Genomic DNA, 144,179 nt, shown 5'->3' on the forward strand with positions numbered 1-144,179 from the left:
CCCCTCCCCCTCCCTCTCCCTTTCCCCTCCCTCTCCCTTTCCCCTCCCCCTCCCTCCCCCCTCTCCCCTCCCCCTCCCTCCCCCCTCTCTCTCCCCTCCCCCTCCCTCCTCTCTCTGTCCTCCTTCCATTCCCTCTTTCCTGATTCCATCTACCCTTTGCTTACACATCGAGAGTCCTCACCTCTTTCTTCTCAGAAACTAGGCTGATGATATCTTCTCTCCCCTAGGCATTAGTGACCAGCTGTATTTCAAGGCTACACCGTTCTTCTTATCCACCAATTCACATACCCAGCTGTGCAATGGTCCTCTCTATTTAGGCAAGTTCCTAACCTTAGAGTACTGTTTTCTTTTAAAACTGCTCCCCCTTTGATGTTTCTTACTTCTGTAACTGACTCAGTTCTTCAGGCCAGAAATATGCAATCATCTTTCCTTCCTTATCCAAACTTGTAAGTATCCATCAAACTGATAGTGCCCACCCCCGCCAGCATCCCCACAGTCTGCACTATCCCCGTCTCTACCTATGGATGCTCACAGTCCTTTCCGTCTTGTTTCTTGACTTCTGCCATCCGTCCTACATTAACTTCCTCAGGGCTGCTATATAAATTCTGCAATCTGAGTGGCCTTAAGCAGTAGAAATTTAGTCTATCATAGGTCTGGAGGCCAGCAATCTAAAATCAAGGCATCTTCATGGCCACATACTCTCTGAAGCACCCAGGGAGGTGTTTTTCTTTCCTCTGCTCAGGTTTAGTGGCCTCAGGCGTTATTTGGCTTATGGTTGCATCTCTCTATCACCCTGATGTCTGCCTGCATCATGGCAAGGCTGGGTATTTACTTTTTGTTTCTGGGTGTTTCTGCTGCATTAGGGGGTCTCATCTAATTTTTACTCTTTAAAAAACTTTAAGATTCTATATGTGTCCCAGTGTGAGTCTGTGTACGGGAAGGCAGGTGCCCTTGGAAGTTAGCGGTATCAGATCTCCCTGGAGCCGGAGTTATAGACAGGTGTTAGTCTCCTTATAGGAGTGTCTGGGGACATGGAAGAACAGTACATGCTCTTCACCACTGAGCCATCTCTCCATCTTTTTATAAAGACGTCAGTATGATTGGATATTAACCCATTCTACTTGAATATGACCAAATCTGCACTCGATTACATTGCCTTCTCAAATAAGATCATATTCTAAGACATTAACTGAACAAGTCTTTTCATGGGAAACTATTTAACAATGCATCCTTTCCATGACCATTGCTTCTTCTGCAAACTAAGAGTTACAATTCAGTAAAGTGGGTGGGACAGGAAGAAATACAGAGAGAACATAACGGTGTGGAGAGTCAGGTGTGTGCTGAACACAGGAAGACAGATTGTCTTAGTCATTGTTTGATGGTTGGGAAGCAACACTAAGATCAAGGTGCTTATAAACGAAAACATTTAATTGGTGGCTTGCTTCAAGTTTCAGGAGTTTGGTCCATGCTTATCATGGCAGGAAGCATGGAGGCAGGCAGACAGGCAGGGTGTTGGAATAGTAGCTGAGGGAGTTCATTCTACCACAAAATGGAGGCAGAGAGCAAGGCAGGGCCTGCTGTGGGTTTTTGAACTTCCAAGCCCACTCACCAGTGACACACCTCTTCCAAAAAAGCCACACCTCCTAATCTGTCCTAAACAGTCCACCAACTAGGAATTTAGTATTCAAATATATGAGACTAAAGGGGCCATTCTTATTCAAACCACCACCCAAACAGACATACTGACTCAAGTCTAGGATCTAGGTCTCTGTCACTTACTGATGTTGGAGCTGTCAATGAGATATAAAAAGAAGAGCAGACAATTAGCATAGCTGAGGCAATAGTTGGCTAAGATATAGTTCACCAAATTCTGTGTGGTGCACAGAATTAAATAGAAAGATGATAAATTTATCTTTTGCGGATCTAAACTTTATTAGATATTTACTAGCTTTAAAGTGATTTTTTTTATATTGAGTAGTGGTTTGAATAAAAATGGCCCTCATAGGTTTATAAGAAGAGGGACTGTTAGGAGGGGTGGCCTTGTTGAAATAGGTGTGGCCTTGTTGGGGGGAGTGTGTCACTGAGGGTAGGCTTTGAGGTCTTAGAAGCTCAAGGTAGACCCAGTGGCTCACTGTCTCTTCTTTCTGCTTGTAGATTCAGCTGTAGAACTCTCAGTTCCTCCAGCACCATGTCTGCCTGCATGCTGCCATGCTTCCTACCATGATGACAATGGTCTGAACCTGTGAACTGTAAGCCAACTCCAATGAAATGTTTCCTTTATAAGAGTTGCCTTGGGCATGGTGTCTCTTCACAAGAATAAATCCAAATGAAGACATATTGTGTCTTATTAGGTTCTTTCTTTCAATATCCTTATGAATTTTACTTTAATTTTGTAAATAGAGAATTATTTATTTCACTTACCTGTGCTCATAACTACCAAACCTTAAAAAACTGATAAAAATGGATAAACTAGCAGAGATTAGAATTTTATCACACAACCGAGAATTGACTGAGATGCTCCGCAGCTTCAGAGCTGTCATCTGTAAAGTTATTTTTAGAATTTTCTCCATGGCTGAAGAATAGCTACTACAGCTGCTCCTGCTACCATGTCTGAATTAGGAAGGAAGAAGGCATGGCTGAAAACTTATTTTGTCTTTTTCATGAAATTGTCATTGGGGAAAGAAAAACATTGACCAGGGCGCCCTTCCAAGTCTAGAAGACTCTCGCTCACATGCCTGAGCATTGTCATGATGGTACCAAACTGCAAGGAAAATTAGAAACATGTTTGCTGATCATCAGTTGTAATGGGTGTGAAAGGAGATAGATGAAAATACACCCAGGGCTAGAACGGGCTGCAGGAGGGCCAGCCTGCCAGCTCACTCCTTGCTGGGGTATCACAGAACCTGCAGCTGTCTGATACTGCACTGGGTAGAGTGCACAGTGGTTGGGAGTCCTTGGAAGAGCATGGCACATTTCTGGAGGTGCACATCAGAGATCACACAGATTCCCAGGGTCTTGGCCTCTGTCCTTCTGGAGGTGAGAGGTCAGCTGGAGCCTTTTGTACCATCAGGAAAGGTCTGTTCTTCAGTTCCCTACATCTTTGAGGAATCGATGAAGGAACCTATCTTTCGAAGGGAATGGCCCAGAAGATGCAGAAAAGGGATCTGTAGCCCACGAGGAAGCAGAAGGGATAGGAGGAGGCAAGAGTGGAGGGGCTCCATTAAGCCTCTGTTGAAGTCAGAGACACCCTTCTCAGAAAGTGGGGTGATGAGAAGCCCACTGACAGAGCCCAAAGGAACTATGGGTATTTGCTAATGATCCTTGGTGGAGAGTGTCAAGATGGAATCCTTAGAAAAATCAGCTCTGTATCCCTGTCTTGCCACAAGGTGAATGGAAAGCATCCCTCATGCACCACCTTCCCCAGAAAAATCTCTATATTCCCACTTCAGCAGCCCCAGGAGACTCGGGGGGGGCACAGAGATCAAAACTGGTGATTCCTAGCAGACTACATCTCTCCTGCCAAATGTGAAAGGTCAGAGGTAGATGGCCTAGGAGGAACCCATGTTCTGAACTCCCATTCCAATCCTTAATGTAACCAGTTGGGTAGTATTTGTATTTTACATTTCAGGTTTTGAATGGATCAGGACTTTTGATCAAAAGTTGGAAAGTTATGAGACCTTCCCAAGATGACATTCAAGGACATCCTAAAGAGTCCAAGCGAAGGCAGTGGCTGCTGAAAAGCAAATGCTCCAGGTTTACATACACCATCAGCATCTGCTTAACTGTAGGTGGCACTGAGATGTTGCAAAACCAAGTGCCGCGTCTAGGTGGCGCCAGAACCCTTCCTAGAACTGGATTTTCTGCGTTATGAGGGATGTTGATGCAATTGCAGTCAAACTTGGTTACCTCTTAGTTCAGGAGCTGAGGCTCTAAGAATATGGATTTTTGGGGCAACAGGATCTTAGAGATGCCAATTCAGGAGGTCTGCAGTGGGTCCTGGTGTCAGGGATGCAGGTATATGCCATTTTGGAAAATCACAAAGTGAGAACGATTTATATTTACTTAAACTCTGAGGCCATGCCCAACCCACACAGCCAGACATCAATCTGCCAGGTGAAGCTGCAGAAGATCCTCCTCCTAGAGAAACTGCATCTGTTACTGATTTCTGCTCATGACACCACCACTGCTCTTAAAAGCCTGATGGGTCAGTTTTAAGGTTCTAATAATTGGAGATCTTTTGGTAGAACACAATACTGGTGTTTCTGATGACGACAACAACAACAAACTGCAGAGACTAGAGATAGCCAAATGTATTTCTTATTTAATTCTTGTTGAGTCAATCTTTAAGTTATTAATTTGGCCCATTATTACCTTCACCTAGAGGAGATGAGTTAAGAAATAATATTTTTTATGTTTCTGCATGGTTAAGGCTTTGGAGCAAAGATCAGCTCACACTATCAGACAAGTGTGGAATCTAAAGGGAGGTTTGAAGCCAGGAGACCTCACAGGGTCACTGCAACTATGTTACAGAGGTAGGGACAGAGCTCTAGGTTATCGACTCCAGTTTGTCTTAAGAAAGGAGATATTCATTTGTACTCCAAGGGAAAAGAATCTAGGACTCTTCCTGTTTCATCCCAAAGCAAACTCAGGTACCTATAGCAGGTTAGATTTCCCTCCCTGACTTAAAGAGGAAGAAGCAGCATGGAGTTAAGACCTCAGATTCATATTTTGAGAGATCCTCTCCAGTGGCACCAGAAACTCCCTGCATATGCAGGTGTGGCTCTTTTATACCACTCACAGAGAGGGAGCCTTGGGATATGGGGATGAGGTGCCTTCATTGCAACAAGCAGGTAATAATCATTGCTTCGAACTCAAAACCTGATGCGACTCTTGAGGTTACATGAAGTACAGACACTGAAAACATCTCAGCTGAGAGTTTAAAGAGTTAGGGTAGTAGAGGTTGCATGTTTGATTCATTGCTGTAGGCAAAAAGTACCCAGGCTGTCTAGACTCAGTGTCATCTGACAAGGAAGTGACCCAAAGCCAGGGACTGCAGTACCCAGTTGCTGGAAGAGTTCCAGAGTTCTGGAAGACTTAAGGGTCAAGAGTTCCAACATCCAAGGATCAGAAGTTGTAACATTACTCACTGTTAAAAAAGGGTAAGGGTTCCAATACACAGGGCTTGGAGGCTGTGATATTAGCTGGCACTGATTGAAGCAGGCACTAGCTCCTTGTAGGAGCAGAGGGATGGGCAGTGGCCATGCAGACCTGTAATTCCTGCACTTTGGGGGCAGGGGCAGGGGCAGGGGCAGACAGGCAGACAGGCAGAGAGGCAGAGAGAGAGGCAGAGAGAGAGGCAGACAGGCAGAGAGGCAGAGAGGCAGAGAGGCAGAGGAGGGGCAGAGAGGCAGAGAGAGAGGCAGAGAGAGAGGCAGAGAGGCAGAGAGGCAGAAGAGAGGCAGAGAGGCAGAGGAGGGGCAGAGAGGCAGAGAGGCAGAGAGGCAGAGAGGCAGAGAGGCAGAGAGGCAGAGAGGCAGAGAGGCAGAGAGGCAGAGAGGCAGAGAGGCAGAGAAGTAGAGAGGCAGAGGCAGAGGCAGAGGCAGAGAGGCAGAGAGGCAGAGAGGCAGAGAGGCAGAGAGGCAGAGAGGCAGAGAGGCAGAGAGGCAGAGAGGCAGAGAGGCAGAGAGGCAGAGAGGCAGAGAGGCAGAGGCAGAGGCGGAGGCTGGGACCGACAGACAGATCTCTGAGTTAAGACCAGCCTGGTCTACAGAGCAAGTGTCAGGACAGCTAGGGATACACATAGAAACCCCACCTTGGGCGGGGGTGAGGCTTGGCTTTGGGAGAGCTGAGGATTACAATAATTCCAGGTCCTGGGCCTCTGGCAACCTAGGCCCAGACATTAAACTGTCACATCGCGCACCTAGAGGCTCATGTCCATGGCTTCTAAAGCCTCTCATTCTCAGGGATTGGAGCTATAAGCCTCTGTCTGTCATTCTAGCCCCTAAGCCTTTGGTGTCTGAGGCTCCAGGATTGCTAAGACTGGAAGAGATACCACCTTCTCTCAAGGGTGCCAGTCTACTACTTGGTAGCATATGCTTTATTTGTTGAGTGTTCTGTACTCGTGATAGCACAAGAGCTGCCTGGACTCACAGCTGAGCTGCCTCATTTGCACAGATACGTGTCCAATTTAGGGGTGAGGCAACGGAGCAGGGAAACAGATCTTACTTTTCATTCTAATAGAAAAAGAAACAGAGGCCATGCTAACAATCTCATCACTGCATGCCTTTGTCTTTTGTAACACTTTGTGTCTATCTAATATGGAGATGATATAGGTGTGCTGGGTGTTTGTTTTACAAGGAGGCCTCTGGTATGCAGGTATTGGTGTGTGTGTGTGTGTGTGTGTGTGTGTGTGTATGTTTGTGTGTGAGTGTGTGTTTACAGGTACTTTATTGTGGGCACAGCATTCATAAAACCAGGTGCTAGGGAGCTTTGAAGTTGTATTGGTTACCACTGTTCACTGAAGCATTATTTTAATAAGAAACCCGGACTTTTAGCGACTCAAAGATGATAAGGTTTCTTCACTTCTCCATCATGAAATTCCTAAATAGATTCCACTGATCAGGGTCCAGGCATTCTCCTTCCCCTGGAGGGAAAGCAGTCACTGGAACGAGAACAGTTCCTGGAAAGCAGCATTTTCTTCTCCTCCTATTCTGGTGCAGTTACGTATCTTCACTATAAAAGCCTGAATCTTAAAACCCTCGGTTAGCGACCACACTCTAGTGGTATGGCCATCTGGCCGGGGCAGGTCAGGCTTGAAGCCTCAAGGTCCTTTGGCATGACTGGTTCCAGGTTTCATCTCTGGATACCCCAGAAGCTGACATAATCATTGGAAACCTTATCATTTTTGTAGTGCAAGAACACGGCCAAGGTGCCGTCTCCATCTCAGAATGGATTTATTTATTTTTTTAATCCAATTAAAACCTTAGACAGCAGGATGGAATCTCATATCATTATCATCTCAACCTCGGATCTGGTCCAGATATATCACCCCTTCTATCTACAGTGAAATAGACACAGAAATAAATACAATGAACGTTCAAGGATATTTAGCTCTTTTCAAACAAAGAGAAAAAAATGCAAGATGCACCCATCTTTAGTCTGTAACACGCAAATGCAGTTTTATGGTATATTAGATTTGGCACAGATTTGGACAGCATTTTTGGGTTTGCTTCCTTCAACAGAACAAAAGTTAAACACAGTGGCATGTTCAAGGTCATCTGCTGAATGGTCAAGGCACCACAAGATCTTGGAGTCCTTGACTGTCACCTAGGAGAGAACTGCCATGTTGTGCACATATTAAAAATACCTGTAATCCAAGAAAGAGCCGTCACAGAGGACTCACTGAAATGAAAACAGTCTTTTAACCAGCATCCTTTTGTTTTGAACAATAATCCATGTCTAGAAACCATCATTTATCAACGTCCTAACTTTTTCTATAGATGCTTAGTTTTCTTGAGAAAAATCTTTAACTTTAAAACATACTGTAAAATTTGGCTTTTAGCTTTAATTGCCTATGCTGGTACCTTCATCATGGGGGCTGTGAGCATCCTTTCTCTTCTTCCTAAATGAGAAATGGCTGAAGAACTCCAGGCTGAAGACCAATGTGTTTAGAAAATAACTCTGAGGCAAAGGATGATTCCAACCAGACATTAAATTAACAAAGACTAGGTCTGTGCAAGCTGCCTTTGAAATGCCACAGAAGCAAGAGGGGAAGCGACAGGTCTGAGAATGTGAGTAAAAAACAAACAAACAGAAACAAAAGTCCAAAAACAAACAAACAAACAAACAAACAAACAAACAAACAAAAAAACCTCAATCAAACAAACCTCTCCAAGGAGAAGACAGGTCAGGTAGCAATGTGGAGGATAACAGAAGAAGGTGGATGCATGCTGCAGCAGGCAGGAGGCTACCCCTCCCCCTCTTCTCACTCCTCCCTTTCCTCCTCCTCCTTTTCCTCTACCATATGTCTTCTGAAAACACACGCTAGAAAAGAATAGCCGAATCTCAGGCTGCTGACCTCAGAGACACACTGATCATGTGTGTGAGGCTGAGATGGGAAACTAAAGGGTCACTCCTCCATTCCTCCCTGTAGGGAAAGAGCTAGCTGCTTCTCTTATAAAGTGGTAGCTCTCAGGTAGGAGGTAGAGGGGAGATAATCCCAAGACTGTTGTGGATTCAATTATGTCATTTACAACTCTTGTCTTTTCCCACCCTTTTATTAAAAATAGATTTTTAAAGCAAGGTGTGTAGTAGTGCTGGCTGACACCCTTAATTCCAATACTTGGGAGGCAGAGGCAGAAGACTCTGAGTACCAGGCTATCCTGGTCTCCAGAATGAGTCCCAGGACAGCCAGGGCTACACAGAGAAACCCTGTTTCAAAAACCAAAGAAGAAAAATAAGAAGAAAGAAAAACTGATTTTTTTTCACATAATATATCCTGATTAGAGTTTTCCTTCTCCCTACTCCTCCCAGTTCCTCCCCACCTCTTCTCCTATCCAAATTCACGCCCTTTCTGTCTCCCATTAGAAAACAGTCAAATCAAGCTGCAGACGTTCTGTGAGAGCATGCCTGCATGTCCAACTGCTACATATCTTATTGCAAAGAGTAATTAAAATTATGAAACAAACAAAAAAGAAAGCAAACAGGATTCTATGAGATAACAATAAGGCAAATTATAATATGATAAAACAAAAAGGAACCCATCATTATAGGACAAAACTAGCAAGTAGAAGGAACGCCCGAGACGATTCAAAAAACAGAGACCTACTTGTGTGCATGCCCAGGAATCCCACAAGAACAATAAATTGGAAACCATAATATATAAGCAGAAGATCAGAAAGGTAAAAAGAGAGAAGAACACTATACAAATAAAATAAAAACAACTAGATAACATTTTTTAAAAAGAGAAAATGTGTGAAAGACATTGTGAGACAAGGAATTTCTAAAGATGCTGTTGAGGTCGTTTACTGTTGGCCATCTACAGCTGGCCAAGCAGTCTACTCTTAAAAGTATTTTCTCCAATGAGACCTCTTGGAGGAAACATTTTTTCATTTTCATGTGGTTTTTTTTTTAATTTTTATTTATTCACTTAACATCTTGCAATCACTGCCATTCCTCCTGGTCACTCCTCCCACATCCTTCTCCCCCTCTCCTTCTACTCTGAGGGGTTAACCTCCCCTCCCCCCCCAGATTCCCCCACCCTGGCACATCAAGTCCCTGTGGGACTAGATGCATCGTCTCCCACTGACATCAGACAAGGCAGCCTAGCTGGAAGACATATCCCACAGACAGGCATCAGCTCCAGTTGTTCAGGGCCCACATGAAGACCAACCTTCACACCTGCTACATATGTGTGGGGGTGGGAGCTAGGTCCAGGCCTTGTATGTTCTTTGGTGTTTCAGTCTCTGAGAGCCCCAAAGGTCCAGGTTAGTTGACTCTGTTGGTCTTCTTGTGGAGTTCCTATCGCCTTCAGGGCTGCAATCCTTTCCCCAACTCTTCCAGAAGAGTCTCCAAGCTCCATCCACTGTTTGGCTCTAGGTCTCTGAATCCTTCTGAGTCAGCTGCTGGGTGGGGCCTCTCAGAGGGCAGCCATGATAGACTCCTGTCTACAAGCATAACAGAGTATTATGAATAGTGTCAGGGACTGGTGCTTGACCATGGTGTGGGTCTCAAGTTGGATCAGTTATTGGTTAGCCATTACCTCAGTCTCTGCATTTCTTGTAGACAGGATAAATTTTGTAGGTGGGTTGGTGTTCTTATTTCTCCACTGGGGTTCCTGCCTGACTATAGGAGGTGGCTTCTTCAGATTCCTTCTCCCCAGTGCTATGGTCACAGCTATGGTCATCCCCATCTCAGTTCTCTGTCATGTTCTCGTGATACTCCCACCTTCCCACCCCATTCAGTTGCAGATTTCTATTAATTCTCATGGACATCTGGTCACCTCTCCTGTCCCTTCCCCACACCTGATCCTGAATCCCCTTCCCCTTTCCCTTCCTCATACCCTTTCCCACCCAGGTCCCTCCCTCCATCTGCCTCCTGTGTCTATTTTATTTCTCCTTCTAAATGCGATTGAAGCATCCTTAAATGGGTCATCCTACTTGTTTAGCTTCTTTGGGTCTGTGGAATATAGTGTGGGAATTCTGCACTTTATGGCTAATATCCACTCATAAGTGAGTACATACCATGCATGTCCCTTTGGGTCTGGGTTACCTTACTCAGGATGATATTCTCAAGTTCAAGCAGGATTCAAAAATTCATCATGTCTTTATTTTTAGTAGCTGAATAGATTTCCATTGTGTAGATATACCATATTTTCTTTATCCATTCTTCAGTTGAGGGATATCTAGGTTGTTTACAGTTTCTGGATGCTATGTGAATAAAGCTGCTATGAACATAGTTGAGCAAGTATTTTTGTGGGATAATAGATCATCTTTTGAGTATATGCCCAGGAGCAGTATAGCTGGGTCTTGAATAGAACAATTCTTAGTTTTCTGAGAAACCACCAAATTGATTTCCAGAGTGGTTGTACAAAATTTTGCAATCCCACCAGCAATGAAGGAGTGTTCCTCTTGCTCCACATCCTTTCCAGCATGTGCTCTCTCTTGAGTTTTTGAACTTAGCCATTCTCACAGGTGTAACATGGAATCTGGGAGTTGTTTTGATTTATATTTCCCTGATAAGTAAAGTCTTTGAACATTTAAGTGCTTCTTGGCCATTCAAGATTCCTCTCATGAGGATTCTCTCTTTAGCTCTGTACCCCATTTTTAAGTTGAATTGTTTGGGTTGTCAGTGTCTAACTTCTTGAAGTTTATATATATATATAAAGTTTGGTTAGAGGGATACCTTTATCAGATGTAGGGTTGGTAAAAAATCCTTCCCCAATCTGTAGACTGCCATTTTGTCTTATTGACAGTGTCCTTTGCTTTGCAGAAGCTTTTCATTTTCATAAGGTCCCATTTATCAATCGCTGATCTTAGCCATTGGTGTTCTGTTCAGGAAGTTGTCTCCTGTACCAAGGAGTTCAAGGCTATTTCTCACTTTATGCTCTATTAGATTTAATGTATCTGGTTTTATGTTGAGATCTTTGAATCACTTGGTCTTGAGTTTTGGGTAGGGTGAGAGCTATGGATCTATTTGTATTTTTCTACATGCAGACATCCAGTTAGACCAGCACCATTTGTTGAAGATGCCTTCCTTTTTCTGTTGTATGGTTTTGCCTTCTTTGTAAAGACAAAATCAAGTGGTCATAGGTGTGTGGATTTATTTCTGGGTCTTTGATTCCATTCCATGCATCAACCTGTCTGTTCTTAAAACCATGCAGTTTTAGTCGTTATTTCCCTGTACTACAGCTTGGGGTGAGGGATGGTGATACCTCAAGAAGTTCTTTTATTGTTCAGGAATTTTTAGCTATCCTGGATTTTTAATTTTTCCAAAAGAAGTTGAGAATTGCTCTTTCAAGATCTGGAAAGAATTGTGTTGGAATTTTGATGGGAATTGTATTGAATCTGTAAATTATTTTTGGTAAGATGGCCATTTTCACTGTGCTAATCCTCCCCGTCCAGTAGCATGGGAGACCTTTCCATTCTTCTGATATTTTCCTCAATTTCTTTTTTCAACAACTTGAATTTCTTGTTGTATATGTCTTTCACTTGCTTGGCTGGAGCTAAACCAAGGTATTTTATATTATCTGTGGCTATTATTAAGGGTGTTGTTTCCCTAATTTCTTTCTTGGCCCATTTATCCTTTGTATAAAGGAGGGCTACTGATTTCTTCGAGTTAATTTTGTGTACAGATAGTTTGCGGAAGGTGTTTATCAACTGTAGGAGTTCTCTGGTAGAATATTTGGGGTTGCTTATGTATGCTATCATATCCACAGATAGTGATGCTTCAACTTCTTCCTTTCCAATTTGTATGTCTTTGATCTCCTTTTGTCATCTAATTGCTCTGGCTAGAACTTTAACTACTTTATTGAATAGAGAGGGAGAGAGTGGGCAACCTTGTCTTGTCCCTGATTTTCATGGAATTGTTTTAAGTTTCTTTCCATGTAGTCTGATGTTGACCATTGGCTTTCTGTCTATTGCTTTGCTTATGTTTAGGTATGTGTCTTATATCCTGATCTCTCTAATATTTTTAACATGAAGGGGTGTTAGATTTTGTCAAAGACTTTTTCAGCATCTAATGAAATGTTCCTGTGATTTTTTTCCTTCCAATTTGTTCATTTTGTTATGTTGATAGATTTTTGTATGTCAAACCATCCCTATATCCCTGGGATTAAGCCTACTTGATCATGGTGGATGATGTTTTTGATATGTTCCTGGATTCAATTTGCAAGTATTTTATTGAATATTTTTGCATCAATGTTTGTAAGAGAAACTGGTCTGAAGTTTTCTTTCTTTGTTGAGTCTGTGTGGTTTAGGTAGCAGGCTGACTGTGGCTTTATAGAATGAGTTTGGCAGTGTTTCTATTATGGAATAGTTTGGGGAGTATTAGTACTGGCTCTTCTTTGAAAATGTGTTAAAATTCTGCACTAAAATCACCTGGCCCTGGGCTTTTTTTTTTTTTTTTTTTTTTGGTTTGGGAGACTTTTGGTGACTGTTTCTACTTCCTTAGGGTTATAGGGCTGTTTAAATAGTTTGCCTGATCTTGATTTAACTTGATAAGTGGTATCTGTCTAGAAAATCATCCATTTTGTTAAGATTTTCCAAATTTGTGGAGTACAAGCTTTTATAGTATGACCTAATGATTCTTTGAACTTTCTCATTGCCTGTTGTTATTTCTCCATTTTCATTTATCATTTTGTTTATTTGGATACTGTCTCTGTCTTTTGGTTAGTTCAGCTAACGATTTGTGCGTCTTGTTTATTTTTTCAAAGTACCAGCTCTTGGTTTTGTTGATTCTTTGTTGTCTTTAAGGGATTGATTTCAGCCCTGATTTTGATTATTTTCTGCCTTCTACTCCTCTTCAGTGTGTTTGCTTTTTTTTTTTTTTTTTGTAGAGCTTATAATTTTAAGTTGTTGGTGTGAAAACTTTTTAATTTCTTTATGGAGCCAATTAGTGCTATGAATTGTCTTCTTAGCACTGTTTTCATTGTGTCCCATAAATTTGGTATAGTGTACCTTCATTTTCATTGTATTCTAGAAAGTCTTTAATTTCTTTATTTATTTCTTCTCTGACTCAGAGATCATTGACTAGAGAACGGTTCAATTTCCATGAGTGTGTAGGCTTTCTGGTGTTTCCATTGTTGTTGAAGTTCACCTTTAATCCATGGTTGTCTGATAAGATACAAGCCATTATTTCAATTTTCTTGTATCTTTTGAAGCTTGCTTTGTGGTCAATTTTAGAGAAGAATTCATGAGGTGCTGAGAAGAAGGTATATTCTTTTGTGTTTGGGTAAAATATTCTATAGATGTCTGTTAGGTCCATTTGATTCACAGTATCTTTTGGCTTCATTATTTCTGTTTAGTTTCCATCTGGATGATCATAGTTGGTGAGAGTGGGGTGTTGTCGTCTCCAACTATTAATGTGTGGTGTTCAATGTGTGATTTAAGCTTTAGCAATGTTTCTTTTTATAAATGTGGGTGCCCTTGTGTTTTGGGCAAAGACGTTTAAAACTATGATACCATCTTGGTAGATTTTTCCTTTGATGAGTATGATATATGTCCTTCCCTGTCTCTTTTTGATTAAAGAGGCTGAAAGTCTATTTTGTTAGACATTTGAATGGCTACTCCAGCTTGTTCCTTGGGTCTGTTTGCTTAGAAAACTTTTTTCCAGCCCTTTACTCTGAGGTAATGTCTAACTTTATTGCTGAGGTGTGTTTCTTGTATGCAGCAGAATGATGGATCCTGTTTTCACATCCATTCTGTTGGCCTGTGTCTTTTTTATTGGGTACATGAGTCCATTGATGTTGAAAGATATTAATGACCAGTGATTGCTAATTCTTGTTATTTTGTTGTTGTTGTTGTTAGTGGTGGTGATGTCTGTGTGTGTTTGCTTGTGTATACTGTATACTTCCCTTGATTTGCTGACATGGAATGACTTATTTCTTGTGTTTTCTTTGATGTAGTTTTCTTCCTTAGATTGGTGTTTTCCTTCTAATATTTTTTGTACGGCTGGAATTGTGGATAGATTTTTTTGTTTTGTTTTGTTTCTTTGAGACAGAGTTTCTCTGTGTAGCCCTGGCTATCCTGGAACTTACCCTGTAGACCAGGCTGGCCTCGAACTCAGAAATCCACCTGCCTCTGCCTCCCAAGTACTGGGATTAAAGGTGTGTGCCACCACTGCCTGGCAATAGATATTGTTTAATTTGAATTTGTCTTGAAATATCTTGTTTTTTCCATCTATGGTGATTGAGAGTTTTAGTGGGTATAGTAGTCTAGGTTGGCATCTGTGATTTTTTTTTTTTTTAGAGGTTGCAAGATATTTGTCTAGACCTTTCTAGATTTTAGAGTCTCTGTTGAGAAGTCAGATGTAATTCTGATAGGTCTGCCATTGTACATTTCCTACCTTTTCCCCTGGTAGCTTTTAATATTCTTTCATTGTTCTGTAGATTTTGTGTTTTGATTATCATATGCTGAGAGGATTTTCTTTTCTGGTCCAGTCTAATTGGTGTTCTATAAGTTGCATGTATATTTATAGGCATCTCTTTCTTTAGGTTGGGAAAGTGTTCTTCTATGATTTTGTTGAGAATATTTTCTGGGCCTTGGAGCTAGGACTCTTTAACCTTCTTCTACTCCAATTATTCTTGGGTTAGGTCTTCATGGTATCCCAGATTTCCTGGATGTTTTGTGTCAGGAATTTTTTAGATTTAACATTTTCTTTGACTTATCAATTTCTTTTATTGTATCTTCTATGCCTGAGATTCTGTCTTCCATCTCCTGTATTCTCTTGGTGATACTTGTGTCTGTTGTTTCTGTTCTCTTCCTTAGGTTTTCCATCTCCAGGATTTCCTCAGTTTGTGTTTCCTTCATTGCTTCTATTTCTACTTCCAGGTTTAGCACACTGTTATTTATTCCTTTCACCTGTTTAACTGTATTTTCCTGTATGTCCTTAAGGGATTTATTTGTTTCCTCTTTATGGCTTCTATCATCTTTATAAGATTGTATTTAAGGTCATTTTCTTGTGTTTCATTTGTGCTAGGATATCCTGGGCTTGCTTTAATGGGATATCTGTGCTTTGGAGCTGTCATATTGCCCTAGCTTTTGTTGACTGTGTTCTTCTGAGGGACTTTAGCCATCTGGATGGTTTTGGTCACTGGATGTTCTTGTAGTAGGCTATTGGGAAAAGGCTAACCTTGATGGTCCTGATATGGTAAGACTCTTATGGGTTTCCTTTGGCTGTATGGTACCTGATCAGCAGCTCTGTAAGTTTTGGGATCCACAGGTCTGTATATTTCCTGATTTGCAGGTCTGATGAAGGTAGACAGAGATGTGGTGGGAGAGGTCTGAAGATTGATTTTGGTACCATGGTCATTTTTACTATATTAATTCTATCCATCCATGAATATGAAAGATCTTTCTAATTTCAAATATCTTCTTCAAAGACTTCAAGTTTTTATCATATAAGTCTCTTACCTGCTTGATTAGAGTTATCCCAGGGTATTTTATATTGTTTGGATCTATTGGACACACACCAAACCCAGACACTATTGTGGATGCCAAGAAGTGCATGCTGACAGGAGCCTGATATAGCTGTCTCCTGAGAGGCTCTGCCAGAGCCTGACAAATACAGAGGCAGATGCTCACAGGTAACCATTGGACTGAGCACAGGGTCCACAATGGGATCCCCAATGGAGGAGTTCGTGAAAGGACTGAAGGAGCTGAAGAGGTTTGAAACCCCATATGAAGGACAATAATACCAACCAACCAGATCCCTCAGAACTTCTTTATGTGTCCACCAACCAAGGAGGACACATAAAGGGACCTGTGGCTCCAGCTGCATATATAGTAGAGGATGGCCTTGTTGGGGCATTAGTGGGAAGAGAGGCCCTTGGTCTTGTGAAGGCTAGATGCTCCAGTGTAGAGGTATTTGAGGGTGGGGAGCAGGGAATAGGTGGGTGGATGGGGGGGGACACTCTCATAGAAGCAGGGTAGGGGGGATGGAATAGTGGGTTTGGGGACCAGGACTGGGATTGGGAAAGGGGATAACATTTGAAATGTAATTAAAGAAAATATCCAATTTAAAAAGAAAACAAAGGTGTTGTCTCCCTGTTTTCTTTCTCAGTGCATTTGGCATTGTGAGGTTTTTTTTTTTATTTTTATTTTTTTATTTTTTTTTATACAGCTACTTTGCTGAAAATGTTTATTAGCTGTAGGAGTTTCCTCGTAGGATTTTTAGGCTCACTTATGTATATCTACAAAGGTATACATATTGCCTACAAAGGTATTAAATTACCTACAAAGATATCTTGACTTCTTCCCTTCTAATTTGTATGCACTTGGTATTCAGCTGTCTTATTGCTCTAGCTCCGGCTTTGAGTTTATATTGAATAGGGATGGAGAGAGTGGACAACCTTGTCTTGTTCCTGGTTTTACTGAAAATGCTTTGAGTTTCTCTCCATTTAAGTTGAGGTTGGCTAAGGACTTGTTATAAACTACCTTATTATGTTGAGGTATGCAGCTTGTACCCCTACTTTCTCCAAGACTTTTATCATGAAGTGGTGTTGGATTTTGTCAAAGGTCTTTTCTGTAACTAATGAGCTGACCACATATTGTTTTTGCCTTTCATTTTTTCACATGGTAGATTTCATTTATTAATTTACATATGGTGAACTATCCCTGCATCTCTGGGATGAAGCATACTTGATCATGATGGATTGTCTTTTTTGATGTGCTCTTGGATTCATTTTGCATGTATTTTACTGAGAATTTTTACATCTATATTTATAAGGGAAATTGGTCTATAATTGTCTTTCTTTGTTGAGTCTTTATGTGGTTTAGGTTTCAGGGTAACAACTGTGGCCTTGTAAAACAAATTGGTTAGTGTTCCTAGTATTTTTATTTTGTGGAATAATTTATGGTGTATTAGCATCAATTCTTCTTCGAAAGTCTGGCAGAATTCTGTGCTAATACCATCTGGTCCTGGGCATTTTTAATTGGGAGACTTTTAATGACTGCTTCTATTTCACTAGGGGTTATAGTTCCACTTAAACTGTGTAGCTGGTCTTGATTTAACTTTGGTAAATGGTATGTATAGAGAAAATTATCTATTTCTTTTAGATTTTCCAATTTGGTAGTGTACAGGTCTTGTTGTTGTTGTTTGTTTTGTTTGTTGGTTTTTGTTTCTTTCCATACGATGGAAGGGAACTTTATTTGGTCCCTGGTCATGGGCTAGATATAGCTCCATCTCTATTTGACCTTCTTATTGGGGTGCAGGTTGTTGGTGTGGCCACATTCCTTCTTGCAGGAGGTGACTGCAGGGTATGCAGGTGTGCCTAGCACTGTGGGGAGCCGCACTCACATTTGCCATTACAAGATTGCGCTGACAGCTGTGTTCTAAGTAGTAAATAATCTGCACATGTGCAGGGGCAGTTTTCCCGCCATGTGCTCTGCCTTTCTCGTGATGACAACTGGGCCGATGGGCTGCAGCCAATCAGGGAGTGACACGTCCTAGGCGGAGGATAATTCTCCTTAAAAGGGACGGGGTTCTGGCACCCTCTCTCTTCGTCTCTTCGTCTCTTCATCTCTTTCTCTTCGTCTTTTCCTCTGCTCTCTTCCTCTGCTCTCTGCCTCTCTCTCTGCGTCTCTCTTCGTCTCTCTCTCTCTCTCTCTCTCTCTCTCTCTCTCTCTCTCTCTCTCTCTCTCTCTCTCTTCCTCTCTGCCTCTCTCTGCCGCGCTCTTCCTCTCTTGCTCCTGCGTAAGCAATAAAGCTTTGCCGCAGAAGATTCTGGCTTGTTGCGTCTTTCCTGGCCGGTTGCGAACTCGCATAAGATAGTACATGTGACAGATCATCTTGTCACAGCTGTAGTTCTGGGCAAGCTGAAAAGGGATGGCTCCACCATATAGACACAGTGCCAGGCACTGCGAGATGTTGTAGTCAGACAGGTTGTGGCCATCCGCCAGCTGCTTGCCAGGGCATATCAGCTTCTGCTGGGAAGGTGGGATCCATTCTTGACTTGCATGGTGGCTTTCACATTCTTGATGGTGTCATTAGGCTTGGTCTCAAGAGTGATGGTCTTACCAGTCAATGTCTTCTCAAAGATCTGCCTGTTGGCATCTGCCACTCGGCTACCTTGTTGAAGAGAGGAGATCAGTGTTTAAAGTATGTCTTAAGATTCTCTTGATTTGTTCAGTGTCTGTTTTTTTGTCCCCCCTTTTGAGTTCTGATTTTTAAAATTTGGATATTTTGTATAATGGTTTGTCAATCCTACTAGTTTTCTCAAAGAACCAACACTTTGCTTTATTGATTGTCATATTTTGGTTTGTATTTTATTGATTTCAGCCCTGAGCTTGATTATTTCTTGCTATCTGCTCCTTTTTGGTATGCTTTTTTCTTTTTATTCTAGAGCTTTCAGACATGCTGTTAAGGTACTAATATGAGATTGCTTCATTTTTTTTTCTGTGCATTTATTGCTATGAACTTCCCCCTTAGAAAAGCCTTCATTGTTTCCCATATGTTTAGGTATATGTTGTATTCATTTTCATTCAATTCTTAAAAGTCTTTACTTTTTTCTTTTTGTTTTGACTTAGTTTTCATTCAGTAGCGAATCCTAGGAATTTGCTAGCTTTCTACTGTTGTTGATATCCAGCTTTATCCTCAGGTGGTAAACTAGGATTCTGTATGCTATTTCAATTTGTTTTGTATCTGTTGAGAATTATGTTGTGTCCAAGACTGTGGTTTGCTTTAGAGAAAATTCATAAGGTGCTTAGAAGAAAGTATATTCTTATGTGTTTTCATGCAGTTTTCTATAAATATCTGTTAGGTCCTTTGGCTTATGATGTCAGCTCAGTTTTTGTCTTGATAACATGTCTATTGTTGAGAGAAGGGTTGTGATGCGTTGTATATATACTTGACTCAGGGAGTTCCACTATTAGGAGGTGTAGCCTTGTTGGAATAGATGTGTCACTGTGGGTGTGGGCTTTGAGACCCTCATCCCAGCTGCCGGGAAGTCAGTCTTCTGCTAGCTTGGAACAAAAGGTGTTTCCTCATCTCAGCTCCTCCAGCTCCATATCTTCCTGAACTCTGCCATTCTCCTTCCTGGATGATAATGGCCTGAACCTCTGACCTGTAAGCCAGCCCCAATTAAATATTGTCCTTATAAGAGCTGCCTTGGTCATGGTGTCTGTTCACAGCAGTAAAACCCTAAGTAAAGACAAGGGTATATTAGTGTGTAAGGGTCAATGTGTGATTTAAGCTGAGGTAGTGGTTTAAAAAGAACTTTGGTGACCTTGTATTTGGCAAATAGATATTAAGAATTTCAATGGCCTTTTGCTTTTGATGAATATGTAGTGTACTTTCCTATCTTGACTAATCTTGGTTTAAAGTATATTTTTGTCAGATTTTAAAATGATTACACTGGCTTGTTTCTTTGATTCATTTACTTGGAATATTTTTCCTACCCTTTTACCCTGAGGTGATGTCAATCCTTGAGGTTAAGGTGTGTTTCTTGGACACAGAACAAGAACTGATTCTGCTTTTGTATCTTCTCTATTAGTCTCTGTCAGTTCTCCAACTTAGATATTGAGAGATTTCAATGAACAGTGTTTGTTGATTTCTGTTATTTTGTTTTTGTGGTGTGTGTGTGTGTGCACGCATGTGTGTGTATCTGTATTTATTTCCCTTTTTTTGATTTTCTAGCCTGTAATTATTTATTCTTTGTGTTTTCTTGGGTCTGATTAATCTCTTTAGGCTCAAGTTTTCCTTCTACTGCCTTCTGTAGGACTGGGTTTGTATGTAAAGAGTTCTTAAATTTGTTTTTATCATGGAATGTCATATTCTCTCCACTTATAGTAACTGAAAATTTTGTTGAGTATTCTTAGAATCTGTAGAACTTCTGTCCAGACCCTTCTGGCTTTTCCAGTCTCTACTGAGAAGTCAGATGTTACTCTAATTTGCATGCCTTTATATGATACTTGGTCTTTTTCCTTTGAAGCTTTTAATATTCTTTCTTTGTTTTGTATGTTTAAGGGACTTTTTTTTTTTCTATTCCAGTATATTCTTCTTATACCTTGATAGGTATCTCTGTCTTTAGGTTAGGAACATTTTCTTCTATAATTTTTGTTCAAAATATTTTCTGTTCCTTTGACCTGGGTTTCTGCCTCCTTCTTCCTCTGTTCCTATTATTCTTAGATTTGATCTTTTCACAGTGTCCCAGATTTCCTCGATGTTTTCTTACAGATTTTTTTTTTTTTAGATTTAACATTTTCTTTGACTGAGTTATCCTTTTCTTCTATTGTATCTTCAATTTCTAAGATTCTGTCTTTTGTCTTTTTTATTATCTTGGTGAAGTTTGGCTCTGAGGCAATAAACCTGGTTAAGTGGCTAAAATTTCAGTTATAAATTTACTCAGCTTGAGTTTTTTTTTTAATTGATCATTTTCCCTTTTCTTGAATGGTTTTATTGTCTTCCATTGTTTGTGTTTTCATAGATTTCTTTAAGGAATTTATCTATTTTCTTTTTAAGAACCTCTATCATGCCCATACAGGCTCTGTAAAATTCTTCGTCTTGTGCTTCAGCTATGTTGCAATACTCATGGCTGCTGGGCTTTATTGGAAACATTGTCCTGGCTCTTATCAATTATGTTTTTACTCTGGCATCTAGGATATCTGGATTTGGGAATATTGTAATTCTAAGAGCTGATATCTTTTTTTGTTTTGTTGTTTTGATCTTTGGTTTCTGTTGTCCTATCTGGTTCCTAGGCGAGTGTGGTGTGTGTGTATTTATTGCCTGGTAGGAAATCTTCAGAGGAGGTGTTGTCACTTGGAGTTCTGGGTAAAATGTGTTTTTAGTGGACCCTTATAGAAGGGAACAGGCTGGGGTTGTGCCTTAGGGGGTCCACAGGAGGGAAGAAAGCAGGAAGTTCTACCAGATTCTGTTTGGTTCCATGGGAACCCGGGCAAAGAGTAAGGAGATGCCACATCGGGTGCTGGGGATGAGACTGGGCATTGGATGTGGAGGGGAGGAGGGAGAGTGAAGAACTTAAGCCTGCCCACCTGATTTGATGACTTTCTTGCTTCTCTGTTAGACTTGGCAGGCAGGATCCCAGACAACGCCTGCTGGTGTTGGGGGCCGAGATAGCAGGACCAGTGGAGAAAAAAGTTAGTGGAGAAGATTTTCATGATCTATTGGATATCGGGGTGGAGTAGAAGGGAGGATGCAGCAGGAGGCTTGCTGTAGAGATGGAGTGAAACTGGAGAGCTGGGAATGAAAGAGAGGAGGAAGAGGAAGAGAGAGAGGGGGTGGGAGAGATTGGTGAAGATCTGTAGTTAGTCTGCCTGCTTCTCTGGCTTGAGTGGCCTGCAGGTTCCCAAGGAATACCTGCTAGAGTTGGGGGTTGGGATAAAGCATTAGGTGTGAGGCAGTTTGGAGGGGAAGGTGTGTGTGATATACTGGAGACAGGGTAGAAGAGCAGGGGAGAGGGAGGCTGCAGCAGGCTGTCTGCAGCCAAGCTATAGATGAGACAGGAGAATTGGATTTGAAGGAGTGGAGGCAGAGGTGAAGATGAGCAGTTCCTTGTTTTCAAATGCTAACTCTAATCTCTCTGAATTTGATTTTCGCTGGATACCAGGACAGTGCAGATGTAATTAATAAAGATGAGGTTGTACTGGACAATGTGGGCTGCTGTCATATGGAGTCTTGGTACTTCTCTAAGAGAAGGAATAGGCTGTATACCTGGTGGTGGCATAGTCCTAACCTGAGCACTTATATGACTGAGTCTAGGGCCAGCCTGGGCTACCTAGTGAGGTTGTCTTTTAAAAAGAAACCACAAACAAAGGTTTAAATTTTATGATTGAAAAGGAAAGAAAAAGTGAAATTAATGAAACGTTTTAATAATTGTACAAAATCTTACTCGCCAGCTTTAGCAATATTAACAAGCTGTATACAATCTGAAGTGTTTCTTTATATCAGTCATAATAAACTTGACCATAAAATGGAAGATGGAGAACATCCTAGTCACAGTAAGTCATATTTAAGATCTACTTAAACAGAGGGCATGTAAGAACTTCTGTACCTGGTCCTGAGGATGGAGCCTGGGTCCTCACACGTGTTAAGCTGTATCCCTTATCTACATTAGAGCTTTACAGAGAGCACCCTAAAGCTTTAGGAAGGAAATAGACAAAGACTTGAAAATGTGAATATGATATTGCTATCATGAGGCGAATGCAAAAACTATAATGGCTTCAACTTAATAAAACTTGTAAGTTAATTCAGATTCAAAAAAGTTCAAGATGATTTGTTGCTAGTTAACACACATTTTCCAATTAGTGGCTAATGTTAAAAGTCCATGGATAGTTAAATTAACTTTTAAAGAGAGCAGCACATAAGGGGGATTCTTGAGTAGATACGAAGGGTCTCTATGGAGCCCTGAACACTCAGTCCAGGCTGTCACAGCACTGTTCACCTATAGCAACAAAGTTTTGAGTTATGAGAGAGAATTCACGTACACTAAGGGGCTCAATATCTGACAGAAGCGGCAAGACTCACTAGTGGGTACAGACAGATCTTGAGAAGTGGATACTGGGGAAAGAGCTTATACGATTCAAAAAGTGGAGCAAGAACGCTATCTCAGACCACAAGCAAAGGGAGGATTGTTTTCATTATCAGAAACCATACTGTGAATCATAAAAGTAGGCGTTAGCGAAAACAATAGACTTTTAAAAATGGAATTCAAAACGCAGTGAGCAGCATGTTAATAATACACAACAAACTGCTGTGAACCAGCAAGCAAAAGGTAAGAAAATAGACTCAATCAAAAGATTCAAGGAAGAGACCTGAAAAACAAGAACAGCCCAATCATTTAATATAACATATATATATATAAAGACAATATCTCAAGGTATAGCCCTGCTAGCCAGGAACTTGCCATATAAACCAGGCTTGTCCAATACCCACAGAGATCTTTCTACTTCTGCTTCCTGGGTGTTGTGATTAAAGGTGTGTGCCATTATGGCCAGTTTTTTTTTTTTTTTTTAATGTGTGTGTGTGTGTGTGTGTGTGTGTGTGTGTGTATGTATGTATGCCTGAGTGTCTGCATATGCGTCACCGGTGTGCAATGCTCAAAGAAAGTGGAAGAGTCTGGAATATAAAAATCTGTAGAGAGGAGAAGAAACAGGAAGCATGGGATGATAAAGCAAGGAGCACACCTCAGGAGTTACATAAAGCAGATTTGGTGATGGGAGCTAGAAAGAACCAGTTAAGAAGAAAGAAAGAAAACATCATAAATGTTTTAAAGCAAAGAGAAGAAAATTATCCAACAAGTGGGGTGACTGGCAGCCATGCTTAGGGAAGATCAGGACGCCAGGAGCTCCTGTACTTTGCCAAGGGGGCTCACCTGCCCAGGATCAGAAGGTCGGCTTGATTTACGATGAAAACGGGCTCTGTTTAAGAACAGGCCACAAGATGGCGCTGTGAGCCAGTAAGAATATTCACCCATTCCAGGAGCCCACCAGTGTTTACCTTTTCATGGCTTTCTTTATTCTTTGCTAATATACTGCAGCCGGATCGCAGGCAATGTTTGTCTATTAAAAATGTTGGCATTTGGAAATAACATTCCCAATCTTCATGATTCCTGCTTACTTTTCGTATAATCCTCAGGAGACGTTGGAAAAACCTTCCTTCTAATCCCCGTTCTAACACAGGAAGCCAGCTCTAATTCCTAATTTACTAAAAGCACTCATAAAACTGTGTAGAGTCACTGCTGGCATTTGCTAGTCCTTGTGGACTTCCAGGTGGGAAAATATAGGGGGATATAAAGAGAAGGAGAGGAGAAGGGTCTAAGACTGGTCAGGAAAGCCAAGAATACAAGCCACGATCACAGAACACAGGAACGAAGGAGTGGGAATATCCATATAAGGACTGTGTTTCTTGCAGGGTAAAACAAACAAACAAACAAACAAACAAGCAAGCAAACAAACAAACAACTTGTTACCCGGAAGTCTGTAGTCACTGAACTTTTCACAGAAACCTGCACTATCTAATGTTGTCACGCATGAAGAACAGCAGATGGTTTAAAGGAGCCATCAAAAACCGATGATTGAAAACGCCAATTTTGATCACAGGAAGTCAGATATGGTTTAAAGGGCATTTGGCACCTAAGGTGCTCTGCTTTCTTCTGCATCCCTTTTGATTTCCTGAAGTCTCCTGTGTGTCAGTGGTATAAGCAACCCCACAACACACCAGGACAGAGAGACACAGACAGACTCAGAGAAACGTTGAAGGCTACAAAGCAAGTCACAAGTGCAATGGCAGGTGACTAGGGTTTTATCTGCAAAATGGGGTCAAGACACCCACCACTGTAGAGACATACTAAACGTTACCACACAGCCAATGCAGAGTCAGTAAATGCTGGCAAGGCTAATTATTTGGTAACAGTATCTTCTTCTAATAATGTATATGTTGAGTCTTCGGTTGCAGCAACAAAGGTTAATTTTTAATGTAACCAATAACGATCTGATAAATCACTTTCCTGATTTCAACAAATTCATTGTCCATTGTCTTTGTTGAGAAAACAATTGCATGAGCACAGCATAGCTTCAGTACTAGCAGAAAGCATAACGTGGCTGGGGGAATGATGGAGAGTCTTACAGACCCACCTTGGGTCCATAGAGCCAGGGAAAATGGGTACCTTTGGCTGACAATCCTTGTCAGAGAAGATACAATTATCCGAGGAGAATACCAGAGTGTTACTTTAGAATTTTATTGCCAGCCCTAGAAAGATCCAAATGCTCGTTCATAAGAAGTTCCTAGGATGAAGGAAACCTGGAATAGCACTTAGACAATCTTTGTGGGTTGTTCTTTAGGATACTATGTGCCAGACACTGTTACATTTCTTCATTTGTCTCTCCTTAGAGCCATAGCTTGTTAGATTCTTGCTTTCTCTTTTAAAAATATTATGATCATCATCATTATTGTATTGATGTGACCAATCTGCTGTGACCAATACTCAAGAGAACAATTTAAAAGGAGAAAAGATTTTTGTCTCAAAGTTTCAGAGAGCTCACTCCATGGTGATCTGGCTCCATTGGATTTGGGCTGTGGTGGGAAAGAGAATCATGGTAGAAGACTATGGAGAAGCAGAGCTGTTCAGCTCATGGTAGTCAGAAAGGGGAGAGGAAATTGGTGGGTGGTAGAGGGAGAGACAGAGAGAGAGAGATAAAACAGAAAGGTGCTAGTGGGCTTCTTCTACCTTATCCTTTTTGTCTGTGCTGGTGATCAAACCCAAGATCTCACACACCACAGGCAGGCATTTTATCGCTGAGCCCCAGCCCTTCTTGTTCTTTCATTCTATTTAGGCCTTCAGCCCAGTGGATGGTGCTATCAACATTCAGGGCTGACACTCCTTCCTTGGCTAATCATCTTTGGAAATGTTCTTATCCCACTCCACTCCTCCTTATCAACAGCAGAGATGTTTTCAACTGTGCTACTCAATAAAATCACATTGAAGATCAAGGTTAACCATCACCTCTTTGAAGGAAGTGGAACCACTGTCTAAGGTAAGGAGGCAGGTCGCCGAGGCATGCTGGACCAGAGTGTCAGGACAGAATAGAAATCTCTATACCTATACCTATATATATACCTATATTTATAGGTATATACCTATACTTATAGGTATAGCTATAGGTATGCAGGCGTGTGTGTGTGTGTGTGTGTGTGTGTGTGTGTGTGTGTGTGTGTATTGAATCAAGAGAGTTAATCTCAGATAGAAGCATTTTGGGAAAAATGGCAGTTGCAGGTGACTCCACCGAGTAGTGTCTGGAACTTAGTCACAGGCCCAACAGCATGCACATCTCTCATTATCTGATGACCTTCCTGCCATGCATGTACTTCAGGATTTGTAAAAGTGTGCAGGTCATTATCACGGCTGTCATTTGACCTTGAGCTGGCTCATTCTAGGAGGGCATCTCTATCTAGTGCCTTGTTGCAGTTTCCAAGGACCAATCTAGTTTCCACGTGCTTGAACCATTTCTTTCTCTTCTTCCTCTTTTTTTTCCCCTTAGATATCAGCTAATAGCACGTGCCTTGGAACTCCAGCACAACATAAAGTCTTTGTCGAGGCACAAAGGTTGGGTCTCCCTCCCCTCCTCCCTGTGCTTCTTGCCCATCCTGCTCAGCCTCTGAAACTGCCTCCAAGAAATTGGCTACAGGACCCAGGCGTCATGTCTGAGCTATTTATCAGTGAGAAGGTGAGGGCAGCTAATCAAACAGCTAAGAAAGGAGTTGGGAGATTCTTCATGCCTACAAAAGGTCCTTTAGTACTAGCACCAGTTTGGGAAGCCTTGGAGCCTTAGGTTCAGTTTACTATTCAAAGCCTCCTCAGTGCCCCCACGGAAAAACCAGCCCTGCAGGCAGACAACACAGTCTACTCGCCCCGCCCTGTCCCGCCCCGCCCTGTCCCGCCCCGCCCCCTGCCCCGCCCTCTCCAACCCCCTCCTGTAGCCTTCAAACACGTTTCTCTCCAAGATGCCAGGGAAGCAAGGCCACACAGCAGCCACAGGTTATCTTATCTTCTGGGAGAATAAATGAAAACCTGTTTTCAGCAAGCAGCTTTTCAAGAAGGCGGAGTCGTCCTAAGCACTGACTGACTTCTGGATGCATTCTGGCTCTGATAATTCCAGAATATCGCCAGGGCACCTCCTCCACTGTGCGCTCCTTGTTGGAATATACGTTGTCTTTACAAGGCACAAATAGTTGAACTGCATAATGTAACCCGATGTTCTGACAACCTCACTTATACTCAGGCTAAATTTAAAGGTCACCACGCAGAGAAATAATGGCAAGGGAATGAAAGGGCCTTAAACATGGATCTCACAGACATTTCCTCATTTTGAGAGTTTTATACCATAAAATAGAGGCACAATTGCATGTGATCTTAAAAAAATATTTATAACTGGAGAACCCATTTCTTGGGACTACAGCAGCTTTTTATAAAATGCCATTATGCCTCAGTGTGAAGTGGCCCGGCTGTGCCTTAGATGGTTTCTACTGTACTGGGAGTGCTCTGCTTTTTCCTCAGAGTTTATCTGCATCTGCTATGTATAAGAATAGGTTGTAAGGACCAAATGGTATAAGGGAGAGATAATTCCCATTTATCTTAAGATTACAGTTTAGTATTGAAGAAAGACATGGAAACAAATCAAAACATTGAGAGGGTATGAGGTGACACAGGAAACAGGTCTGTGGGTGTGCACATAGAAGGAGAGTCTGCAGTTATCCTGAAGGGTGGACGGCACTTTCTTCCAAGAAGAAATTCTTCTGTTGAGTATTAACAGGTCAGCACGAAGAAAGCATTTTCAGAGAGAAGTATGACACAAAGAAAGAACAATGCACATAAATGTTGTGCAGGCGAGAGGGAATATCATGGCCGGCCCTAGAGACAGTCTAAACCAGGGTGGAGTCACAGTTTCAAGAATTAGCTTGGGGATGTTGCACTAAGGGAGAGATGCAGGAATGTGGGGGTGGTGGGTTAAACTACTGAACAAACAAAAACCAAACCAAAACACCCCCCTAAAGCCAGCCCCCCAAACAGTGTGTATAGCATCCCAGCCCTAAGACCAGATATGTGCTGAAAAGCCTAGTGTTCCTCGGAGCATAGCAGAATGCTCTTCCCCACTGATGCTGTTTTACCAGTACACCAATAAGGACCACAGTCTAACACACAGTGGCTCAGTGTGAACAAGCACAGAAGGCGCTGGAGGCAGGGAGGCTTCAGCATCTTCAGCTACTCCAGGCTGAGGGATGGATGATGAAGGCATGAATTCATGTGCTGGAAAAACACACAAGGAAAGAGAAGAGATATTCTAGAAAAATATCTAGATAACGAGGGCCCAAGGCTTCGCCAAATTAATAGAGGCATCAAATTAGAGCTCTAAGACTAAGAGATTATCTTTGGGTGGATATACCTAAGCATACCATTCTCAGACTCAGGAAAGCAATACGTAGAAAGGAATCCTGGGAGACACACAAGCATGGGGATATCAGATGGTAACCACCAATAAGTACTATTTTCTATCAATTAAAATGAATACACACACACACACACACACACACACACACACACACACACACACACACACACACACACACAAAACCGACAAGAGGAAAAGCGTGAGAATCACCCAGACTCCTCTCACTAGAACTATGAAAGGATAGAGAGAACAGGGAAATGGGGTCGAGAGAAGTGTCTGTGGGGTGTTTATGAGGATTGCATCGAATCTGCAGATACTTTGGGTAAGATCTGAGTCATTTTTACAATATTAATTTAGTCAACCCATGACTTGAGAAGGTTTTGGATTGTCTACTGTCTTCAGTTTCTTCTTTTAGCATCTCAAAGTACATATTTCAGTGTTTTTTTCATATCCTTGGTCAGGTTATTCTAGGTATTTTGTGTTTTTTTTTTTTTTAAGCATAGGGTCATATACTATCAGCAAGTACTAATTTGAGTTTGAATTTCTTATGTGTACTCCCTCCCTTTTTTCTTTTTCTTGCCTTATGGCTGTAGCTAAGAATTTGAGGACAGTATTGGGCGGGAGTGCAGACACTGGCCACCCATGTCTTATCTCTGACTTATGAGCTCATTTACACTGCCTGATTTACATATGTTGAGCCAGCCTCTTGGTATCACTGGAATGAAACCAAGATGGTTGGTGTAGGTGTTCTGGAATTGGGTTGGCAAGAATTTTATTGCGAGCTTTTTTTGTCTATGTCCATTAGGGAAGTTGGTCTATATGTTTTTTTCTTTGTTGGGTCCTTCTCTGATTTTGGTATCAGGAATTTGCTGGTTCATAGAATGGAGATATTGTTAGCCCTGCTTTAAGGGTTTCATATAGTTCATCAGTAGATTCATCCATCCTGGTTTTTAAATTGGAAACTTTATTATTATTATTATTATTCCAATCTCATTGATATCTTTCTATTGTTTGTATATTTCAGATTTAATTCTTTTAGGCTATACATGTATAGGAATTTATCAACTTCTTTTAGATTTCTCAGTTATTTAAACTGTAAGTTCTCAAAGTACTTTTAAATGATTCTGTGTAATTTATTAAAATCCATAGTAACATTTTAATCCCTGATTTTGTTAATTTGGAACCTTTTTAAAAATTTAGTTTGCCTTGGTGTTTGTCAATCTAATTTAATATTTTAAAGATCCAACACTTTGCTCCTTTCTTTTAGTCTCCATTTTATTAATTGATGCCCTTATCTTTGTTATTTGTGGTCATTTTTCTGGTCTTGGCTTGTTTTTGCTTTTCTAAGGTCTTCAGATAGATGTATACATTTAGGTGCTCAAGAAATCCAGAGCTATCAGATCCTGTAGGAGTAAAGTTACAAGTGGTTGTGAGCCACTATAGTCAACTAGGAAACAAGCCTAGGAGGGCTTGTTTAGATTAGGTTTATCTCTTTAGCTGTGCGTGACCCCATTCCATAGGCTGAAGGCCAGGACTGAGTGGAGTAGGAGAGTCCTCTGAGCACCAGAGTGCATCTCTTCAGGCTTCCCGACGGCAGCACAGTATGACCATCCACTGCAAGTTCTGGCTGCTGTGATTTCCCTGTTGCAATGGATGCCTAAGCAAACCTGCTCCTCCTTGTTACTTTTGTCATAGCAACAGAGGAAGTTTAGGAACGTAGAAGTCAACATCAGAAGACACATACATGTGACTGGCATGTGGCCTTGACACGATGCCATGAGAAGTTTTCTTCTTTCCTCCATGATGCTGCATTCTGAGAGTCAGCAAATCTTAATTGAAGGGAATTTTCTGAATATCTCATTAGCATTCCTCAAAACTGTTGGGCTCATAATAAAAAAAAAAGGCTGAAACATCACAACCAAGGGGAATTTAGGGAGACAAGAAGACCAGATGCTGTGTCAGATTCTAGCTAGGTTCATGGAACAGAAAATAGGATATTGCTAAAGATTAAGGAAGATAGAATAAATTTATAACATTCAATTAATAATGGCATATCAACATTGGTTTGTTAATTATGACAAAATACCATACCTATATCTACATAAGATGTTAATAACAGGGAAATTACATTTGGAGCATATGGGTGAATTTTGTATAATCTCTGTAAATTTCTGTAACTGACTCTTTAGTTTCCTTATGACAAGCTATCACGGATATTAGGTTAAAAGTAATTCAGGTGGCTGGGGAGACAACTTGGTAAAGGGTTTGTTTTGAAAACCCTAACTTTAATCCCCAAAACCCACTGGAGGAAAGCTGGAGAAGGTGGTGCACACTTGTAATCCCAGCCCTTGGGAGGAAGAAAGAGGGAGTCCCTTGAGCGTCTGGCTAGTTAGTCAGTCTAGCTGACGTGGGGAGTTCTAGGCCACTGGGAAACCTTGTCTTGAAACAAGGTGAACGGAGCTTCTGAGGAATGGCATATGAGATGTTCTCTGGTTTCTACATGACTGTATTCACAAGTGAACCCATCATAAGTGTGTGTGCGCGCAGGCAGATAGGGACATATATACAGAGAGAGAGGAGAGACAGGGAAAGAGGGAAAGGAGAAAGAAGAGGGAGAAGGGGGTGAACTAAGCCAAGGCTTTAATAGGAATCACAAAGAGATGCTAAGTAACTAGGGTAGAACCCTCTACTCTTCATTATGCTGTGTCTTTACCCATAAGAAGTCTTACACATGGCAGAAGATGGCTGGGGATCAAGAGACTTATGGAACAGGCAAAATCCCCAGGATTTTAGGTCAGGCATGGTGATTCCACCAGAGGTGCTTTTATCCTTGAGGAGAGTTTTTGCTATCCTAGGTTTTTTGTTATTCCAGATGAATCTGCCAATTGCCCTTTCTAATTCGTTGAAGAATTGAGTTGGAATTTTGATGGGGATTGCATTGACTCTGTAGATTGCTTTTGGCAAGATAGCCATTTTTATTATATTGATCCTGCCAATCCATGAGCATGGGAGATCTTTCCATCTTCTGAGATCTTCTTTAATTTCTTTCTTCAGAGACTTGAAGTTATTTTTTTTCCATTTTTTATTAGGTATTTAGCTCATTTACATTTCCAATGCTATACCAAAAGTTCCCCATAGCCACCCACCCCCACTCCCCTACCCACCCACTCCCCTTTTTTGGCCCTGGCGTTCCCCTGTACTGAGGCATATAAAGTTTGCGTGTCCAATGGGCCTCTCTTTCCAGTGATGGCCGCCTAGGCCATCTTTTGATACATATGCAGCTAGAGTCAAGAGCTCCGGGGTACTGGTTAGTTCATAATGTTGTTCCACCTATAGGGTTGCAGATCCCTTTAGCTTCTTGGGTACTTTCTCTAGCTCCTTCATTGGGGGCCATGTGTTCCATCCAATAGCCGACTGTGAGCATCCACTTCTATGTTTGCTAGGCCCAGGCATACTCTGACAAGAGACAGCTATATCAGGGTCCTTTCAGCATAATCTTGCTAGTGTATGCAATGGTGTCAGCATTTGGAAGCTGATTATGGGATGGATCCCCGGATATGGCAGTCTCTACATGGTCCATCTTTTTATCTCAGCTCCAAACTTTGTCTCTGTACCTCCTTCCAAGGGTGTTTTGTTCCCACTTCTAAGGAGGGGCATAGTGTCCACACTTCAGTCTTCATTTTTCTTGAGTTTCATGTGTTTAGGAAATTGTATCTTATATCTTGGATATCCTAGGTTTTGGGCTAATATCCACTTATCAGTGAGTACATATTGTGTGAGTTCCTTTGTGAATGTGTTACCTCACTCAGGATGATGCCCTCCAGGTCCATCCATTTGGCTAGGAATTTCATAAATTCATTCTTTTTAATAGCTGAGTGGTACTCCATTGTGTAGATGTACCACATTTTCTGTATCCATTCCTCTGTTGAGGGGCATCTGGGTTCTTTCCAGCTTCTGGCTATTATAAATAAGGCTGCTATGAACATAGTGGAGCATGTGTCCTTCTTACCAGTTGGGGCATCTTCTGGATATATGCCCAGGAGAGGTATTGCTGGATCCTCCGGTAGTACTATGTCCAGTTTTCTGAGGAACCGCCAGACTGATTTCCAGAGTGGTTGTACAAGCCTGCAATCCCACCAACAATGGAGGAGTGTTCCTCTTTCTCCACATCCACGCCAGCATCTGCTGTCACCTGAATTTTTGATCTTAGCCATTCTGACTGGTGTGAGGTGGAATCTCAGGGTTGTTTTGATTTGCATTTCCCTGATGATTAAGGATGTTGAACATTTTTTCAGGTGCTTCTCTGCCATTCGGTATTCCTCAGGTGAGAATTCTTTGTTCAGTTCTGAGCCCCATTTTTTAATGGGGTTATTTGATTTTCTGAAGTCCACCTTCTTGAGTTCTTTATATATGTTGGATATTAGTCCCCTATCTGATTTAGGATAGGTAAAGATCCTTTCCCAATCTGTTGGTGGTCTTTTTGTCTTATTGACGGTGTCTTTTGCCTTGCAGAAACTTTGGAGTTTCATTAGGTCCCATTTGTCAATTCTCGATCTTACAGCACAAGCCATTGCTGTTCTGTTCAGGAATTTTTCCCCTGTGCCCATATCTTCAAGGCTTTTCCCCACTTTCTCCTCTATAAGTTTCAGTGTCTCTGGTTTTATGTGAAGTTCCTTGATCCACTTAGATTTGACCTTAGTACAAGGAGATAAGTATGGATCAATTCGCATTCTTCTACACGATAACAACCAGTTGTGCCAGCACCAATTGTTGAAAATGCTGTCTTTCTTCCACTGGATGGTTTTAGCTCCCTTGTCGAAGATCAAGTGACCATAGGTGTGTGGGTTCATTTCTGGGTCTTCAATTCTATTCCATTGGTCTACTTGTCTGTCTCTATACCAGTACCATGCAGTTTTGATCACAATTGCTCTGTAGTAAAGCTTTAGGTCAGGCATGGTGATTCCACCAGAGGTTCTTTTATCCTTGAGAAGAGTTTTTGCTATCCTAGGTTTTTTGTTATTCCAGATGAATTTGCAAATTGCTCCTTCTAATTCGTTGAAGAATTGAGTTGGAATTTTGATGGGGATTGCATTGAATCTGTAGATTGCTTTTGGCAAGATAGCCATTTTTACAATGTTGATCCTGCCAATCCATGAGCATGGGAGATCTTTCCATCTTCTGAGATCTTCTTTAATTTCTTTCTTCAGAGACTTGAAGTTTTTATCATACAGATCTTTCACTTCCTTAGTTAGAGTCACGCCGAGATATTTTATATTATTTGTGACTATTGAAAAGGGTGTTGTTTCCCTAATTTCTTTCTCAGCCTGTTTATTCTTTGTGTAGAGAAAGGCCATTGACTTGTTTGAGTTAATTTTATATCCAGCTACTTCACCGAAGCTGTTTATCAGGTTTAGGAGTTCTCTGGTGGAATTTTTAGGGTCACTTATATATACTATCGTATCATCTGCAAAAAGTGATATTTTGACTTCTTCCTTTCCAATTTGTTTCCCCTTTATCTCCTTTTGTTGTCGAATTGCTCTGGCTAGGACTTCAAGTACAGTGTTGAATAGGTAAGGAGAAAGTGGACAGCCTTTTCTAGTCCCTGATTTTTGTGGGATTGCTTCCAGCTTCTCACCATTTACTTTGATGTTGGCTACTTGTTTGCTGTAGATTGCTTTTATCATGTTTAGGTATGGGCCTTGAATTCCTGGTCTTTCCAAGACTTTTATCATGAATGGGTGTTGGATCTTGTCAAATGCTTTCTCTGAGTCTAACGAGATGATCATGTGTTTTTTGTCTTTGAGTTTGTTTATATAATGGATTACGTTGATGGATTTCCGTATATTAAACCATCCCTGCATCCCTGGAATAAAACCTACTTGGTCAGGATGGATGATAGTTTTAATGTGTTCTTGGATTCGGTTATCGAGAATTTTATTGAGTATTTTTGCATCGATATTCATAAGGGGAATTGGTCTGAAGTTCTCTATCTTTGTTGGGTCTTTCTGTGGTTTAGGTATCAGAGTAAATGTGGCTTCATAGAATGAATTGGGTAGGGCACCTTCTTTTTTTTTAAATTTTTTATTAGGTATTTAGCTCATTTACATTTCCAATGCTATACCAAAGGTCCCCCATACCCACCCATCCCCACTCCCCTACCCACCCACTCCCCCTTTTTGGCCCTGGCGTTCCCCTGTACTGGGGCATATAAAGTTTGCGTGTCCAATGGGCCTCTCTTTCCAGTGATGGCCGACTAGGCCATCTTTTGATACATATGCAGCTAGAGTCAAGAGCTCCGGGGTACTGGTTAGTTCATAATGTTGTTCCACCTATAGGGTTGCAGATCCCTTTAGCTCCTTGGGTACTTTCTCTAGCTCCTCCATTGGGAGCCCTGTGATCCATCCATTAGCTGACTGTGAGCATCCACTTCTGTGTTTGCTAGGCCCAGGCATAGTCTCACAAGAGACAGCTACATCTGGGTCCTTTCGATAAAATCTTGCTAGTGTATGCAATGGTGTCAGCGTTTGGATGCTGATCATGGGGTGGATCCCTGGATATGGCAGTCTCTACATGGTCCATCCTTTCATCTCAGCTCCAAACTTTGTCTCTGTAACTCCTTTCAAGGGTGTTTTGTTTCCACTTCTAAGGAGGGGCATAGTGTCCACACTTCAGTCTTCATTTTTCTTGAGTTTCATGTGTTTAGGAAATTGTATCTTATATCTTGGGTATCCTAGGTTTTGGGCTATTATCCACTTATCAGTGAGTACATATTGTGTGAGTTCCTTTGTGAATGTGTTACCTCACTCAGGATGATGCCCTCCAGGTCCATCCATTTAGCTAGGAATTTCATAAATTCATTCTTTTTAATAGCTGAGTAGTACTCCATTGTGTAGATGTACCACATTTTCTGTATCCATTCCTCTGTTGAGGGGCATCTGGGTTCTTTCCAGCTTCTGGCTATTATAAATAAGGCTGCTATGAACATAGTGGAGCATGTGTCCTTCTTACCAGTTGGGGCATCTTCTGGATATATGCCCAGGAGAGGTATTGCTGGATCCTCCGGTAGTACTATGTCCAGTTTTCTGAGGAACCGCCAGACTGATTTCCAGAGTGGTTGTACAAGCCTGCAATCCCACCAACAATGGAGGAGTGTTCCTCTTTCTCCACATCCACGCCAGCATCTGCTGTCACCTGAATTTTTGATCTTAGCCATTCTGACTGGTGTGAGGTGGAATCTCAGGGTTGTTTTGATTTGCATTTGGTAGGGCACCTTCTGTTTCTATTTTGTGGAATAGTTTGTGAAGAACTGGAATTTGATCTTCTTTGAAGGTCTGATAGAACTCTGCACTAAACCCATCTGGTCCTGGGCTTTTTTTTTTTTTTTTTGGTTGGTAGAGTATTAATGACTGCTTCTATTTCTTAGGGGATATAGGACTGTTTAGATCATTAACCTGATCCTGATTTGACTTTGGTACCTGGTATCTGTCTAGAAATTTGTCCATTTCATCCAGGTTTTCCAGTTTTGTTGAGTATAGCCTTTTGTAGAAAAATCTGATGGTATTTTGAATTTCTTCAGGATCTGTTGTTATGTCTCCCTTTTCATTTCTGATTTTGTTAATTAGGATGCTTTCCCAGTGCCCTCCAGTGAGTCTGGCTAAGGGTTTATCTATCTTGTTGATTTTATCAAAGAACCAGCTCCTCGTTTGGTTGATTCTTTGAATAGTTCTTGTTGTTTTCACTTGGTTGATTTCGCCCCTGAGTTTGATTATTTCCTGCCATCTACTCTTCTTGGATGAATTTGCTTCCTTTTGTTCTCGAGCTTTTAGGTGTGTTGTCAAGCTGCTAGTGTGTGCTCTCTCTACTTTCTTTTTGGAGGCACTCAGAGCTATGAGTTTTCCTCTTAAAAATGCTTTCTTTGTGTCCCATAAGTTTGGGTACATTGTGGCTTCATTTTCGTTAAACTCTAAAAAGTCTTTAATTTCTTTCTTTATTCCTATATTGACCAAGGTATCATTGAGAAGAGTGTTGTTCAGTTTCCACGTGAGTGTTGGCTTTCTATTATTTATATTGTTATTGAAGATCAGCCTTAGTCCATGGTGATCTGATAGGATGCCTGGGACAATTTCAATATTTTTGTATCTGTTAATGTCTTTTTTGTGACCAATTATATGGTCAATTTTGGAGAAGGTACCATGAGGTGCTGAGAAGAAGGTATATCCTTTTGTTTTAAGATAAAATGTTCTTTAGATATCTGAAAAATCCATTTGTTTCATAACGTCTGTTAGTTTCACTGTGTCTCTGTTTAGTTTCTGTTTCCACAATCTGTCCATTGATGAGAGTGGTGTGTTAAAGTCTCCCACTATTATTGTGTGAGGTACAATGTGTGCTTTGAGCTTTATTAAAGTTTCTTTAATGAATGTGGCTGCTCTTGCATTTGGAGCATAGATATTCAGAATTGAGAGTTCTTCTTCGAAGATTTTACCTTTGATGAGTATGAAGGCCCCTCCTTGTCGTTTTTTGATAACTTTGGGTTGGAAGTCGATTTTATTTGATATTAGAATGGCTACTCCAGCTTGTTTCTTCAGACCATTTCCTTGGAAAATTGTTTTCCCTGCCTTTCACCCTGAGGTAGTGTCTGTCTTTTTCCCTGAAATGGGTTTCCTGTAAGCAACAAAATGTAGGGTCCTGTTTGTGTAGCCATTCTGTTAGTGTATGTCTTTTTATTGGAGAATTGAGTCCATTGATATTAAGAGATATTAAGGAAAAGTAATTGTTCCTTCCCATTATTTTTGTTGTTAGATTTGGCATTCTGTTCTTGTGGCTGTGTTCTTTTAGGTTTGTTGAAGGATTACTTTCTTGCTTTTTCTAGGACGAGGTTTCCGTCCTTGTATTTTTTTTTTCTGTTATTATCCTTTGAATGGCTGGATTTGTGGAGAGATAATGGGTGAATTTGGTTCTGTGGTGGAATACTTTGGTTTCTCCCTCTAAGGTAATTGAAAGTTTGGCTGGGTATTGTAGCCTGGACTGGAATTTGTGTTCTCTTAGTGTCTGTATAACATCTGTACAGGCTCTTCTGGCTTTCATAGTCTCTGGTGAAAAATCTGGTGTAATTCTGATATGTTTGCCTTTATATGTTGCTTGACCTTTTTCCCTTACTGCTTTTAATATTCTATCTTTATTTAGTGCATTTGTTGTTCTGATTATTATGTGTCAGGAGGAATTTCATTTCTGGTCCAGTCTATTTGGAGTTCTGTAGGTTTCTTGTATGTTCATGGTCACCTCTTTCTTTAGGTTTGGGAAGTTTTCTTCAATAATTTTTTTGAAGATATTTGCTGGTCCTTTAAGTTGAAAATCTTCACTGTCATCTACTCCTATTATCCATAGGTTTGGTCTTCTCATTGTTTCCTGGATTTCCTGGATGTTTTGAGTTAGGATCTTTTTGCATTTTGCATTTTTTTTGATTGTTGTACCAATGTTCTCTATGGAATCTCCTGCACCTGAGATTCTCCCTTCCATTTGTTGTATTCTGTTGCTGATGCTTTTATGTATGGTTCCAGATTTCTTTATAGGGTTTCTATCTCCAGCGTTGCCTCACTTTGGATTTTCTTTATTGTGTCTGCTTCCCTTTTTAGGTCTAGTATGGTTTTGTTCATTTCCATCACCTGTTTGGATATGTTTTCCTGTTTTTCTTTAAGGACTTGTAACTCTTTAGCAGTGTTCTCCTGTATTTCTTTAAGTGAGCTATTAAAGTCCTTCTTGATGTCCTCTACCATCATCATGAGATATGCTTTTAAATCTGCGTCTAGATTTTCGGGTGTGTTGGGGTATCCAGGTCTGGCTGAGGTGGGAGTGCTGGGTTCTGATGATGGTGAGCAGTCTTGGTTTCTGTTAGTAAGATTCTTATGTTTGCCTTTCATCATTTGGTAATCTCTGGAGTTAGTTGTTATAGTTGTCTCTGGTTAGAGCTTGTTCCTCTCATGATTCTGTTAGCCTCTCTCAGCAGACCTGAAAGACTAGCTCTCTCCTGAGTTTCAGTGGTTAGAGCACTCTCTTCAGGCAAGCTCTCCTCTTGCAGGGAAGGTGGACAGATATCTGGCGTTCAGACGTGCCTCCTGGTAGAAGATGAAGGCCTGAAACAGGGCTTGTCCCAAAATCTGTGTAGCTTCTGTAGTCCACACTCTCACCTGCGCAGAATAGTCTCGGTGGGATCTGGGAAACAAGATGTCTCCCCCAGATGCTGTGGCAAAGCCCTCCCGGGCGGGGCCAGACACCTCTCCTCTGGCAGGGAAAGAGCCTGGATGTCTGGAGCCTGAAACACAGTCTGTCCCAGAAGCTCTGTGGCTTCTGCCTGACCCAGAAGCTGTTAGCTTCTGCACTCCACACTGTCCCCTGCGCAGACTAGTCTAGGCGGAGTCCTGGAACCCAGAAAGAGTTTTTAATGCAACATCTCTCCAGCTCTTCTCCTGTCTTTTGACCAGACAAGCTAACTGGAAATCCTGTAGCTCCCTTTGGCTCTATCTGGTCATTGGCTTCCTACTCCTGTGCTGACCATTGGATGAATGTGCTTCCTTGAGCCTCCTCCAGACTACTCGGTAAAGACTTCTTTCCTCACTCACACTACATTCTAGTTGGCTTATTAGTTCAGCCCATGAAACTTAAGTTCTTTGTGCCCTGGTTTTCTCCTCTCTAAAATAGGGATAAAATGAGGCACTAGCATGGGATTTTTTTTCCATGACGATTAAATCTGTTACCATCAGGACAGAATTTGAGAGGGAGCCTGGCACATAACACTGTGCAAGTAGCAACTATTCAGACTGTGTCTAGAATTACTTATAAAATTTTAAAGAGCAAAAGCTATGCATTCTGTATGTTTGCTTTAGCATCAGTCCCTGCTGGTTTGATTGTTCCCATTGCAACCGCACTGTTATCAAGTGAGTGTTTGCTGACATCAGCAACTTTTGTCAGCCTTGAGCATCCCATGATGGTGGATACAGAGACTATGGTGGGAGGGATATTTGAAAAACAAAATGACCTCAAAGCCTATCTTTACCAAAAACCATAGCTGGGGGGCCTCATTTCCCATGTACAGAAAGGAAAGGGGTGTTCAAGTTAACCAATGACTAGCAGAGGAGGCTGATTTATCAGTGAATAGTTCTTGGTAAGGAGGGCAGAGAAGTCATGTAGAGGAGCCACAGGAAAGACATCTCCCATCCTGACAATGGTGTTCTGAGGCAGAGTGCTGCAGAGTTTAAGAAGGTGAGTAGTGGTTATGGGCAGCCAAGGTTTCCTTCCCTGACACTTGCTAGGGTTCTTCTATGTCTCAGTCTCCTCGTCTGTAAGGATGGGGTAAGAACATCAGTTTCTTCACGGTGGGGCTGCACACCAGTGAGTGAACAAAGTGAAAGCATTTGGAACAGTTCTGGCACACAGGGGAAATTCCTAAAACGCCAGGGACTCCTGAGAGATGAGCCCTCCCTACAGCTTATTTCTCAAACTCCTCCAGCATGGTAAACCAGCATGCACCCCATCTGCACTTACAAGGAACTCTTCCCACTTCCATGTTGGCAGTGGATATACATCTTAGCCATCTTTCGCAACAACTTTATCATGCCACGGGGACCTGGCTCATTGTAGCATCAGCAACCCTAATGACTTGATGAGGTGCCCCACATGAGTTGCAAGATTTCCCTTCTCTCTTTCCTCCACATATTACCTCTTTGACTGCTGTTCAGAGTGAACCAAGTGCTTTTTCTACCTGACAGCCCCACCAGGGCACTGCAGTCAGCACTTTCCTATTCCAGCCTGACTCTAGAACCCCTGAGAGTGTATTGAGATTGGCTTAGGAGGCTGACTTTGCAGATGCAAAATGGAATGTGCACTGTTTTCTCCACATCCAAAGCGGTGGGCTCTGGAGTGTGTATGTATCTTTCACAGCCTGAAGCTGTGTGTTCAGGTAGAAGAAACAACCCTGGAGATATCTTCTGTCTAGTTTGCTTGCTGAATAGCCTGTGCAGTGGGCACAGCTTTTCCTCTCCCAGAGGATCAGTGGAATAATCCCACAACAGAGTTGCTCACGAGAACTTTCAGATTTTATGCAAGGACCCACTCACAATTACTGTTAAGAGTCTGATTTTTGTCACTGGGAAAGGCTAGGCTCTGTTGGCTGCTCTGCCATGGAAGAGTCTTCATGCTGGCAGCACATTTACTAAGTCAAGGTTTTAGAGCCCAATGCCACCACTGAAATGACAAGGGAAGAGTTGGAATAATTAAGCATCTAAAAAATAAGAATTTTATTCCTAAAGTCTAGGATGGAGCTTAAAACAGACTTTACAACTTCTGACCATGGCTTGTATCTCATTTTGGTTGTTGTTGTTGACTGTGTCCTATGTGGAGTAAAAGGGTGGTCCATACAAAATGGGGGTACCAGTTTCTGAGAGTTGCCTGAGATTAGCCATCTTGAATTCTGGCACAGTCTCAGCATTCCTCCCAAATTTAGATAACAAGTTCATGCATGACAGCTGAATCCTGAGCTTCAGACCTCCATCAGATACACAGGCTGAAAGAAAATTCTGGAAAGAAACCAAAGTTGCAGCAATGGATGGAGCTGAGGAATAAGGCCCCAGGGCACTCAGCTACCCATTGCCCTCTCAGAGGGTAGAATGGGCACGGGGCAGGCTAGGGAGTGGCTTCTCATTCCCACCTCAGCATTTTTTCTTTTAAGCTCCCACCATACAAGGAGAGGAAAGAGTGCCTTCTAACAGAACAATACACTCAAGATATTTCATGGAGGATTAGAATATAAATATACTAAAATGTGTCTTGTTCTTCTTCAAAAAGACGCTCCAAAGCTCTAGGCAGCCCTGGGAGTCATGGCACTGCCTTTGGACAATGGGGCTTTGCTTTGACCACACTCAGTGTGAGCCTGGGGATCGGAGGAATGAATTGATTTGGTTGAGGAGAGAAAAGTCCTAGGAAGATCGGTGAGTCTGGGAAGGCAAGTCCCAAGGTAGAAGAAGAGCATTGGTTGGTGGGCCCAAGCCTTGAGTATACGTAGATAGAAAAATCTACCTACTGGAAACAGTAAGGTCCTGTCACAGCTGGCTACACAGCTGGCTTCCCTCCAGCTGCCATTGAGTCTTGTACTTTTTGTTCATGGACCACACCAGCTGGTCATCCTGATTGTACCGGGCATTTGAATAGCCTTCCACATAGTTGTCATTATATAAACATACAGACTCCCTTGAAATGCAACCTGCTTTTGATTAAGTTCAATCAACCATTCATTCTACACCCATCATATATTACTTACTATTTCTTTTTTTCTACCATTTTTTTCAAACTGGAACTTATTATTTTTTTTTTTTAGAATTGTTTCTGTGATGTTAAAATCTTTGACTTCCTGGGTATTTCTCCAAAGGAAAAGGTTTAATGTGTATTTGTGGGTTTTTTTTCCAGTAACCTTTAATCCTATACATAAATCATTTGATCATCCTTCTTACTGGATTCATTGCACAGACTTTAAACAGCTATGGAAGTTTCATGTTAGACACATGGGAGCTTATAAAAGATGCCATGGTGCAGGTAAACTGGCTAATTTATGTTTATGGAGTCCATCTTTAATCTTTCAGGTGAAGCCAGATGGGCTTGCAAAATGCCTTTAACTTTCCTTTGCCTCAGCCTTCACATCTGCAAAAGGGGATAGTTAGGTTGGCTAGACAGTAGTAACATTTCTTACAATGAAATTGAAACTCTTCTTCATTCTTTGGCCACTTCATTGAATCCATTCATGTGAAGGATTTGCCCTCACAGTCCTTTCTCCTGTAGTGTCACACCCTATGCTTTAAAATTCTGGCTCATTTTCAAGTCTATAGCTTAAATGCTACCTCCCCAGAGAGGCCTTTCTACATCATCTGTCTGAGTTGCCTTGCCTTCCTGATTAATTCACACATTTACTCCCATCTCTCCATCAGTGTCTTAGTCATGACAGGGTTCACAAACCTGAAGGATGCTCGCTTCTGTATGTACTAAGTGAATACTTAAAACATCTTAACGCTCTATAGGAGGAACAACAATATGAACTAACCAGTACCCCCCAGAGCTCATGTCTCTAGCTGCATATGTAGCAGAGGATGGCCTAGTTGGCCATCAATGGGAGGAGAGGCCCTTGGTCTTGTGAAGATTATATGCCCCAGTACAAGGGAACGCCAGGGCCAGGAAGCAGGAGTGGGTGGGTTGGGGAGCAGTGGGAGGGGGAAGGGTATAGGGGACTTTCGGAGAGGAAACTAGGAAAGGGGATAGCATTTGAAATTTAAATGAAGAAAATATCTAATCAGCCACCTACCACAGACACTATTGCATACGCCAGCAAGATTTTGCTGAAAGAACCCAGATATAGCTGTCTCTTGTGAGGCTAAGCCAGTGCCTGGCAAACGCAGAAGTGGATGCTCACAGTCAGCTATTGGATGGAACACAGGGGCCCCAAATGGAGGAGCTAGAGAAAGTACCCAAGGAGCTAAAGGGATCTGCAACCCTATAGGTGGAACAGCAATATGAACTAACCAGTACCCCCAGAGCTCGTGTCTCTATCTGCATTTTTAGCAGAAGATGGCCTAGTCGGCCATCATTGGGAAGAGAGGCCCCTTGGTCTTGCAAACTTTATATGCCCCAGTACAGGGGAACACCAGGGCTAAGAAGTGGGAGTGGGTGGGTAGGGGAATGGGTGGGGAGGGTATAGGGAACTTTCGGGATAGCATTTGAAATGTAAATGAAGTAAATACCTAATAAAAATTGGAGAAAAAAATAAAAATTCTCTTAAAAAACCAAACCAAACCAAACCAAACCAAACCAAACCAAACCAAACCAAACCAAACCAAACCAAACCAAACCAAACCAAACTTTATTTTTGTTTTGAGTGCACGGGTGTTTTGCCTGCACAGATGTCTATCCATAGTCTGATTCAGTGCTCGTGGAGGCCAGAACAGGGGAACTGACCCCCTAGATCTAGGGTTATAGACAGTTGTGAGCCGCCATGTAGGTGCTTGGAATCAAATGAACTACACCGGAAGAGCAATTGGTGGCTCTTAATTGCTGAGGCATCTCACCATCAAAAGTGAATATTGTTTTCATCGTGCAAGATTAACCTGTACTCATGCATATTTGGATATGGTAGGGCTTAGTGTTTTAATCACACAGACTTTAGAATCATGAGAGTTGACTGGAGTGATGTGGTGGTCTTTGCTTCTTGTTAATCTGACATAATTCTTCCTGGCTTGGGCCAGGGGAAGGCTTGGGATCCAGGAGAAGGGTTGACTATGGTGTGCAGGCATATGATGTGCAGGCAGTTCACTTGGCTGCCTTTGAGCTGTTGGAAAACAGTTGGTATGCAGGACTCAGGGGCCGTAGCTGAAGGAGCAGTCACTGGAAGAGTTCAAGGGCTCCTTATGGCAAATGATCATTTGGGTTGACTTAACCGCCCATTCCATCAGGGCATGAGGAGAAGAAACTAGAATTATGCAAGACTAGAAAGTCTTATGGCAATATCGTAGGTCAGAAATAAGCTGTTTTCTTTACTCTCAGAGAAAAATTTCCTATCTCAGAAATTAACTATGCATTGCAAAGTCCATCAGTCCATATTGCAGTGTCTTGGCCAATCAGCAAGCATTTCCCACATATTCCCCATGTGGCCTGCAAGCTGCAGGAAAGTTTCTGGTCACAACATCCTTCCTGCAATGTCCAAGCACCCAGGGATGCTCCCCATAAACAGGTTTTAGAATGATGCACTACACTGTAATCATGAGCCATGGTGGTTTTTTAAAAAGTATAAGCATTGGATTTATCCAAATTATCTGCCGTTCTCAATAAACACCTCAGAGTTGTCATTATACATTTCACTTTTCCAATCAGACCCTCCGGAAGTTATTAACCTTCTTAAGTGTTGGATCCTGTAAGCCACATAGTTTAACCATTATGCAAACTTTATGAAATAATGGTTAAAAATATTAGTATCCCTTTTTCAGAGTTTTAAAAGAAAAGTATAATGTGCCATTGGTAGTAAAGAAGATTATGTACCAACATTAGGAAAAGCATTAAGCTCTACTTGAGAGCAAGTCATTTTCTCAAGGCAAATTTTTATTTTTGATGGACAAAAAACTAACACATAACTGAGTGGTTTTTATTTGTACTACATGGTCTGTAGGAATAAAGGGTCTTTCCTGGTAAAACCCTGAGCTCTAATCAGTGTTAACCCAGAGTTTGGCAGTGTTAGCAATAGTTTACTTACCTCTGTGCCCTTTGTACAGGGAGAAAATGCAAAGGAAGTTGTTAAGCAACCTCAGAACCATGCAATATTTTATTTTTGTTGGTGTAATCTAGAACTTTGTGTGTTCCAGGCAAGCATAGAACACACCAATAAAGAAACATTTACAACTCACATTGTCGACAAATGGCTCATTTAAAAAGTATTGTCTAATGTAATGTATAATATCAATCAATAAAAATATAACTTTATGATATAATATGCCCATACATGGCCATCACAAGTGGTGGGAGTGCCAATCTATTTTGTACAGGTTTACAGTTTAATGAGGAAGTTAGGTATCCTTATCAGCTATATTTCTTACTTCATTTTCATCTCTCAAAGAACAACATTATTTACCAGTGCTCCACTTAAAAAGGAATGTATTACTTATTTCATTAATTTGAACATGTGTAAGAAACGTACCCGCGTGCTATTCCTTTGATGAATTTGACCTATAATTTGATTATATAAGAAAACATCTCCACAGGGGCTCCCTGAAGAAGCAGGAAGGATCATGGGAGAGCAGGAACACAAATAGCTAATGGTGAAACTCTCTGCAGGGACGGGGGTGGAGGGAGATGTTATTAATAAAAAAAAAGAGAGAAGAGGGAAGAGTTTCATCTAAAATGAGAAAAGAGAAGAGAGAAAAACAGCTGCATTTATATACGATGGTACGATTTGCTTCCTTTTATGGGAATAATGGGAAAAAATAACTTGAACATTGGGGTTAAAATTGGGTTGAACTAAGAAGAATCCAGCTGGATAAAATGGCATCTCTGAACTGAAATATAAGGCAGTCTGGAAACGACATTAAGAAATGAAGAAAATGGTCATACTTTAGGATGGGTGATTGCTCTGTGACCAGAGGAGCCTGGAGTATCTTATCTGTTCATTTAAACTTCACCATTTCTAGCCTATTAGAGTTCACAGAGGCTTCAGTTTAGGGGTCTCGCTGTGCACTAAGTGTGGGGCTGAGCTGGCTCCGTGGGCTTCCATCCCAGCTTTCCTAAGTCCCAGCTGTTCAGTGGCTCTGCATGTATTGGAGCCCAGGGTCGGCTTCCCCTCCTTCACCTTCACTCAGTTGCCTGTGACGCAGTCAAATATAGCCTCACGTTTTCAGCTAGCCCAAACCAAAACCTAAGCATCAGCCACTGTCTCTTCTTTTCCTTCAAACTTCTTACCAATCCTATCTTCAAAAATGTCTCTAATCTGAGTGCATCTTCCCTTCTCTACTCGCAGCCTGCTACTTGAAGCCATGGACATATTTACATTCTTCTTCCCTTAATGCCCATTTTACATCCAACCTCTGCTAGCAGCTAGAGGTTTTCCTACAACAGGACTCAGATATTCAGCAACTTGACAACCAAGCCTGTTGAGGTGCTAAAGCCAGCCTTGCAAGATATCCTGCTCACACTCTACCCAGGCACCCTGTTCTATACTCTCTCTCTCCACTACACTAAGTCATGGTCCATCACTCAGTCATATGACCTCCCCACTGGCCATGCATACAGTATTTATCCCAGGGCATCATGACTTCCAAGGCTCCTTTATGCAATATCACTAGTCTCCCCAAATTTTATATTACATGCTTGTGGATTATACAATTTTGACCTCTGATCTCCCTTTCAATATCCACAGGCATGGTTACCTGTCCTTAAAACATTGTCCCACCTCTGGCATCACCCACTCTTCTGACCTGAAATAAAAAGAGAAACAGAGCATCTTGGAACTCTGCCTCTTGTCTTTTTTAGAAGCAAGGCAGCTATGCAGTGGGTGTGTCCTCTTCCTTCCAGTGGGTTCAGTCTAACCTCACGTGTGGGATCCCAGCACTGGGGAGATTAGGTACCTCTGCTACATGGCAGTTTTTCCCCTACAAAGTCCGTTTCATATATTGTGCAGTACACAGCAGTAGTGTGCCTGTGTCTTCTCTTCTATGCAATGAGTTTCATCTCACTGTGCCTTCTTTCTATTCTTTGTGAAACTGGGCAAAGAAAATCGGCTTCATGGGTCTGGGTGAATGAAATGAGTTACTGTACATCAAGCAGCTGAAATGGTGCAGGGCACTTGGGAATTCCTGCATCAGTGTGTATTTTGTTGTTGTTGCTGGCACATGGTGAATACTCATCAAACACATGTTGAAAGGAAGAACAACCATGCTTTGCTGGTGTTAGCTTAAACACCATCTCTTCAGTGAAATCCAGGGTCAAGTAGATTATTTTCTATTAGCCCAAATGATACTCTCTGCTGTCTTACTGTCTGGAGTCTCTTTCCATGACCAGTGACTACTTTGCAAGGCACTTCGGTTTGCTACACAGGAAATGTCTTCACCCAGTGAGCAGCATGGGAAGTCATACAAGGTGAAGGATCAGATGAAAAAACTCAGCAGAAAGACAGAAGGGCCTTGTGAAGTGTGCCTAAGAAATTGTGTGTCCCCAGAATGCAGAACACTAGAGGTCAAGCTTCAAGTTATTCGCTTGTGAATCACAGAGGTTTGGTAAACCAGGTGCAGTCACATGAGGGAGCCAATAATAAATAGGAACAATTAAATTGGTTTGGATGTCGCCATATCTTTTAGCCACTAATCTTGGTTCTGCCACTTAATGACCATGTGATCTTAGTGATCTCGATTAGCATCTTTGATTCTCAGTTTCTCTATGTACAATATGGGCACATTATCAATTATGTCAGAATTGTGGTAAACACCATACAAGAGAATGTGTGTAATTAAAAAAAAAGATATAGTGTAGAATTCTTAAATCTACTTTTATCACCTGTTTCTGCTCAAAAGACAAAGAAGAGAAAGAAGAGGAGGAGGTGGGGGAAGGGAAGGAGAAAAGAAAAAAAGGGAAAGGAAAAGTGTATGAGAGGGAAAAGAGTTTACAGAATAAAGAGCAATGTACAGCAGAAATCAAAGTGACTGTGGAGGACTGAGGGAGTCACTAGATCAAGGGGGAGGGGCAGAGGACATTGAAAGGAGCAAGCCTGAGACACTTGGTCAGACTCCAGACATGGGCTGTGCTTTACAACAATCAGAATTGCCAGAGGATGAGAAGGTGGTCCCACCCAAAACAGCATTTGCTGGAAACATTTGCTGCATAGATTTGCTGGGAACCGACCTGCACATCTGCTGCATATGTGTCGGGGTGGGGGTTAGGTCCAGCCTGCGTATGCTCTTTGGTTGGTGATGCAGTCTCTGAGAGCCCCGAGGGTCCATCTTACTTGACCTTGTTGGTCTTCCTGTGGAGTTCCTATCCCCTTTGTAGCCCTTGATCCTTCTCCTAACTCTTCCATGGGTGTCCCTGAGCTCCATCCACAGTTTGGTTGTGGGTCTCTGCATCCTCTGAGTCAGCTGCTGGGTGGTACCTCTTAGAGGATAGGTTTGCTAGACTCCTGTCTGCAATCATGTGGGTTCCAACCAACTGGAGTGGAGTCTATCCCAAAAACTATTGCCTGTCTGTGGAACATGTTCTTCTAGCTGGGCTGCTTTATCTGGCCTTAGTGGGAGAGGATGAACCTAACTCCACTGAAACTTGATGTGGCAGGGAGGGAAGAAGCTAGGTGGACGTCCACCCTCTCAGAGGAGAAGGGTATGAAGGGTGGGGTGAACAAGAGGGGACAGCAATCCAGATGTAAAGTCAATTTGAAATAAAGAAATAAAAAAATTTTGCTTGAAAGTCTGGAAGAACAAGGCCCAACATGTTTCTCAGTGCCAGAAGATAGGCCTGGCCTCCTGACTAACAGATTCCTCGGCTCAGTCTTAAGACTAGAGAGCAGTTCTATTCCATTTATCTATTCTCCTGTCACTGTACCAATACCATGCAATTTTTTACCACTATTGCTCTGTAGTACAGCTTGAGGTCTGGGATGCTGATTCTCCCAGAAGTTCTTTTATTGTTGAGAATAGTTTTCCCTATCCTGAGTTTTTGTTATTCCAGATGGATTTGAGAATTGCTCTTTCTAACTCTATGAAGAATTGAGTTGGAATTTTGATGGGGATTGCATTGAATCTGTAGATTGCTTTCAGCAAGATGGTCATTTTAAATATATTAATCCTGCCAATCCATGAGCATGGAAGATCTTTCCATCTTCTGAGGTCTTCTTTGATTTCTTTCTTCAGAGACTTGAAGTTCTTGTCATACAGATCTTTCACTTATTTGGTTAGAGTCACACCAAGATACTTTATATTGTTGGTGACTATTGTGAAGGGTGTCACTTCCCTAATTTCTTTCTCAGACTGTTTATCCTTTGAGTATAAGAAGGCTACTGATTTTTTTTTTTTTTTTTTTTTAGTTAATTTTATATCCGGCCACTTGCTGAAGTTGTTTACCAGCTGTAAGAGTTCTCTGGTGGAGTTTTTGGGGTCACTTATACTATCATATCATCTGCAAATAGTGATAGTTTGACTTCTTCCTTTCCAATTTGTATCCCTTTGACCTCCTTTTGCTGTCTAATTGGTCTAACTAGAACTTCAAGTACTATATTGAATAGATAGGGAGAAAGAGGGCAGCCTCTGTCTAGTCCCTGATTTTAGTGGGATTGTTTCGAGTTTCTCTCCATTTAGTTTGATGTTGGCTACTGGTTGCTGTATATTACTTTTACTATGTTTAGGCATGGACCTTGAATTTCTGATCTTTCCAAGACTTTTAACATGAAGGGGTGTTGAATTTTGTCAAATGCTTTTCAGCATCTAATGAAATGGTCATGTGATCTTTTTCTTTGAGTTTGTTTATGAAATGGATTACATTGATGAATTTTCATATATTGAACAATCCCTGTATCCCTGAGGTAAGCTTACTTTATTGTGGTGAATGGTCGTTTTGATGTGTTCTTGGATTTGTTTGGCAAAAATTTTATTGAGTATTTTTGCATCGATATTCATAAGGGAAATTGGTCTGAAGTTCCCTTTCTTTGTTGTATTTTTGTGTGGTTTTGGTATCAGCATAATTGTGGCTTCATAGAACAAATTGGGTAGTGTTCCTTCTGTTTATATTTTTGTGGAATAGAATTGAAGGCTCAGAAATGAGCCCACATACCTACAGTGACTTGATCTTTGACAAAGGAGCCAAAACCGTCCAGTGGAAAAAAGACAGGATTTTCAACAAATGGTGCTGGTTCAACTGGTGGTTAACAGGCAGAGGAATGCAAATCAATCCATTCTTATCTCCTTGTAGAAAGTTCAAGTCCAAGTGGATCAAGGACCTCCACATAAAACCAGCTACACTGAAACTAACAGGAAAAAAAAAAGGGAATAGCTTGGATCAAATGGGCAAAGGGAAAAATTCCCTGAATAGAACATTAATAGCTTATGCTCTAAGATCAAGAATTGACAAATGAGATTTCATAATATTCCAAAGCTTCTGTAAGACAAAGGACACTGTCAATGGGACAAAATGGCAACCTACAGATTGGGAAAAGATCTTTACCAACCCTACATCTGATAGAGGGTTAATATCCAATATATACAAAGAACTCAAGAAGTTAGACTATAGAGAACCAAATATGCTATTAAAAACTGAGGTACAGAGCTAAACAAAGAATTCTTAACTGCGGAATATAGAATGGCTGAGAAGCACCTAAAGAAATGTTCAACATCCTTAGTCATCAGGGAAATGCAAATCAAAACAACACTGAGATTCCCCTTCACAACAGTCAGAATGGCTAAGATCAAAAACTCAGGTAACAGCAGATGCTGGCGAGGATGTGGAGAAAGGGGAACACTCCTCCACTGTTGGTGGGGTTGCAAACTGTTACAATCACTCTGGAAATCAGTTTGGTGGTTCCTCAGCAAATTGGACATAGTACTACCTGAGAACCTAGCTATACTACTCCTGCACATATACCCAGAAGATGCTCCAACATGTAATACATGCTCCTCTATGTTCGTAGCAGTTTTACTTATAATAGCCAGAAGCTGGAAAGAACCCAGATGTCTCTCAACAGAGGAATGGATACAGAAAATGTGGTACATTTACACAATGGAGTACTACTCAGCTATTAAAAACAACGAATTCATGAAATTTAGGCAAATGGATGGAACTAGAAAATATCATCCTGAATGAGGTAACCCAATCAAAAAAGAACACACATGGTATATACTCGATGATAAATGGATATTATCCCAGATGCTCAAAAAACCCAAGATACAATTCACAGACCAAATGAAGCTCATGAAGAGGGAAGACCAAAGTGTGGATACTCTGGTCCTTTTTAGAAGGGGGGAACAAAATACCCATGGGAGGATATACAAAGACAAAGTGTGGAGCAGCGACTGAAAGAAAGACCATGCAGAGACAGCCCCACCTGGGGATCCATCCCACATACAGTCACCAAACTCAGACACTATTGTGGATGCCAACCAGTGCTGACAGGAACCTGATATAGCTGTCTCCTACAAAGCTCTGCCAGTGCCTGACAAAGTCCCTAATGAAGGAGCTAGAGAAAGGACCAAAGGAGCTGAAGTAGCTTGCAGCTCCATGGGAGGAACAACAATATGAACCAACCAGTACCCCCCAGAGCTCCCAGGGACTAAACTACCAACCAAAGAGTACACATAGAGGGACCTAGGCTACAGCTGCATATGTAGCAGAGGATGTCCTGGTTGGACATCAATGAGAGGAGAGGCCCTTGGTCCTGGGAAGGCTTGGTGCCCCCATGTAGGGGAATGCCAAGGCAGGGAAGTTCGTATGGGTCAGTTGGTGAGCAGGGGGACGGGGGATGGGATAAGGGGTTTTTGGAGGGGAAACCAGGAAAGGGGCTAACACTTGAAATGTAAATAAAGAAAATATGTAATAAAAAAAAGAAAGAACAACAACAACAACAGACCAGAGAGCAGGTAGAATGGAGAGGAGGAAGGAAGAAGGCATGGCTGTGTAAGTGGAAGGTTAGTTAAGGTCTGCACACTTTAATGTGAGAGCCTCCAGCATCAACTAACTCTAAAGCTCTACTATTGGTGCTTCAGAGCTTTAATTTTTTAAAAAAAGATCTGTTTACCTTTATCTTATGGGCATAGATGTTTTGCCTGTGTGTGTGTCTATGTGAGAGTGTCAGTTGTGAGTTGCCATTTGGGAGCTAGGATTTGAACCATGGTCCTCTAGAAGAGCAGTCAGTGCCCTTAACTGCTGAGCCATCTCTCTAGTCCTAGATTTCAGCTCCTTTTAAACTCATGGTTATTTTGTCTTCTTTCTGCCAACATGTACACATGCCACAGTGAAAACCCTGTGGTGTCTAAAGTCTCCTCAAGTGAGGGGGCCAGCTTTCACTCATGAGGAAGGCCTTCACTCTAGACTCGGTGTTCCAGTCTCAAACATGCAGGATCACTCGAAACTTGGGGGAAAAAAAGTGAAAAATAGGCCAGCTTGAAAAAAAAAAAAGATCTTAAGTAAAAACTCTGGCTGGGCATAGTGGCGCACTCCTTTAATCCCAGCACTCAGGAGGCAGAGGCAGGCGGATTTCTGAGTTTGAGGCCAGCCTGGTCTACAAAGTGAGTTCCAGGACAGTCAGGGCTACACAGAGAAACCCTGTCTCAAAAAACCAGAAAAAAAAAAAAAAGAAAGAAAGAAAGAAAGAAAGAAAGAAAGAAAGAAAGAAAGAAAGAAAGAAGGAAAGAAAGAAAAAACCCTGGGAGGAACACACACAGTAGAGGGAGTAAAAGATTTTAAAATATCACTGCTAATCTAAGTCAAAATCTCTGTGGGACGCCTGACTCGCCAGCAAGAAAAACGCCACAACAGGATCCTTCTGTAACATGTTTATTGGGAGAGCATTGACTGCGTAGGTGAAAGAGAGAGAGCCCCAGAAATAGCGCTGCTTATATAGGCCTAGGAGTAACGTGTCCATACCTGATTGGTTATGCTACCAGTACCTCATTAATATGCATTGGGCCAGGCAGTGACTCGGCAAAAAACTCTTATGCACATGCACACATTGGTTGTTTACCCATATTCATTGGTGGTGGCCAGTGCTAGCCAGCGCCATCTTGTAATGGCGTTTGCAGCTTCCCACATCTCCCCCTTTTTATTTTAATGAAATGATGCTGGACTAGGCCTGTGCAATTATGTCCATCCGCCACGGCTCCTGTTTTAGGTCGTTCCTCTATGTTACAGCCTTACCCGTTATAGGGTAAACCTATCGCCACCAGGCCCCGTGTCTTAGGTTGGTCTGTGCATGAGGAAAGTTGCCCATCTCTGGATATCGCGGCGCTGTGTGACAGTAACTGCTAAATGACCTAGGGCAAACTCTACAAAAGAGGCCAGCCAAGTTTTTAAAGGAATGAATTAGCAGAGAAATCATGATTACCCTATCACGCACAATGAGGAAACCTCAGCGATGTGCAAGGGCTGATCAATGATTGTTGAGTCTCTCTCATCTCAGTGTAATGGATCCATAAATCCGTGGGGTGTAAGAGCAGAGAACTCAGATGCTGACTAATTCTTGAGCATAGATAACTAAACTTTAGGGGAGGTGCCGTTTTCAATGGCTAAAAGTGCCTGAGTTATAATCACCTTGTCATGTTTTTGTTGAGTTCTGAATTGGCAAACCAACCAAAGCATGAACACTAGTCTACAGCATATAGCAGCACAAAACAAGACCACTCCCACCCATTCCTTAAAGTAAGAAAATGTAGAGGTAAGCCAAGAGGTAAAGTCTCTAAGGGTCACTGGTTCCACTCTGGTTCCATTAAGGTTCAGGATCTGTATCTGCAGCTTCATCTGCAACCTTTCCAGCTCCTTTGACCAGTTCCCCTTTAGATAATTTGATAAATCTGTACTTTTAATAAAAGAATTGTTAATACACCTAACAGGAGTAATGTACACATGCAGGGTTGATGTCACACAACTCATTTGTATGACATCTATTATCTGTTCCATGTTATGTTGTAAAATATCTACTCTTTGATTCACTAACATTAGTCCTGAGGCGATATGAGAATCTACCCTTTGTAGGGTAAGCAATGTCTTAGACGTTTTTTTTTTTTTGTTTTTTGTTTTTTTGTTTTTTTTGTTTTTTTTTGTTATCTGACTTATGGTGTCAGCAGTATTGACTTGATAAGCCATAGCAATTCTTGCGGTAACCTTGCGGATGTGGGAAGCTGTAAACGCCATTACAAGATGGCGCTGGCTACCACTGGCCACTACCCATGAATATGGGTAAACAACCAATGTGCGCATGTGCATAAGAGTTTTTTGTCTCTATGCATATTAATGAGGTGCTGGTAGCATAACCAATCAGGTATGGACACGTCACTCTTAGGCCTATATAAGCAGCGCCATTTCTGGGGCTCTCTCTCTTTCACCTACACAGTCAATGCTCTCCCAATAAACATGTCACAGAAGGATCTTGTTGTGGTGTCTTACTTGCAGGCAAGTCGGGCGTCCCACAAAAATCAATCAATAAAAAAGATGAGAGAGAATCTAACAAAGAAGTAAGAAGAAAAAAATAATTAGTGGGGTTGGAGAGATGGCTCAGTGGTTAAGAGCTCTTCTAGAGGGCCCAGGGTTTAATTCCCAGTCCCCACATGGTGGATAACAACAGTCTATAATTCAAATTCTGTGGCATCCAATGCCTTCTTCTGGCCTCCAAGAGTACTTGGGCATTGGTTCACAGACATAAATGCAGGTAGAATACCCATAGACATAAAGAATTTATATAAGCCAGGTGTGGTGGCGCACACCTTTAGTCTCAGCACTCGGAAGGCAGAGGCAGGCAGATTTCTGAGTTCGAGGCCAGCCTGGTCTACAAAGTGAGTTTCAGGACAGCCAGGGCTATACAGAGAAACACTGTCTCAAGAAACAAAAAACAAAACAAAACAAAAAACAAAACAACAGAAAAAAGAATTTATATAAAAAATTAATGACTGAAATAAGACCTAATTAGAAAGACAGGCTACAATGGAAAGAAAGTCTAGAACAAAAATAAAAAAAGGCAGACATTATGATAGAAGAGGTGAAACGGGGGGAGCAGGGACTGGAAGCCATAAAGAAATCACACGAGGAGTTTCTCCAGAGAGGCACTTCTCTCTGCTTGAGTCTTTTTTCTTACGCCCATCACAGTGATTCAACACAGAACTTTTAGGCTGTTCTTGAAAATGAGATGCACCATGAGTATCTACTGTAAAGGAAATACAAAGAAGTTAGAAGCCATGGTAGACACATTTGATGCCAGAAGATTCTGAGGAAAAATGATTGGCAACATTTCAGTCTTTAACAAGTCATCTTTTTAATTTTAATTTATTTTTATTAGATATTTTCTTTATATACATTTCAAATGTTATCCCGAAAGTTCCCTATACCCTCCCCCTGCCCTGCTCCCCTACCCACCCACTCTCACTTCTTGGCCCTGGCATTCCCCTGTACTGGGGCATATAAAGTTTGCAATACCAAGGGACCTCTCTTTCCAGTGATGGCCGACTAGGCCATCTTCTGCTACATATGCAGCTAGAGACACGAGCTCTGGGGGTACTGGGTAGTTCATATTGTTTAACAAGTCATCTTGCTGTCAAACGAGCATAAACTGAAGCCACTTTCCAAGGGACATAAGTTTCCTCTCCTACATATCTGTTCTTACAAAGCATCTAGAAGTTATATTTCAGCAACACAAGAGAGTAAGATATGGCAGAGAGACTGGAATATGGGTGCCAATAACACAAATTCCGTCAGAGCTAGTAAGAGATTGTGTTTATGTTTCTAGGCACACTGGGTGTTTCAGAAATCCAAAGCCAGGCAGAGTCCAGTAGATCCTAAGAGTTCAGGAGACAAAGCTGGAGTCAAAGCATGTAATCAAAGTCCAAAGTGTTGCGCTGAGAGCGATCTGAGGCTTAACGGAGGGAAACATCCACTTCTGAGAAATCATTGGCAGGAGATTCTACTGCTGTGTGAGCCTATAACATCTAGACAGCCCAGGTCAATCACTACATAGGACCTTTCGATGCAATTATGTCATGTGGCTGCACACAGGAGTTCTGCATCCTATGGTGACATAATGGGATCCAGTGTTTTTCAGTGAATTTTTATTTTTTAGTAACTTGTACCACAATAATGACAAAAGTATAATATGTAAACTCATAGACCAGCAACAGTCATTTATTATTATTATCATCAAGTTTATGTACCATGCATAATGGTATATGCTAGGGCTTCCCATGGATTGGCTAAGTAGTGTGTTTGTTTATATCAGCAATGTAACAACCACTATTTTATTATGGTGGCTGCAGTGTTATTAGGCAATAGGAACTTTTCAATGCCCCATTATCAACTTGTGGAACCATGGTTGCAGATGTGGTCCATAACATAATGTTGTTTCAAGCAATGTAACTATAGCTCTGTATTGATGGAGGTCTGAGTCATAACACATGCCTTAGAGAAAACTTGTCAAGCCTAGGGATTAAAACCAGCCAGAAGAATGGGGTGTCTAGAAGTTCCTGGGGAGTGGGATTAGCATCTGTTCTTAACAGCCAAGAAGGAAGAACCCATAAACCACAAGACATCTACAATTAAAAGTATTAACCTGAAAGGAAGGTCTCCATTCAAATATTATCTGGCCTGCACGGAGGTCAGAAGATAAAGAGAATCACAGTGAACTGAAGTTGTTCTGGACCTAACAGAGGCGACTGAATGAGCTGAAAAGCTTTGTAAGTAAATTATTATATGCGTATCCGACCTCTCAGAAAAGCCAAAGGAAAGGATGAGCATGCTAAAGATAGGCATAAAGGAGAATCAGAGAATCCCCTCAACATTCCAGCGGTGGGTATGGCAACACAGGGGATGACAGTATAGTGGATATGATCTGCAGATTAAACGCTATGCAAATCCTAGCCCAGAGATAACTTGGACTACGTGCTAGCGAGCTGTATTGTGCTTATAGAATCCTGGAGGAAACTGTTCTCCCACCTTAACTCTCACACATAGCAGCTTGGACTTTCTTTTTTCTTTTCCTCCAATTTTTTATTAGGTATTTACTTCATTTACATTTCAAATTCTATCCCAAAAGTCCCCTATACCCTCTCCCCCCCAACCCGCCGCTCCCCTACCCACCCACGCCCACATCTTGGCCCTGGTGTTTACCCTGTACTGCAGCATATGAAGTTTGCACAGCTTGGACTTTCTATCCACACTACCTGTGAGCTAATTAAGAACACATGTGGCGTTGCTGTTGGGAAAGCTAGTACATCCTTCATGAGACTCAAGTCTTTCTAAGGCATGCAGAATAATGGTGTCTGTTTAATGGTGGTTAGCGGATGCTCATTAACTTGTCATGAATAAATCCCCTACTGAAATACACACATGCCACGGTTTAACCTTTTTTATGTTATAGATATGAGAGTCTAATGAGAAAAACTCAGGAGTTGGAGGTTCGATTTTCAATACTTTTCAATCAATATTTATTGATTGACTTCCAGGCACTCATGAAGTTCTGGGGACCCAGTGGCAAATAAAACGCGGCAACAGTTTTATAGTGCTCAAAATGTGGTGGTGGGAGACCGGATATTCAAAACTGTGATATTATGGAATGTGAGGGTTAGGAATGGCAGGTTCTACAGGACCGGGAAGGGCCTTATGTCATTCTTGGAGTGAGTAACCTCAGATCGCCATCCCCACAGCCATGTGACCAGCTCTGTTTACTGGATGCCTTTCTGTCTGCTATGGATAAAGAACCTTACCCTCCACGTATCTTTCTGTCGTTGGAGTCCCTGGTTTTTTTTGTTTTGTTTTGTTTTGTTTTTGTTTTTGTTTGTTTCTTTTTTTTTTTTTCATCTCACTCAGGTCTTCATTGTCTGAGTAATTTCTGATGATCAATGTCCATATCTCTGTAATGTTTTCATCCCTTACTGTCTTAAACTGCTGCCAATTATCATCCTCTTATTTGGTTTATGGATCTGTCTCCCCATTTTGCCAAGAACAATGGGGGATTATCAAGTAAATTGATGCTGCCATCTCACTTCCTCCACGGCAACACAGCTCCACAGTTTTGCATGTAGGTGTAATGAAGAGAGTCCCCATGTTGGATTGCAAGCATGACCTCTCTGAATCAGACCCTTACCACACTTGGTCACCTCATGCTATGGTTCTATCAGATTCTCTTTCCCCAGTTTTATTTTATTTTGTTTTTCTCCATCAAAGGGTCTTGTGATATAGTCAGAGTCTTCTGAAATCAGTGGTCCTCTTGCCTTAAACCCCCACCCCCAAGTGCTTGTGATTACAGATATGTTTCACCATGCCTGGACTTATTTCTTGTCTTTCAGCATTCAAATTTGATCAAACTGCCGCCATCATAGAAACCCCTCCTTTGGTTCTTCCTGGTTCACCAGAGCCCTCCTTTCCTGTCACCACTCACCTAGGTCCTAGTCAGCCTTTCTATGGTTTCTTTGTCTCTATAGACTCTTCAGTATGTATATCTAATATCTGTATATAAACTTAACCCAGTGAAACATTTGGCCTTTATCAAAGTTCCTATACTGTGACAACTGTTGTAATAGATACATGCTTTCTTGTCTGTTCCATCCCTTATCTATTCCTCTTCTATTGGGAGGAGCGTATATTAATAATACTCATGATGTTGTTTTCAGGCTATTTTCTTCTCTATTCAAAAGGTTTTTAGCAAATATTTGACTTCTGATTATTCATGCAATGAATGTGTGAATATATCTGTTTACAGGCCAAAGTTCACATTAGACAAGGCCTTTGGTAACGTTTCACACTGACCGGGTGATTGGAAGTCATGCCAGTGAGGCTCATGACCGAGTCTTTCTCTTTCTTAGCCTTTACATAAATCCCTATATACTAAAGAAAATTTCTGTTTTGATTTTTTTCCATATTATGCTGGCAGTTAAGAGATTTATTTTATTCTTTTAATTAGGCAGTTAAAGAGTGTGATTAAACTAGACTTTCTTTGATATGTATCACAATCCTAAGACACTTCCTCTATCCAGAAGCCACTACTGTTGACTCTTAGTAAAACACTTCTAGACTTTTATGTACATTTATACACACCCTAATACTCTCCTATTGCTGCTGTGACAAATTACTTTGAATCTAGTAGCTCGGAATTACACAGTTATGTTCTGCAACAGTTCTAGAACTCAGAACTTCAATGTGGGATTCTCTGGGCTGAAGTCAAGGCATCCACAGGATGGCATTCCTTCTTGATGTCAGATGGGAGACTCTGAACCCTTACTTGTTCTAGCATCCTGAGTCTACCAGGCTTTCTTGACTCCTATCCTTTCTCCATTCAAAACTTCAATTAATGCTTTTAGAATGTCATACAATGGATTCTGATCATGTTCCTCCTCTCAAAGACATAACTGTAGACTCTTTAAATCTTTGTCTAAGCATAATACTTCTCTCCTTTTCCATAGAACCTGTGTCATGACACTGAGCCCACGTATATGCTCCAAACTCATCTCCCATCTCAGTATTTTTAACTCATTCACATGCTGTTCCCAGGTTCCAGAGATGCTGCTGTGGACATCTGTGGACGGTATTGTTCCTTATGCACCTTAGGACCCATAGCTCATGGCTACCTTCTTTAAATTAAAAAAAAAAGTGTGTGTGTGTTTGTGTTTGCATGTGTATACTCAATTAATTGTATGGATAGAAGGCGTCAACTCCATTTCATCTATAGTTACAGTTGTGAGCTGTCTGATGTGGGTGCTAGGAACCAAACCTGGGCCCTCTGAAATAGCAGCAAGTGCTAACCACTGAGATATCTCTCTTGGTCTGCCTTTTTTTTTTTAATGAGGAAAATTATTAGTCTAGATACAATTTTTATAAATCTTGTTTTTATAACTTTAAAAAATTATCATTTTTAAGTTTTTGACAAGATCAAAATTGGCTTATTCAAATGATCCCAAGAAACAAATGGGAGTAGCCATTCTTACTTTCTTTACTTACTTTTCTTTTTTGTTGTTGTTAATTTGTTTATTTATTTTGGTTTTTCAAGTCAGGGTTTCTCTGCGTAGCCCTGGCTGTCCTGGAACTCACTCTGTAGACCAGGCTGGCCTCGAACTCAGAAATTTGCTTGCCTCTGCCTCCCAAGTATTGGGATTAAAGGTGTTCGCTACATGCCCGGCTTATTTACATTTCAAATGCTATCCCTTTTCCTAGTTTCCCCTCCAAAAATCCCCTATAACCTCCCCTTACTCCCCAACGTATCCACTCCCACTCCTGGTTCTGGCATTCTGCCACACTGGGGCATAGAGCCTTCACCAATAGGTCTGTTTTCTAACTTGTATACTCTACCTGGGATCTTTCTTACTCTACTGAGCATCAGTTACTACGTTCTGTTTTCATGTCCTGCTGTCATCTTTATAATCTTTATAATCATTCCACTTTGATGTCTCTTCTTGTGGAATCCACGCTGATTTTCTTACCTGAAGACTTTGCACACATTGCTGACTTGGTTCAAATACATCTTTTTCTTCCCTCAAGTCATATTACCTTCTTTTTCATTTAAGACTTAGGCACATATATTAATACATTGCCCAGGAAAGCTTTTATTTTTTCAGGTTGCACATCTTACACATTCCAGTACTGTGCCTCTTGAATTTTTCATGCGGTACCACAAAATCATGTTTGAAAAACCTCAACTTTCTAGCCAAATTTATACACAGGATACACTCAATGATTTATACACAGGATACACTCAATGACTTTTTAAAAATTAGATTGAGGACAAAAAAATATTTCCAAAGGTCAACATTTGCTTATGCATATAACCCCCAACTTTTGCCTGTAGTCTTCTAGGCTATGATTTTCTCTTAGCATTCCCCGGTTGATAGGTTTAAAAGAAGACCTCAGCTCCCATCTGCTTCTAAACACAGCTGCTCCCTCCAGGCCCTGATAACCTTCTCTTCCCTTTGCCAGGTTGGGACAAGATGAGCCTCCCTGTCTCATCAGTGGGTCAGGACTCTGCACAAGTCCTTGTTGACCCCCCATTTCTGCCAATCTTCTGCTTAACTTACCCAATGAACGTGCTGTTTCCTGCCAGTGAGTAGCTTACTGTGGACAGTTGTCACATCCGGTTTGTAGCCAGAGCTTCTAATTTACAACTGATGACATGCTCTTATACTGAGCATATTTTAGACAAGGAAAATGAATTAGACACATAGGCAAATACTGTCATATACACAGTCTATGGTTTTGATATTTATGGGGTTTTTTTTTTCTGATTTTACTGTGTCTACATGTATTTTGTCATCACTAAATTCCCTAATTGAACCAACTCTCACCAAAGATGGAAACGAGGAAAAGCAAGCTCACTGGAACTCAAACCTCATTCTCCTGCATTCCCTTCCCTCATCCAAGGTATTTTCTGACAAAGCTTTCCCAGGACAGATGCTACACCAAGCAAACATCCTATTCAGTGAAGCCTCCAATGAAGGCTTCCTTTTGTTGTTAAGGGATAAAGTTTGTGGGTCCTTAGTCCCCCTGCAGGAAAATATCTCTACACTGTAAACATGTCCTGAAGTCCAGTTTCCTCCTGAAACATTCTGAGGCTTATAAACTCAGACGTAACAAATGGAACCTTTAGAGCGAACAATCACTCAACAGCATAAGTTATTTTAATGGTCCTATCTCTTGAAACTAAACTTCTACCATCTGTTCTACCCTTTAACTGCAAATGTAAAAAGAACACCATTCCCAGTGGTATCATAAAAAGTTAGATATAAGTGATTTAAATGCATGTTTTGGTTCAGTATCCAGTGCAGTATGCATCCAAAGGAAGGCTTATATTGGATTTATTTTTTTATGGCTAAATAAAAATTCAGAATGGGAGAACTTCTGTGTGAAAAAAAGAGTAACTTTTTAGTTGACACAGAATGTTACAACTTGTTATTTGTTCATTCATTCATTCACTCACTCGTGTTTTTCTTCAAATATTTGTAGGTTGTCTTGTGTACTCGTAGTGCACTAGATACTTGGGTATAGAAGTCAGCGGCGATAATTGGGAAGACCTCTGACACCCATAAAGGAAAGCATAACAGGATATTTCCTATAAATATACATAAAAGTCACATAAAAACTGAGGCATAAATTTCCTGCTTTGCTTCAGGATGCTAGTGCCAGGGAGCAGAGTGAAGCCAGCAGACAGTCAGATCTTGATGGAAAACTGACAGTTGCTCTACAGTGTCACCTGCCTGAGATTGTCACTTTATCTGAAGATTATTTACATACCTGACTTAATTTCCCCATCTAGGACATGGGGACACTAAGCACAGGACAGGAAGTCATACAATATGAATTATTACATGCCTGTACTTATTTTTGCTTAAGATTTTATCTGTATTGTTAAGTATAGTGTTAGCTCATTTATTTTCATTGTATTCAATTATTGTTCGAGCACACCACTGGACCTTTATCTTGTATCAGTTGGTATTTGGATATTATGATGCTGCAGTTATCAGGGGGGTTGTATCACAGTGTGTGTAAGTGTATATCTGTTGTGTGACAAAACTTTTCCTGGGGAGATGCAACATACATGTCTACTCATCCCAGATAGGGATCCCATGAGGGACCAGAGTCCAACTTGTTGAGCCAATGAGTTTTGTTGGGATTACTTACTGGAGTATGGGTGAAGAGTTACTTACAGGAAGCAGAATTGACTCAAAGACAGCTGCATCATCAAAGCCCACCCTAACGTGGGTGACAACTTGCAAAGCTGAAAACCTGGAGCACCCTGCACAGCCTGCGGGCAGCTCAACAGGTTAGAGCGTCCTTTCCAGGTGCCTCAGTTTGTCTAAGCTTTTTCCAGGCAGATGGGCTTGTTTTCTTCTTTCAGGCAGCTTGTTTGGTCTTAGAGTCTTCTTTTTCCTCTCAGAGTCTTTTTTGCCAACTTAGCATGTCTGAGAGCCTTCTTTGTAGCTGGACTCTGCTTACTTTGACAGGATGGGGCTCAGCGAATTTGGTCAGTTTCAGGAAGTTCTTTAAGGTGTTTTGTTGTTGTTGTTGTTGTTGTTGTTTATCTCCCTGCTTAAAGGGATCCTCTGCATGATAGACTATTTCAATCTCAGAAGAGACAGGTACACTATAGTATCTCTCTCTCTATGTACATGTATATTTTATATACATTTATGAGCTTTACCCAGGAGAATGGAGCAGTTAGTAATCAACAGCAGTTACAATGATGGCATTTACAGCCACATTATGATGGGGAAAGCACAACAATGAACTTTAACTCAATTACCCATCTGTGGACTGGCCGGAAGTCTGTTGATTTAAGCAGGACTCAGCCAGGCTTGAATTCAAGCTGGGTACTGGGTTTGGGTGTGCTCGCTGTCTCTTGACTTTGTTGAACCAGTGACTCTTCAAGGCACACCCCTCTCACAGAGAGTGGATAGAGTCAAGATGGTCTACTTCGCTGCAAAAGCACATCGCAGGCTCTCTGTTCACACTCTTCACTAGCTTTCTGTAGGCATTCTTCAAGTCAGTTGGTCAAACTGAAGAAATGGGAAAATGGTATTTTCTACTGAGTGCTGGAGAAATGGATTGGTGGTCAACATTGCTTGCTGCTCTTCCAGAGGTTCCAAGTTCATTTTCCAGCATTTGTATCACACAGTTCCCAATCGCCTGTAGCTCCAGCTATGGGGCCGGGTGGGGGAATGCCTCATCCTCTTAGGGCCTCTTTAGGCACATTCACATGCATGGTATTTACTTACACAGACACACACATTAATAAGAATGACTCTAAAAATATGTTTTTCACCTACCATGATACGTTTATTTGTGTGTGAACGATCCTAACTCAAAAAATTACAATCCTAATATAAACTATAATTATACCCTAATACAAGAGAATAAAGTACTGGCTTATTTGGTTAGACAGATGGTTTTCTGGCCAGATGATATCTTTCTAGAATGTACCAGTTTACATGGTTATAGTGGTTTTCTTCAAAGTCCTGCTTCTTCACATGCCCAGTGTTTGCCATTTTCAATGTCCCCTCTTCCCTCATTTGTGATCAAACAAGAATGCTTGGTAAATGCCGTGCCTCTAAGCTTCGAACCAAACAATGCTAAGCGCCACAGTGACCCCTAATTTGATCGCCCACCTGTGGATGTAAGTGCGACTGCCTGGCACTCTTTCTGTCTCTTTCATGACAGCCATGCAATACCATGATTTTAATTTGCATGCTCCTAGTGACTGATGAGGTTGAGCTTTTTTTTTTTTTTTTTTTTTTTTTTTAATGTATTTTGTATATCTACTCAGCTTCTCTAGGCTGCTCACCCGGGGAGTGGGGGGAAGACCCATTGAAGTCTTCACTAATTGTCTCTTGATTGATTCTTAGGGTAGATTCTGAGCATGAGTTCTTTGGTGGTGATATCATTTTCCTGTCTGTCTAACCTTTCCCTCTCTTGATTTGCTTTTGGAAGAGTGTGCATTTTCAATTCAAATGTAGCCAGATGCATCAACCTTCCTTAGATGACCAGTGATGTTTATGTGTAATTTAAAAAATCTTTGTCTACCCCCAAGTCATAAGAATATTCCCTTACATGTTCTTTTAAAGGCATTATTATTATTAGTATTAGTATTATTATCCTTTATTCATGTAGGTACAATATCTCCCTAGAATTGATTTTTATGTCTATGAGGTAGTGCTCCAGAGCCTCATGTATGTCTAGTTGATCCAGCACCATTTACTGAGAGATCATCTTTTCTCTACATTAGTGCAAGGCCATGCTCATGTCAAATGTCCATTTATTTCATTTGCCTATCTGTCTTTATGTCAGCATGACTTCCTCTTAGTTTCTGAAGCTTCATGATACATCTTGGTAATCAGTGTCATACATCTTTTTGATTGTTGAAGATTGTCTTAGCTTTTTAAATATAAAATATTTATTTATATTTATTTTAAAATTGTATATATATATGAATATATATTCATATGAATATATATATATGTATATATATATATATATATATATATATATATATATATATATATATGAATGCATGTGTACATGTGTATAGCTGTCTGTGGAGGCCAAAAGGTATTAGATGCCCTGGTGCTGGAGTGAAATACAGATGGTTACTAGCTTCCTCATTTGGTTGCATGGAACAGAACTTGGAGGCTTTGCAAGAGTAGTACATTCTCTTAACCACTGAGCAATCTCTTCTGCACTGTCTTGACTTTTCTTGACCTCATGTCTCCATTAAAAATGCTTAAACTGAGCCAGGCATGTCCGGGCAGTTGGTGACACATGCCTTTAATCCCAGCACTCAGGAAGCAGAGGCAGGGGAAACACTGAGGTCAAGGTGAACCTGGTCTACAGAGTGAGTTCCAGGGCAGCCATGGCTACACGGAGAATCCCCGTCTCAAAAGAATCCAAAAAACCAAAAATCAAACCAAACAAATAAAAATAAACCAAAAAATAAAAACCAAAATAAATCCAAAACAAAAACCAAAAAGACTCCGAAAGTTTAAAGCAGCTTGTCAAGTAAGTCTCAATGATTACACTGAGAATTGATCATTATAGTGCCTTTCAATCTATGAACACACACACACTCTCTCTCTTTCTCTCTCTCTTCAGGGTTTAGGTCATTAAAATGCTTTGCTCAATTGATTATTATACTGAGGCTTTACATTTCTCATTACTCATTATTTTGTGTTTTTTGGTTCCAGTAGAAGATACTTTTAAAATTTTAATTTTACAGTTGTTTAAAAGAATTAAGCATGCAGAAATGTGAGCTGAACAATGGACATGCCACAAATGGATTGGGAAAAGCACTGGAGGCCGCAACTGTACGTAAAAAACTATGTGTAACTGAAGAAATCTGGGAGTGGAAGAGGTGGTTATCCACCTGGGAGTGGAAGAGCACACCAAATGGTTGTCCAGTGCCAAATGGTCAGCCTTGAAGACACACATATAAGTAACATAATATGGACTCAATAGGCTATATTTAGGTACCCCCCACATATATACATATATGTATATTAGGAATATGTATATATACATGTATATTTATTCACATACATACACACATATTTTCATGGAATAGCAGTGAAAAAGGCTATAAATTTGAAGAAGAGAGAGGAAGTTATACAGTAGGGTTTGAAGGGAGGAAAGAGGAAGAAGAAGGAAGAAACATAATTATAACACAATGTCAAAAGAAAACAAAACAAAAAATAACAAAGATTTATGTGTATGAATGTTTTGCCCACGTGTATGTCTGGGCATCATGTATGTACCCAGTACCTTTGAAGGTCAGAAGACAGCAACTGAGCCCTGAATTAGAGTTAAAAATAGTTGTGAACTGGTATTTAGGTGCTGGGAATTGACTTCAAGGCCATCCAGTGCTTTTACCCACTCAGCAATCTCTCCTGCCCAGTTCCCGTTTATAGAGAGAAACAGAATTGCTTTCCGTGTGTGTGTGTGTGTGTGTGTGTGTGTGTGTGTGTGTGTGTGTGTGTATGTGTGTGTGTTCATGTGGATGCACTTGGGTGTGGAGTCCAGAACACAACATTAGGTGTTGTTCATCAGTTACCATTTATCTTGTCTTTAGAGACGGGGGTTTCTCATTTTTCTGGAACTCCCATGGTAGGCTAGCTGGCTAGGAGTCACAGCGATGATTCCTCTGTCTCCACCTCCCCAGTTTTGGTTTTACAAGTGCTTAACATCATGGAGGTTTTCTATAAGACTAGCAAATCCCCACAAACTACTTATTTTATTTGTATGGGCATGGGTGAGCATGTACCACAGGGCACATGTTTTCTAATGGATTTATTGATTCCATTAACTTTCCAAGTATAAATGTTTAGATTTATTGATGGTTTTTATTGTACGTTTCTGATATAGTCTATTAACTTAAATTTTATTTCACTATTTATTTCCTGACCCTTATCTCTGATTCCTGGCATTTCTTCTTATATGACATATTTAATTTAGACTTTACATTTTCCCATATGCATAGTTTTACTCAAAACCCCCATTCTGACATCAAGCGTTTTTATTATCTTTAAGTTGAAATGATTCCATTAATGTTCCAAGCATAAACTATTAGATTTCCTCCATCTGTGTTCAAACCCTGAATTTCTGTAGTGTTTTCCTGATAGTGTATTCTATCAGTTATTGAAAGAAATATATTAAAATCCCCCTCTAAGGTTATGGCTTCATTTATTTAACCTACGGGTACAGTCATCTTTTTCTTTATATATTGCAGGGCTCTGTTATTTTGTATTGCAAATTTAGGTTAAGATATTTTTCTGGTAGATTGACTCTTTCATTATTACTAAATATTTGCTTTTATCCTTAGGAATATTCCTCGCATTAAAGTCTACATTGTTTCATATTGGTTGCATATTTTACACCTCCATTCTTTCACCTTCCTACATCCTAATGTTTAACTAGCATTTCATGAAAGTAGCATAGACTTTTCTTTTTAAAGGACTCTAGCAGTCATTGTCTATTTGTGGAAGTACTTCATTTGTGATTTTACATTATTGCTGATATGTTTGGGTCAAGATCTACCACCTTAGCACTTGATTTTATTTGATTCACCTTTCTTATACTCAACTTATCTTCTTTCTTGCTTTCTATTATTGTTTTTGTTGATTTTGCTATATTACCGTGTCCTCTGTATTTTCTTGTTAGTTTTATTATTAATATCTTTGGAAAACTTGGTTCCCTAGCAATACCACCAGGATGGAGATCCTTGTTCAAGTAGCTTATTGAGGATGGTCTCAGAAGTAAAAGGAATGAGACAGGTCAGGGAGAAACAAATGAAGGAACTCAAACTTCCCCTGTGATCTGAGAGTGGCACAGAGTACATATGGCATTAGTTCAAGAGGAGGAGAAGGGGAGAGGGATGGGGGAGGGGCTGTGTGAGAGAGGGGGGCTGTGAACGGAATGTAAAGTGAATGAATAATAATAATAATAATTAATAAAGCAGCTGAGCCTGGCCTTTACCCTTCGGTGAGGTATTGTTTAGGCTCAGCCTTATGGGAAAGAAGACATGTCGCTGGTGTTTATTGACTTGCAATGAAGCTGAATATATTTTCATGTTTACTAGGTGTTTGTGTTTTCTCCTCCATCGAATATCTTCTGCATTTTCAGTGCATTATTGACTTCTTCTGTTTCTTTATATAGGGTGGATATTAATTCTTTGTCAGCATATATGGGAAATGTTTTTTATCCTTTATTTTCTTATTCTTATTTTTGCTTTTAAACAGATAGGAACTCTAATTTATGAGTTATGCCTCTGCAAGCACACATTAAGTTAAAAAACATTAAAAATACATTTAATACCAGATATATTGTAAAGTTAAAAAAGGTAATTGTAAATTTAGATATTTCTCAACTTCTGATGGGGTTCAATATGGAAAAATTTCTATATCAAGGATTCTCTGTATTTGGACTCATTAGTTTCTTTCATTAGGGTTTGGGAGTTTTATTTCATGTTTTAGGAAAATTTCACGGCCACGGCAGGTAGTGGGGCACATATCTTTAACCCCAGCACTCAGAAGCACAAGTAGGTGGATCTCTGTGAGTTTGAGGCCAGCCTGGTCTACAGAATGAGTTCCAGTACAGCCCAGGGCTACACAGAGAAACCCTGTCTCAGAAATAAAAAAGATCTTGTCAAATTCATAAGATATTCTTTTCAATATTTTACAAGATTTTATAGTTATTATTCGACATAAAAGTCTTTACTTAAGCGGTGATAGATTTATGAACATTGTGAGGTTGGGCTCCAAATTTAATTAGCGGTTTTCATTACATTTTTAGCTTTAATGACTTTTTGCATGTAACACAAACATTCACAGGGTTTGGATGTCAGAACACGAATACTTTAGGATGGGAGGGATTCTGCCTGCTACAGGGTACTGTTTGGTTTAAATGACTCATGACTACCTCAAATGAAAGCTATAATAATCTCATTTTAGCATATCCAAATCCATAGAGTATGCGCGCACGTGTACACACACACACACGTCTAAAAATTTAAATTCTGTCATCAAAATCCAGTGTGAATGAAGCTTTTGTTCTCCATTTGGAACGTGTGAAACTTAAGAAAGGAGACGTGGCTTTCAGGCCTAAGCAAAAGTGCTTGGTTTCCAAAGCCCCGTGTGTCCTGTGAGTCTGTTCGCCTCCTGTACCTTTGCCTTCACTCTTTCACTCTTTCCTCTCTCTTTGCTCCAGATCTCCATAGCTTTTTCATCTTTTTTTTTGCTGTCTCTTCTGCCTGCCACTTTCTGCATCCATTACTTGTCACAATTGCCTCTTTCTGAAAATTGCTATCACTTTTTATTCAAATATTAGCAACATAGTAGGCAATAGTGAAGAATTTAGAGTTGCACTTCTTCGATTAAAATCCAATACATTTCCCAACAGAAATGTATTAGGCACTGCTTCTGTTGCTGTGATAAAATACCCCAAAAAAATCATCCTAAGGGAAAGAGGCTTATTTTGGCACACAGTTAGAGGGGATTGTTTCTTCATGTCTAGGAAGACATGGCTTCGGGCAAGGAAGACATGGTAACTGCAGAAGAAAGGCAGCCAGATGGTTACATTCCAGTGGCAGGGAGAATACAGAGAAGGAACATGAAGTGGGGCTGGGCTATAAGCTCTTAAGGCTTGCCTCAGTGATCCACCTTCCCCAGCATGGCACTTCCTCCCAAAGTTTCCACGGTGTCCTCATTCAGTGGGGATCAGTGGAGATCATATTTTTAAACATGTGAGTCTATGAGGGAGAGTTTACATTCAAAACACATTACTTAACCTACCTTGGTCTCACTGTCCTTATTTATGAATGGATATAAAAATAATAGAAATGTTTCAACAACTTTAAAGTTAGTAAATACTTGGAGCACACATTACACATTGTTGGTCAATATGTAGACACTACTCTTCACTTTCTTTTTTTTTAGCTAGGTATTGCTTTTTTTAAAATATTTTTTATTACATATTTTCCTCAATTACATTTCCAATGCTATCCCAAAAGTCCCCCATACCCTCCCCACCACTTACCTACCCACCCATTCCCATTTTTTTGGCCCTGGCGTTTCCCTGTACTGGGGCATATACAGTTTGCGTGTCCAATGGGCCTCTCTTTCCAGTGATGGCCGACTAGGCCATCTTTTGATACATATGCAGCTAGAGTCAAGAGCTCCAGGGTACTGGTTAGTTCATAATGTTATACCACCCCTTCAGAGAGACTATTCTACAAGCATACAGCCTATAATGGAAGTCCAAGTCATCTAACATATTGATCTGTTTAATTCTATGTAAAATCTGTAGGCTTTTCTTATTATTCTATGTTGACTCTTATTCTAAGCAACAAGCTCACTGGGGCCACGGTTGTGTTCTTGCTGTGCCTTCAACATCTCAGCATCAGTGGAACCTTCTCATGGTAGCTTTCAACCAATGCGTGTGAACAGGCATGCCACCATGATAGGGTAACTCTAGACTCTTTGTTCTCTCACATTACAAACTCTGACTCCTGCTTTTCTGACCTCATTGTTCATCACCGCCCCCCCCCCCCCCCCCCCGCGCGCCTTGTCATGAGGCTTTCTTTATGGGGTGAATTTCTTGCCCCAGGATTCTGTTGACCCTTTTTCAAATAAGCATTTTGAACATCTTCCTGCTAGACTTAGTATGTCCGTAATGTTTCAGAACTTTCCACAGCTTTAAGCCTTGCTCTACGAACCCCATCCTTCCAGATGTTACTCCTCCAAGTCCATTGTGCATCCTTACTCAGTCCTTATGGTATGCAGTCTTGGATTGTCCTTCCTGTTTGTCCTAGAACTCCAGTTCAAGAGAAATTATTGTCATGATATTTGGTGACAAGCTAAGTCTGACACATGTCTGAATACTGTTTTCTCTTTTGTCCTTTCTATGTAGGTTACAGTCAACAACACTATTGGTACTTTGCATGACTCCAACTCTTCTGTTTATGAAATAAGCACCATTCTGTTTCTCAGAAACATCACTAACCTGGGACGTAAGTCATTATAATTTTCCATGATTATCATGAAAAGATAAAATGATATAATTTAGTCATAAAGAAATAGTAGTAGTTGTAGTTAATGGCAATGTGAAATCATTTTGAGGTTTCAGTGAAATGATGAATGCATGGAATACAGAGAGGGGATGAGTACTGTAAGACATATTTCTCTTATATGTACCTGTAAATATTTATTTTATGTGTATTCATATGTGTGCTAGTGTGCACGCAATTGTGTTATCTGTATGTGGAGGCTAGGGGTGAATTTCAGGTGTCAGTCCCCAGGAACTATTTAGCTTATTTTTGAGACAGTCTTTCACTGAGTCTTAGGGCTCACCATTATACTAGTGTGGCAAGCCAGCTAGGCCAAGGGATCCCCCTGCCTCTACCTCTGAAGCTCTTGGAATACAAAGGTATAAACCATGTCTGGCTTTTGATTTGATTGCTAAAGACCAAATTTAGGCTTTCATACTTTCAGGGCAAGCACCTTACCAACTCAGCTGTCTTTCCTGCCCCATGTTCAGAGAGACACCCTTTCTCAAGGTACTAGAGAAAGTGATAGAAGAGACACCAAGTGCCCTCCTTTGTTCTCCACACGTATCCACATAGGCTCATGTATCCACACGTACACACAGCCAGCCCCAGACCCCTTCCCCCCATGACACACACATGCTTGTGCATGCAAACAAACAAACAAACAAACAAACAAATCCCAAAAATCAAACAACAAAAAAGCAAGGTTTCAGCTGAGTATGGGTATATACCTTTAATACCAGAATTTAGGAGGCTAAGGTAAGGGGACTTTGAGTTTTAAGCTATCTAAGGCTCCATAGCATGACCTTATATAGAAAAATCAAACCAAAACAAAGCAATAATAATAATAATAATAATAATAATAATAATAATAATGTTCTGATTGAGAATTTCCTCTCTTGTCTTGCAGAGATGAAAAGAGAGCACTGTTCTGTAGCATATCACCCTGTACGGAACTTCTGGATAGTTTGGGAATGTTTAAGGTCAAACTCTAATGATAAGAGCAGTAGCCCAATTCAGAGAGAGAGAGGGAATGAGGAGAGATGCAAAGGAGAGAGAGAGAGAGAGAGAGAGAGAGAGAGAGAGAGAGAGAGAGAGAGAGAAAGAGAGAGAGAGAGACTGAGGGAGGGAGGGAGAGAGAGAGACTGAGGGAGGGAGAGAGAGAGGAAGAGGGACTGAGGGAGGGAGAGAGAGATAAAGAGATAGAAGGGGAGACTGGATTTAAAATAACTGAACCTCCTTTGCTTCCTAACCAACTGGCATGTAACTCTGATTTTCCTTCTGCCACTCCTTTGATCTCTCAAAGCTCTCCCTCAGTCAGCACTCTACAGTTCAAAATTGCACTAATTTGTTACTCTACACTTCCATCTGGGCATACAGACTTGCACAGCCTGATTCCCATGCTGGCCTGAATTTGCTAATTTGTTTAGCACCAGGTTGAGCATATTGGTTTCAGGATATTTACCCAAATTGTCAGGAAAACATCAGAGATTGTCAGGTTTTTTTTATGAATCAAATCACAAATAAGGACACTGTCACTTACGGCTAACACAATAGACACCTGACATTTGTACACAGATGCCTGCATCTCTGTTCTCTGACTGCAGGTCCTGGAAGCTCAGATTCAGCACCTATAGAATCTACTGAGAAGGGGAGAAGGAAGGGAATGAATTCCAGTGCTCCCAGCCTGGGACTTCATGGATATCCTCTGGATGATTTACCAAATTTCTTTTAGCTAACTTTTCCTTCCCAAGTCCATGGATGAGAGGAATAGTGGGACAACCTATCCTGTGGCCTTTCAGAATCCAGCCTTTCGGGCTGATGATATCCATGGGACAGCTCCTCTTTTTTGGGGAGAAAGGGGGGATTGGTTGATGATGATGATGAGGGGAGATGAGGGGCAGGGACTGGGGAAGATGCTATCATAGTATAAAATAAGTTAAACAACACAACAGAAAAAAGTACTAAAAGAAACAATGAAAAGAAAAAAAAAAGAGAATCCAGTCTTTATTAGGTATCTCTGGTTGAGGGGTAGAACTTTTTTTTTTAAGATTTATTTATTTATTATATGTAAATACACTGTGGCTGTCTTCAGACACACCAGAAGAGGGCGCCAGATCTTGTTATGGGTGGTTGTGAGCCACCATATGGTTGCTGGGATTTGAACTCATGACCTTCAGAAGAACAGTCGGTGCTTTTACCTGTTGAGCCATCTCACCAGCCCAGGGTAGAACTTTTAACCTTTAAAGACAAACTTGGAATACAGTTGAGGGTCAAGATGGAAAAAAACTGTTTCTTCTTTTCATTTTTTGGCTCGAAGTATTCTTTTATCATCAATATGTCTGGAAATATAAAAACTTCTTATGATCATTGGTTAAAGACAGCATGTTTGCAGCCTGGTCCTCTGCATTGTAGGGTTCCTCCCCTGTGTTTCCCTCCATGGAATTTATCATTGCAATACCTGTTTGCTTACATGTGTATATATGCTACTTACACTCAAAAGTAATGAAGACATGCTTTTCAACCTTTGGATTTCAAGGTTCTTGGTTGTGGGGAGAAGGCCAAGAAAAGAAGAGAAAGGAAGGAGGAAAGCTGGGCATCTTGCCCTAGAATTGGCTCCTCTGAGGTCTCTGACCATTTATGGACTTTTTAAAGGAGGAAGTCTGGATCTGTGGATGAGTCAGCCTGGAAGTAAAACACCTAAATAAAGTCTCATATGAAAGATGTTATGGAACACGGCTGAGAGAAAGCTTCGCAGTAGGCTTGGAACAGGTTTCCATTGTAGAGCTGTGTGCATGTTGGACCCCAGTTTGGCCCTGGTTTGGGCCTGGAGGACAAACTTGAGCCTGGTTCGAGTTTCTGAGGCCTTGTGGGAGAGCCTAAGCCTGACTCTGGAGTTTTGAGATCTGTCTCAGTCACTTCCTTATCCGGGTGACTCAGCAAGACCTATTTGGCCCTGCCTCTGTCCCACTGTTGCTGATGTAGAGCTTTGCAATTGGCCCTGTTAGTCACTCCATACCCTCCATCACCCTTCCCTGCCTCCTACGACATCTTACCCCACCAAAAATCCACCTCCCTATGTTCCAAACTTATATAAGCTAGTGGCTGATGCCGTAAAGTTGAGTTCCTGCTTTGACAGAGTCCTGGATCTGTGTTTTTCTTTTGGGCTGTTGGCACTCACCAACCCACTCAGCCCTAGAGAAGACCCGGAGAGACCCCCGTGGGAATGGGACTTCTCTCCTCTCGCCTGGACCTGCCAGCAGCTGGCATGTGCAAACCATGCCTGGTACCGTGACCACTGCTCACCTGGTGGATGCTATTGTCATTGCTGTTACCACTTAACCATCAGGGTTGGTTTTTTTTGCTATATATAAATGTAAAAGCAAATACAAACATATGTCTTTGTTTCTGAAAACTTAAAGGAGCTTTAATGCATCTACTCACAAATTCAAATTTAAAACACGATGTGTTATTCTTAGCTGAGTTGATGTTAGTTATTACAAACAGCATTCATTTTGTAATTAGTTTACTGAGAATCTGTAGTAAGTAGAGCTTTTGCTTTATGAAAAGCATTTGACTTTTGTCACAGACTGCTTCATCCACAAAGCCACTTACAAGAACTACTTTCAGATGCACAGGGTTTCATATTTCTATGGTTGGGTACTCCCTCACCAAATAATTACTTGCACCAAGACACCATCTCATGGTTAGGAAGACTCCCACATCACAGTCCCCATTTCCTCCATTGCCTCCTGGGCCAGCTTCCTCCACGCTATGGTTCCCTCTCATTCCTGACATCAGCAAAGCTTTTACTCTTCACTAGACTATAGTTAGAAGCAAGATTGTAGTTAGCTCTCTGGAGTAAGGGCTTGAATCCATGGAAAGCTATAAGGTGGTCATGTTACCTCATCACAAAGAGAACATGGCTTAACAACTAGTAAATCCAGACAAGGTTAGTACCTGGCAAGTCCAGCCCCAGTTGATGACCAGCAAGGTGAACCAAGGTCACAAAGAATGAACATGGTGACCAGGACATATGAGCACTCTCCTTGTCTGGGTGAACAGTGTGTGATCACTTCCTTGATTGGTTCAAGAGAGCATGCAAAGAGAATGTGATGCCCCATTTGCTGGCCCACAATATAGACAGAAATAATCAATCAGTGAAGATTACCTTGACCTTTGTCCAGTTCCTGCTCTAGGTTCTATAAACAACTTCTAAACAATGCGCCTGAATGATTTCTCCTTCTTGTGATTCTGCCTTTCCTTGAGAGGTTTTCTAAGTTTTTTTTATTGAATCTATCCTGGCTTTGCCTGAATCCCAGTTCCTTATTCCACAATCCTCACAAAATAACAATCTCCATAGCTACTGGCTCAGGGAAACTCTAGTAACCATTGATCTTCTGACATCTTACTCCCAGATACAAGCCAACTAGGGATGAGAAAGGTTCTGTTGCCCTCAAAGATCCTATATTAGAAGACAGTTAGCTATAATTTTCGTAACCAATAACTCCCACTTCTTCCCAATTGTCATAACCATCACAGTAGCCCTGACCTTGATTGCCCTTTATAGATCACCCACCATAATACCCTCCACTTTGCCCTTCATAACTAGGGTACCTCCAGAACTGCAATCCCCAGATCATCCTGAAAACCTGTCATATCCATTCTACTTTCACCTCTGCCAGTTCTTCCTCTGAAGGTCCTTCCTGATTCTGTTCAAAACTCTCACCATCAGACACATATCCTCCAAACCAAAGTTCCCTCTTCTTTCACTCTAGAAAGCTTGACATCCTGCATTGCTTTGTCCAGACAGTACCTTCTTTCTTCTATATTATGGCCATTGATGGTATGATACTTTCACAACACAGTTTTACCCATGGTATAATGGTTTCCCAAAGAAACAAAGCATACTTTTCATTCAAGGTGGCTTATTGATTTTTCATATTCTTCAAAGTAATCTCCATGGTGATTCTCAGCATCTTCTCTTGATTCGTTTTCTTTTTCCATTTTTTTATTAGGTATTTAGCTCATTTACATTTCCAATGCTATACCAAAAGTCCCCCATAGCCACCCACCCCCACCCCCCTACCCACCCACTTCGTGATTCGTTTTTAGATTTACTTATTTTATTCTATGTGTATGAGTATTTGTACTTCCTGTGTATGTCATGCCTGCATTTGTTAGAAGAGTGTATTTGATTCCCGGGAACTAGTGTTGGGTGGTTGTGAGCTACCATCTAAGCACTGGAAACTAAACCTGACTCCTTTGCAAGAACAAGTGCTCTTAATTGCAGAGCCATCTTACCTTCCCCCAAATCCCAGTATCTTTTTAAATACCATAAATAAACAATTTCACATGAACCCCATATTTTTCTCTCTCTAAAATATGTTGACTCCATTATTCCATGAAGCCTTTCACAGCATCAATGTCAGCCATGGAAAGGAAAGTTAACAAAACCAACTTCTTCCAATCTCTTGCTTTTGAGACACTTCAGAACCACATGCTCTATGAGCATTCCCCATTGGTGATAACCATCTATCAAACTTTCCTCTGTGGGTACAAAATGTAAACCATCAATAAATAACCTGCAGAATAGCTTCCTTTTCCCCTCTTCTCCTCCAATGAAAGAGTTTCTAATGTTTTCTTCATTGTAGATTGAGCTTCTCCAATTTCCTGCAGTCAAACAAGACAGGAAAAAATCTTCATAGAGAAACACAAATTGTATGTTACTTGGTGCCCATGCTCAAAACTCTACCCCTGGAAGCATCTGTACACCGACCGCACTATGTCCTGCATGCCTCTGATCTTCATGTCACTGGATTAGTATGCAGGAGGTGCATGTCTAAATGCTCTTTGTAAAGAAAGGAAGAAAGAAAGAAAAAAAGAAAGACAATAAGAAATAAAGAGTGGGTCCAGCTTTATCACTGTGTCAGCTTTCTCAGGCCACATCACAAGGACCAAAGTCTCAGTAGTTTAAGCAACATATTTTTTTTTTCAGCATTCTGGAGTCTGGAAGTCCAAGTTCCAGGTGCCTGTACAGAGTGGTTTCTGGTGAAGCTTTCGGTTGCAGGTGAGAACTTACTTCCTGGGTCCTCACAAGCTCTTATCTTTGTGTACATGAAGAGAGAAAAGGTGAGGAAGACAGAAAGGGAGAGGGGAGAGAAGAAGAGGAGGAGAGAGGTGGGACTATTATATTTAGGGCAAGATCTCAAATTTATGCATTTTGGAGGGAACACAATTGCATTCATTATTAACAAGAGAATTCATTATACTCTCCTCAGGTGAGCTGCATTATTGGGAGGCCTACAAAATAAGTCTGACAGTGCTTCATGACAGGGTTGCTGACTTGTGTCTCCCTATATCATCAACATAAATCCTAGAACATAAGGAAATCCCAGATAAAAAGTTTCATAAATGAAATGTGTTGCTAAACAAGTATTTGATGGTGGGTTAACCAATGTAACAAACATTTTTGATACATTTTATTCAAATGATGACTGTGTTACATATTTTTCTAGAAAGATCAGTACAACAAAAGCATCAAAAATTCCCTCTTTTTATATAAAAAGTCACTAAAGCAAAGCTTCAAATAGGTATGTTTGTTTGAGTGCTTTATGGCAGAAATGCTCATGGGCGTTGAAATAAAGGAAGCAGGGCAGGAGTAGGGAAATGCTATGCAAGAAAATGGCTTCACAGGAGTCTAGCTTCATCCTACAGGGAGTTCTGAAACACAAAGAACAGACTTAGTTCTTCCTTCACTTAGTTCCAAGCAATGGCAGACTTTTGAATTACGTCCATCAGCCACTGGCTGAGGATAGAGTTCCATGGGACTGTAACTGTACTCATTGTTTTATAGGATATGGAATTTACAATGGACACTAAGAAAGTAAGAATCCATGTTAAGCTCATTTGTTTCTTTTTTTTTTTTCAACTTTGCAACCTACCTCTTTTTAAAATTTATTTATTTTTCATTAGGTATTTTCTTCATTTACATTTCAAATGCTATCCCGAGTCCCCCAGGCCCCCCTCCCCCAACTTCCCTACTCACCCACTCCCACTTCTTGGCCCTGGTGTTACCCCGTACTGAGGCATATAAAGTTTGCAAGACCAAGGGGCCTCTCTTCCCAATGATGGCCAACTAGGCCATCTTCTGATACATATGCAGCTAGAGACATGAGCTCCAGGGGTACTGGTTAGTTCATATTGTTGTTCCACCTATAGGGTTGCAGACCCCTTTAGCTCCTTGGTTACTTTCTCTAGCTCCTCCATTGGGGGCCCTGTGTTCCATCCAATAGCTGACTGTGAGCATCCACTTCTGTGTTTGCCAGGCCCGGCACAGCCTCACAAGAGAAAGCTATATCAGGGTCTTTTCAGCAACATCTTGCTGGTGTATGCAATGGTGTCAGCGTTTGGAGGCTGATTATGGGATGGATCCCCGGGTATGGCAGTCTCTAGATGGTCCATCCTTTCATCTCAGGTCCAAACTTTGTCTCTGTAACTCCTTCCATGGGTATTTTGTTCCCAATTCTAAGGAGGGGCAAATTGTCCACACTTTTGTCTTTGTTCTTCTTGAGTTTCATGTGTTTTGCAAATTGTATCTTGTATCTTGGGTATTCTAAGTTTCTGGGCTAATATCCACTTATCAGTGAGTACATATCATGTGAGTTCTTTTGTGATTGGGTTACCTCACTCAGGATGATGCCCTCCAGGTCCAACCATTTGCCTAGGAATTTCATAAATTCATTCTTTTTTTTCTTTTTCTTTCCATTTTTTATTAGGTATTTAGCTCATTTACATTTCCAATGCTATACCAAAAGTCCCCCATACCCACCCACCCCCACTCCCCTACCTGCCCACTCCCCCTTTTTGGCCCTGGCGTTCCCCTGTTCTGGGGCATATAAAGTTTGCGTGTCCAATGGGCCTCTCTTTCCAGTAATGGCCGACTAGGCCATCTTTTGATACATATGCAGCTAGAGTCAAGAGCTCCGGGGTACTGGTTAGTTCATAATGTTGATCCACCTATAGGGTTGCAGATCCCTTTAGCTCCTTGGCTACTTTCTCTAGCTCCTCCATTGGGAGCCCTGTGACCCATCCATTAGCTGACTGTGAGCATCCACTTCTGTGTTTGCTAGGCCCCGGCATAGTCTCACAAGAGACAGCTACATCTGGGTCCTTTCGATAAAATCTTGCTAGTGTATGCAATGGTGTCAGCGTTTGGATGCTGATTATGGGGTGGATCCCTGGATATGGCAGTCTCTACATGGTCCATCCTTTCATCTCAGGTCCAAACTTTGTCTCTGTAACTCCTTCCAAGGGTGTTTTGTTCCCACTTCTAAGGAGGGGCATAGTGTCCACACTTCAGTCTTCATTTTTCTTGAGTTTCATGTGTTTAGGAAATTGTATCTTATATCTTGGGTATCCTAGGTTTTGGGCTAATATCCACTTATCAGTGAGTACATATTGTGTGAGTTCCTTTGTGAATGTGTTACCTCACTCAGGATGATGCCCTCCAGGTCCATCCATTTGGCTAGGAATTTCATAAATTCATTCTTTTTAATAGCTGAGTAGTACTCCATTGTGTAGATGTACCACATTTTCTGTATCCATTCCTCTGTTGAGGGGCATCTGGGTTCTTTCCAGCTTCTGGCTATTATAAATAAGGCTTCTATGAACATAGTGGAGCATGTTTCCTTCTTACCAGTTGGAACATCTTTTGGGTATATGCCCAGGAGAGGTATTGCTGGATCCTCTGGTAGTACTCTGTCCAATTTTCTGAGGAACCACTAGACTGATTTCCAGAGTGGTTGTACAAGCTTGCAATCCCACCAACAATGGAGGAGTGTTCCTCTTTTTCCACATCCTTGCCAGCATCTGCTGTCACCTGAATTTTTGATCTTAACCATTCTGACTGGTGTGAGGTGGAATCTCAGGGTAGTTTTGATTTGCATTTCCCTGAAGATTAAGGATGCTGAACATTTTTTCAGGTGCTTCTCAGCCATTCAATATTCCTCAGGTGAGAATTCTTTGTTTAGCTCTGAGCTTGTTTCTTGATACTTATAATGAGGCAACATTCTCTGTCTCATGAGGCTTAGGGACTGTTGCCCCTGCTGGCAAAGTATCTGCTTTACTATGGCTGGTGATCTCCTTGCTTTGGGATTCCCACATCACCAGATGATGCTCATAACTTCATCCTTTTACGGAGACATCCTTTCTGGAGACTGGGTCTTCATATGTACATAAGCTAAGTGTCTCATCACACTTCCTGTCTGTAGGATACATGTAACTAAACAATGGCCATCCCTTTTAAGTGTTTATAGAAACATAAATTATAGCTTCATGTCTTCAAAGGCTATCACTGACATTCTAATTCCACCTTCTGAGAAGGTTGTTCACTCTTCTCAGGCAGAAAACTTGTGGGAGATTTGCTGTGTGGTAGTAACTATACATCCTAAAGTAATGCATATTCAGAATTTCTAGACCATCATTATCACTTGAATATTCTCTGGAAAAGAATGGGAGAAGAATGGGAGAAGAACTGTATTTATTACTTTTGTGTGTGTGTGTGGAAAATACCCGAGAAAAGCAATTTAAAGGGTAAAGGCAATCATGGTAGCACAGCCTTGCTATAGGTAGTTCTGTTGAATGCAGTCAGGAAGCAGAGAGGGTGGAGTGTCAGAGCTTGATTCCTTCTTGTTTTGATTCAGCCTGGTAGCCCAGTCCTTAAAACTGTGCCACTCGCATATTTAGAGTGGGCTTTTCCATCTTTATTAACTCAAGCTAGAAACTCTTGGTCCAATCAGTCCCAGTGGTTTGTCTCCTATGTGATTCTAGATCCTGTCAAGTTGATGGTCAATATTAAGCATCACACTAGCACAAGAACAAAACTGTGAATGCAAACTGCTTCTTACTGCTATTAGCCATCACACTAGCACAAGAGCAAAACTGTGAATGCAAACTGCTTCTTACTGCTGTGGAAAAGAGTACATTTCTCCAGTTAGCAGCCACATGATATATATATCACATACTGTATATGTTGTCTTCTCTAGCAAGGCACCCTCTCTGGCATAGTGGCTGCATGTGAGCCCACACTAGGCTAACTCTGTGACAACCCATAAACATTTATCAGGATCTATCCAGTTCTTAAATATGGAGTGCCTGAAATATGACAGTCAATTACCATCTTCTTCCTTAAGTACTCGAGGGTGGCATTAGTATCTGCCATACATTTTGGAATGATATCTTGGTTATTTATTTATTTATTTATTTATTTATTTATTTATTTATTTATTTACTTCCTCCCCCAGCCCCCCTCCCAGAGTCTCTACCTATTCCCTCTCCCCTTCTCTGAGAGGATTGGGCCCCACTGGGTATCCTCCAACCCTGGAACAGCAAGTCTTTCCAGGATTAGGCATATCCTCTCCCACTGAGGTCAGGGATAGATATTGGGGATAGATATCACAGTTGGGCTACAACTTTAGGGGTGAGCCTCTGCTCCAGTTGTTGGGGAACCCACATGGAGACTGAGCTGCATGTCTGCTACATATGTCCCAGAGGCCTCAGACCAGCCTGTTGGGTCCCTATTTCTTTCAGGGCCTTCAATTCTTCCCCTACCTCTTCCATAAGGGTCCTCATCTTCTGTCCAATGTTTAGCTGTGGGTGTCTGCATCTGTTTCCATCCGCTGCTGGGTAGAGCCTCTTAGAGGACAGTTATGCTGGGCTCCTGTCTACAATCACAGCAGAGTATCATTAACAGTGTCAAGGAAGGGTCTCAAGTTGGGCCAGTTATTGGTTGGCCATTCCTTCAGTCTCTGCTCCATCTTTGTAAGGAGGTCTACATTTCTTGTAGACAGGACAAATTTTGGGTTGAAAGTTTTATGGGTAGGTGGATGTCCTTTTCCTTCCAATGGGGGTCCTGCCTGGCTACAGGAGGTTTCATGTCCTCACTGTTAGGCATCTCAGTTAAGATGATCTGCATTGACTCTTGGAAGGCTCCCTCATCCCAGGTCTCCGGGATGTACTGCCTTGAAAGAGAGCAGTTTCAGGGACTCCTCACAGCTGTCCTGATCCTGTAGCTCTTGCCCTGCAGCCAGTGTGAGCATCTACCAAGTTCTAAGCCCAGCAACTTTGATTATATCAGAGAAATAACAATGGGTAAATCTGTATACCCAAGGGACCTGTGAGATAGAGCTAGACTATCACTTGCCTCCATGGACCTCACTCTAACAGGGAAACTGATATCTTAAATTCCTGGGTGAGTATTAAGTCAAAATCTGTCTTATAGACATTGATAGATTTGTGTGCAATTGTTTGAGCAAGCAGCCAGCTCCTCTTATTTGTGTTTGTTGCAGTTATTTTCTTGGGGGTAGGGGGAGGTTCAGGAAGCCAATCCTGTGGTGTTACAAGATTTATTTTCATTTTTTTCTGGATATCTGATCTTTCCTCCAATTCATGGGCTCTGAATCTGAGAACTCCTTAGGTCTATAAACTGGGTAATCAGGATTTTTCATTGGAACAGTAGATCTTAGCTTTAACCATTCTTTTTTTGATTGTGTATTTAAAGTGGTCTACTTTCTGGATACCCAGGTAATATGGCTCTACAAATATCAAAGCCTATGAAACATTTATAAAATCCCCATGGGTCAGGTTACTCTTCACCATCACACTCTTGCTTTCCAAGACAGTAACAAGAGTCATTATATTTCTGACTGTTGAATACTGTCATGACTCCTTCTAATGTAGGTTATTATCCTCATTTATATTAGGGAATAGAAAATTTTAAATAATACTTTCTATTATTCCTGAGTTCCAAAGGATAATTACTGTTTAGTTTTGCACTGCATGTCACTGTCACTACAATGTTCTTAATCACTGTGGCAAGAAAACTGTCCTTTGAGCTCTTCCAAGGGCACATTGAGTTGGCATATTTTCTGGATTCATAGTACACATACTCTAGCATCTCCACTTCTATGAGGATCAAGATTCCTCTCTTCATAGTTTTGTGAGGCCATTCCTGAATGTTTCCTTCATTCTACTTGGCTAGTAACCTTTAGACACACTGAAAGTCACACAGCAACAAATTAGAACCATCAGTTGGGACTTGGATTGGGTGGGAAATATCAGAGCATTCACATCAACAAGCTATCTATTATCTAGTTTATATTCTTCATCTTGCTCCAGGGTGTTCATGATCCACCTGAGTTGTGTTCTCTCATTCCTGCCATCATAAGCTAGCATGGCCCTGCAGATAATTTGGCATACAATTCATTTCTTTGCTCTATAGGATAGATACTACTTTAGTCATTTCCAGCTAAGATTTTATTCTCATTATGAGTATTTAGGGCAGCAGACTAGATAGAAATATGTTTATGAGCTGAAATATATTACCAACCATCTACTCATTTTAGACATCTATACATTTTTTCAAACAAGAGAATCTCTCTCTTCCAAAACCAGAGCGAATCATTTCCAAAAGGCACAGTGGGCTCAGAGGAATTCAGGGAATCACTGTTCTCATGAACTGCTTGTCAGACATCATCACACTAAATCTTAAGATCAGAGCCTTGACCTTTTCAGTGGATGCCAGCCTAGGCTGGTTACTCAAGCCTCTCTAAGATGCTGTAACTCTTAAAAGTAGGTCTGGTACCTTCTCTCTCATTCTAGAATATAATGGGGGAGACCATCTTTCCTTTTCTTTAAAAATTAATTCAATTTATTTTAAAATTAAAATATAGTCATATAATGTATTCCTTCTTTTTTCCCCTTCCTCTAACTTCTTTCACGTTTGCATTGCCCAGCTATTTCCATTTACCCTCCTCAAATTGACAGCTTCTTTTTCTTTGATTATTATGATATATATGTGTATATATATATATATATATATATATATATATATATATATATATCTCCACACATGTAGGTTCAACCTGCTGAGTTCATTTTTTGTGTGTATATGATTCAGGGCTGACCACTTTGTATTGGATAATCAATTAGGGGCCTCATTCATGGGATGCCTATTCTCTCTTTCTCAGCCATCATTAGCTGCCTGTATTTCTTTGTCTAGGGGTAAGACCCAATGAGATTTCCTTTCTGCATTAGCATGTCTACTGATAATGCCAATGTTCCAGTATTGTTGAGGCAGCCCTATCTAGGAGGCACAAAACATTCCCTGTCCCTTTGGTTTCTACAGTCTTTTTGCTGCCTATTCTGTGAGGTTCAGGTGAGGGAGCTGTGTTGAAGATACATCCTCTGGGGCTAGATTCCACACAATTGGTGATTGCTACATTATGTCCAGCTGTAGTTTTTTTGTAATGGTCTCCACTTGTTGTAAAGAGACATTTCTTTGATGAAGGGAGAGAGCTACACTTATCTCTGAGTGTAAATTTAGAATGCAGTTAGGAATTATGCTAGTCTAATAAAGTGGTAATAGTGGGGTCTCTTTTAAGATCCTCACTTGCCCTGAGTAGTTGATTCTGTTTCTTATCCCAGGCATGACTTCCTTCAGTGGGCCTTAAATTTAATTAGTAAGCTCTTGGTTATTGCAAGAGTGTCTCTATTGCACCTTAAGGGACACCCTGCCATGCTGGTCATTGTTGTAGCTCATAAGCATCACAGCTGGACAGGACTGTTGATGGCCTCTTCCCTTGGCAATTTACATAGCGCTTTCTGGTATTGTGCAAGCAGAACTGCAAGAAGAAAGCTTTTAGGTTAGATCCAACTCAGTCCTCCCCAGTCCTATATCCTAGGTGTGCAGGATAGAGGTGTTTTCCTCACACCTTTTCCTGCACACCTATCTTTATTTCTGAAAAGCAACAAGGACTTACCTTCAGCCTCTGAGAGGCAACCAAGGGGAACAGCAAGAGCAAATATCGTTTTGGGAGTCACTGAACTACCCTGCTCAACAGCTCAAAAGGAGTTTTTTCATGCCTGGTCATGGGGTTTTTGTTAGGTAGTCTATGGCTCTTGTGGGGAGCATTGCATGGTAAATATAAAATGTGGTTCCTTGAGGCTTTATCAAACAACCTTAGAAGATATTTTTCATTCAAACTACCATACCTAATTGACACAGGAAAGCTGGAATGGTGCCAAGAGTATATGCACTAAAGACAAGAACAGGAATTTCACAAATGGGAGGCATTAAATGGCTAATAAAGAACAAGAAAGAAGCTCAAATCTCATTAGTAATGACATAAATGCCAATTAAAACAGGAATCAACATCTTACAACAATTAGAATGAGCAAACAAAGAGCAAACAACACACCTGTCTTAGTCAATGTCCTATTGCTGTGAAGAAACACCATGACCATGGCAACTCTTATAAAGGAAAGCATTTAATCTGCTTACGTTCAGGGGTTTAGTCCATTATAGCCATAGCAGGAAGTGTGCTGGTATACTGGCAGACATGGTACTGCAGAGGGTCCTGAAAGTTCTACATCTGTATCAGCAGTCAGCAGGAAGAGACACTAAGCCTAGCTTGAGCATTTGAAACCCCAAAGCCTACCCTCGGTGACACACTTTCTCCAACAAGGCCATACCCATCCCAACAAGGCCACACCCACTTCAACAAAGCCACATCCACTCCAAGAAGGCCACTCCTCATAATTCCAGGCAAGCAGCACCACTCCCTAATGACCAAACATCCAAGTATATGAGCCTATGGGGGGCAGTCATACTCAATCCACCATAACATCCCATTATTCAGGATGTTAGTCAGAGAAACACTTCTACATAGTTTCTAAAACTTCATGGAGATTCCTCCTAAGGGGCTGCGTTAAGGTTTAGATCTCAAGTATTCAGATACATACATTCTTTGCTAAAGTTGCTCAGCACAGAGCCCCGTGTTGTACAAAAGCATCTTCTGGTTCCATTCCCTTCTTCCTTCTCATTACCTTATCCTATAAAGTCAAGTACGTTTCTTCTCTCTCTCTCGAGTGCATTTCCTTGAAATGTAAGAACCCTTGAAGAATAAAACACAGAAGAAATGAAAGACATTTGTTGCTTCATTTTCATCAAGAGCCCGCGTGCCTGGTAGAGAGTGCTTCTGTATTCCCAATCTTGTAAATTTTTCCTTTAAGTGAATGTATTGGACCTCAAATAAACATTTTGACTCACATGAGTTATCTTCTGAGTCTATAACTAATAGTAACAGTTTTTAGTCACTAACCATATTTCTTGAAATTTATGAAAAAAGATGCATCATTTCAGAGAACAGCACACTCAGCCAATGGGTTTAGTAGCTTCACAATGAGACCCCCTAGAACTAGCTTGCTCTTATGAATACAGCACAGGGCTGCTCTATATGAACCATAAGGTGTGAACTCACCAGACACTTTGATCTTGGCCTTCTAGGTCTCCAGAGCTGACAGGGGTAATACTCTGTTACTTTAAGCTGTTTAGTCTCTGATATTTTATTGTAGCAGCTCAGACAAAGACAAGAATTGAGGACCATTCTGAACCCTTAGGAGAGAGAGACGATGGAAGTTCACTCAGTGACAGGCGTAGGCAGAGTGACAATATGTTACCCAGCGTTCCCTCGAGCCATCACCATGGGATATAAGTCCTTTGGATATGTGGCACAAATAGAGCACTAAATGCTGCCTGACCTTGGAAATCCATAACTCAGAGTGACCTTTCAAGGGCTTCTGCACGTCTTGCAACACATATGGCTTGGCTCTCAAATATGAAGGATCACGGGAATTGTTCTTTCTTTTCTGTTTCCCTCCCTCCTACGCCCCTCCCCCAACTCTTAATATTCCCAAAGGATTAGAGGCATTAAGATTATGTATTTTGGTGAGACGGCTTTAGAAAAATGGTTCTGTCTCCATAGCCAGTGAGAAGTGGGCCTCATATCCACTTGGTCTGATCATGACCTCTCCTGCCCTTAAGGAGGCATAAATCAACAAACTCTGTGACATCACCAACGAAAGCATGTCATAAGGCCATCCTAACAGATGCCTCATGTTATCACTTAGTTGGGATGATCTCATTACACCTAATGACGATGAACTAATGGCATTTGATTGTCATAATTTTATCAGTAAAAATGAAGATCTCAGAAAGAAAATGGTCCCTCTGCCTACAGCATCAGAATCTTTATCATGTTTCCACGATCATTTATTTTAGTTAATTGTTGCCTCCTGTCATTCTGGTGACATTTTGCACACTGTTCGTGTGATTAGTTTGTGATTATTGATGCTGTACCACTAAATCAGGGGAGAAATTTTCCAAAGTGTGCCGTGTTCAACTCATTCACACACAAGCTTCTAGAATACTCACTTCTTCTAGAAACAGGAGTGCACCGAGAGCATGGCTCTGTTAAATAGAAGGAATTGAAGATGGAGCAAAATGAGTTTCAGTTCCTTAGCAGAAAATTTAAAATGGTGAGTCTCTTGCATGTGAGATAGTATGTCAGGCCCTTTCATTTCATGTGGACATTTATTCTAGAGGTATTATCTCTGTTTAGTAAATGTGGAATGTGAGACATTAAATTTCCCCATATCATTTATCCTGTGAGATTGCATTTGAAGGGTAAAAAGATGCTTCATACAGGCTGTCCAGTGCATCAAGGGTATTATACCTCTTAACTGTGCAATAGTGACATTAGCAAGAGCTGCTCTAACCACCTTCCTCCTGGACACTGGACGAATGAGGAGTCACTGCCAGTTTTCATTCTCAGCAGTGTTGTGATATAAGGATTTCTAGATCCTGGTTATGTTTGGCATTCTTTAAGCAGTTGAGATCGGCAACACCAAACTGTGATAGTTAATCTTGACTTTCAACTTGACTGCATTGAGAGGTGTCTGGGAGACTAATGCTTCTGGGTGCATCTGCAAGAGCATCTCCAGACATGACTTATGGGTGGACAGAAATCAACAGCACAAGCTGGTGGCCTGGATGGAGCAAGAGGTGGGAGAAGGAAACTTCTAGCTTGCATAAGCTCCATACTCCTGCAAGTGTGCCTGTTGGTGCTTCCTTGTTCAGCGGTATGTATCTGTGGGACAAGCGGGCAGTGCCACCAGACAGAACTGTTAGGCTGAGTGAGCTCAGACCCCGTGAATCTCAAATACCTCTACATGCTCTGGAACACGTAACTGAGACACTCCCTGAGAGGACCATGACAATCAGTCACATAAAATCCTGGACCTCTTCATGATAATGAGGTAGCTAGATAGGCTTCCAACGTTCAGCCATTGAGCTTCCCTTCCTAGGCATTCCTTCCAGAAAAAAGTATTTAATTCCTGGTTCACCCAGAGTAAGGTGTATGCATTCACATTTGCCATCAAATAAAGCCGTTTAAATAAGCAAGGACATTTCATCATTAACAATTGGGGGGGGGGGAGGGAGGGGCTGAGCAGGAGGGGAGGGAAATCTTCGGCATAAAAGAACCTCACCTAAATCTTCCAGAGAAGGCCTTCTCTTCCAGCCCCTAGGCACTCCTGGCGCTCACTAGGAATCAAAACGGTTTCTGCCCTGTCTAGGGCTCTACCTTTTCCTTTCTGTCTGGTGCAGGAACGCCCTGAGGGGAATCGTGAACCAAGGACCCTGCTCGGGAACTACAAAACCGTACCAGACTCTGCTGTTTCCCACCCCGGGAAAACATCGACTGAGAACTCCCATTATGGACATCACTCTACATCCTCAGAGAGCAGCAATGGAGGTGCTCCAGGCACCCCAGTGGCGAGGCAGCCCAGCAAGACTTTATTACATTTTCAACATGGATTCTTCCACTACAGGGAACTTTTAGGTCTTAAGCCTCAGACTGGAGCTATATTATTGGTCCAGCTATTTGATTGGATAGTTCCTCCCCCCCCCTTTTCTCTCCTCTCTCTCCTCCTTCCCCTCCTCCTCCCCCTCCTCCCTTCCTCCTCTGCTCCTCCTCCTCCTCTTAAGAGTGCAGACAGATTTTAGGCAAACCAACCTCTAACAGGGTAAGCCAAACCTATAAATCCATATGTACATGGATATTTTATCTATCTATCATCTATCTATCTATCTATCTATCTATCTATCTATCTATCTATCTACCTACCTACTCACCTACCTATATCTATCCTGGATCTGTTCTCAAACTTGACTAACACAAGCCCATTGTTCAAATGAAGCTGTGCATAGATAACACAGTCTAAAATGGCCTTAGCAGGGTCCTCCAAGTCCCCTATTTTCAGCTGTTCTTTGCCCTTGGCAGTGGTGGCTCCCATACCTTTTTATAACTTTAGAATAAGGCCATTAATCTGACTGTGAAAGATGGCTAGGAGCCAGTGGTTTTAAAGTATCATTAAATAACAGATCCACTATATATAATACATTGACTTTTACCAGATATGGTTTATTATTATAGCATATTATAGGTTAAATTGTATATAACATATAGGCTATAGATAATTTCTACAGGCTTCAATTAGGTAAAGGCTGTATGCAGGCTTTATTGCATAATGGACATTGTAGTTTTTATTAAATATTGATAAGATAGAGGCTCTTACTAGACTATGTGTTATTAGGGGAAGCTCAGGTTCAGGGTAAATATAAAATATGGGTGAATGAAGGCTCTCTTCACAAGATGCTCACAAGTGTGCCACCTTTGTCCAGGGCCTCTGTGAGGTACCCTCTGCAGTCTGGTAGCAGTCTGAACAGTCCTGGAGCGAGGAATTAGAGTGGAACTTTGAATATATATATGGGGGGGTGTGCGGATGAGTACCTTGTGATTTGGCTCCCTGGACAGTGTCCTGAAACAAGGGCTTGCAAGCTCTTGTCCTAAGTTTCAGCCTAATATTCCAGGTGACTTTTGAAATGAATCCACAAAGCCATCTCTCTTCCTGAAGCTATAGAGAAATGAAGGATCTAGGGGACAAAACATGTTGATAAATTAATGATCAGGCTAGTCACATTCTAGAATCCATGCTGTTGCATGTGAGATATCTGTTCACATATTTCAGATATGGCGAGAGGCTCTCTCTCTCCTCCCCACAGCATCAGGAAAAACTGACAAGTTTCCTCTTCCTTCTGGGAGCCCTTATGTCTCCGCCCACACCAAACTGAAAGGAGAGCCTCTGTCAGGAGGTGGGGTCACGTGGCCAGCAGATAAGCTCTGATCCTTGACACAGGCTTAGGTGTTGATCCCATCTGAGCCAAGGCTTGGTGAGTTACTATTAGGAGAAAGCCTTTTCTAAACGTTCAGGCTCACAACTCTCAGGGCAGGCTGAGAGAATTTGATCACATATTTCAGGATTTTTTTTCTTTTCCTTGATTAACCATTGAGATGACACAGCTCATAACAGTGGCAGGTGGCTCTCATTCGGCTCCAGATAGAAAAAAACAGCAAGTGCTGCCGATTTTGTCTTTATGTATTGATGGATTTCCTCATTCATTCTATTCATTCATTCATTCGTTCATTCATTCATTCATTCATTCATTCCCTCACTCATTCATCGATTGAATTACATGTCAGATATTATACAAAACCATGGAGAGTCAGAAACAAACAAACGAACAAACAAATCTATACAGTGATTCTGTGGAGATATAATTTAAGAAAAACCTAAGTATATGCTGTATCTATTTTTTCTAAATAAAGAATTCAAAAGTTTAAAGGTTGTTCTTAGAAAAACCAGTTATAAAGGCTTTTGTGAAAAAATTTTAAATAAAGTAATGAATGGTCATGGTGGGATGGACAAAGAAAAATAGGAAATCCTGAGGGGACTAAAGACTGCTGAATGCCACTTCAGGGGACACAAGAAACAGCAGTGATTTGTTCTCTGGTGTTTTTATTTGATGCCCATGAGAAGTAGGATGAACGCAAATCCTTTGGGAGGCGAAAAGCAGAGCAACCTTCTGAGAAATCCGAATGGAAATGCCTTAAAGGTTCTGGTGAATGTGCAATAATCTCGAGAAGGCAAAGCAAGCCATAATCTCCTCACCTCACCCCTTCATTAACAGAGAGGATCATAGAGCTTGTTCATAAACGGTATGCTTTCTAACAGCTTGGTTCAAGGCTAGAAAAACTGCCTAGGTAGCAGATGCCCACTGCAGCTAGGTTATCATCAAAATATTGTGATAGTTAGGGTTTCTATAGCTTTGATAAAACACCATGACCCAAAGCAGCTTATTGAAGGTTAATTGGGCCTGTGGGTTTGGAGGATTAAGAGTTCAACACTGTCATGGTGGGGGTAGTGTGGCAGCAGACAGGGATGGTGCCTGGAGCTGCATCTGTGTGTTCACATCTTAAACCCAAACAGGAAGCAGAGACAGACTGAAAATGGCACCAAGTCTTTAAACTCTCTAAACTAGACCCAAGTGGTGTGCTTCCTCCTCTCAAATGGGGACCAAGCATTTAAATGTTAGAGAATATAGCTGGCATCTCATTCAAACCACAATAGTTATTATTTACCAATCCGCTGTCTGTCTCCCCAACTTGAGATACTTACAAATAAAGAACTTGGCCCTATTCACTAACAAGACCAATAATTTCAATGCATTTTCAGTCTCCAAAGTGCTGCTTAGGGACTTCAGCCCTAATCTGATGACTGACTCTCTCTCTCTCTCTCTCTCTCTCTCTCTCTCTCTCTCTCTCTCTTTCTTTTGAGACAGGGTTTCTCTGTATAGCTCTGGCTGTCCTGGAACTCACTTTGTAGACCAGGCTGGCCTCGAACTCAGAAATCCGCCTGCCTCTGCCTCCCAAGTGCTGTGATTAAAGGTGTGCACCACCATGCTTAATCTACCCCTCTCCCTCTGATCAAGAGAATGTCCCTCCCTTTATTCTTGATTATGAGGTGGATTCCGACTTACTTTCACCAGTAGAATGTAACAGAAGTAAGACTGTGCATGTTTAGTGTTTGAGTCTTAAAAGGTTTCTGTATTTGTTCTGGTGGAATCTCCAGGCTGTGCTGCTGAGAAGACCATGTGAAGAGAATCTGAGTGGATGAGGGAAGAGAGGCTCTGTTATATGTAAGGGTTTGTGGTCATCTCAACTGATTACTGGACAACTGTGAATATGGAGTGATGAGCTATCTTGCAGGTTCCACTTGGCTGCTGTAGCTAGTGCCACAGGGAATAAACATAGCTGTCCTTTCCAGAACCTACCACGATTGCAGAAAAGTGACCAAGAAGTCATTGTGTATTTTTTAAGACTTGCAATGTGTGTGTTTGTGTTTGCTTTTGGAATCTAGTTATTTTAAGTGGTCAGATCTAGAGTGATGAATACTTAACAGAAACTGACAACAGACAAGGGGCACACAACAGCTGTATAGATATGAATGAATGCAACATGAATGAATGCATGGCTGATGAAGTGAATGAGTTGTCCTTTCTAGGTTTGCAATAGCAGAAGCCAGGGCAGTTGATGTGTACTTGGCATGGAGCTGGCATAAACACTTTATAGCCAGTTTGTACTAGGCTCATGATATCTATCAGTGCTCCTCAGTGGATTTCTGGGAAAATCCTTCCCATTTAGCAGGTTGGAAAGCAATGGCACAGTTATAAGGATAAAAGGTAAGTTCTGTGGACAAAGAACACACAGGAGTCTTGAGAAATAAGAAATGGGAGGGGTTGGGTGGTTGACCAGATGGTTTTCTGAAGTTGTCAAAGAAGACTTCAAAGGCATCTGCTTCTGAGAGCTGAGGTTCTCCCTCAGCATTCCTGCCACAGAGAACATGATCCAAGCAATAGGAATAAAAGAGAAAAGAAAATAAAATCTCAAATAGGACAAGCTGGGAAGTTGGGAACATTCATAGTGTCACAAGTTCCTTCTGGGACCATTTCAATTTGATGGCTCTCACTGATAGTTCTAGGACTCCCCATGTGACTCAGCTTCTGCGTTGGGTCACTTCATGCAAGAGATTGGTAAGGACTGAGCCTGAGTGGACATTGTGGCCTCTGAGGGCATGGGAAGTATTAGAGGAGTTTGAGCAGAGATTTGATGTCATGTCACCTGGGAGGGCATCCCGATTTAGGAATTTGAAAGATGGGTGGAGCTCCCAAGTCTGACTGTAACCCCATACAGTAGGCTGTGTTCTTGACCGCCTGCTGCATGCAGAAAGACAAGGACATTATCATGGGGAGAGCAGGTATTCTCTTCCCATCCATTCTGTATGTTGCTTAGAAATCTTTAAGGTGCTGGTGCTAATAACATTAGATTTTCCTTCAAGTGTTTACATGGGTAACATTTTTCGTAGAATATTCCTCTTGTGATTGGTGCCAACCATCCTTCACTTGACCACACTTGAGCAAGTAGGTACCTGAAACTTCTATGCAGTCTATATACTTCTTGTAAATTTTAGTTTTGGCAAGGAATCCTGCTAAGTCTATCTGACAAGAACTTCCACTTGTGTCCAATCAAGATTTCACTCCCTTCTTCCCCAGGAGATGTCTGGTCACTCAGATCTGTCTTGACTAAGCATCTGGTTGGGTGAGATTGACTAGGCTCCTCCACTGATGTTTGTTAATTTTTATCTAGTGATGTCCCTTCTATTCTTTGGCATTAGAGTTGCATGCTCTCACTGTATTCAGAGCGAGCTTCCTTTGTCTTTCATTCACAGCAGAATCTCTTTGGTTGTTACTACACTTATCATTAAGGTCTGGAGTAAAACCTTTTGTTACCAAGCATTGCTGAGTAATTTCTTTTCAAAGTTGCTTCCACACTCTATACATACCTGTGTGCAATGAAAATAAATAAAATAGAATCTCCAGAAAAGGAGTAGGTTTCAGAGATAGTTTGAAAACATGTATGTATTAGATAAAATGTGATTATTTTTGTGACATATTTCTCAGATTACAAAACAAAATGGTAGGTGATGTCTGTGAGTGGCCTAGCCCTTGCTCTCTGACGTCTATGAGTGAGCTAGCCTCTGCTCTGAGATACAATAGACTTTGTAGGCCAGAGAAAGTTCATTTATCTCTTTGATTCCTGGGATTTATGACATTCTTAATCAGGCAGAAAGATATCTTCCAATTTCAAATGAAGGCAAAATTTATGAGCAGTCATTCGAACTAGACCTCTCTTCTGGAGACCATTTCATTTGCAGCTGACATTTAGAGTTGGGATTGATTTATCCCCATGTTTCAGTGCCACACAGACAGGGTAGAGCAAAGATGTGTGTGTGTGTGTGTGTGTGTGTGTGTGTGTGTGTGTGTGTGTGTGTGTGGTGTTCATTAGGCCAGGCTCAAGACAGATAGTATCTGAGCTCTCAGTGGGCTTGGACTATCCTGTGTAGTCTTCCAACTAGCTACACCAGAAGCAGTGCCTGTCTAAAGCCAAGCCCAGCCCATCTAGAATATTTCTGAGAGCACAAAACAGGAATTCACTGTTACAGCAATACTTAAAGTTTACAGCCTTTTATAATTCCCACCCAATCATGTCTCTCTTTAAACTTTTCATAGACCTTTCTCTAACTGGATCCATAGCACAATTCTTTCTTTTCTCTTTTTTTCCCACTTAATTTTAGTTTATCTGTGTGTATGTGTATGTGTGTTGTGTATAGGTTTGAGATCATCTTCAGATCCTGTTCTTCAGGTACCATCTACTTTTTTTTGAAACAGAATCTCTCACAGGCCTGAAATTCACTGATTACACCAGATTTCTGCTTTAGTTGGGGCTTTATTGCTCAGAAAAGACACCATGACTATGGCAACTTTTATAAAGGATGTAATTTTCTTGGGGAATGGCTTATAGTTTCAGAGGTTTAGTCCATTATTGTTCCAGTGGGAAGCATGGCAACATGCAGGCAGATCTGATGCTGGAGAAAGAGCTGAGAATTTTATATCTTGATCTGAAAGGAGAGACTGTGAGCCATATTGAATATAGCAGGAGCATAGGAGACCTAAGAGCTACCTCCACAGTGACACATTTTCTCCAGAAAGGCCTTACATACTTCAAGAAGGCCATACCTCCTAATAGTGTCACTGCCTATGGTCCAAGCATTCAAACTCATGAGTTATGGGAGCCATATTTATTCAAACCACCACAGCTTCCTACCCAGTGAGTTCCAGGTCATACCTGTCTCCACCACCCTAGCACTGGGACCCCAGGTATGTGCTTTCACACTTGACTTTATACTTAGCCACTTATCATGCCAATCAACATCATTCTCTTCCTCTCATTGTCTGAACTGAACTAGACAAAGACAAGCTACGAGTGAATTTAATTGTAATTCTTTCTCCTTCGACAGGAGGCCATGGTGATGGTCAGAAAGGGTTCCAGGTTCTGAATTTCATGTGCCCACAGGTCCTCTGAGAATTCTGCCTTGACTATAAGGACAAGCTTACAGGAGGAGAAATGATAAATCAGAGTAAATTCATCACCGCTGATCTTGCTCTTTACCAGTCAAGCTCCCACGTGTTCGTGGTCCATAGATGCAGAAGCTTAGGCTACCTGCTTCCGCAGAGCCTTCCAGCTCTCCTGCAGAACTGTGTGAACTAACACAGTGCTGCTTGGTTAGCAGTGAGGGGGCAAAGGTAACCAAGGACAGTGTTTCACCATCTTTTTGTGTGCATGTTCCGGTGTGTGGGGGCATATGTACGTTGTTCCTCAGGGACCATCTGCCTTAGTTTTTGAGACAGAGTCTTCTTAATACTGGGGAGTGCAAGCTATCACAAGTGGCTTTTTAGGTGGGAGGTGGGGATCAATTTTTTGTTTTCATGATTGGAAGATAAGCACTTACGTACTGAGCTGCCTCTTTAGCTCTCAATCTTGACTATTTTAAAGCTATCACAACTTAGGGCAAGGTCTAACTTCAATTCCATCTCATCTAAATGGGAATCTTTGATTCTTCAAACCTACTCTAATTCTCCTTTCAGTGATATTTTTTATTAGTTAGATATCAACCTTAATTTGTATCTTGCATTGTCCCCCTTTTTTCTCCTTTGTATAAAGGATTCTTAATGTTATTTTGCCACCTGATTTCACCAAAATAACATCTTACTAAACACCCCATCGTCATTACAAACTCCTGGGGTCAGCATCTGTCCATGCACCTATCCTAAGACCTCATTGACCAAATAGGGCTGCTTCCTGGTTATAAATCCTGCTAATTGCTTGCCCAGGGAACACTCTAGAAGGATAATACTAACCATTTTGCTGTCTTTTCTAATTGATGAGTGCTTTTGCAACCCTTGATGCCTGGCTTCTTCACCTCATTTCTTCCTGACAACTTCCAGGCAAGTTTCGTTCATTGCAACCTTAGGGAGCCTGTTTAATTTCCCAATTACTTTCCCCGTTAAGAACATTCTAGTCATCGGTATCTAACCCAAATTTCCCCTTCTGTAGTTTCAGGCCATTGCTCTTTAGTCTACAATCTGAAAGGAAGAGCATCTCCCTGATTCCTTTGCTTTATGATCACAGAGTTAGCTGTTTACGTGAGTTTCTGCTTCCCATGGAGTCTCTGGTTTTGGATTCTTGGGAGAATGAGATTTCCCTGTCCATTTCTTCTCTGTGCCTCAATACTTCATTTGTAAACCTCTGTGCTCTTTCTGGGTGTTGTATTTAGGGATTTTTATTTCCTGGTTGATGTACATTAGTTGCTGTCATTTATGAAATGTTTATTCAGTCTGTGTATTGGGTAAGCACGGTTAGATACATTACCTTTTGACTCTCGAAATGAGGTGGGTGCTATTATTGACGTTAGAATGTAAAGAAACTGAATCTTCACGAATTACTTCACAAGTCCTCCTCTGTGGGTAGTGGTAAGTTTGCACTGGTCATTCCTTCTTGAAGAGAGATCAACCAAACGATTACACCTTTAGGATGAAATCTCCAGAATTCAAGCCTGATACTACTGTTGTCAGATAGGTGAATGTATGATAATTCTTAAATTTTCTAATGCTTCATTTTGAGAGTTGAAAAAAAAATCATGTATCTGTATTTGCTTAGCCTGGGCTCCTGTACTGGTCATTCATTGGTGAGGCTAGGATGGTTATAACCATCATGGCCAGCACTCAGGCTAGGAATTAGCTTATATTGGGATCACTAGCAGCACAGGACAAGATACCTGGTTGTTTAGTTGGGGTCATTATGATGGAGGTTATAAATGCTGAGAACACTACATCTTTTATTATGCTTGAATTCATCATCAAATAAGTCTGTTTAGAGACAGTGTCTCACTATGTAGACCTGATTTGTCTGGAACTTCCTTTGTGGACCAGATTGGGCTTGAACTTATAGAGGTCTACTTGCCTTTCCTTTCCTAGTGCTGAGATTAAGAGCATGTGCCAACATACTCAGCATATTGCCTCTTTCTTATACTATATCCTCAGTGCTTAGCAGGTTCTAACATATAAAAGGTAGTCAGGGAGACCTAGACAAATGAGCAAATTATAATGCCATTACAATATAATTTAGTTAGATGATGACCTTAAATGCAGAAATCCTGTACATGGTTCATCCCACTTAAAATTCCCTGTCTACATAGACAACTTTCCTCTTTGATATTGAGGATGATTTATATCTTCTAAACTATACAAATGTCATTACCAGAAAATTAACAGTAAGTGCTTATTGGAGAAATGTTCAAAGGACAATGAGTGCATGGGGAAATGCATTTTGATAGACAGCTAATGAGAAGCAGATGTGGCGATAACCTCCACCTTCTACTGGGTGCTTTAGAGGTCACTGGATGAACTTCAATTCTGGGGCAGAGATTCACCAATTCAGGTAGCATACAAGTGTTCTGAAACCACTGAGTGGTTCTAGAAACTTACTGACTGTATATTGTCTGTCAGTAGGGAAAGTGTTTTTGACATAATAATTGGCTCCCGGGACTCTGGCTCAGTCTGTGGACATGTGGGATCATGCTGGAAACCTACATTGACCTCTTCAAGTCAGTCCTCTTCCTTAATGGACAATCATTGGTTGTGATGCACTTGGGCCCAACTGGGCTTAGTTAGCCTAAGAACCACTGTGGTGTGACATTATTCTCTTGCACAAAGTTGCTATCATGTCGTCATAGCTCTGCTTTTCATCTTCCAAACTTAGCCTCCAGAGAAAAACCCTTCAGGGAATATTCTGACAGGACAAACCCTGAATGCTATTCATGCAAGTTGATCTGATTAATGGCAATGGGTTGAGGTGATTGACTCATCATGGGTTGAAGATCTTCCCTCAGATCTATGATTGGGTCCAGTGTATTAAGTACACGTCCTTCTCATTTGCAGCATCTGCTGGAGAGAACATCTAGTACAGACACACAGAACCTATGGTCACTGACAGCTACATGACCTTGACAAGTTATTTCGTTTTTCATACTCAAGATCACTGTCCTAGTTAGATTTGAGTGTCAACTGGACAGAGTCTAGAGTCATCTGAGTCAACTGTCTAGATCAGAGTGGCCTGTGTAATTAAAATAGGAGGACCCAGCCCATAGTATTGGGCTGCAAAAGAAATTCAGCTAAGTATGAGCCTGGGTATCAGCATTCCTTCATGGTTTCTACTTCTCGTTATTGCCTGGATCTCACTCAAGGATGGACTATAACCTGGAAGCTGAAATTAGACCTTGGTTTCCCTAAGTTGTTTCTGGCCAGAGTGTTTCATCATAGCAACAGAAAGCAAACTTGGAGAGAAGTTAAAGATATTAGACATTGAAACTTAAGTGTGATTATTTGTACATATAATTGTATATACATGCATGTGATCTACAAACATACACATAATGTATATGCTTATTAGTTATCTCAGATTCTCAGTGCCCACAGTGTGACTGCTGTTGCTAGGACTGTGCCTGATATATAGCAAGTGTTAGGCAAGCCTGCTAGCTCACTAGTTATTAGCAGAGCCCAGCTGGTAGGAATGGTTTTCAAAGGAAGGGAGTTTGAGTTGTTACCTCACTTATCTATGTCCTTTCATTGCAAGACTTATGATGTGGCCAACGGACTTTGTCTTTTAGCTCAGCTCCCAGCTAATGGATCCTACTGACACTGCTCATATTTGAATTCAGAAGGATCCAATGGTAGGCAATCTGAACCATCATGGATCTAGGACATTGTCAACCTTTCTGGCCAAAGTCAGGCTTTGCTGTCTGTTAGGGGTGAACCTGTGTAGGAAATCAAGTATCTTTTGACTTTCATATCAATTCAGCTTTCACCTCAGGCATGCAACCCAGGCTGCATATAGTGCAGTTCTTCAGGGTGACAAGCTGAAACAGTTTCAGAGCTCTCTTTCTTCTTGTCCCTGACTGAAAGATAAACACTAAGAGTCCTGTAACCAAACAGCTTGATTTCTTTACTTGTGTTTGATTAGAAACTGAATTTAGGATTACCAATGGTCCAATTGTAGACTTAAGGCAGATTTGGTCCTTATCAGTACCACTGACAGGTTAATCAATAAGCACACAGTGTGATATGATACTATGATTGACAAGGACATCTAATGGGCTCCAGTTTAATTGTCCCAATGAGTGAGAAGTCTTGTGAGTGAGTCCCTTAGATCTTTTGAAAAAATACATGCAATGGTGGCATCTTGGCTTATAAAATCTTCCGTGGTCCCTGTTGCTGTCAGGATAAAATTTGAAGTCCCTTTTGAGAACCTGTAAGAATTCTTTGCACTATGGGGCCCCACCACACAGTACTATCTATATTAACTGAAATTTAAAGTTTAACTAAATTGGAAAGTTCAGTTCCTCAAGTGCACCAGCCTCACTTCTAGCTATGAAATAACCTCATTGCTTCGGGGAGTGTGGAGAACACATTGTCATTGTCACAGGTTATTCAATTAGTTAGCGCAGCCCTGCCTGCTCATGTGCTCATCAGAGTACAGGCACTGTCTTTGGAAATCATCTTTCCCCTTTCCTCCAGTGCACAGTTCTTTCTCTCTCTCTTTCACATTCTCCTCTTTGCCTCTCCTTAGGTGGCCCTTTAAGCTACTTTCTTTCCAAGACTTTCTCTGATCATTGCTTTCAATCAAAATTCCTGTCTCAATTAGTTCTTCTTCTAGCAGATTGGCCTATTCTCTTATTTAAGGATTTTCCTGGATAAAGCTACCACTCAAAGATTCTAAGCTGTAAGCTCACAAATGCAACCACACTTTAAATAACCCTAATGTTCAGCAAATCAGAGGTGTTCCGCCAATATTTGTTAAATTAATGAATGTTTGATTGAACAAGTCCTTCCATGTGACACCTCCCCATGTTACACTCTTTGCAGTGTTCAGACAGGAGGGACAATGACTGTAATTTTCTCTTTCCATTCCCATTGTCCTTTGAAATGAAAGCTTTGAAATTCTGGTTTCTTTTTAAAAACATAGAAATATTGTAACAAAGTGTTTTTGTTTTAATCTTACGTGTAGGGATATGGGGTGCTTCAGACTGTCCACAGCAGCTGATTGTGATTTGCCTCATGCTCTAGCAGAGGTGTAGTTTTGCCGGCTGCAGATGGTTTCTGTGATAGTGTGACATTTGGAATTCTGGAAACTTTGACTCACTTTGCCCCCCACCCCCAGAGGTGGATTGGTGATTGTTGGTTGTTCAGGGGGGTTGGTCATAGTTTGTTAGCAGTTGTGCCCAAAGATGAAATAAGAAGAAAGAAATGAGATCCATATCTCCTCCCCCTTTATTCTATGTTTCTTCCTCTTCCATTTAGTGATAGTGGGTGAAACTGGGGGAAGGGCAGATAAAGGGTGGGAAAAAGAACACACAAATAGCAAAGACAGCTACAGTTCCCTTTCTATTGAGGGTTTCCTTCAGAGTCCTTTGAGATCTGTTCTTCCAGATTGTCCTTTCAAAACCTGTTTGGTGGCATCGTGTCTGGGCTATAACTGCATCATCAGGCTATGTATTTCTTTGGGTAAAAGGAAGACAAGTTGGCAGTGTAACTAGACTTTATTGCCCAAGGTCTATAGTTTGCCAGTATTTCACTATAATAATTGAAAAGCCAAACTGTGCTATTTTCTATGTATATATGTAATTAATATGTCCACTTTGTAAGTCAATTATCCATGATAATTATTGTTAATTTTGTGGTTCATAACTGAATACTAGTCTCAGTCACAAACTGAGTAAGACATACTTTCCTGTTGTTCAAAGGGGATGGTCAATTCTAATCAGCAGTAAATTCAATCAAAACTTTCTGACATGAATTACTGAAATCATATGAGAGGTTGTAAAAATGGGACAATTATACTCATTTTGTAAGTTGTAGGAATTCTAACAAACTTTGAGATATGAGCCTGTTAAAGAAACAGGGGGGCACAACTTGAGGCACAAGTCATGAGAGGGAGACCATGTCTGAAACTGTCTGGATGACCAGGTCCAGGAACCAAAAGCTGAACAGCTCAGAGGCCTAGAACAAAACACAACTGGAATAAAAGAAAAAAGTCAATGAAATGATTCCTAAGGATATTCTGCTACACTCATAGATCAGTGTCTTGCTCAGCCCTCATCGGAGAAGTTTCTTCCTGCAGCTGATTGGAGCAGATTCAGAGACCCACACTCAAACATTACGTGAAGCTTGGGGTACCATGTAGAAGAAGGAAGGGAGGACTGTAGGAGCCAGAGGGGTCAAGGACACCAGGAGAACACCATCTACAGAATCAACTAAGGAAGCCTCTTAAGGAAAGACACTGAAGTGGCTTTCACAGAGACTGCATGGGTCTGTTCTCAGCCATCTGCAAATATGTTATAGTTGTGGAGTTTTGGTTTGCTGGACTTCAAACAGTGTGAACAGGGGTATCTCTGACTCTTCTGCCTGCTCTTGGAACCCTTTCCTCCTACTGGTTTCCTCCTACTGGTTGGTTTGTCCAGTTTTGATATGAGGGTTTGTACCTATCCTTATTGAATCTTGTTATGCTGTTTTCAGTTGGTATCACTGGAGACCTGTTGTTTTTCTAAGGGGACTTGTGGGGATCTGGGAGAGAATAGAGGTATGGTCCAGATATATTATATGGAGATAAATAAAAAGGAAAAGGGTTTAAGAACAGAAAAAATAAAGTACCTATATGTGTCTCATCTCTCCTAGTATGTGGAAAGACAATTTGTAGAAATAAATTAATAATCTTCATAGTTCTAAAAATGTCAATTAAGTTACCTTTTTTTTCATGTTTAGCTAAGGATAAGGCTAAGCAGATGATATGTGGGCCACTGAAGCAGGAGAGGGCAACGTGCAAAGTTGACAGTCAGGGTTAATTCATTTTTAAAACCCTACTTTTCTCATATATTATTTACTTACTTATCTTTTGAGACAGTCTCACTATATAGTTCAAACTGGCTTTGAATTCACTATGTAGGCCACAGGCTAATTTGAATACCAGATCTTCCTGCTTCCACCTTCCAGGTGTGGGATTGCAGGACCTGGCTTTCCCTTTATTGTTTAAAGGAAAACTTATTGGTGAGTAAAATGAACATTGAGCAGATATGGTGATCTATAATTCTAGTTATTTGGGAGACTGAGGAGTACTTGGATCAAGGACATGCCTAGATGTAAAATGTGTTCACATCCAACCTGGGCAGATTAAAGATACCCAGTCTCAAACTAAAAATTGGTGTCAGAATGCAGCTTATATATAGTGCTTCCTAACTATGGTGCTCAGAACTGTGTGCTGTTCTAGGTTCCTCTTCCACTGAATATATCCTCAGGGATTGGCCTTCTAGTTCATCCTGTTGGCCACAGGAGCAAAACAGTTTAGGACTATGACACTGTAATACCATGAGAAATATGTATTTGGTCTCTGGCCCTGGTTCTCAACCCACAGCTCTTGAAATCTGTCTTCACAGTGATAAGAATATCCTACAGCTAATGGGAGGGCTGTGTTTGGGACCTCCTGGTTGGCTTCAAGAGCGGGTCTGGTCTTAGTAAATACCAAGATGTAAGCAAGGAGTACATACTTTCAGCTCTGCCTTTATTTCCAACCTCCAGGAAAGAGAGAGGGGCATGCTGAGTCTCACCAGTAGACAATGATTTAGTTGACAGTGCCTTCAGAAAAACCTAAAAAACTGAGTTCAGAATGTTCCTGGAGGACACTGGGGCTGGAGACCACAGGGAAGCTTGGGACTTTCCCAGTGGCCCTTCAAGGTGCATATCCTTATTTGATGGCCTTTTCTATATCTTCAGAATTTCTATTTGTGTTGGCTGTTGGGTATTTTAATGACTAGCCAAGGTTTGGAGCCAGTGACTTAGACCACAGACTGGGAGTTTCTTGTTCCTGTTTCTGTCTTGTTCCTGTTTCTGTCTTGTTCCCTCTGCTTAGAAGTCTATGGAAGTGTTCTATCTCAATCCATGGAACCAGATGTGATTTATGACAATAACCAAATGACCTTTGAGTTAGAGCAGGGCTCCTCAAATCTAAAGGTACATGGCAGTCACCTGTCCTGTTCTATATAGGTCTATAATACAATGCATCTTTCTACAGGAAGTTTCCTTTATTTTTGACCACTTCTTTACAACTATCCAGCTTGAGTAACAGCCGCATTTCCATGACAGTTCTGGAAGTTGAGATTCCTATTTCTGCCTCATAGCATACTTGTCTGGAGGTTCCTTGCACATCATTTTCTCTTTTTCCTATGCATACAGAACAGATGTCCTAAACATGATGCTTTCATGTTCTCTTTACAATGTGTCTGTCTCCTTACCTCTATTACTAGATACCACAAAGAAAGCCTTTTACATAGACACTCAACAGGAAAGTCATCAAGGAACAACACAGACTGAACTTCAGGTTGGTTTAATAAATCTAGACCTTCTACTGACTGGGTGCAAGAGAATCAGCTCTTATGGGAAGTTGGATAACTTCTTACAGGGCCATAAGATCAAATCTCAGGCCAAAACACTTGAATGATTTTGCTTAGCATCTTCTCTCTGTTCAGATGTGGAGTTTAGGTCATTGATATAGGTTTCTCGTTCTGAGGATTATGTACTCCTACATCATCTAACTGCCCTTATCCTGCAATGGCACAGAAGCAGTAGCAAGGCTGAGATTTGTTGAGGGAAAGATCTCAGCACTGGGTGTCTCTGATGGTTTTCTTGATGAGTTAGAGGCAAGAGTTTCTTTAGGGAGGCCAGTGCATGCATGCTTTCACTGGCTGTTTGGTGGTAGTGAGTCACTGTCCGTCTGATTCCTGGATTTTTCTTAACACCAAAATTCTTGTTTTCTGGATTTCAAATAAAACTGGGAGAAAGTATGGATACAACATATACAAAATTTACTCTAACGTTTCAAGTGTAGACAGTTCTTCCCTTCAAAATTTGTCCAAATAAAATCAACTCTGGTTCAAAGTCCTTGCTCAGCCATCTGGAAGAAATCCATTCACCGTCATTGCATGGGCCTGCTCTGTGACTCCTCCAGGCTTCCTACACTGTGACAATGATAGAGGAGTCTGTGAGCAGTTAGTCTTGCATCACATCTATTCTGATGGGAAAAGCATGTCACAGGATGCTTCAATAAAATTCACCCAGCATTGCTGCTCTAACAGGCCTAGAGACAGACCACAGCATAACAGCTTTCTAAGTAGATCAATGTTGTGTTTTGGACTCCTGTACTCACAGTGCTGAATGCCAGACTGTCTCTATGAACATTATACAAGCTCGATCCAAGGTCTTGTCTAGAGGTAAGATCTGGCAATGAATCTTCTACTCCTGGTAAATCTCCCAGTGCTCTGTTCCCTCCACGTGGAAGTAGGTATTTGTCTGCAGTTTTGACCTTGCAGCATAGCCATATAAAAAAATCACCATAAAAGGAGTTAAACATTGCAAACAAAAATATCATAAAGTTTTAAATAAAGTTACAATTCAGAGTTGGGCTGCATGCAGAACTATTACTGGCCAAATTCATATGCAACACATAGGCGGTAGCCTGGACTCAACCTGTTTGAGGCATCTAACTGTCTAGGAATGGTCTAGCCTTCACCCTTTCTTTTCTGCCCTTTCCCCCATAGATGTGGTTTATAGTTGAAGGGAAGGGAAGCTAATCTGTGAGTGCCTATGATGAGTCTCATTCATCCTGTGACAAGCTACAGAGAGCTACAGCCCATGTCCTGAAGACTTGACACAAAAGAAATACAAAATATGCCAATAATGATTTTATTCAATAGTTCTATGCTCAAATAATATTTTACTTATTAACCTTGGATTAAATACACATATTAAAATTCTGGTACACTCTGTCAATGGTCAACTAGAAAATTTAAAATTCATACTTTGTTCATACTCTGTTTATGCTAAGAGGGATGTTTTCTGTCCAGTGTCTTCCTTTTGATCTTTGAGTAAATCTAGGCTAGGGAGAAGAAAAATGAAGTGGGCCAAGAACATCTCACTACTACTCATCGTTCCTGATGCACAAATGGACATCAGGGCCCTCTGTGCCCTGTCTCTGCTCTCCAGGAGCCTAGATATCCTGGCCAGGATGTTGTGTAGGATTCATCTCTTGAATGTTGGAGGAGGGAAGAGAAAGCATTCCTCCTGGTCTACTTCTTGTGTTTAGCACTGAGAACAGGACCAGTAAGATGCGAGCTGATGTCTTCACCTCACTTATTCTTGATCTTCTTTCCAAGTTTACAGATAAGGAGGTTGAAACCCAGAGAGGGCAAGCATTCCCCAAAGACAGAGTGACTTACAAGAAAGAGAAGCATCCTGGGTTCCCCAACACTCAATAGTGTCTACCTCGTCTCCTAAAGAGAGGTGGAAGCAGGAGGCAGGCAGGGAATAATGTGCCAAACGAATGGGGCCATCCCACCACCCTGGTTTTCTGCATGTTTGCTGGAGTGACTATGATTTATCGCCAGTGATGTGAGTTCAACCTCACCCGTCCTTTATTCATAAATGACTGTGATTTACATTTCTGCTGCCTTTTCATCTTTAGTTATTTAGAGTAAAATGATTCTAGCGGTCCCTGAGATGGCTCAGCAGGTGCATGTGCTCCCCGCCAGACCTGACAGGATGAGTACAATCTCTGGGGTCCACATGGTAGAAAGAGGGACTAAGTCCTGCAAGTTGTCCTCCAATCTTCACATGTACACTATAACACACACACACACACACACACACTAATAATAATAATAAAGAAAAGGCTATTTCAATGATGATGTTTTCCTTTATATGTTTAATGCATTACTACAGTTATTTTCCATGTTTTTCACCCTGGTGAGACAAGGCAAGCTAGAGAGAAAGGAGCAAAAGAGCACCAGCCACATTCCTGTGCTGTCACATCACCTCTGCCTCCATGACAGAGCTCCCCAAGGGGAGCCGAGGCACTGAGCCTCTGTCAAAGCACCAGCTGCACTCGGCTATGGGAGCCGCCCCTCCTCAGGAAGGTCGATGCCTTTCCTTTAATCAAACACAGACCAACCAGCTCATGTGAAAAGGTTCTGCGAGCCTTCAGGGAATGGAGAGATGCTGAAAGACATGAGATCCAGCAAAATTCCATGTGAGCTCCCCTTACAGAGCTGGTTTCTTCTGCCTTCCTCCTCAGTTGGGGAAATCACACTGCGTTTCTCCACTAGCAGCTCTAAAAAGAGTTTTGTATTTCTCTGTGGACTTTTCTGAACACTGGAGTCTAGCTTTCTCCTTGGCTTTATCTGCAAGCGACAATAGAGGTTTTGCAGTCAGCCCAGGTGCCTGGGCTGCAGGGAGTTAAACTCAAGGGATGGTCCAGCTAACTTCAGTTGCGCCACAGTGCGATACAGTCCGAGAGGGCCAAGGAGAAGACCTGAGTTCTGCAGTCTCTTTGGTGCTTGCCGGAGGGAGGAACACAGCATAGAACAGTCCAGTTAGAAAGATGGCTCTGTCTGCATCTGTCCATTCACTGTGAGCACATCTCCAAGGAGAATTAGGTTCAGGAGAAGCGGCTGAGTAAACACCGGACGGCAGATGACATTCTGACAGGCTTTAATTATCACATGGTCATGGTTGCTTAGTACGTGCTAGTTTTATTTACTTATTTTATGTGTCTGTTCATGTGTGCAGAGGTACACGAGTGTGTGCACATATGTGTGTGTGTGTGTGTGTGCATGTGGAGACCAGAGGACATTCTCAGATATTATCCCACTTTAAGTGCTGGTCACCTAGTTTTGTGAAATGGACTTCACTGGCCTGGAGCCTGCTGGTTAGGCTAGGCTGGCAGCCAGCAAGCTCCAAGGATCTGCCTGGCTCAGTCTCCCCAGCAGAGATTCTAAGTGTATGAACCCCTTGCCTCACTTCCCCCTGCTCCCAAGAGTCCTGGGATTAGAACTCAGGTCTGGACGTTGGTATAACAAGCACATTATGAACTGAGCTATCTCCCTGGCCTGGCTGTTCAACTTGTGAGCAACTGCTTTGTGCCATTAACATTGCTTATGAGTGTTCTCTCTTTAGAGATATCTTTTATGGCTGGCTTACCTAGCATTGCTTTGCTGAAACTGGATGCTAGCCAGCCTGGCCAGGCCTCTTGCTTAACTGTAAAGAACACGTTCTGTGGGATATCTACCCTTCAATAAAACAAGAATTGTGTTTCATATGATTTTTTTTTAACGTGTAAAATTTGCGTGGGGTTGATTTTTTGGAAGTCCGGAATGTAGAAAGCATTATTACCATGCTCTGGAGAGAAAGAATTTAAAAATCTGAGTGTGGGAGGGAAGGAAGCCAGAGGGAAAAAACAAAAGAGAAAAGTCGGCTAGCATCTCAGCAGGGGGTGAGGCAGAGCAGAGAAAATGCCACAGAGCTGGGGTGGCCAAAGGACTTGTCACACACAAAAATGTTCTAATGTACAATTCAAGATGCTTTGTGTCTTCACTGATGTCAGCTAACCCTCCATCTTCTCAGGATCCCCTCCAAATACACAAGACAGTACACATTATCCTGTGCACACCCCAGGGTCCCCAAAGAGCTGTTTCTGGTGCCCTTGTAGTTTTGTTGGGGGTAAGAGAAGTCTTGAGTTGTCCCTCTGCATCAAGATGATACAGGCTGGGTTCAACAGAAGCAGCACCTTAGAGACAGATGGCCACAAGGATGCAACTGGCTCCCACTTTTTAAAAATATCGGTAGAAATGTCAAGATGTGTAAAATCCAGGGCAAGGAATGCTGTCTAAAAACCAAGGTGGGCAGCACTTAACACTACAAGATGGTCTGCTGGCCTCCACAGGCATATGCACAGATACATAATCATGCAATAAAACAAAGGAGTAATCCGTCAAGATTCTAGACTCTGGGGGAACGCAGGAGAAATCCCTAGTTACCTGGTTATTTGGACAAAGTTTCACCTCACGCCTCTTTCTCCTCCTCACCTCTCCAACTCTCTCACTCTCTCTCTGTCTCTCTCTCTCTCTGTTTCTCTCTCTCTCTCTCTCTCTCTCTCTCTCTCTCTCTCTCTCTCTCTCTCTCTCTCTCTCTCTTTCATCTTAAGGCTGTATATAGAAATTCACACTTTATGTGAATCAAGAAAATCCACATGAGTGTATGAATCATGCTATATGAAGATGGAAAATTATACAGGAACCCTTTCTAAGGAGTTTTTCTTGGTAAAGAGGGTGAGGTGGGGGATAGAGGGATGGAGTGTGCCACATGTTCTCTATTTGATGAAAGAACTTCTCCATTGTCCATTGCTCAATTTTAGAGCAGTAAATCTCTATAGGAGATATAGAACTATATGTTAGTGTAAATCATTTGTGTGTGTGTGTGTGTGTGTGTGTGTGTGTGTGTGTGTAATTCTGAGGAATAAATTGTTCACTCCCAGACCACAGTCAAACAAATTCATAGAGACTTCATCCCAGGATTAGCTATGAGAAACTTGCAACAATTCTATCTATCACACCATCTACCAAGACTGACTCAATGTCTTTCTTGCTCATAAAAATTGTTTTTTTCCAATCATTCCTTCATGTTCATTTCTGTTAACTTCTGCTCTCTTACAGAATCCAAGATTTAGAAAGGCATCATTATCTTTATGGACACGTTAGCATCTAATATGACCACATGTATTTCAGACTTTCTTGGTTGTGCTTCATGATCAGGCATCCATAGGGGCCTCCTGCTAAATTACTGCCTTCTTGGCCACAGTGGATTTATAGTTTACTTTTAAAATAACTCACTTGAAACTGAATAGGACATTTTAAAGCCACACTGGGTCGAATCCCCACAGGTTCTAGCTTTCATGAACATGTTGGCACACCAGCCCAGAGCTTCCCCAGCTCTTAAGAGGAGCAGATTTGCTATTGTGTTGCCTGTTGGTGCTGTCCTCATGGCATATAGAAAAATAAACCAGAAATCTATGCTATGGCTACTCTGTTAATAAACTCACTGATGTACAATGACTAGGGGAATAGAATGTGAAAATGTGCAGAGCCTTGGAATGTGTAACATGTCTGACTGTCATTATCAGCAAGAAAGGCGAGAGACAAAATTATTTTTTTTAGGATATTAGCTTCTAGTCAATTGTTTTTAAAAACCAGAGAAATCATTTGGGGCTCGAGAGATGGCTTGGCAGTTAAGCCTGTGCACTGCTCTTGCAGAGGATCCCAGGTTGGTTCCCACAGCTTGACTCACACTTTATAGTTGATGCTGGGAGACAGGATATGTTGAAGCACACAGAGCTAACCCTGGCTTCAGGACCAGCCTCCTGTGGTTTTGCCTGATACTAATGGTCCAGGCTTTGTGCATCCTTCTGAATACCTGTGCATACCCAGGAATCCCTCCAACAGATCTCATGATACAAACCTATATTCCTACTTACTACTTCCGTGTCATCTTTGGTTTAGGAGGAGTTGTCAAACTCCTTGTTTAGAAATCAAACACAACTGACTCCGCTCAGTTGTTATAGATTATGCTTTCTACGCATTGTGGATGCCCCGGTGCCTCCTGGTGACATCTTAGCTCTGCAGACTTCTTCCCATAAGCTTTTCTTCTCTAAGTTCCCATCTTAATCCTTCTCATTCAGTGAGAACTTGCTGTGAGAGATGTGGAAAAACAGCAACACTATTCTAATATGTCTTAGTTCAAAATTGAAAGAATAGTTAGTAAGTTCAATGTCATAAACCTGTAAAGAGTTGAATAGCTTGTACATAGTCTGCTCACTGACAGAACTACTCCATGAAGAAACTGTGAAGAACTTTTTGCCTCTAAGCAGAGTTACAGACGTACACTGTAAAGTAAAAATAAAATTGAGTTGAAAGCAGTTTGTGCATAAAGATAGTAACTGCTATCTTTGGTTAGTGTAGGATGAAAGGGGCAGGCCTTGATGCATTCAACAACAGGAAAGGGTTAGCTAAGCTTGATGTGTCTACTGATGGATACTATGAAACCACTAAAAATGATGACGATTTTAATATATATTTATAATAATATATATTTACAATGTTTATTCTCAGTTTCTCTAAAAGCTAAAGGGATTTATTTCTTAAACAAATAAAAACATGGTATCAGTAGAGCAAGGAAGTTGACAAAAGCAGCCTAGAGACAGCAGCACCACACCAGACACTGGAATGCACGTTTATGGTTGATAACTGAGTTACATAGTGGGGAAAGCTGAACCCTGGGCCTTATGTTGCCAGTTAATGTCCTGACCACCTGGTAGAAGAGTGGGGTTTTACCTTCAGTGGAGGTGACACCAGATTCCAGTCTTGGATATGACAACATTGAAATTGCAGCCGGAGTGTCACGGTGAGTGGGGGAAATGGTGTCGGAGTGGTGACCATGCACAGAACTGAACATCTTAGCACCTGTGGTGATGATTCCTGACTGTGGACTTGATTAGAGTTGGAAACAAGTAACAGACAAGATCTTGGCAGATCTGTAGGGTTGCTCTAGAAATGAATAACTAATGGGAGATGATTCTCTCCAAGAGAAGGCAGTACATCCAATGGGTGGCTCATGGATATGAAGACTCAGGAAAGCTAAGCCCTGACTCTTGCCTCAACCCCATTGCCTGATTCTTTTGCTGTGCAGAAGATTCTTCATTTGATAGAATCCCAGTTGTTATGTCTGTTTGTTTGTTTGTTTGTTTGTTTGTTTTTGGCATTTGTTACCCATGTTTGGGGGGGGTGTCTTACAGTCTTAGAGTGATACCAGTGCTTTTGTGGGTGATAATATGTATTCATGCATGTGTGTGTTCATGTGAGTTTGCAGTTTGTATGTGTGTGCGCATGTGCATTTGCACATGCGTGTAAGAACCCAAGGAGCTCAGAGATGGATGTCAGGTGTCTTCCTCGAACACTTTCCACTATTTATTTATTTATTTATTTATTTATTTATTTATTTATTTATTTATTTTTGAGCCAAGGTCTGTCACTAACCATGGAGTTCATCAGTTGAAACAGGCTGACAGGCCACAGAGCTCCAGGGATCTGCTTATCACTTTCTGCCTTTGCTTCTTGCTGGTGAGAAAACCTATTGATGCTGCCTCCATTCATCACTGAAATCGGGCTCCAGTTTCTTTGCCCTTTCAATGTGGGCTCAAGACCGATTACTCTGCAGGATTCTTGCTTCAGATTAGAATTATGAAGACACCCACCTTTATGGGCTGGATAGCAATTAGTTCCTCAGTCTTTCCAGTGTGCAAAAGGGCATGTTCAGACTTGGTAGCTCTTATTATGTAAGCTAATCTAGAGAGTCCTGCTTTACAATATATGTACACACACACACACACACACACACACACACACACACATTTTATGAGTCTCTTTTAATAACTATGCTAGAATGCTAGTTGACAAGCTGATGACAGGAAGTAGGAAAATTACCCAGGTAATTATGAACCCAGCATGCTCAGAAGGAAACTACAGATCCCAGTGCTGGCTGACAGGCATTGTCTCGAATAATGATCAGGTCTGATATCTGTCACTCTGTGACAATGTCCTCAACTTGAGTAGCTTGAACACCTAAAGAGGGTCCAAGTGGCTTTTTAATGCCTGATTCTTAAGGAAGACCAGTCAAGCAGGGATCACCAGACTTTCACATAAACCTCGTCAATGGGAAAGACAGTGCCCAAACTACACCACAAGCAAAGATAAAAACAGCACAACTGATAGAAGTTTCTAAGAAGGCAAGCTACAGCATTATTTACATGAAAACCTTAAAGAACTGTTCAGAAATGATTTTTTAAAAGAATTTATAAAAATAAATATGGTGCAAAACATTGAAAATTCAACAAAAGTTTTGGCAGGTCTATCTGAGGACACCTCCCAGGAATTAGAACAGATACAAAGGTAGATAAAGAGCAAATTCATTTCAGAAAGAGGGAAAACTGGAAAAAGGAAAAAAAAGAAGAAAGGAGGTGACATGAATGGAAAAGACCTTTGTCACTACAAAGAATAGAAAGAATAGAAAGAAAGAAAGAAAGAAAGAAAGAAAGAAAGAAAGGAAGGAAGGAAGGAAGGAAGGAAGAAAGAAAGAAAACAAAGTGAAACAACGTCCAAAGCCTCTACCTTCAAACTGTTTCCAAATGTCATGGCTACAGTGTTTTGCCTGTATGAATGTCTGTGCACAAACATGTGTGTGCAGTGCCTGAGGAGACCAGAAGAGGGAAGAAGATGCCCTGGAACTGGAGTTGCAGATGATTGTGCTTCACCATCTGGGTGCTGGGAATTGAAATCAGGTCCTTTGGAAGATCAGCAGGTGCTTTTAAAGTGCTGTGCCATCTCTCCAGCCCCCTCCAAAAATCCATTTATCAAGTAAGGTATATTGAAGTGAAACTTCAGAAGCCCAAAATAAAAATGGATTCTAAGGCTTTCTGAATGCAGACAGAGAGTAGGAACCAGTATAATGACTCACACTTCCTGGTGGCAACAATTGGGTCTTTCTGACGAAGGAGCTACTTGTTATTGAGAGGAAAATGACTTCTGTTCCAGACTCTAGATTTAGTACACAGTTATTCAAATGTGGCATCAGAATCAAGATGTTTTCAGGCATTCAAAGTCTCAAAAAAATCTTACTTTTCATACACTTTTATCAAACTAGAATAAGTTAAGAGGTAGGGGATATGGAACCCCAGAAAGAGTCAGCAAACGCAGCAGAGAGGGGAGGACATTCTCAGAATGGTGAAGAGGCCTTGGGGGAGAAAGGTTTCAGCAGACCTTAGCAGCACCTAGTCTGACTGGAACCGAAAGAGAACAGTAGGAAAAGATTTTCCAACGGAGAAACTACACAGACTCTACTAATGTCTGTGTTATATGCAAGGGTTTGGAAGATAATGGCATTGAGAACATTGAAAATGATGCCTTTTAAAGATATAGCAGTCATCAACCTGAGGGGCAAAAAGGTTGACAAGGGTCAGCCAAGGAACAGTGCCCAACATGTAAATGAACTTAGTCAAATAAACATTGAATACTGAACAATCAGACATCACTATCTACTATACTGGGGCAATGAACAGAGGAGAAAGTATGTGAGTGTGTGTGTGTGTGTGTGTGTGTGTGTGTGTGTGTGTGTGAGAGAGAGAGAGAGAGAGAGAGAGAGAGAGAGAGAGAGAGAGAGAGAGAGAGAGGTTTTGTGTAAGAGATAAAGATAGTGTCTGGGTTTGGTGGTTGTTTATTGTATGGATCCCCAAGTGGGGCAGTCTCTGAATGGTCATTCCTTCAGTCCCTGCTCTGAACTTTGTCTCTGTAACTCCTTCCATGGGTATTTTTGTTTCCCTTTCAAAGAAGGATTCTGAGCTTCTGGGCTAATATCCACTTATCAGTGAGTGCATATCATGTGTGTTCTTTTGTGATTTTGTTACCTCACTCAAGATGATATCCTCCAGATCCATTCATTTGTCTAAGAATTTCATAAACTCATTGTTTTTAATAGCTGAGTAGTACTCCAGACACTATGGCAGATGCTAACAAGAGTCTGCTGACAGGAGCCTGATACAGCTGTCTCCTGAGGGCCTCTGCCGGTGTCTAGCAAATACAGAAGTGGATGCTCACAATCATCCACTGGACGGAGCACAAGGTCCCCAATGAAGGAGCTAGAGAAAGTACCCGAGGAGCTGAAGGGGTCTGAAATCCCATAGGAGAAACATCAATATGAACTAACCAGTACCTCCAGAACTCCTTGGAACTAAACCACCAATCAAAGAAAACACATGGTAGGACTCATCCTCTAGCTGAGGATGGCCTAGTCAGTCATCAATGGGAGGAGAGGCCCTAGGTCCTCTGAAGGTTCTATGTCCCAGTATAGGGGAATGCTAGGGCCAGGAATGGGAGTGGGTGGGTTGGGGAGCAGGGGCAAGCAGGGGAAGCAGGGAGAGGATAGGGGATTTTCAGAGGTGAAATTAGGAAAGGGGATACCATTTGAAATGTAAATAAAGAAGATATCTAATAAAAAAGAGATAGAGATAGGTAAGTAGAAAGAAAGGAAGAAAGAAAGAAAGAAAGAAAGAAAGAAAGAAAGAAAGAAAGAAAGAAAGAGAAAGCAATAGGCAATATGTAAAACAGCAAAATTAAGAAATATCTATTGTACTTCATGCGAGAATGCTGCCTGTCTTCTAGTGTTGATTTCCTTCAGAGAATGGAGCAGGCACAGAGCTGCAAAGCCCAGAGTTCATGGCTGCTGCTGAAGTTGTAGGAGCCCCATCTGTGGGACTCCTGAGACTTCAGATGATAGACACTCCACAGCCTGTAAAGAGAAGGTCAGCTTTCCTGTGAATATTACAGATTACTAGGCATGTCCTGGGAGTTAGAGGAGCAGGGGGAAGGGCAGGGTCTTGGTGATAAGTGACTTTGCTATACAGAGAGGGTTCTCTGTGACATGCAAATCAAGGGAAACCCCATTTCATGAACTTCAGTAGGAGGATGGGAAGCAAGCCCTTTAAAAAAGTGATTTTGCTTCTTGGGATAGAAGGGGGCAGAATGAAGAGGGGGAAGGGTGCACACAAAGAAGATCCGGGATCCAGGGTTCTAGACACAACCCTGCAAGCTCCAGCTTGGAAGTCAGATGCCTCCACAGTCCAGAGAAGGTGAATGTTGCTCATGAAATAGCCTCATGGGAAGTGTGCTCACCTGAATGAATGGCTGTTCAAGAGGTGAGCATTTTGAGAAGAAATTGGAGAATTTAGAGCTTGATTAAGGTAACTTCAAAAGAGTGAACTTCTTGGATGTCAGAGCTCTAGTGACTCAAGCTAAGCTAAAGAAAACCACGATCTAACAAGTTAGCTGATGTGATTCTGGTGACAGCTGGAAGTTCAGTGTCACCCACTAATGGCTTTATAATCACAGGATGATGAAGTGGAAACTGAAGGGTTCTTTGGAAAGTCAGTTGTGTTGGATGGTGTTTTGGTGGGGCAAGGAACGTTTTGCTGAAGCAGACACAGAAGAGAGGATGTTCTACTAAAACAAGCACACGAAAGGATACATGATGAAAGACTATTTGCTAAGGACACACTTGTATTAGACTGCCTTACACTGCGTAGTTGGGCTGCATTTGTTGGGTCTTCATAGAGAGAAACACACCTAAAACTTCTGCTTTTTTGCCGCTTCCGAGGCCTTGGGCTGATTGGCAAAATGATGTCAGCTGAGACAGACACGTGTGCCAAGGCAAGATAAGTGCTTAGGCAAGACCCTTGGAGGATACCTGATGTTTGGAGAGAGTATAAAAAGGACTCACTGCTAACCTGTGAACTGAACTGCCAATTTCCTTACAATGCAGATAGGATGTGCTCCAAAGCACCCTTTCTAAACACAACCACTTCCCCCATATCCTTTCTTTTCCACTGTCTCTGGTGGGTGTTGGGCTACAAAGGAAGTCAAAGTGCTTAAGAACCATCATTAAAAGTATGTTTTGAAAAAAATTAAAGTTAGAGGCTGGGGTTAGAGAAGGACTGAAATTCTTTGTAGACTGCCCAAGCTTCCATTAGTTAGCCTCTCCACTTAAGACCAATCATACCAACACTGTTATATGCACATGCATACACAGTCATGTATTTATATGCATGCCCATGTGCATGTCTCTCTGTGTGTATGTACATTTAATAGAACACTATCTTACTGGGTACATATTTCTCTACAATGTAATATTTACTATTATACTGTAATTCTCTCCTATTAGAACTGCTTGGATGCAAGAATGATCTTGTCAGGGGATGGATAGATGGCTCAGAAGGGAAGAGTGTGTATTGATCTTCCAGGGGACCCAAATTTGGTTTCTAGCATACACAGTGGGCTGCTCACAGCTGCAGCCTGTAACTTCAACTCTAGGGATCTAGTGCCCCCGTCTGGCTACTCTAGGTATCTGCACTCACATGCAGATACCCTTGTAGCTTTCGTGTGCATGTGCGGCATGCATAGACACAATTAAAACTAAAATAAAATTGTAAAAATATCGATTATTGATTTGCACAATTAGTTCTAGATTGCTTAGCATGTGTATGAACTGTGGGTACTCTGCAGTTCCCGCTTTTGTTCTCTCCTCGTTCAGACTTGAGCCTAGTTGTGAATGCTCTCCTAGACTATGTATCTCTGTAGGGAAGTCAAGATGGGAACTTAAAGTAGTCACACCTACAGTCAGTCACAAGCAGAGGAAGAATGAATGCATGTTTGCTTACTTGTGCTCTATACTTGTATAGTTTAGGATCCCCTGCCTAGGGAATGGTGCTAACCACAGTGGGCATGTCTTCCCTCTTCAATTAATGACATCAAGACAATCCCTCATGCATATGCCTGTGGGTCTCCCTTTTCCTGGGGCAGGGGCTATGGCCACCAGATCATAAGGACAAAAGGAGCAGAAGCATCAAGAAGGGTTTGGATGGCTACAATTCTGATGGAAGTACTTGTGGAGAGTGTTGCAGTGAGACAAATCTATGTTATTTTTTCCAAGGATAGGGTATATAAGGGCTTTTAGGGGTAGGAATGCAAATGAATGATTGCTCATAAAATAGCACCTAATTATTATGGGAAGGGATGAATGGTCATCTTATAGTATTTAATTATCATGAGGGTAGGAGGCCAGAGCAGGACTTGTGTGCTGAGTTATGCAATGCTTGCAGAGAGTAAGGCATAAGGTCACTTTTCAGATAAGGCTCTGTGCTCAGGGACACTCTCCAGACACGGTCAGTCAGAGAAAGGGAAGCCCTGCTGAGAAAGGAAGCCCTCCATTTTGCACCAAGCTCAGAGAGCTATCTGGACTTGGGGGGTGGGGACTGCAACCTTAATAGCAGGGTTCTCCAACACATGCCCACAGGCCAATTTCATCCAAACAATTCCTCAGTTAGAGTGTATTGCCAGGTGGTTCAAGATGGTGTCAAGCTATCAGTTCAGCCTAGCCATCGTGCAAGTTGAACCTTCAATGAGGGAGTCGAGGCACAGAGAGTTGTTTGTTCATGGTCAGCGAGAGCCTTTATCTGCCTCTTCAATCCTCTCTATCCTCAAGATTGTTATACGCAATATAAGTAGGCCTTTCGGCTGTAGCACTCATGCCTCTCAGAGTGAAAGAACATTCTATCCACTGACGTTCATTTGTTCAATCAATGGTTACCATGGTTAATACTATTAAATATTTGATTCTCCATGATTTACATCAAGTAGCAAGTCAATCAAGATCCCCAGATAATCTATGTTTTGGTATACTGGTATGCATAAATGCAAATTCCATCTGGTGACTATGAACTCTAAGGGAAGAAATTCCTTTTAAAGTTGTGTTTTATCATTAGAGAATGCCCATTAACCTGGGACAACTCCCAGAAGCCATTAGAGCTAGGGTCAGCAAGCTAATATTCATATCCAAATCCAGTCTACTGTTTGCTTTTCTAAATAAAATACAGTCATTTACATTCCTTGGTATGTAGTAGTATATTTACACATGGCAGAATTGTCTAGTGGTAGGGACTAGAAATATTTAATATTCACACTTTATAGAGTATTTTTTCCAGTTTCTGCTTTAAACCATGGTTTCTTTTGCAGGGCTTGACTGCTCCTACATTGTTGACTTTTTTCTTTGCTTGACGGCACTGGGGATTAAACCTGGGCTTGCACACACTACTAGGTAAGTGCTCAGCACTAAGCTACATGCCTTGCACTTGTTAGCTAAACTGAAGTTGGATTTTTTCTGCAGTTATTTTATTTTGTTTTGCCAATTATGTCTCTTCAGCTTCAGAAATATCCAGGGATAGAAAGGCATTAGGGATAAAAGTTTATAAATATTAACTGTACGAATTGTTTTTAGGGATATTTAGAACACAGAATTCTGGGCTTCTTCTCAGAGTTGTGGTTTAATAGGTTGGAGCAGGGTTGGCAATGGTTGTTCTGGTGCACATAGAGATGCTGAGGATGGCTGAATAAAATGGAACCGATGACTCAGGTTACCTATGTGACCTTAGGTGAAAACCTTTGCCGAGCCTTGTTTAGCTTGCACAAAGTAGAACAACACTTCTTCCTCTACACGGAGTTCTGGGGAACAGATGAGGTAAAGTTTATAAAACACCCCACACTGTGTATACGCACGAGGCTGATGCTAATTTCCTGTGCTTCACTGGAGAATCCGGTGCCTTGGCAGCACAGCAGTCAGATTCTCTTTATGTTGCTTTGTGTGTTACATTTCCATTTCTGCTCATTTTAATTTTGCTTTTGTCAAATAGATTCTTAATGTACCAGTTGTTTTCTGTTGCCTGAAAGCTGTGGGGGGTTTTGAAGAAGAAATTGCAAACTTGTTCTAGGGAACTACCCAGAAAGATGAATCACCTTGGGAGGCTACTTAGTAACAAGTTGGTTGATTTAATTGTTGTGACATATCAACTAACTTCTGGAGGAGTGATAGATTTGGCCTTACAGTCCCAGAGGATGCAGCCCATCACCGTACAGGAGCTGTGGTGGCCAGAGCAGCCCTGTCTGTGGCAATGGGAATTTACACTGTAGCATCTTCACAAGTTGGTGGAACAGGAAGAAGAGAGCAGGACTAGGGGCAGGGATGGTGTATCAGTAATCCTACAATCGGGTCCTACAATCTTTTTTTCTTTGGTTTTACAAGACAAGGTTTTTCTGTGTGGCCCTGGCTGTCCTGGAACTCATTCTGTAGACCAGGCTGGCCTCGAATTCAGAGATCTACCTGCCTCTGCCTCTGCCTTTGCCTCCCGAGTGCTGGGATTAAAGGCGTGTACCACCATGCCCGGCTCGGATCCTACAATCTTCCAAACAACACATCCAGCCCAGATGGGGATATCTAGGTATTCAAACACACAAACCCATGGATGACATTTCAGTTTCAAAGTACAACAAGCCACACGATTGGTTTTAATTCTACTAAAACATCATCAATCACGAACCTTCTTATCACTTGCTTTCATAAATAACCTTGAGAGATAATGGTAGGTGAGATGATGTCAGATGACATTTAGTCAGAATCTTTCTCCTTAGAAGTGGAAAGACTGGTTAGGCCTCTGCCTTTGCGTTTTGAATGACTTTTGAGAAGTCTGTCAGGATTAGAAACTGTGGATATTGTTATGACCATCCTCTAGCCCTACCTCCAGTAGAGTTCTTGCATGGATCACTTCAATGTCGGAAGCATCTCTCTCTTTGCCTTCTGACAACCTGCTTAGTATCCCCGGAGTTTGCTCTCTACAAGTCAGAAACAACCCGGAAATGGGCAAATGGATAGTTATAGTCCCCACCTCCAGGGTACAGTGCTCAAGGTATCACACATACTTGTTAAGAGGGTCATCAGTGGCTTTAGATCTGTTGAAATCTATATATCCACCCTTGAATCTCTTCTTTACTCTTCCCCCACCTCCTTTTACTGCCCCAGTTTCCCTTTCTTCACTTGAGATTTCTGGAATGAGTCCCAGATGAGACAAACCTGGACCAGCACAGCTAGCTCTGAGCAGGAAGCTTTGAATCACCCTATACATTTTAGTCTCACCCTTTGTACAAGAAGAGCTTCAGTTTTAAGATTGTAGATGAGAGAGAGCCAAGACACGGGAAATGGGTTCTGACCTCCCAGACAGGGCTAAGCAGCATGCTGTGTAGTCTTTATTCCCAGGTGAGCATCCTTTATCCTAAGAACCCGTTTACTTTTTTTTTTTCTGCATTGGTGTAACAATCTTACCTAACTCATGTCAAAATCTGTAAATACTACAAGTGGGAAATTGCAGAAAATTTCGAGTTTTCTCTAAGCATTAGTGCAAAACACAGTTGTTACCAGCCTGCTTGCTGGTAAGTAGGGAGATGCAAATTGCTCACAGTAAAAAGCACAATAGCATATGGCCATTAAGCGAAGGGATGACAGTCCCACCTACAGTTTCAGGGAGCCTCACTGCACTTCAGTCTGATTGTGATCGTTGTTTGATGTATGGACTTGGTTGGGTCATAGTGCCTCAATATGTGGTCAAACATTATATTAGATGTGTCTCTGAAGGTATATGTGCATGAGGCTAACATAAAATTGGCAGATTTTGAGTAAAGTACATTTCCTTCATTATCCAATCAGTTGAGGCCAGAACAGCACAAAAGGCTGAAGCAAGCAGGATTTTTGCAGGGAAAAAAAAAAAAAAAAAACCCAAAAAAACCTTTGGACTCCTTCAAGCAAGAGTAGCTTGAATACTGTAGCTGATGGGATTGGGTTTGAGCAACATTGCCTTTTTTTGTGACTCTTTTTTGGTCTACCTTTCAGGCTTTCCAGTCTCTGTGGTTATATGAAAGAGTTCTTTGAAATAACTCTCTTTCTCTCTGAATATGGCATGCTATTGTATGTCCCCAGCTGCCCCTGATCACCACACTGAAATCTATGTGTCTTTTTATTCAACAATTATTTTGTGGGAATGTTCATGTGCCAAGTAACATTCTAGACACTCAGCATGCATCATTGAGCAATAGAGATTACAATTCCACTCTGTTGTGCTTTTGTTCTTGGGGGCAGAGAAAGATACTCGGCAGTAAACATGAAGTATAAATTACATGCTGTCATGCTAGAAGTGATTAGCGCCTCAATAAAAACAACAGAGAAAATGCAGGGCAGTGTTAGGGGCCGTTGGGTTACTGAAGAAGATGAAAAATAATAGATTTTTAAGAAAGTAGATAAAGGATGGCTACCAGGAGATAGTGTCTTGAGAACACAGCAGAGAAGCTGCCCGTTCTAGCTCAGCGGTTGTGATAACACACGTAAGACCTGTGCAAGCCAAAGCCAGACCAAATCCCAGCATGGAAGGGAGGGGGGGTTGGGCATGAAACCCCATCATCCCTAGCGGTGGAACACTGGCAGTTGCTAGATGCTGGGAGAGTAAGAGTCAGTTTTCTCTAAGAATGCAGCCACTGAAAAACCAACCAGCTCCAGTGGATCGCAACACACACACACACACACACACACACACTCATGTCCATATAAGGTATTTTTTATCAAAATTTTAATTTTGAGATAACTATAGATTCTTATGCAGTTGTAAGAAAAACTCTGTGGATTCTTTCCCAGTTATCCCCAATGAGGACACATGATAAAGCTACATGAAATAGCATAACTGGACAATTAGAATTGATACAGTCAAGACACAGCAATTTCACCACATGTATCTCACCCTTTCAGTTTTTTAGACCCACGCTCGTTCACTCCCTCATAGCAGGCTCATACTTCCAGGAATTGGCTTTTCCGGTTACTACAGTTCTCTGAAATTCATCCGTTATTGCTCTCTGCATTAATAATTCATTTCTTTTCATTGCTGAGTCATAGTCTATATAGTAGGGATACAACATTATTTTTAGAAATAAGCTATCCACTGAAAGGCATTTGGGCTGGCTACTGTTCGAGGCTCTTGAATTCATTTGTTTTGATTGCCTACATACAGGTTTTGTGTGTGAAAGGTTTTTTTTTAATGTATAATTTTGTTCAATTTTTTTAATTAAAAAATTTATTTTAAAATATGTACGCCTGTGTAAGTATGTGCATGTCCATGTAGATGTCTGCTGAGGCCAGGGATAGTGTTGTATACCCTGCAGCAGGAGTTACAGGCAATTGTAAGCTACCCATGCGGGTGCCAGGAACTGAACAAATCTGAGTCCTCTGGAAGAGCAGCAACTGCTCTTAACCACCGAGCACCACCATCTCTCCAGCTCTGGTTTCACTTAATTTTTAACTTTAATTAATAACACACACACACACACACACACACACACACACACACACACACACACATTCCTCCAGTGGGAATAGTATGATAATTCTATACAAGCATATAATGATCACACCAGTGCAATTTGTATTTCCATTTTATTTTGCTCCTTCGTATTTGGAGTCTTCAAACATGACTTTTCTATTTCTTCTTAACATTTATCGTGTGCTTGTAAACTACAGCCACCTCTTCGTGCAGAAGAATACTACAAGGCCTCCTGCCTGAGCCCCCCCCCCCCCGCCCCCCCCCCCCCCCACTTTAAGCCAGCTCCAGTCTTCCACAGCCTCTGTTAATCTCTGTTCCACTCTCTGTACTTTGAAAACAACTGCCTTAGCACTCACCTGTAGAAAAGGACATGGAGAATTTGTGTTTCCGTGCCTGGCTTATTTCACTTAACATAACAATCTCCAGTCCCATCTGCTGTGCCACAGATCACATGGAATTTTATCCCTTCTGTGGCTGAATAACACACTGTTAGGAATAGGTACCCCATTTTATCTGTTGATCCTCGGTGAGCACCTCAGTTGAAGTCTTCTCATGATTACCATAACTTATGTTGCAAATTCAGGGGGTGCAGCTATTTCTTGGGCATCCTGATTTCATGTCCTTTGGGTATATATCTCAGAGTAAGGCAGTGGAATAATATACAGTACACCTATTTTCAAGCTTTTCTGAGGAACATCTATGCTGTTCTTTATCATGATCGTACTCCCTTATCCATCCCCAGCTTCAGTGAATGAGTGTTCCTTTTGCAGTTTTGTCAGTTAAAAAGAAAACAGCCATCTAGACAGGGCTGCAGTGGTACCTCCCTCTGGATGTGAGTTTCATTTCTCTAATGGTTACTAATACTGAACATTTCATACACTGGAGTATTTATATTTCTTCTTTTGAAAATTATTTTCAGATTATTTGTCCACTTTTAATTGTACTATTTGGATTTCTACTGAGTCCCTTAAATGCCTCATACATTTTGGATTCATTTGGCAGATGAATAATTTGTGATATTTTTCTTCCATTTAGTTGCTATCTCTCAACCCTGTTATTAAAAAAAAGTCCTAACATTTTTTTTTTTAAATTTGAAGTCAAAACCATTAAGATCCATCAGAACTGATGGCAGTTTTGCACATTCCAGAGTGCCTAGAACATCCTCCTGGCACTGCTTGTTTCTGGGAAAGAGAATACTACCACATCACTCACCTGAGCTTCCACCTATATTATAGCAGTACGTAGGAAATGCAGGAATCCCCCTTGGAGACCGAAGATGTTTGATGACATCAGTGTAAATGAGCTTGCTTTTGCTTCTGTTTTTGTTTTATGAAATTATAAAAGCAGACAGATCCTACTGAGGTGAGGGCCTTTTAAGTTTTTAACGTGGTGGAAGGATGCAGCATTGTCTGGGTTCTGATCTGTGTCTCATTTGAATGGAAAGTCGTAATTACACCAATCAAGGCGGCGTTCCTTCCCAGTGAGCTCTGTATTATATTTTCCTTCAAGAGAAAGGCAGCCATTTATGCAATTAAAAGAAGTTGAAAAAAATTTATGTCAGACAAAATCTCAGAATTATATTTGGGGACTCAATGATCATGAGACATTAAAAAAATCCTGCAGAACTTGGAAAGCATTTTTCCTTTTTCCAACATACATTTTAAGCTGGAACAAGGTATTTCCCCCATCCCCATGTACAGCAGCTAGACTGGGCTCATTAGTTCATCCCAGAGCTGGGGCTGCCCCCACAGGTCCTCATCAGCTTCACACACACACTATAAAATTGATCCAATAGCTCATGGAAGAAAGTATACAGGCAGGAGGGGAGCACAGGAGAGGCTCACCATAGCACAGAATTCTGAAGTTCAAGGACTTGACATATTTGCCTAACACCAGGGGCTGTAGTCAGTGGGGCCTCTCTCTCTCTCTCTCTCTCTCTTTCTCTCTCTCTCTCTCTGTGTGTGTGTGTGTGTGTAAGAGAGAGAGGGGTGATGGGAGATAGAGACAGGTAGAGAGACAGAAGCAGAGACACAGAGAAAGAGGAAGAGAAAGAGGGGGGTGAAGTAGGAGTGTCTTTGAGTCTGAGATTTGCTAACGCTTGTTTAAAATGACTCTTGACTCTCCTTCACATATAGATCCAAGACAGCATTTTAAAATTATTTATTCAAAGTTAAGCAGTTTTGTTTTCTTTTAAAATCATCAAAAACATAGCGGAGGGAAGAACTTTTAATCACTGTAGGAGGCAGAGCAAGAAAGGTGGCAGAAATATTCAGCATCTAGAAAGCATAGGGATCAGGGATGGTGATTCCACCAGAGGTTCTTTTATTGTTGAGAAGATTTTGCTATCCTAGATTTTTTGTTATTCCAGATGAATTTGAAAATTGCCCTCTCTAACTCTGTGAAGAATTGAGTTGGAATTTTGATGGGGATTGCATTGACTCTGTAGATTGCTTTCGGCAGGATAGCCATTTTTACTATATTAATCCTGCCAATCCATGAGCATGGGAGATCTTTCCATCTTCTGAGATCTTCAATTTCTTTCTTCAAAGACTTGAAGTTCTTGTCATACAGATCTTTCACTTCCTTAGAGTCACACCAAGGTATTTTATATTATTTGTGACTATTGTGAAGGGTGCTGCTTTCCTAATTTCTTTCTCAGCCTGTTTATCCTTTGTGTAGAGAAAGGCCACTGATTTGTTTGAGTTAATTTTATATCCAGCTACTTTGCTGAATTGTTTATCAGATTTAGGAGTTCTCTGGTGGAATTTTTGGGGTAACTTGAATATACTATCATATCATCTGCAAATAGTGATATTTTGACTTCTTTCCATTTTGTATCCCTTTGACCTCCATTTGTTGTCTAATTGCTCTGACTAGGACATCAAGCACTATATTGAATAGGTAGGGAGAGAGTGGGCAGCCTTGTCTAGTTGTACTACAGAGCAATTGTGATAAAAACTGCATGGTACTGGTACAGCAACAGACAGGTAGATCAATGGAATAGAATTGAAGACCCAGAAATCAACCCATACACCTATAGTCACTTGATCTTTGACAAAGGAGCTAAAACCATCCAGTGGAAAACAGACAACATTTTTAACAAATGATGCTGGCTCAACTGGCAGTTATCATGTAGAAGAATGTGAATTGATCCATTCTTTTATTTATTTATTTATTTTGTGGTCTCAAGAAATTGTGGACAAATAGCTTTTGGCATTAAAACAGGTTAACACACACACAGCCTTTAGTAATACACAGGAAGCGTAGTTTTCTGGGACTAGTGACAAGAAAAGATGAACATGCTCATTGAAAAGTCAGTGTCCAAGCAATTCCTAACAATGCTTCTGTAGCTTCAAGCTCCGAACAGTGGTAGAATTTATGCAAATGCATTAGAGTTCAAGCTTGGCAAATCACACCCAAGCAGGTTATTAAACTATATATACAGAAAGCAAATGATAAATACAGAAGTCAAAGAGTTCTGGTTTTCCTTCTATCCTTGAAAGTTGACAAACTTTTTGAGGACAGTCCTATAATGCTAAACATTAGGTAACTGCAGGTGTTGGGAAACCTAACTACACAAACTGATTTAAAATACCATGACTTTGTAGTGTCTAATACAATTCAGCTCGTAGTTAATGGCACAAGACAACATTTAACAAAAAATAATCACATCAATTGGCCTAGAAATCAAATGCAAATAGATATGAATACAATCTCCAAAATCTGTCTTTTAAAGTGAACATTAACCATTTACTCAAAGTTATACAAGAATCGGAAGGATTAAAGTCTCCTGTGACATAAAGCCATTTCAATAGTTTCATGTCTCAGCTGAGCATGAGGAAAGAGGGTGACAGAGTGCGTGGCTCCACTGGGCAGCCGGTAACACCAGACTCAACAGCAGCCTCCCCCTGCCTGCGGTCCGCCTTGGTTGCTTCCATGAGATGCGTTGGTAACAGCGTGCTGAGGGCTAATTTTAATGCCGTTTGCCTCATTATTAATGTCAAAGACCCCTTCTTAGCTTTTTTTCATAAATTTCTTTTGCTGTGTTAATAAATGCCTCCTCTACATTAGAAGCCGTCTTGGCAGAAGTTTCCATGAAGATAAGTCCATGCTCTCGTGCAAAAGCTTCACCTTCTTCCCTTTTCTCTTCTCTCCTAGATTCTAAGTCACTTTTATTTCCAATAAGCGTGATGACCATGTTGGAATTGGAATGCTGACGGGCATCTTCTAACCAGGTTGTCAAGTGGTTGAAAGTGTCTCTCCTTGTAATATCATACACTAGTAAAGCCCCCGCTGCACCTCTGTAATATGACCTTGTGATAGAACAAAAGGACTCTTGCCCTGCTGTATCCCAGATCTGGAGTTTTATCTCTTTCCCATCAATCTTTATCATCTGAGCACCAAACTCTACACCAATTGTGAGGTCATGCACCGGCTGAAACCTCTTGTCTGTAAACTGTAGCAATAAGCACGATTTACCAACACCTGTGTCGCTGGCTGATGTACTTGAAGAGATAGGCGAACGCCACCGTGGCCTAGGCCTCTCGGTGCTGCTCCGAGCCCTCACTGGTGCCGCTCCATAGCGAACAGGGGCACCTCCCACCTCGGCCACCATCAGAGGCAGCAGCAAAGGCAGCCTGGCAGCGGAAGAACTGAGAGCAGATCCTTTTTCTTTTCTTTTCTTTTTTTTTCTAAGACAGGGTTTCTCTGTATAGCCCTGGCTGTCCTGGAACTCACTTTGTAGACCAGGCTGGCCTCAAACTCAGAAATCTGCCTGCCTCTGCACTTGGGAGGCAGAGCCGATCCATTCTTATCTCCTTGTACAAAGCTCAAGTCTAAGTGGATCAAGGAACTCCACATAAAACCAGAGACATTGAAACTTATAGAGGAGAAAGTGGGGAAAAGCCTCAAAGATATGGGCACAGGGGAAAAATTCCTGAACAGAACACCAGTGGCTTGTGCTGTAAGATCAAGAATTGACAAATGGGACCTCATAAAATTGCAAAGCTTCTGTAAGGCAAAAGACACTGTCAATAAGACAAAAGGGCAACCAACAGATTGGGAAAAGATCTTTACCAATCCTACATCTGATAGAGGGCTAATATCCAATATATACAAAGAACTCAAGAAGTTAGACTCCAGAGAAACAAATTACCCTATTAAAAATGGGGTACACAGCTAAACAAGGAATTCTCAACTGAGGAACACTGAATGGCTGAGAAACACCTAAAGAAATGTTCAACATCCTTCGTCACCACGGAAATGCAAATCAAAACAACCCTGAGATTTTACCTCACACCAGTCAGAATGGCTAAGATCAAAAAGTCAGTTGACAGGGGATGATGACAAGGTTGTGGAGAAAGGGGAACATTCCTCCATTGTTGGTGGGATTGCAAGATGGTACAACCACTCTGGAAATCAGTTTGGTGGTTCTTCAGAAAATTGGACATAGTACTACCTGAGGACCCAGCTATACCACTTCTGGGCATATACCCAGAAGATGCTCCAACATGTAACAAAGACACATGCTCCACTATGTTCATAGCAGCCTTATTTATAATAGCCAGAAGCTGGAAAGAACCCAGATGTCCCCCAACAGAGGAATGGGTACAGAAAATGTGGTACATTTTCACAATGGAGTACTACTCAGCTATTAAAAACAATGAATTTATGAAATTCTGAGGAAAAAGGATGGATCTGGAGGATATCATCCTGAGTGAGGTAACCCAATCACAAAAGAACACACATGATATGCACTCACTGATAAGTGGATATTAGCCCAGAAGCTTGGAATATAGAAGATACAATTCGCAAAACACGTGAAACTCAAGAAGAAGGAAGACCAAAGTGTGGATACTTCGATCCTTCTTAGAAGTGGGAACAAAATACCATGGAAGGAATTACAGAGACAAAGTTTGGAGCAGAGACTGAAGGAATGACCATCCAGAGACTGCCCCACCTGGGGATCCATCCAATATACAATCACCAAACCCAGTCACTATTGTGGATATCAACAAGAGCTTGCTGACAGGAGCCTGATATAGCTGTCTCCTGAGAGGCTCTGCCAGAGCCTGACAAATACAGAAGTGAACTTTCACAGCTATCCATTGAACTGAGCACAGGGTCCCCAGTGAAGGAGCTAGAGAAAGTACCCAAGGAGCTGAAGGGGTTTCAGCCCCATAGGAGGAACAACAATATGAATTAATCAGTACCCCCAGAGCTCCCTGGGACTAAACTACCAACCAAAGAAAACACATGGTGGGACATGTGGCTCTAGCTGCATATGTAGCCAAGGATGGCCTAGTCGGCCATCAATGGGAGGAGAGACCCTCAGTCTTGTGATGTTCCAGAGGGCTGGGAAGCTGGAGTGGTGGGTTGGTGAGCAGGTGGAGGGGGGAAGGGGGTTTTTTTGGGGGGGTGTTACTGGGAAAGGGGATAACATTTAAAGTGTATGTGAAGAAAATAAGTAATAAAAAGAGAAAGCATAGGGAGAGCCTACCAGAAGCATCTTGGCTTTGGTCCTGGAGTTTCAATAAAAGGGTTAGGATGGTGGGGCAGTGGGGAAACAAGGAAGCAACCAGCTGGGACTGTTTATAAACAGTGCTTAATTTGCTACACAGAATGCCAACGAAGTAGGCTGTGCACAAGGATAGCTGACTTTCCTTAAGGCAACCAGCTCACCAGATCTAACAAGAGATTTGAACTCATCTAGTTTTATTGCAAAGATAAGACTTCACAGTTTAGACTCATCCATTCACCAACTCTTTCCTACAAGGGCAGAGCTGGCTGGTGCATCTGGGAAAGTCCTAGAAGCACTGTCTGGGGATGTCAGAGGCTGTCCTGTGAACACCTTAGTCAAGGTGATACAGATGGTTTACCAGAAATGTAGAACTCATAGCAATCTCATGAAGGTTAGAGACAAAAATTGGAAAGGGCACTTAGAAGCAAAGATGGATAACTGGAAATGACTATTGTCAAAATCTATGCTGTTATTCGTTATAAATTCTCCTTTTATGATGTGGGAGGAATCACAGCTTACAACCTGCATGCTCTTCTGAAGAAGGTGGTTGGTCTACTCAACTAATTTGAGAAGATGCCCTCTCTAACTCAAATGTCTAAGCTAAAAGTGCCTCAACATCTCCAGTTAAGCCTTTGCTTCTTTCTCCTAAGTGGGATGATGTTAAACCTCCAAGTCTTGAGCATGGCATTAGAGGACAGCAGAAGGAATGCAAGGGATGCTGTACAATGCAGTCTCTGGGTGTCTTAGTCGGGATTTCTATTCCTGCACAAACATCATGACCAAGAAGCAAGTTGGGGAGGAAAGGGTTTATTTGGCTTACACTTCCATACTGCTGTTCATCATCAATGGAAGTCAGGACTGGAACTCAAGCAGGTCAGAAAGCAGAAGCTGATGCAGAAGCCATGGAGGGATGTTCTTTACTGGCTTGCTTCCCCTGGCTTGCTCAGCCTGCTCTCTTACAGAACCAAGACTACGAGCCCAGAGATGGTCCCACTCACAAGGGGCCTTTTCCCCTGATCACTAATTAAGAAAATGCCTTACAGTTGGATCTCATGGAGGCATTTCCTCAACTGAAGCTCCTTTCTCTGTGATAACTCCAGCTGTGTCAAGTTGACACAAAACCAGCCAGTACAATTGACCCCTTGTCAATTTGACACACAAACACATCACTAGTAAGTCTCAACCCTTACATTCATATTCATCCCTAAGGTCTAAATAACTTTAAACGTCCCACAGTCTTTACATATTCTTAAAATTTCAATCTCTTTAAAATATCCATCTCTTAAAATCCAATGTCTTTTTACAATTAAAAGTCTCTTAACTGTGGGCTCCACTAAAACAGTTTCTTCCTTCAAGAGGGAAAATATCAGGGCACAGTCACAATCAAAAGCAAAAATCAATCTCCAACCGTCCAGTGTCTGGGATCCAACTCACAATCTTCTGTGCTCCTCCAAGGGCTTGGGTCACTTCTCCAGCCATGCCCTTTGTAGCACACGCATCGTCTTCTAGGCTCCAGATGCCTGTACTCCACTGCTGCTGCTGCTCTTGGTGGTCATCTCATGGTACTGACATCTCCAAAACACTGCATGACCCCTTCAGTCCTGGGCCGTCAATTGCAACTGAGGCTGCACCTTCACCAATGGCCTTCCATGGCCTCTCAAAGTGCCAAGCCTCAGCTGCTCTGTGTGACCTCTTCATGCCTTCAAAATTAGTACCACCTGGGTGACCCTTACACATTACCAAGTCCTGCTGCAGCAGGAGTAGAACCTTGGCTATCTCTGGAACACAGCCTCTTTGTGCTTTCAGAAAACACTTCCCAGAAGATGTCACCTCAACGATGCTGGTCTCTTCTTAATCACCGCTAATTTCTTAGCTGCAGCTAACCAGTATCAATAGTCCCAGTAATGCAAAGTTTTTGCTTTCGTAGTTCTGGTATCTTGTTAATCACAGCTGATTCTTCAGCTCCAGCTAACCAGAACTACAGAATCTTCACAATCAAAACAGCAATGGCCCTGAAAAGAGTCTTTAGTTTTCCCTCTGAAATTTCACAAGCCAGGCCTCCATCTTCTGCACTATCTCAACATAATGTAATCTCAACATTATCTTCCAAGCTCCTACACAATATCTGACAGAGCTCTTAACACTGAATGGCTCTTCTAGCCCAAAGTTCCAAATTCCTTCCACAGTCCTCCCCAAAACATGGTCAGGTTGTCACAGGAATACCCCACTCTGCTGGTACCAATTTGTCTTAGTCAGGGTTTCTATTCCTGCACAAACATCATGACCAAGAAGCAAGTTGGGGAGGAAAAGGTTTATTTGGCTTACACTTCCATGTTGCTGTTCATCACCAAAGGAAGTCAGGACTGGAACTCAAGCAGGTCAGAAAGCAGGAGATGACAATACTAACTAATACACTGGGGCCCATGGCTATTGCACTCACAGATTCAAGGCAGCTGTGTTTATCTGCACAGAAATAAGTCAGCCAAAATTCTGACACAGGTCTCATAGATGTTCTCCAGGCTCAGCATCTTATTGAGGAGCTATTGAGAGTTGCTAGCTGCTGTTTGGGGCTGGAAAAAATTTCCTTGGCTACTTCTAGGCTTCCAATGCTCCAGAGGATGGCCCTGTGCCATGAAGATATGGGCAGCACTATCTGGGCTTAGTGGGTTAGAGAAGAAAAGGATGATGATGATAATGATGAAGAGGAGGAGGAGATGCTAAAACTGTTGAGTGAGGAACACATTGCTGGGATTTGGGGCAACGGGAGAGGGAGTGAGGGAACTGATATGTAAGAAATTGTTCTGGAGTCACAAGAAAATGTCCACACAACCAAAAGCATTTTGGCAAGGCAGAAATTTTTGTTTCTTCAAAAGGGTGTATAGCCAAGCTGAATCAGCAGGTGAACACATCCTTCAGGGCTCTTTCTAGTTTGTAAATTCTCAAAGGGGTCCTGTGCCTGACTCTGAGTGGTCAGAGCTCAGCCTTACACACTTACATGATTGGCTGATTTAAAGCAATACAATTGATAAGCAGAATGCAAGTTAAAGCTCTGAGCCTACCCCTGAGCATATATTTTGATTTCAAGAAGTGCTGACCCTGGAGGAATTTGAATTTCTACCAAGTGGTTTCTTTATAAGTATTTTTAGAGTAAAGTTCTGTCTTTTTTAACCCTTCCATAGGAAAAAAAAAAACAGGAAAAGCAGTGGTGACCCTGGAGGAATTTGAATTTCTATCAAGTGGTATATATATATATATATATATATGAGTAAAGTTCTGTCTTATTGAACCCTCCAATAGAAAAAACAGTATACTTCCTTTACATTCTCCAAGATATGATCCTATTTCATTGTTTAAATATATAAAAATCTCAAGAATAAAGAAAAACATATAAAAACAACAGCAGCTGCAAAATATTTCACCCTTTCACAGGCAAAATACAGTGTCCAGAAAATTCAGCCCATTAATAGCATTATATTGGCATTATGATTCATGGATTCTGTACTATGAAACACCCTGCCACCTGTGTTCATTCACACCTAACTAACACGATCCCACCAGTTCTTTCTAGTACTTGTCCTCAAGCTACAAATAAAAACACGTTGATGGAAGTTAAAAGAATGGCCATACCTATCCAAATACAGACAAACTTCTGGGGATGGAAGTCAAGCCTGTAACCCTGTCAACCAGGAGAATAAATTCCTGGAGGAATCCTTTAAGTTTGAGGACAGTTAGGGCTAAAGACCCTGTCTCAATGAAGCAGAACAACAACATATACAAACAAACAAACAAACAAACAGTGAAACACAAACATCTTTACTTACTGAATGAACTAACATGCTGTGAGTACACACCTACTCCTCTCCAAGGATTAGCCAGGCTCATGTGTACTTACAAACCTTTGAATGTATGCCTCCCTATGTTCTCCCCCATTATCAGGAGCATCTTTCACTACATCTTCTGCTCACTCAGGGAGTATAACCTCTCCCTTCCTGCTTCAAGAGTCAGAGCTCCTCTATGGTAAGTACATATCTATAGTATCACAGGCCCTTAGATGTGGTTTATGCACATCATAGTGAACCAGTTGATCCTAAGCAGTAGAGGCATGTGTGTATTCCCATTGTAATAATTGTATATTTATTTCCATGTGTATTAAAGTACACACTTGCAAGGCTAGGGCTGTGATTGCATAAGTACTGTGCAGTACAGGATAAGCTTCAGGAGTAAATTTTATTATGAACAATGAAAATACATTGATAAAATAAAGGTATAGATTTGAGTAAGAATATAGCAGAGTGTGAACATTTGGGATACAGGTCAATCTAGGTATGAGACAGCATATTTTAGCATTACTGTAGCTGAATCTTCAGTGTTCTACAAAGGCACATGTGGTAAAGATCTGCACTCAGGATGAAAATGATGGGACTATGAAGAAGTGGAGTCTTGAAGTCGACCTCAGTCTATTGGGGAAATATGCTTTTTTTTATTAGATATTTTCTTTATATACATTTCAAATGCTATCCCAAAAGTTCCCTATACCCTCCCCCCGCCCTCCTCCCCTCCCCACCCACTCCCGCTTCTCGGCTCTGGCATTCCCCTGTACTGGGGCATATAAAGTTTGCAATACCAAGGGGCCTCTCTTCCCTACATATCAGAAAAGAAGCAAATGACAAGGCCCTTATAAAAATGCCTCAGCAGCCAATGGCAGTTGCTGTTTGCATTGTAGGTGGCTCATAACCACTCTATAACTCTCATTCCAGGGAACCCTATGCCCTCTTCTGGCCTCCATAGGCACCCATGCACACATGGTATACACCACTCCCCACCCCAAATACATTTATCTTTTACAAAAGAACTAAGGTGGGAGAACAGAAAACAATTAGAGCTGGAGAAATGAGGAAAGCTGATGTCATGTGGGCGAGGAGGAAAAGGGGTCCAGTGTCCTAATTTAGTTTCTGTTGCTTTATTAGTTCATTCCTGTTGCTGTAATAAAACACGGTTTCCAAGGAAACTTACAAAAGAGTACGCTTGGGTTATGGTGTCAGAGGCTTAGAGTCCATGCCGGCAGGGTAAAGGAGGAACTGAGATCACACATCTTAATCTACAGCAAAGGAGGGAGGGGGAGAGACAGAGAGAGAGAAAGCATTGGAAATCCCAAAACATTTTTGAAGTCTCAAAAGTGACACATTTGCTTCAGTAGGTTATACCTCTTAATTTTATAAGCATTTACCAAATGGGAACCAAGTGTTAAAACACATGAACCATTCTCATTCAAACCCCCATTTTTGCCATGATAAAATACCATGACAAAAAATAATAATAACTGAGGCTAGAAAGGCTTTATTTTATCTCTCAGGTTCAGGTTCTAGTCTGTCTGTGCAGGGAAGTCAGCTGTAGGAGTCTGGGATTGATTGCCTTTAGGCTTAGAGTTTTGAAAACCTACTTTACTAAGGGTTCTTAAATGCTTCAACCTCCCACCCAGCCTGCCACCCACCAGAGGTAGTGGAAAAGGAAGGCTAATAGGAAATGGGAGTTGTGGATCTGTTTAGAAATAGTTCTTTGGGGCTATTCCCATCTGCATTGTCAGCAATCCAGTCCTCTAGCAAAACACCAACACAAATCAGCAGTTGCAGTCCAGTCCACTTGACAATCACCACTCGTGATTCAGAAATGGCAGTATGATCTGATCTCCACACTCACCAAAAGGCTTTCATTCTGTTTAAATGTCCATAGTCTCTTAGACTTCGTACATTGAAAGGGTACTGAGGCGTGGGGGAGATGAACCTGGTTTTCCATTTTACAGAAGACAGAGGTGAACAGCAGAAAGAGAACCCCGGAGTTCCCACAACCTCTTGGTGGGAGCAAAAGAGGTGTGTTCTTTGTGAACTATCCAAACACATTTCTGTAAGTGTGGAGCAGTTGGGCTAAAATAGAATCTTGGCTCCATTTTCTCTGTCAATGGCCCGGGAGAAGGGAACACTTGCTCATCAGGCCCGGGGATGGAAAACCTGGCGCCCAGCCTAGAATGGAGATTCTTGCATTTCAGAGAAACGACGCAGGGAGAACATCCCACGAGATGCTGCTGATTAGTACAATGTGTATTTGCTCAAAACCCGCTTTCCCAGCTGAGTTCCACCCTTCCAGTCCAGCCCTTCCTGGCTGTTTTCTGCTCTGTTGACTCCTTTGTGGCCTTGTTTTGGTCCAATTCTGCTTGGGGAATCTTACTGTGCAGAGTTTCAAAGTGATTCTGCAAATGTGCACACGTGTCCTGATTTATGGATCAGAAGGCATGGGAAATCTGTTCACTGTTAAGAGCATCCATGAGAATAAACATTTTATAATAGCTGATTTACTGTGTGTCAAACCCAGTACAAGCACTGTGCAGACATTAACTTACCTCAACCTTACAAAATAAACCCTCTAAACAACAACAACAACAACAACAGCAACAACAACAACAACAACAACAACAACAACAACTTAGGCATGAGGTATTACATGGCTTGCTTGAGCAACTGAGAGAGTGTTACATGTTTACTTTGTGACCCCAGAGCTCATGTTTAAAACACAACAGGACAACTCACACATTTCCTCCTTCCTAGGGTCCATCGGAAGATTGGATGGGATACTGATAAGGGCAATCTTTAATAATCCAGTACACTAGAACTAGAAATATTTGAGGGTGCTTCTGCTAGTTGTTTCTGACCCCTACATTATAGTGGAGTAGATCTTGTATTCCTTCCTTCTTTCTCTCCCGGGTCCTACCCTTTCTCCTCTCCCCCAAGCTCTCTTTCTCCATAGTTCCTTCCCTCTCTCTGATTATTTCACACACTGATACTAACTTGCTCTCTTAGTTAAGTAAGTGTTGCAATATTATTAGAGTCACTGGACTGGAAGACCTAGCTGGAATGATTGTAGCAACATCCTTGTGCACTGTTTCCTACCCATCCTTCCACAATATCCTTGTGCATTGCTTCCAGGGCCAGCTTAGCCTGGCACATGACCATTGTATAGTCAGTGTATATTTAAGGTACTTTGAGAGGCTGGGAAGATAGGAAAGTGGGTAAAGTGCTTACCACACAAGCATGAAGACCAGGGTTCGGATTCCCAGAACTCACACGGATGCCAGTCAGGTGTGGTGATGGACTGTAACCCCAACATTTGGGAGGCAGAGAAAGGTGATCCCAGGGCAAAATGGCTAGCTAGACTAGAAGGAATTGGTGAGCTCCCAATCAACAAGAGACCCTGCCTCCGTAAATACGAGAGCAATTGAGGGAGACACAACATCATTGTTGAGCCTCTCTCTCTCTCTCTACACACACATGCACACACACACACGTACACACATGTACACACTTACACATTTCTCCCACTCACGTACTCACACACATGTGAATACATATACACATATGTACATAAATAGCTCATGTATACACACAAATAAAGTAGTAAATACATAGTAAAATGGTGTGGGTTAATTCACATGACCCAATATACCAAAAGCATTAAGTGAAAAGCTTATCATTAGACAACTCAGAAAGCTGTTTTCTTCCTTCTTGATTTTCATAGCAAAATCATTAATTTATGTTTGATGTGCTCTGAACCTTGCTTCACCTTTCTAAGGGAATACGAATGGAGCAGAACTTCAGTATGTCAATTTTGGCATGTTAGAGACTTGTCCTCATCACACGCACATGCCCTTCCAGTGACACTTTAAAAGATCATTGCTTCACTGATATATCTGTCTCTTTAAGTTCTTGACCCAGACCGGCTACCTCAAGTGAATCCTTTTCAGAACTGACTTATCCAGTGGACCAGGAGGTGTAGGGTATAATAGATGCAGCTGGCAGAGCTCTGGAAAGTGAACAATGCCAATGAAACCACAGGCCTGGAAGAGAGAGCTGACAGAGAGACAGAGACATGAGCAAGCCATCAGGCTAAAAGTCCAGAATAGGAGAGACGTTGGCTTTATTGCATAGTAATTACTTTTTGTTTTTAATGGATCACACTATTGTTGACTTGCACACTATCTCACTTAAGTGGAATTAACAGGTGAAGCCTGCAATACTGTTAGTATTAAGCTTATTGTTTAAATTTTGTCTTCATTCCCAATAAAACCAAGCAGTAATTGTAAGGCACCATGTCAGCCTCTTTGCTGCCTCTGTATATGAGAGGACCACCCCGCACATACTACAGGATTGTTCCATAGGGCTGGAGGCACTGTGGCTTGGTTCTGGATCACATATAGTTCTGGAAAACTTCAAGTTGGGAGCTAGAGGAGCAAAAAGGCTGGGGCTGGGCAGAATCCACCCTGCAGAAATCAGCAACAAGTGTGTGGGTATAGTGACAGGCACATCCACATTACTGTAACCCATCAGAAGCATGGCCTGGCACCTGTGTCAAAAAGTGGCAGGAATGCTGTCACCCAGAACAGTCCTTCATTATAACTTGAAAATTACTCCTGATTTGTAGTTGCCAAGTGCTATTTCTGGCTTGCCAAAATTTTTCTACAGCTCTTCTAATTAAATCACTTAAAATAATGGCTACAACTGCTTCAACATTGCACTCGTCTTTCTGATTTCAAGACGGTAGCTGGGAAACCCTTTGAAATAAATATATTCCACTAGGATCATCACTATGAATGAAAGAAAAGTTAAAATAGAAATACAATGGCACTTGAAAATGAGACCAAACACTTCCTGGACTGGAGTTTGTGAGCCATTTTTAGAAGAAAGTCTAGGCTACATGACAACCACTATAGCCGTGTAACAACATGTTACAAAGGTCTCTATGTCATTCTGCAGCCAACATTCACTGGCCATGGCCCAGTCTGAAGGTTGGCTGGGTGCTATGGAAAGCAGTTGTCTAGGACATGGCTGATCTAAATTGAACCTGGTTTTTGTTGGCTTCAAGATGCAGCTTTGGTTCAGATCTTTCCCACAAGCTTCTCACTCTCTGGGGAGCAGCAATTGTTTAAGACATGTTCTCCTCATGGGCACGTTTAAGAAGACACAGTGAACTGTGCCACACAGCCACTATCCAAGATTAGGTTTGTAACATGTCACATGACCAAGCCCATCAAAAGCCCCGTGTTCATATTCTTCCCCTGGGGGTTATGAGAGAGAGAAGTAAATATACAGCGACTCCTAACCTCCGCGGTGAACAATATGTAATGCCACAGACCATGGCAGCTATAAATGATGCTTTACACTCACAGAGGAGAAATAAAGGCACATTAAATAGCTGGTGGAAGATGGTGAAAGAGAGAACACACTTAGAAACTGCAAGAATATGTGTGTGAGGAAACAGGCTGGATAGAAAAGAATAATGTAAACTAAATTTTAAAATGGTTTAATATGGAGAAGTAAGGGAATGGGATTACTTCTTAAAATGGACTATGGCACCACAGAAAAATGAAGCAGATAGCAAACACAATTGGAGGCTTTAAAAGAGAATAGCAGTTGTAGAAATGGAAACTTTGGTAGAAATCCCCTCTGAAGTTAGTGAAGCTAACACAGGAGTGGTGAGCTAGACTATACAATTGGCACATCATAAGTGAATATTGTGTAACAAATCAAAGTGGAGCCTGCAAGATCATGCATTCCAGCATCTCCAAATCTTTGGTCTGCACAATGCTTCAGTGTGGTGGGATCTGCTAAATTCTATCTGGATGTCAGGTCAAATTGTTATGGCTCTGTTCTCCATCACTTGCAAGGCTCACACGAATGGCTGAGCTTCACCCACTTCTGCCCCTCCACAATCCTTTAGGTATTACAGTCAGGGAGCGAGTTACAGCAGGAATCACTTGTTTCTTTTTCTTTTTTTTTTAAAATAATTTATTTTATTTTAGTTTTTTATTAGATATTTTCTTTATTTACATTTCAAATGCTATCCCGAAAGTTCCCTATACCATGCCCCTGCCCTGCTCCCCTACCCACTCACTCCCACTTCTTGGCCCTGGTGTTCTCCTGTATTGGGGCATATAAAGTTTGCAAGACCAAGGGGCCTCTCTTCCCAATAATGGCCGACTAGGCCATCACCTGATACATATACAGCTAGAGACACGAGCTCTGGGGGTACTGGTTAGTTCATATTGTTGTTCCTCCTATAGGATTGCAGACCCCTTCAGCTCCTTGGGTACTTTCTCTAGCTCCTCCATCGGGGGCCCTGTGTTCCATCTTATAGATGACAGTGAGCATACACTTCTGTATTTGCCAGGCACTGGCATAGCCTCACTCGAGATAGCTATTTCAGGGTCCTGTCAGCAAAATGTTGCTGACAGATGCAATAGTGTCTGGGTTTGGTGGCTGATTATGGGATGAATCCCCAGGTGGGGTAGTCTCTGGATGGTCCATCCTTTCGTCTTAGCTTGAAGCGCTGTTACATTCACTCAAGGGCTGAGTGAATTCACCCTAAGTCTATGCCATTGTCTCAAAACTTCTGTGTGTTGTGAAACTGGAACCTCATCTCACCACTTTGCACATTGCTTGTTAACTTCATTTGATCTTGTGAACCAGGCAGGATGTCTCCAAACTTAAAACTGTAGCAAGATTGACTTCCTCCCATCAAAGCACTCACACCTCTTTCCTGTCTTGGATTTGCTTGGCAAATTCCTTTCTCTTGGGCAATTAACCTTATCTCAAATATATCTCAGTTCTCACTTGTCCATCTTCCAAGGCTGGAATAAGCCTTCTTCTCTACTCTCTTGTCATCTGTTGCTTCCCTTTTTCATCATTTAATCACAACTAAAGTTAAATTGTGTGTGAGTATGTTTTGCTTAATGCCTCTTTCTCCAGTGCTTAACAATTCCCAACCTTATTTAGGGCATATAATTGCTTTTCAAGAAATATGGATGAGTTCCTATTTAAATACAAGATTAACCCAGTTCTATTGTAAATAGATGTCACATAGTTATAGAAAGAAGAGTTGTACAAAATTTTCTAGGGTTTGGTTTTATAAACATCATGAAAGTTAATGTGTGCATTAACCTATGATGAGTTCTTTGGTGGCTGATTTGTGTGATCCTCAAGTTGGCCTTTATCAGTGAGTCAATTCTCATCTCAGGAGATACATCTTTGAGAAGATGCTCCTCCTTCTCCCCATTAACAGCCAGACCTCCATTGTCTTCTTGTTCACAGTGTCTATCAAAGCTTAAGGGTGTTGAGCTTGGGGTTTTCCAAGGAACAAAAGACTGTGTGCCATTTGTCAAAATCCTAAACTCCAATATGGAGATATGAGGAATAAGGGCTTATTAGAAGGCAACTAGGGTCTACCCTCATGAGTGCAATTAGCGCCATTAGTAGAAAAGAGATACTTTTTACCCTGTGAGAAGATATTGGAAAGATCCATGAAGAAGCATACCCTCACCAGATACCAAATCTGCTCGAGTCTTTTCTGGTCCAGTATAATTGGTGTTCTACACACTTCCTGTATGTTTATAGGCATATTTTTCTTTAGTTTGAGAAAGTTTTCTATGATTTTTGTTGAGAATATTTTCTGGGCCTTGGACTCTTCACCTTATATTCTTATTATTCTTGGATTAGGTCTTTTTTATGGTATCCCAGATTTCCTGGATGTTTTGTTTCAGGAATTTTTTAGAGTCAACATTTCTTTGACTGATGTATCAATTTCTTCTATTGTATCTTCTACACTGAGATTCTCTCTTCCATCTCCTGTATTCTGTTGGTGATACTTGTGTCTGTTGCTCCTGTTCTCCTCCTTAGGGTTTTCATCTCCAGAATTCCCTCAGCTTGTGTTTTCTTTATTGCTTCTATTTCTTCTTTCTGGTCTGGCACAGTTTTATTTCCTTTATCTGTTTAATTGTATTTACCTATATATTTTTGAGGGATGCATTTGTTTTCTTTTTAATAATCTCTACCTGTTTGATTGTATTTTCCTGTGTTTCTTTAAGGGATTTATTCATTTCATCTCTAAAGGCCTCTATAATTTTCATAAGATTGCATTTAAGGTCATTTTCTTGTGCTTTGGTTTTGTTAGGATATCCAGGGTATTCTAAAAGTATAGTATTGCCCTGGCTTTTGTTGACTGTGCTCTTTTTAGGGTCTTTAGCCATATGTATGACTTTGGTTCCTGGATGTTCCTATTGTAGTAGGTATTGGGAGAGGGGTTAACCTTGATGGTCCTGGTGTGGCAGGCCTCTGATGGGCATCCTTGGGCTGTATGGTTTCCGATCAGCAGGTCTGTGTTATTTAGAAGCCACAAGTCAGATGAAGGTGGGCAGAGAGGTAGCAGAAGTATGAAGGGTCAGCAGGGTATAGCTGACTGGTCAGGGCAGCTGAGGGTGCCCTAGAGGACTCAGAGAGCAGGCTTTATTCTTTAAGTTAAAAAAATGACTGATTAGAAGAACATAGGACCTTGTAATACACATTGAACAATTTCTCTTACTTTAATTAATACACATTTAATCTTTGGCAGACCCTCCATTTCTTTCCTTTGTTGACTGATTTATAAATCCTTCATGATTTTTTTGTCAGTTCTTTTCATTCCTCAGTTACTCTCCCTAGTGTGCTGGTTATCACTGTTATTTTCCTTTTTTACTACAAGCATTCTAATGGGTATGTGATGTTTGGAAGGGTGCTTTTCAAAATACAAAACCGATTTTGAAAGAACATGAATCCATCAGAACGGCTATGCTTGTGCATGAACAAGATCTGCCTGCTTACAATTCCCTGGTCTGTCTGCCTGTATTTCCCTGGTCTGTCTACTTATATTTCCCTGGTCTGTCTGCATTTATTTCCCTAGTCTGTCTGCTTATATTTCCCTGGTCTGTCTGCATGTATTTCCCTGATATGTATGCCTGTATTTTCCTGGTCTGTCTGCCTGTAGTTCCCTGGTCTGTCTGCCTATATTTTTCTGATCTGTCTGCCTGTATTTCCCTGGTCTGTCTGTCAATGTTTTCCACTGTGAACTTCCATCATTTCTGAAAGAGAAAATCTCTTTCTTTCTAAAAGACAGGAATTGAACTGAACCTACTTTTAATTTTTATTTCTCTATATTCTTCATTAGAAATTCCTCTTGATATGTAGAATGATGTAATTATTTAAATATATCACGTTCCTCATTGTTCCTTCATTGCCCCAAGCTCACTTTGGCTTGTCTAGGCAATGGTTTGCGATAAACTCTTTATCATAAATTATAAGACAATGCATAATAGACTATTTTATGGTTATTTCCTTGATCTTATTTTTTTTAGAAATGTCACATTATTTAAATGTTATAAAATAATTTAAATAATAAAATAATATTATGTGCTTCCTCATTTAAAATTCATAAATATTCTCTTATTTTTATAGGTAAATTGGAAACTCATTTTGTTAAAGGCAGGTTGGGGTTCTTAAAAACAGTTTAATAGCAAGTCACACATTAATTTCAGCTCTGCCATGTGGCTCCTCTCTTGTCATGCAAGGCTTCTTATGTCCCTTTCCCTGAGCATTGCAGCTTTATGTAGGTCACAGTTTGTGTTAGAATCATTTCATGATGTTTTTGTTGCTGCTGGAAATAATTTAAAAAACTCTTTTGTAGGACTGGCAAGATGTCTCAGTGGTAAGATGGCTTGCTGCTTTTGTAGGTGACCCCAGTTTGGTTCTTTGTACTATGTCAGCCATGTGGACACACTGGCACCCACAAACGCATATAAAAGTAAATATTAAAACCTCTTGTATACATTGTTTTGATAATCTAACTTTTCTTACATCCAGACTCATGAATGTTAATAGACTTCAGTCATTTATGCATGTGCATTGGAATTGTTTTTCTTTTCTCTTTTAAAAATTATCTTTACTTTTTTGTTATTAGATATTTTCTTTATTTACATTTCAAATGTCATTTCCATTCCTAGTTTCCCCTCCAAAAAAACTCTATATCCTCCCCCCTTCCCCTGCTCCCCAACCCACCTACTCCCACTCCCATTGGTATTTTTTAAAGGAATGTAGTGTGTGGCAATAAGAATTATTTTCTTCTCAATGTTTATCTTTTCACTTTACATCATTTTTCTTTCCTTGGGATTTCTTAAACACTGTAAAATTTATTAATGAAAACCTTGCTTTTTTCCTTTCTTTTAATTTGTAGCTGACAGATCCTGAGGTGACCTCCCAGTGAGTCACATCCTTGCATAATCAATCTCTTTGACAGTTCATTCTATCTCCTTAAAGGGGCACCTGTAGCCTACATCTAACCAACATATCCAGTAAAGGTCAGGGAAGCTGCCAGTCTTTCCTAGGATGTGTCATATGACAAAAGTGGCAAAGAGTCTCTACCACGATTGTATTGATAAACAACAACAACAACAACAAACCAAAACAAAAAAAACAAAAAAAAAACAAAAAAAAACCAACCTTCCAAGCTGATTCCTCTTTGAGCCTACTATGTATTGTCAGTAATTTCAAAGCCTCATTACAAGAAATGTGCATTTGTCTAGAAATGTGGCTCATTCTCGGGATTCCCAGATCTTAAGGTGTAGACACAGGCATAAAGATTAAGAGCTCAGGGACAGCAAAACAAAAACAAGGAAGGCATGGTGAGATCTCTGTGATCTAACACAGCAAGCAGATCTCTGTAAGTTTGAGGACAGCCTGGTCTACAAATTGAGTTCCAAGATAGCCAGGACTGGTACATCGAGAAATCCTGTCTCAAAAGAACCAAAAAACCAAAAACCAAAACCAAAAACCAAACAACCCCCCCCAAAAAAATCCCAAAACCAAAAACCAAACAAACAAAACAAAAACACCCAAATAGAATAGTTTTATTTGCAAGTGGAAGTTCTGTAATTATATATGTGTGTGTGTGTGTGTGTGTGTGTATACACATACATATATATACACACACACTACACACCTGAATTATACTTAATATTTTATTTTTAAATTAATGTTTTTATCAATAGTTAATAGTTAATATACAGAAACAATCTTTTCTTACACAGATCTTACATACTCTCTTTTTTTTGTTTTGTTTTGGGGTTTTTTGTTTTGTTTTTTCTTCATAGACTCGTATTTATGGTTCAGTTCTATTGGCTGCTTTTTTATCCATATAAAATTACTCATTTGCATTATTCAGAGAAAAGAGCTCAACATAAAGGAAAGAGAGGCAATTGTAAGGTCCCATTACTAAGATTAATTATCTTACATACTCCCTTATGAGGGAGGCAGTATCTCTGCGTGCTGTTTAGGCTCTTTTAAAACATAGTCGATCCCCTCACTGTCTGTAGACTCACATCCTCTTGACTCAGCCTCTTGAGTGCTGCAATGGTAGGTATGGGCCCCACAATTACCTTACTGATTCTTATATAATTGGATATTATGATCCAATTGACTTGGGATAGTATAAGAATTGTAGCCCCTTCTTGGTAAAAAATAAAGTATTCCCTCCCCCCTATTTATTCATCATGAGAGTGGTCCTTTATTCTTTCAGTGCAAATTCGTAAAGGTTTCTGGACAGTTCTACTTGGCAAGGGGAGGGTTTCCAAATGACTCTGCTAGAGTTATGTGAACTTGGACTGCTCCGTTACTCTGAGAAGCTGCAGTTCTTCCTCTGCAAAATATAGCATACAGCACCTGTTTTCAAGATGTGTATATAAACCCATTCTATAGATATCTTAATGACCTGTACAGGTTCTGTGCACAGTAAGGAAGCAGAGTACCAGCTGCCCATCTCCTGCCCCTCCCAGGCAGATAGTCAGTTCATGTGTTACATAGGGTCTCTGGGAGTTGAATCTGTTTTGTTCCTAGTTTTCAAATCTATGCATGCCTTCCCCATCAGTTTTCTTTCCTATGTAGGTTGCTGGGTAAAACTTAGATAATTTTGATGTCCATAGAAGAGACCGAAGCCACAAAACCAAGTCACCTGTGTTACATCTAATGAATTCTCAGGGCCAGGGAAGGTTAGTTGAAAAGCCCTCTGGTGGCTTTCTATTAAGTATAATATCAGGCCAGCAACCTGAGAAATCTCAGGTCCAAGGCTGTTCTCATCTTGCTATTTCACTTCAGATCAGTAGCTTCCACTGCAGGAAAGGCTATAATATGCTGGTGGCTTTCTGTTGTCTGATATTGTTCCCAGGTCCATGCCAAAGCTAAGTTTCAGAGAGCTTATACTTGACCACCTTTTGATACCTCTGTGTCCAACAAGTTCCATCAGTATCACCAAGGGCAACCATCTGTTACTATCCTGGTGGCTCTGATGACTTGTTTTAAACCGCACAAATGACTTAGTTTCCTGACATCACTTGGAAGAAACAGCTGACTTTGCTTTGTCTTGCTTTGTGTCTGCTCTCAACACCTTACAATATGCTATCTCACAATGCTTCGCAGCTCCCCATGAGCAATAGGCTGCCTGCAGAGGAGCTAAGT

At 41.3% G+C, this 144,179-nt stretch overlaps 2 long non-coding RNA genes and 1 pseudogene across 2 annotated transcripts in view; 1 reads left to right on the plus strand and 2 right to left on the minus strand.

Moving 5' to 3' along the window:
• The first annotated feature begins 25,531 nt into the window (after positions 1 to 25,531).
• On the plus strand, positions 25,532 to 88,495 carry Gm40296. The gene is made up of 4 exons (XR_868403.3): positions 25,532 to 25,706; positions 70,242 to 70,341; positions 76,376 to 76,447; positions 87,884 to 88,495. It is a non-coding gene; the product is annotated as a predicted gene, 40296 (long non-coding RNA).
• Positions 88,496 to 125,031: 36,536 nt separating this feature from the next.
• On the minus strand, positions 125,032 to 125,977 carry Gm5865 (annotated as a pseudogene).
• Positions 125,978 to 131,966: 5,989 nt separating this feature from the next.
• Positions 131,967 to 144,179, minus strand: part of Gm36017 — a 14,921-nt gene continuing 2,708 nt past the window's right edge. Inside the window, exons 3-4 of the long non-coding RNA XR_376935.2 lie at positions 132,832 to 132,916; positions 131,967 to 132,275 (exon numbers count right to left, since the gene is read on the minus strand). This is a non-coding gene — a long non-coding RNA (predicted gene, 36017). The remainder of the gene's footprint in view (positions 132,276 to 132,831; positions 132,917 to 144,179) is intronic.

The sequence above is a fragment of the Mus musculus genome, chromosome 5 (assembly GCF_000001635.26).
Source record: "Mus musculus strain C57BL/6J chromosome 5, GRCm38.p6 C57BL/6J".
NCBI classification, from domain to species: domain Eukaryota; kingdom Metazoa; phylum Chordata; class Mammalia; order Rodentia; family Muridae; genus Mus; species Mus musculus.